Genomic DNA, 144,179 nt, shown 5'->3' on the forward strand with positions numbered 1-144,179 from the left:
TGGATGATTGATCCATAGCTGAGTTACAGAGATCATTGGGTGATTGATCCATAGCTAAGGATATGATTAGAAGCAAGAATGAAAACAAAGAAGAGACTACTAAGGAGGAGAAAAAAAGAAGAGAGAAACGATGGAGGGAGGCAATCGAGTATCCACAAAAATTCAAATTGAATATTAGTTTTCACTTTAATGAGGAGAGGTAAGATCTTCATTATGACAACCTTTGCCAACTTTATGGCGATCTAGATTTCTAGGTTTGATGTGACCACGAGAATATCATGACAAAGACTTATTAACGAATTTTGATATTTTAACTTACCAAAATATAAACCTTTTAAAATTTCTATAAAATGATTTTATTTCTTAAATTGTTTTCTCTCTCTAGGATCTCTTACAGGGCATTTTCGAGACCTCAAAGCTCCCCTAATGCTTGGTGTGGTTTGACTTTGACTTTGGGTCACCTAGAGGTAGTACTGAAGTCATTGTTGCACCTAACTCTATTCTATCATATGGAAGCATGGTTGAGGACATTGAAAGGTTCATTTTTTGTTTCATTTTGAATGTGTTCGTTATTCTCTTATCTGGGTAGTCCTCCAATCACTGATGAGGTCATGGTTTTGGTTGTTGTGAAATTAGATACTTCGAAATTCTTTGTAGCCAGATCCAATTATTATCTTCATAGTACCCTTGTGTATGTAATAGGGATTTTAGAACCCATCAAGGCTTGTCACACATTTGTTTTATGTAATTCCAGCTTCTGGGCCTTGGCTTACAATAAGTGGATCTAATTATGCATGTTGTAGTAGAATGAGGTTTTACGATCTTAGATTTGTTCTTGGTAACCTATTTTTTTTAGTTGGGTTTAGTTTTGTCTACCTTACTCATTGGTTCATGTTTGTTCTTTTACACTTTTTGTATTCCACTTAGTAGATTTTTACTCGATCACTAGAATTGTAGCAAGGTGAGGGCATTAGTAGCATTGCTAGCTTCATAAAATCAGGTTTACCATTGTTGTTGAAAGCCATGATTATTATCACATTGTTAGTGAAACTTGGATAGGTTGGGAATCATAATAGGCATTATATTATTCTTCCCAACCCTCTCACTGTTTGAAAGTACATAAAAAGATCATTGGAATGCTCTTAGTCTTGCAACCTTGCATTTTCTTGCTAAGGAATAGGGTGCACCCCCATATGGGTTGACTTTAGCCATTGTTAGGACTAGCTCTAGAGATCACTTTCCCCCAAAAAAACTTTATTGTTGTTCTAGCATCATTTTTTCTAGTTGCTCGTGCCTCAATTCACTTTGTGAGATAGTCCACAATTATGCATTTGGCTTGAGAGTAATGGACTATGTAGTTGATCGGAAAAATGAAATCAATGCCCTATTTCTCAAATGGTCGGTGCACTATTACTGGTGTCAATTCCATTTTCTCTTTTCAAATAGAAATTTTTGTACACTAGCACTCGTTGCAATGTTTGACAAACCTACCTACATCACAAAAAAGTGTAGGCCATCACAATTGAGATTGAAGAACTTCCTTGCAGTTGTGTCTCCATTGAAATGTCCTCCTATGATTCCCCCACGTGCTTCCTTGAGCACATCATGGATTTCATATTTGCACAAGCATCTTCTCAACACTCCATCTTGTCTTAATTGATAAAGCTGACCAACAATCACCCGATAGCATTGAACCTTAATAATGAGTCATCTAAGTTGAGCCTTCTCAATTGGACGGTCCAAGATTTCTTTTTCAAGAATCTAAACAATATCATCTTTCCAGTAAGGTTTGAGGTTTACTTTATGTAACTCTTCTTCACTAGAGACTTTAAATAGATGAGCTTCAACCAAGTTTCCCATGATTCACTTTTCTACCAAATCCCCAGTGGGGTTATTCAAGAAATATGTTTTTCCATGTTGTGTTGTTTAGCCTTATGAACCACTACTAAAAATTAAACTCTAGCAAAAGAAGTAGCCATCTAGCAATGCACCCCATTCCACATGGTTTGTTAACAAGATAGAGCAATGCCTAATGATCTACATAGAAGTTGAACGATGTTGTTAGAAGATAATGTCTAATTTTATTAACTAGAAACACCATTGCCAACCCTTGTCCCTCTATTATGGAATAGTTCATTTCCACATCAATGAGCTACCTACTTGAAAAATTCATGCGGAAATCCATATTATGCTCTCTACACTGGCACAACATTGCTCCCATAGCAAACTTGGATGTATCAATATGCACGCAGAAGCTTATTGACCAGCCCAAGACTTATAAAATTAGTGTAGTGGTGAGAGCCTTCTTCAAGTTTTCATATGCTTATTGATATAATGGTTGAGCAATTAATGTATAATTTAGCACAAATTGGTGATAATACCCTATGTGGTTGAGGTCGCATTGAATGTCCTTGTAGTTGATCGATGGTGGAAGGTCAATGATCACTTTGACTTTCATGAAGTCAGTGGCAATCCCATTCTTGACACAATGTGCCCTAGTATACATCCATGTTTAACCCAAACTGGCACTTATGGGGTTCAAAGAGAGATTGTCTTGTCCACATCTCTCAAAGACAATGTGAAGTTTTTCTAAGTTCTCTTCCCAATTGATGTGGACATAGAGATCATCAACGAATACTTCTAGCCATTTTCTTAGCACGTCTTTGAAGATAGCATACATAAGGCACTAGAAGGTAGTAGGGCTATTATTAGACAAAGGGCATGACTATATAAGCAAATACTCTTCATTCTATAGTCAATGATGTCTTGTCCCTATCATTTGGATGAACTTACACTTGGTTATATCCTTAAAAAATTTCCAAGAATCTATAAGCTTCCTTCCATGCTACTCTCTCAAATGTCATATAGTAAAGGATAATTATCTATCTTTGTAGCAATGGGAACCTTTTTTGTAGTTGATGTGTACTCTAATTTTTCCATTGTTATTGAGTACAATGACTATCAGTGACACCCAATCCATATATGAATCCCACGCTCAATATTTTTTCAATTTCTTCCTTCACTGCAAGAGAAAGCTTAGGATTCATGGCATAGATCTTTCTTTTACAAGTGTGAAATCTAGAACCAAAGGACTGTTTTGAGTAGGAATGCTAGGGTCTATTCCCTTCAACTCCTCCAAAGACCGAGAAAACACATTCGAGAACCCTTTCAAGAGATTGATGAGATTAGTCTCCTCCTCCTTTGTCAAGTTGTCAACTATGAACATGAGTCAAGGCTTCTCCTTTTTGCTAGTCAAGTTGACTTCCTTGACTTTGGCAAGTCCTTCAATGGGTTCATTGGCTTGTCCCTATCTTTTGGCTCCTAGTAGTACTACTATTCGGTCACCTTTTTTGAACTTTGTGAGCCACTTGGGAAGATCATGTGGTTTCTTTTGCCTCTCAACCTCTGAATCCTTAGACTACTTCTTCTTCTCCTCTTTCAACCTTCTATGCTGCAAATGGACTAGGAGGTCACCCTTGGTGTGTTGAGTCTTAGAGGGTCGTGGGATTTTAGGTCACTGTCAAAACTGATCGCACAGATTTAGCGTTAAACTCACATCCTTAAGCTTCACCAAGTGGTCGTACTTTGGATTCAATCCCTACTTCATACAAAGTTGTGGAGTCAACCTACACATTCATAGTTCACAGCTTCTAGATGTTCAACCATGTCTAGTCACAGTCTACTCAAATCACTCCTTTCTCAAAGCACAATACATTAGTCTCTTAGTGTTTTTAATCCACAATGATCTGCTCAATTATACATCCATCCATATTGTAATCGATGGTTTTTTCTTCCCCATCAAAAGTTTCATCCCCAAAGTCACAATCCACATATTCATCTCATCAAAAGCCTCTTGATCAGACAACTTATCATTTGCTTGCTCATTGGTTGTCAAGTTATTGTCATTCTTAAGAAGGGCCCAATTTTACAAGAGATTTAGATTGCATACCTTGGTCCAACTTCATTTTAAGATTTCCATGAGGTCTCTAATAGGCTTCAAACTAGTAGCAGGGTTGTTAGCCACTACTCTTGTTAGATAAGGATTCTATGCAGCAACTCTAATCTATTCATAGGAACATGGTAGGTCAAAGGGGTTTGTTTCTTACTCCTACCCTAGTCTCTAAAATTTTTCTCCCCTAATGCAACAATAGGAAGGATTGAATGCATTTAAGTCCCTTCTTGAAAGGCATTAATCTATAAGGAACCTGGCATTGGGGTAGGTGTTATACTTGGGATGTGAGTCTCTTGAAATGACTCTCTTGCTAGTGCTTGCCGTCATTACACTTCAACCCATGCTTTGAAAGTTTTACATAGATAAGGATTTTGCCTCATTAAATTGACCAAGGGGTAACGACACCTATGGGGATACTAGTGTTGCAATTAGTCATGCATCAACCTCATTGGTTCCATGTGCCCTCTTGATTGTTCAATGCATGCATCCATATCATATTGGGGCAAGGTAGGCTCACTTTGTTATGGCTAGTCTTGTTGGTCAATTCCCTAGCTTGCCATTGATCAAATGTAGGTTGTAGAGGAGGGTGGGTCCATGATGGATAATTCATACTCATCATGGTCTAGTATTTGTTCTACTATGTAAGCTTGAGCCACTTCCACCCAACCCCTCACTTTCTTAATGACTTCCAATTGGTGTTTTGGCTCAGGATACTCTCCTACTTTAGCACTTCCCTTTTTCTTAGTTTTTGGAGTTGAGATTTTAGGTTCTACATTTGATACGTTCTCCTTGACGTAAGTGGTGGCATTGACACTTTCCAATTTGATATTTTCTTCTTCTCTTCTCTTTTTCTTCTTTCTATTTTTCTTGCCAATCAAAGAGACATCTATGTTGCTAGGTCAAGGTATCAACACTCCATCTTATTTTACCTCTGCCCTAGTAATCACATTGAGTGGAATGGGTGGGTCTTCATCATCAAGAGATTCGACTCCAAAGAACCCTAGGGACACTAATTGCATGCATGAGTTGCTAGTGCATGCATTCCTCCTTGGGTAGTCTACATATAGATGTGAGACCCCACATTCATGACATCTAAGCTTTTTTCCTAGTTGGCTTGTTCATTTTTGGGGTATCCAGATGAAATGTGTCTAGGATGACCATAATTCCAATATGTTACTAGTTCTTGGGAATGCATTCCACCTGATTTACATCCCCTTTCTCTATCCAATATCATCAGTGGAATCGGCCTATAGCCATGAGAACTAGATTTTCCTCTTCATCGTATGAAATGTGAGGCTTCACATAGGATTCCTCTTCCAATGTCTCTTCTAGATAGTATATAGGAGCATCACTTTGTGGAAACAACATGATTGGCACATGAGGTCTTTGTATACTAGTTGGCTGCCCTAGGCGCACTTGGTCTCTAGTCATTAGGTGGTGTTGGTAGAGCTAGTTGAGCTATGCATCCATAGTGAAACTCCCTATTCATTGGATATTCTTTCTACTGGTATGGTTGATGTAAGGTAGTCTTTGTGGAAATATGCAATGAATAGCTTCATGCCCATACCTCCCACAATTTGTGCAAGATCTAGGCCTAGCTTTGAGGCACTTTGTTGCTTGCTGGTAGGTGATTACCACCATGGTGCACACACTAAATGTTTGGTCTAGTGGTCCTACTAAAAGATTCTTGGACCTTGGCCATCTCAAGTTTGAGGTTCAACATTTCTTGTGAAAAATGCATTCGTTTCGCTTTTCGTATGCTTCAAATATCATTTGCTCACTATGAATAGTTAATAACCTTTTATTGTGAATTGTGATAACACCTACTAGTTGGATCGTCTTGTCATTCCTTTCTTTCAACAAGTCATCAAATCGTATGGATTCATAAAATATATTATCCAATATATCTTTATACAATCTCAATTTTCTTACTAGGACTTTATACAATTATGTGTCTTTGATGCCATTAATGAAGGCTATAGATATAGCTCTTATGGGCTGCGAGGATTCTTTCATAAAGACTTTGCACTTGTGTGATGTAGTCTTGGATTCCTTCTTTGCCTTTCTCACTTAGACTCGTGAGCTTGACCATTATTTGTGTATCCCGCCTTTCAAAAATGTTTGATGAATAATTTTTTTGGCATGTCGAAGTCATTCTTCTCAATATTGTTTAGGCTTGTGAATCAAGTTTGGCCTCTTTCACCTAGACACAACCCAAAGGATTGTACTCTTTTGTCAACATTCATGAGGGTTTCACCTTGCATACCTATTGAATGGGTCATCACTTGCCCTATATTTATCAACTTGCTTTGTGAAAATTGGGATTCACTTGACTCCTAGCTCCATGTGCTATTCCCAACCCTACAAAAGTGAGGTTGCTATAGTGGCACCACCTTTCTCAATCAAAGTTTGATCTATAAGTCACTTTAGAAGAAGCTCAGAAGAAGTGAGATTGGTGTTTCACGGTTTCACTTATTATTCTTCTCCGTTTATCACACCCCCTACCAAATCCAAGATTCGTTGGACTTAGTCTAAGTCAGTCTCCTTTCTATGTCTATCTAACCTCTCAGCCTCAGTAAACCTTGCCACTTGCCTTATAAGGTCCTTTCCTAGCCTTCATTTGGTTGCTAACTCTGTTAATATGACCTCCATTGGCCTCTCCACATGCTCTATTATCGTGTGCTGGTCATAATGTGAGATCAATTATATTGGATGTCTAGTGGGAATTCGAGAGACTCAAGGTCTAGGCTTTCAGGTTTTGAGCTTTAGCTAACATGGTTTTAGATTATTTTCAACTAACCAATGCCTCAATAAGACTGATGAGTTCTGTTAAGGAAGCATGAGTTCCTACTTGCCTCTTCTAGGAAAGCTAGACAGTTCAAAAATTCATGGGTTTGTAGCAGTTACAATGCTAATATTTGGTTTCCTCAATAGCCCTCGTTGGTTGGATAGGCACGCTAACACTTCGATTCCTTGGGTGTATGTGTTGGATGTGTTCCCCTTAGTTCAACTATTTTGATATATTTGTATATATATCCTTTCACTGACTTCTTATTTTTTCTTTCTTTGTTTGTACTTATTATTGTCCCAAACACTACCTTTATGAGCTAGTCAAGTCAGATGTTTCATTCTTGGTTAGGTCTCACGAGTTGATTCTATGTTGAGATATTGGCAATCACACCTAGGTTAGCCTCTTTGTATGGAGCAATGTGGGCTTAGGATGCAGAACCCCATATGCACAGTGGTGGAAAGTGCAGCTTGTTGAGATATCGAGCTCCACTCGTGATATGCCAGGGTGACCGTTGTGTATTTATGTCACCGACTTGTCAGTTGCAGACGCGGTTGGTACACCGCCCATGAATAATAGCTACATGATAGCTATCCTTATCTACTCTAGTTCGTGGCTCAATTAGTATGCCACCTTAGTTAGTTGAGTTTGGTTTGAGACCCATATATAGGGTTCTTCTATTTCTTTGTATGAGAGTTCTTTTGGCTTACACAACTAAGAAGAGGAAAACTGTTTTTAGCCTCCACCCTTGTGTGTCTTCCCCCATTGTGCAAGCAAGAAAGCTTCAAGCGAGACTCCTTCCTTCTCTCCCACAATCTTGACATGGTATCAGAGCCTTGTTCGTGGTAAGGAGCTCAAGAAAGCAAGCCAAGCTCGCGGTGTTCTGGTAAGAGGAGCAGTGTTGCTTTCATTTTCTGTTTTGGGAGCAGATCTCTGCAGGTAGCACAGCCGGAAAGTGCAGGAGTGCATTGTCTCAGGTTGAGACGCCCTTCGCGGTGAAGCAAGAGGGCAGTATATGCTGCGGGAAAGACCTTTAGCTCTTGGGGACCCTGTTTTTTTTATTTGAGGCCATTTTGGGGCCTGTTTTGGAGGTGGAAGTTTTCTGCACGCACTCAGGAAAAGGCTCAGTTTTATGCTGTGCAGCCACTGTTCTACAGGTCGGTGAAAAGTTACTGTAGAAATTGCATAGTATGCTTGTGCGCAGAGACATTGGGAGTTTCAGAATCATCCTTGGTTCCTGTTTATGCAAAATCGTCACTAGGAAGTGACTGTGTGGTCAAATACCACTTTCGCCAGTTTTGCAGATTTTCCCTTGTGAGGGTGAAGCGGTGGTTTTGCAGTGACAGAATTTTTTGCAGTCTTCTGTAATGGCATCTGATTCTCTTTCACAGATTGTCACTGAAAAGCTTGACAAGAACAACTTCCAGGCATGGAAGTTTAGAATGACGAATTTCCTTATGGGAAAAGGATATTGGGAATTTGTTGCAAGAAATGAAGAAGAACCAGTTCTTCCTGATGTTCTCAATCAACAGCAAATACAGGCATTCAAAGCATGGCATGAGAGAGCCAGGAAAGTTATGTACTGGCTGTCTATCAGTATTTCAGACTCTATGATTGTGCATATTCAGGATGCAAGTACGCCAAAGGAGGCATGGGATACTTTGTCAAAAATGTATAGCACAAATACACAAGCCAGGAAAATGCAGCTCAAGCAAGAGTTGCACAATGTGCAAAGAGAAAATATGAGCATCAACGACTACCACATGAAGGTGAAGAAGATTGCAGATGCACTTGCTTCCATTGGGTCACCAGTGGAAGATGATGATTTAGTTTCTGTGACCTTGAATGGTCTAGGAAAGGATTATGCACAGTTTCGGACATCCATTTCAGTTCGTGAAAGATTTCCTGATTTTGAGGAGCTGATTGCTCTTCTAATTTCTGAGGAGCAAAGAAATGGTGGTGCATCTTCTTCAGGAGGAACTTCAAAAGAAGCTGTCTTCTACTCAAATGCTGGAAGAGGTAGAGGCAGAGGTAGAGGAGGCCGATATGGAGGCCGTGGTAGAAACCAGAATATGCAGCAAACTCAAGAAAACCAATCCTATGGAGGAGGACGTGGTAACTCTAGAGGCAGGGGGAGCCAAAGCGGTCGTGGTGGATGGCAAAGAGGCCAAAATGCAAACAGTAATGTTGAATGCTACTACTGTGGTAAAATGGGTCATATGGCTAAAGACTGCTATAAAAAGCAGAATGACATCATGAATGGAAAACTGCAACAAGGAAATTATGCATCCTCTAGTAGACAAGGTGATGACAGAAATGAGCATCTGTTTATGGTGCAGCACATGAATAATTCTGTGACAAGTGTAGAAGAAAGCAATGATGTATGGTATGTTGACTCAGGTGCATCAAACCACATGACAGGTCATGCAGAATGGATGGAGGATGCAAGAAAAATGGAAAAACCAGGATTTGTGGAGACTGGTGATGATACTGCACATCCTATTGTGCAGATTGGAAAAATTCATTTGTCTATGCAGGATGGGAAAAAGAAATACCTGTCCGATGTATTTCATGTCCCGAATATCACCAAGAATCTAGTTTCTGTTGGTCAAATGGTTGAGCAGGGCTTGCAGGTCAGATTTAATCCTCATGGATGTTTTGTTGAGGATATGAAAAATAAAGGTCGCTTGATAGCCAAAGGAATGAAGAAGGGCAGAATGTTTACATTGGATGCAGACATGTCTGAATTGAGTGCAGCAATGTTTGCACATGGGACCGGTGTAGTTGCAGATATTGATATCTGGCATAAACGCATTGGTCATGTTAATGTACAGCGACTTAAATCAATGCAGGCCCAAAATATTGTTGCAGGTTTGCCGAAATTCAAGGTTGCAGAAATGCATAAGGTATGTGAAGCCTGTCAGTTTGGAAAACAGGCAAGGAAACCATTTCCTAGACATGTTCAAGAGAGTAAGAACCCATTGGAATTAATCCACTCTGATGTGTGGACAACTAAAGCTGCATCTCTTGGAGGCTGTCATTATTTTGTCAGTTTTATTGATGACTATAGCAGAAAAGTTTGGGTGTATTTATGAAAAAGAAAAGTGAAGTTTTTGGGCATTTCAAAACTCTTAAAGCGATGGTTGAAAAAGAAACAGGCCTACAGATAAAATGCCTAAGGTCAGATGGAGGGGGAGAGTACCTCTCAAATGAGTTTGCAAGGTTCCTGCAGGAGCATGGCATAAAGCAGCAATATTCATGCAGTCATACCCCACAACAAAATGGAATTGCAGAAAGGAAAAACAGGCATATTGGAGAGGTATCTCGTGCCATGCTCAATGAAAAAGACTTGCCAGATTTTTATTGGGCTGAAGCAGTTGCTACAGCAGTCTACATAATGAACAGGACTCCCACTGCAGCAATACATGGAATGACTCCAGAGGAGAGGTATACTGGTAGGAAACCAGATATTTCTCATTTGAAAATTTTTGGTTGCATTGCCTATGTACATGTGCCAGATGAGTTGAGATCCAAGTTGGATCCAAAAGCTGAGAAGTGCATCTTTATTGGTTACTCTCTGCAGCAAAAAGGGTATAGATGCTATAACCCTTCTACTCGTAAGTTTACAGTGAGCAGAGATGTTGTTTTTGATGAGATGAGTAGCTGGTATAAACCAGTAAATGTGATTGATGATGTAGATGCACAAAATGGTAATGCTGCACAGAATTCACAGCAGCAGTCACAAAATATTAGTGGACCTGGAGCGTCCTCTAGCAGTGGGTCACATTCTTCGCCATGGACAGGCAGATTGAGATCAGGAGAATCTTCTCAGAGCAATGTAGATAGTGGTATGCAGGTATCACGAAAAGAAAAAGAGAAGGTTGATCAGCCCATGTTTGATGTGAATGCAGGTCACTCTTATGTGGATGGTGAATCCAGTGGCTCAGAACAGAGCATTGATGATGAGTTGGGTATTCCTTCTATTGTTACACCTGGAGTAAGGAAGACCAAGGATGTTTTGAGAGCACCTGGGAGTGAACCTACTTTGCGCAGGTCTACGAGAGCTAGGTATCCTGTGGATAGGCTGAAATATGATGGATTTACAGCCATTCACTATGCATATATTGTCAAAGTGATACAGGAACCAGAACCCACATCTTTTGAGCAAGCCATGGGAAAAGAAAAATGGGAGAAAGCCATGGATGAAGAAATGGATGCCTTGGAAGAAAATGCTACATGGGAGTTAGTACCTTTGCCTAAAGGTAAGAATGCAATTGGCTGTAAGTGGGTTTATAAGGTGAAGCACAATGTAGATGGTTCTATGAACAGATACAAGGCAAGATTAGTAGTCAAGGGGTATGCACAAACATATGGCATTGACTATGAAGAAACATTCAGTCCAGTTGCAAGGATGGCAACTATAAGAGCAGTCATTGCTATGGCTGCATCAAAGGGATGGTCTTTACATCAGATGGATGTAAAGAATGCCTTCTTGCATGGTGATTTGCAAGAAGAGGTCTATATGGAGCAGCCACCAGGTTATGTGCATGCTGTTCATCCTGAGTTTGTTTGCAGGTTGAAGAAAGCCTTGTATGGCTTGAAGCAAGCACCTAGAGCATGGTCTGACAAGATAGGACAGTATCTTGTCACTATTGGCTTTCAGATTTCCAAGGCAGATTTCTCACTTTATGTGAGAAAAACAGAGAAAGGTATTATGTTACTTGTCATTTATGTTGATGATTTGATTATGACAGGTGACAGTGATGAAGATATCCTTCATGTGAAAATGCTATTGAAGCAGAAGTTTGAGATGAAGGATTTGGGAGAGCTGCGTTATTTCTTGGGCATTGAGGTGATTAGATCACCAAGTGGGATACAGCTCTTGCAGAGGCAGTATGGATTGGACATGCTGTCCAAATATGGAATGACAGGCTGTAAGCCTATTTCAGTTCCTTTGGAGCAGAATGTGAAGCTGAGCACAAATGCAGGTGAGCTTCTAGAAGACCCTACTATGTACAGACGCATAGTAGGAAGTTTGATTTATATGACTATTACCAGGCCAGATTTGAGCTATGCTATTGGATTGGTAAGTCAGTTTATGCAGGCTCCAAGGAAACCACATTTGGATGCGGCTAGACGCATACTCAGGTATGTGAAGTCCACATTGCAGTATGGACTATTTTATGAGACTGGGGTTCAGATACAGTTGCATGGATACACTGATGCTGATTGGGCTGGTAGTATTTTTGATAGACGATCTACCAGTGGATATGTGTTCTCTTTTGGGAGTGCTGCAGTCACTTGGAGCAGCAAGAAACAGCCTACAATTGCCTTGTCGAGCACAGAGACTGAGTACAGGGGTGCAGCAATGGCTGCATGTGAGGTAGCTTGGTTGCATAAGCTACTTTATGATATGCATCAGTCTACAGATGGACCAGTTGTCATTTATTGTGACAATATGAGTAGTATACACTTGGCAAATAACCCAGTCTATCATGCTAGAACAAAGCACATTGAGGTGCATTATCACTATGTGCGAGAGAGGGTTTTACTAGGTCTTATTGATCTAGTTTATGTCAGCACCGAGGATCAGGTAGCTGACATATTTACGAAGGCATTGGGCGCAGAGAAGCTGCGCAAGTTCAGAGACCTGCTTAGTGTGCAGGAATTGGGATTGAGCTCGAGGGGGAGTGTTGAGATATCGAGCTCCACTCGTGATATGCCAGGGTGACCGTTGTGTATTTATGTCACCGACTTGTCAGTTGCAGACGCGGTTGGTACACCGCCCATGAATAATAGCTACATGATAGCTATCCTTATCTACTCTAGTTCGTGGCTCAGTTAGTATGCCACCTTAGTTAGTTGAGTTTGGTTTGAGACCCATATATAGGGTTCTTCTATTTCTTTGTATGAGAGTTCTTTTGGCTTACACAACTAAGAAGAGGAAAACTGTTTTTAGCCTCCACCTTTGTGTGTCTTCCCCCATTGTGCAAGCAAGAAAGCTTCAAGCGAGACTCCTTCCTTCTCTCCCACAATCTTGACACAGCTTAGTCTTTTCCTATAAAGCATTGTACTTGCTCTCATTTTGAATGCAATGTCATAGTACTTTTGTGCTTCCAACAAAGTGTATGTGTCATTAATAGTCCACTACACAAGATTTTTTTTTGAGTCCAAGCTTCCATCTTGCAACCTAATTCACTCGTGTGACATTTGGTCTTGATGTCTGTTACCTCATGAGCTCACTCTTCCTCTTTCAACCTCCATAGCCATGCTCTAGATCCGACATTTTCTACATGGTATTGGATCCTACTCGGGCAGTGCTTAGTTCTACAAATCACTCCTTCATCTCCTCTCAATCTTTGGTTAGCTCAACTTTGACATTAACCCTTCATCTTCCACCTCCATCTTCACTCTATCTCTCTTGGCTACCATAAACAACACCTACCTACCTCTGTTGGAGCAGCCATATCTCTTCAATCAGGCCACATGTCTTCACGTTTTCTTATCGGGAATTATTCCTTAGGTCAAGGCACATCTTTCTAGACTAAAATTTCCTGACATTGTGCAACATACGGCCTGACATTGTTGAAAAACACAGATTCGGTGCAAATTTCGATGCTATAAATTGGACCTGTTCTCTCTCCCTATTTTGAGCATTATTCCATGAGTTATCATAGGACATTTTTTTCTCATATAGGTTATTTACTTCAGCTAAGAGGGCTTGAGAAAATTCCACTCTAATAGAGAGATATTAGAAGATTACTCAAAGGTAGTACTGTAGGAAGCCATAGCCAGCCTGTTGTTGTTCAACTAGATGGCGCCATCATCATAACTCACAATCTCAAGGGCTACCATAGGGCTTTTGAAGTTTATCATATGGGCTAAATTTTGACAAAATTTCAACTCAAATGGTCCATTGGGTGAGCTGCTACAGTCAAAATATCAGGCAATATCCTGAAACTATAACTGGCAGCCATAGCCAAGTTTTATCTAGCTCATATTTTTACTTTTTTTTCTTCACTAACTAAACTCAAGCAAGTTTTTGACCTTCAGATCCATTGAGTTACTAAAACTCCAACAAGATTTCAGTATCCAACAATCAAGCCTTGGAAAAATTTTGAAGATTTGAAGCTTTCACTGAAGGACAAACATTAAGCATAGTGAAATTTTATGCTACCATTGCTTGTGTTTTTCAACACATTGCATGTCAACTTGGTTACTAATCAACCTCAAACAAGTGAAGCCATTTTGAAGCTGAGAAGATTGATGAAAATTTGAAGAACTTGAGAACTCAAAGATAGCATAGCATGGATCTGATTTTGCATCTCTTCTCAATGTCGTGTTTGACTAAGCATGGCGTACATTTTCAAAGCATGTTCTCTAGGATGCATTGGATACATGAAACTAGGTACTTATGGAAAATCTCAATCTTTGAATACCCAGGGGGGGAGTTAACTTGAGCCCAAACCTTTGATCTGGGAGGAGATTTCTTTGATTTAAGTTGGAGATGGTTACATTGGTTACTATACATGAAGTTGGATTTTATGATTTATGGAGAGCTCTTTTGGAGGAGGATAATGAATAGAAGGCCAAGAAAAGAAGAAGAATGTGATGACGAATATGCTATGGAAGGAGGAGAGGCCATTCCTTATGTCTCTTCTCCTAAAATGGATATGGGAAATCATGAAGATAATGGACATACCAGAGGGAATGTAAGGTGTAAAGAAGTTCTCATGCTTGGTCAGTATGTAATAACGTGGAGTTACTACTTGAACTCGATGACAAAAATTTGGAAGAAGCATTTTTTTCATGGTTGTCACTATGAAATTCAAATTAGAAATAAAGAAGCTTTTGGAGTTATGCAATTAGAGCTACCCAAATAGACCAGGTGTATAGACTTGAGTTCCAAGGTTTTAGGATATTGACATCAATTGCCTAAGATGGAGGGGATAATGCAAAGAATCTTATATGCTTAAGTCCAAAGGAAATAAATGAGGAAGAACTTAGGCAATGTTGATGGCAAAACCTAAATCTACATTCAACTAGCAAGCTCGGGAGCAAGAGTTTAGTTTGCAGGAGAAGCAACACCGTCAGGAGATGCAATTCATGGAGGAGGTCAAACTCGAAAGAGAAAAGAGTGGTTGGATAAGCAAGAGGATCTAAAGAAAGACGAGCAAGCTGGTGAATAGCTTGAGAAAGAAGCAATGCATTATATGCTTGGATCAGATCAATGATAAGAACATGGCATATTTCAAGCCATGCGGGCACGCAAATATCTGTTGTGCACCAAGGATCAATGCAAACCTCAAACAATGCGTATGCCCCATTTTTTGAGAAAGATCATTAAACAAATAAAGTGATTACTAGAGGCTTCTTATAGGGGTAGGCCTTACCATTCGATGAGGTATCCTTGATGGATCGATATCTCAAGTGTTTATCTTGCTGCCCAATGATTGCCTCAAGGATATACTAAATGATGTCTTCTTCATCTATGGGAGGTAGCTCTTCCACATAGTCTACTGAGGTGCCAATGAAAGACTCCAATTTCCTGACATGAAACACATTGTGAATCTTGGTGGTGGTGTGTAGATCAGACGCTATATGCTCGCGTAGTGAATGCCGGAAGGTCCCCAAGAACAAAAGAACTCTACTTTTTGCACAAAACTCAATGTAGAAAGCATGCACGACATGAACAAGAGACCAATTGGGTGCAATCTCCCCCATGCCTTGTGTGAGCGCTCCACAAAGCATGTATTTTATGTATTAATCGTCTTCAAGCTCAAATAATAGCCCAAATTACAAAATAGCATGCTTTTGGCTTTTGAGTTTGCTTTAGCACAAAATAGAAATAAAGCTAATGGGCGGGCGCCCAAAGAGTCTGGCATACCCAGTACAATGTCCAAATACAAATATCATAATCGTGCGCCCATGCGCATACAAAATAATAAATAAATATCCAACGCCCCAATAAATAGGCTCGACAAAATATAGGCGCCATGCCTAAGGTATGCGCCCATCAAAATATAAATGATAACTCGAATACACGCTATCCTCCAATGCTTTCCTCCGCCACTACTGCTATCTCTACACATCAACGGAAGCATTCACAATCATTAGTAAAATAATACAATTAAACCGACAAAAGTGAATACCTAGCAGTCTTCAGCTACATAAATAAATCAACTGGTTAGAAATCAATCCTAACCTTAATTTATCACGAGTGCGCACTCTAAACTCATAAACGTTTATTAATTTAATATGTATTGTGTGGAATCACCCGCTATGGAATCACCCATGTACACACTAAATTAATGAAACGCCCGAAAAGGATAGGCGTCCCCATCAACTTCTCGCACAAATAATCCACTTTGTGTATGAGCCCCGGTAAACAAAGTTTACGGAATCCACCGTAAAACCTCACGGAATCCACCGTGGCATGGAATCCACCGTGAAATATGCCTCCTGGCATCAGGTGGGACGGAGCTCTAATTGGTAAGCCAAGTTTCCAAATCTCTTAAGGATCTAGTAGGGGCCATAGAAATGGTGGGCCAGCTTGTTACTGCTACCCTCCTTGGGAGTAGAGTAATGGGACTTAGACACTTTCAAGAGGACCATTTCTCCTCTTGGAATTCAAAATGCCTTCTTTTCTCATCAGCATAAAGCTTCAAGTGGTCTTGTGCCTTTTGAAGATTCACTTTGCATTGCTAAAGCAATGCTTGCATGTGCTTCTCTTTATTCTAGGGGTTGACCTTATCATTGAACAAGACCATAGGGAGGGGGACTTTATCCCTATATAATGCCTCAAAAGGAGAAACCCTAATGCTAGAGTGGGTGGAGTTGTTATATGCAAATTCTGCCAAGTGGAGCAACATATCCCAACTGTGTTTTGTACATCAGGGAAAAAGTGTCATAGGTAGGTCTCAAGCCATTTATTTACCCTTTTGATCATCAGTTTGTGGGTGGTATATAGTAGATGGAGCAAGCTTGGTGCCCATAGATGTGAAATTTTCATGCCAAAAGTTGCTCATAAACTTGGCATCCAAATCATGCACTATAAACTGAGTGGCCATCTGAGAGGCAATGTGCTGGGTCTTAATTGGTGGGATAAAGTGGGTAGCCTTAGCGAGGCGGTCAACTACCACATATATACTACTCCATCCTTTCTTGGTGTGATGGAGAGACCAATAATGAAATCCATAGTGATATGTGTCCATTTCTCTTTAGGAATAGGCAGGGGCTGCAAGATATCATAAAGTGTAAGCATATTGTCCTTGTTTTGTTGACATAGAACACAACTAGCCACAAAATCCTTGTCATCTCTCCATAGGCCCTTTGAGTGAAAGCTCTTGGCAATCCCATCATATGTTTTGAAAACAACCAAATGACCAATAGTGGGGCAAGAATGCATCTCTTCCATGATCTTCTGTGGGGGGATGAAATCTTGCCATGGGACCAGATAAGGCCATGTTTGAGTTGCTATTGGGAGTTTTCATCCATTATCCCATGCTGTAATTTCTTAAATATGTGGCTAAAGCTTCTTAAATCTCCTCAATCCAATCACTATGTAACTTTGACATGGAAAATACTCTGCATTGCCACATCCATGAGAGTGAATCAACCACCATGTTATCTTTGCCCATAGTGTGAGAGATGTCAAAATCCTAATTTTGCAAAGTTGTCACCCATCTCCTCTGCTTAGGAATCAAAGTAGACCGAGTTAGGAAGTACTAGAGGACTCGATGGTCACTCTTATCTCTAAACAGACTACCATATAGATAATGGTGCTTAATAGCATAGAGGATGGCTAACATCTCTTGGTCATAAAAATTTGCATCTCCTTTTCATCAAGCTTACGGATCTCAAAAGAAATCACACCATGATCTTGTGTTGCAGCAATACAGCACCAATATCTCAGCCACTAGCACCACACTGAATGGTAAACTCTTTTGAGAAGTCAAGGCATATGAGGATGGGGGCTAAAGTAAGTGTTTTCTTGAACTGGTTGAAGATGCAATCAGCAATAGCATCCCAAAAGAATGATTCATTTTTTAACAAATCAATCAATGGGACTACAATGGTGGCATAAAGCTTAATAAAGTGTTTATAAAATGAAGAGAGACCAAGGAAACCACATAATGAGGTAGTGTTGGATGGTGTGGGCCAGTCCTTAATACATTGCACCTTTTGAGGGTCAACTTGTATGCCATTTTTGCAAACAATCTACCCCAAGAACTCCACTAATGAGTGCATAAAGATACACTTACTTAGCAAATATGATCTCATGACCCTCCCTCATGCGTATCTGATGATGGATAGAGTGCAGATCAATCTTAGTGAAAAATTATCCCTTTCAACTCATCCAACAAGCCATCCATTCATGGGATGGGATATCGGTTCTTGACTATGAACTTATTGAAGTCCCTGTAGTCAATGCACATGTGAAAAGAGCCATATTTCTTCTTGAATAGTAGGACTAGAGATGCATAAGGTAAGGAACTCTGTTCAGTAAACCCCATCTCATGTAACTCTTTGACTTGGTTTGTAACTTCTTCATGTTCACACTTGGAGATCTATAAGGTGGCTTGGTCATTGGCTTAGAATGGGGCTCTAGATCAAGTGGGTGGGTGGTCCACTTTCCTCTTAGGGGGAAGGGCTACATGCATTTGAAATAAATCATTATACTTCTTGAGTAAGGCCTTCAAGGCTGAATTCTTAGATACTTTGGAGGGCTAATTTGAATTTACCATATTCAAGTGCAAGACAAACATCTATGAGCTTTTGAAATTTGAGTTGGTTTTTTGTAATTAGTTGAAAATCAACATTCATCATGAACTCCCTCTAAGCAGATGAGTTGTTCATACTTCATAAACTCCATGTAGAGCTTAGAGAAGTCCATAGCAATTTTACCCAAATGTTTTCGCCAATCATAACCTAAGACAATATCAATAAGGCCCATATCTAATGCAATTAGATTCAACTAATGCCACATAATTTTCAATCAATCATAAACATACATGTGTGTTGATTTCTCCTTCATCATTTGCTACTTGAACTTTTAGGGGGTGCTATAATTCCATAACAGTGCATTTCAACTGATCAATGATTGATTTATTGACAAAACTTGTGTACTACCACTATCCACAATGATAAATACACCATTTGCATTAGTCGGGTGGGGTGTAGTAGGGGTAATCAAATCAAGAGTATGAGATGGGAAACCACCTAGGTCAAAGGGAAACCATCCTTCGGATCATAAAATTGCTACTAGTCCAAAGCCTCGGCATACTCCTCATTTTCAACATGTAATTCCTCCTCGTCAATTTTTCAATATTCCATGGCATACATGCTATGAACTTCGATTGTTGTTGCCTTGCAAGGGCATTTTGAAGCATAGTCTACTGTGTACTTATCCCCACATTTAAAACATAAGCCTTTTTCTTTCCGCTCTGTCACAACATTTGGAGAAATGGATCTTTGACCACTTGGACCCTTCAAGACCTGGTGCAGTTCTTCGGGGTCAATCTTTAGCATATTTACTCTCACCATTAGGGCAAGTGTTGTCCCAAAAGTGCTTTATTTTCATTCAACATGGAAGGGGGATAAGTAGATATTTTGGGGCTACTCTTAGGCATTGGGTTGCCTCTAAAAACACCCCTATGTGGGGTTGACCTCAATGGGATGTGGGATAGTCTATAAGCTTGCTGAAAATTCTCATTTTTATGGTACTATCTTGCATATCTCTCAACCAATCCAATTGCATTGAAAAAGTGAAAGGCTTTTGAGAAATTACATCAACCAACAAGCTAGGCTCTAACCCATAGATATACTTGTGCAATTTTGCATCACCACTAATAGTCTCAACATACACGGTCAAGTTCATGAACTAATTTGTATACTCCTATACTGTGAGATTATGTTGGTCAAGCTGATACCATTGTCTTGCCAACATCTCTTTTTCTATTGGGGATAAAAAGACCTAAATCATATGCATCTTAAAGTCTTTCCAATCAATGAATTGATGGTTCTTCCTTTGTGGAATCGATCAGCAACACTTGGCTTGAGGAGCACTCTATCGTAAAATGCCATAAATATTACTTGGTTGAAGTGTGGATCTTCACCCCATGGAGAGACTTCTTGCACCTTCAGGCATGCACTAGAGTTCCTTTGGACCCCACATAAATGGGAGACCTCCATCGAGATGCCTTGCTTGTACTCAAGCCATGAGGGTACAGGTGGCATCTTGGGATTCTGGTAGTACATGCAAGAGGGAGAGCACAAAGAGGGAGGATCACTCTCTTTGTTGACTGACAGTACATCAAATTGCAATCCAAGGATCTAAATGGTCACATCCCTTTAAACTTGAAAGTAGTTTTGGGGTTTGCACAGGGAGATTGAACCATGAAGGAACCAACTTTTGAGCCATTCACTCTCCATGACTATAGGAATTCATGATCCCCACACTGAACCACTCTTGTTATAACCCTTGAGTTATTTATTTGACCTACAAGGTCAACCATTTGTGATCTTCCCACTCAAAAAACACTTGAGTGCTAATAAGCAAGATGCCCACCACTTTTCACTAGAGGCACACTGTGCCAACTGGGACTTGATAGAGACTCACACACTCGAAGTGCTTGGGTCTTGCAATCGAGGCTAGGAAGTTGCCTTTCCTTTAAAGGCAAGCCATCTGCCGCAACATAAAAAATCCAGCAGCCTACTAGAGGTGAGTTCATCTCCACCATCTCTCTATCTTTTCAAATACCAGAGACATCAATGTCTTGAGTACCCCCAAGGAGCATTGACTCGAGCCAAACTGACATGAGTTTCTTCATCACCTCTTGGCTGAGTTCATCATCATTACCTCGAGACAATTGAGCACTCCAGGCATTCAACATGAGTTGCTGATACCCCAAGGCTCTAACGCCACCTCCCACGTAGAGCCGTTTCGTGATGTGAGAGATATTGATTGGAGTTGTCGAGTGGGACATAGTCTCAACATGCTGGACAAAAGACAAAATGAACCACAAGGTTTTTATGCTCTATAAGCTCAAGGCGTAGTGGAGTGGAGGTAAGGAAAGCCGTCATGCCACCCATGCCCCCCTAATTGTCGATGTGAGTACTTGAGACAAGTGACAGGTCTCTCCAACTCTCGCTTTTTGCATTTGTGCGCAAATCATAAGAGCACCGTGAGTGCCAAATGGGCCGTGACGGCATACTCCGAGCCACCTCCATCCTACAAGAAGACAAACATCTTGGCTATCATTAGCCACATGCATAGGAGCTTGCGCAAGTTGCTAGGGTACAAAGCACACTCCTAGGTACTTGTCAAACTTTTGCTTTTTTTATCTTGTTGGTGATGTGCATCTTCTTAGAGCTTCAAACTATCACACTAGTGTGCTTAGGCCTTTAAAACTGCACCTTTCATTATGCATCCACTAGATTACATTCCTCACATAGACCTCATCACACGGATTCAAAAACTTGGAGTGATGTTTTCAATAGACCTTGAAATATGAATATTGCATAGCAATCTAATGTTGCTTACACATCTACAATTCGAAAAACCGAACTCAAAATTCTAAACAACTTGAGTGTCTTAACCAATTAGGGATTGCAATCATACTCCTTACTATTTGTGTGTCTTAACCATGTCCAACAAGCATCCTCACACAAAACCATGAAGTAATGTAACACAAAACATCATACGATCTTGAAGCTAAAGCCTCACTAGCCATTTCCTAGGATTTCGTGCCACAAATTGCTGATAGTGGCTACCGTAGCTGCTACTAAGGACAAAATTAGACTTGGCATGCATGTTTAGCTAGGTACCCTTACACACAAGAGACTCATGAGTCATACAAGCCATATAATGTTTTGGGATATTGAGAGGGGACACAAACTTTGAGCAATAGAGAAACCATTGCTAGATACATCACCACACACAAACTTTTTGACTGTAGAAGACTTGGAGGCTTCGAGAGTCATTCTTCTAAAGTGAATTAGACCTACATGATCTTGCACAATAGTTCATGACCTACATACTCATGATCTAGACCTTGTAAGAAAATCCCTGCATTGACAAAGTGTGATTAGGTCATTAGTCTCGACACGTGAGGAGAGTGAACAATTAGAAGAATTGAGAAAAGGATAACACAAGCAAAGAACACAAATAAATTCATCTTCTAGAATGTAGAAAATGTCAGATCTAGAGCATGGCTATGGAAGTTGAAAGAGGAAGAGCGAGCTCATGAGGTAACAGACATTAAGACCAAATGTCACACAAGTGAATTAGGTTCCAAGATGGAAGCTTGGACTCATAAACACAATCTTGTATAGTGGATTGACAATGACATATACACTTTGCTAGAAGTACAAAAGTACTATGGCATTGCATTCAAAATGAGAGCAAGTACAATGCTTTATAGGAATAGACTAGGTTGCACTTTCCACCACTGTGCATATGGGATTCTGCATCCTGAGCCCACACTGCTCTCTATAAAGAGGCTAAGCTAGGTGTGATTGCCAATATCTCACAACACCCCTCCTCAATCACAACTAGAGAAGTACAATGTGTGTATAGACTTTAGTGAGCAACCACATGCTCCTTGTGAAAAGTATGTAAGAACTCTGCACAATGGATGCAGTCTACCCCTTGGCCCATTGCTTCCATGTATTTCTAGAGACTGCACTGCTCGATGATTTTCCTCATAGCCCTCGATGGCCATGTCTTCTAGGTTGAAGGTTTATCAAAACTTAAACTGGTAAAAGGCCCGTGTTTCCACCGAAAGGCCGTATTTTGCCTCTGGTCTTCTTCTGAAAAAGACAATTTTCCCGCCTTTTCTTGGTGGGTGCCTATCATGAAGCCATATTCACCATTAGTGCTTTTCAGAATAATTACAAGCAAAAGGAAACAACTACATACTTGTTGAAGTGAAATGTGTAGAAGTAGACTTTTCCTTCAAGTAGTCTATTGATTTCAAATTTTATTGACATTTTTCTCAATCACAAGAAGTTGTTTCATCCTTCCGTTTTTGTTTTTAGGCATTGTTTGATATTTCTAATGTGTGCTTTTCGTTTATTGTTTTCCTTATGTATTTGATTTGATTCATGTGTTTGGTTTCATTCACCTTACCCCCTCCCCCACACCACAAACATGGTAAATATTAGAGGCTATAGCAGAAAAGGCTAAGTGTGGGTACCAAAGATGTGGTGGACATCCAAAGGCTATAATAGGGGCCTCACAAAGTGTATAGAGGCTGTAGTACAAGGTTACATAAGTTTACAAGCTTATGTTAGAAGTATTAGGGCTAGGCAATACAATAAAAAGTCTAGTAAAAATTTGGGTCAAGGACTGACATGCCCTTGTGGTTTTTAGCATTTTTAGATATGTCATTATGAATCTTATTATCCTTCTTCATGTAGTCCACTTTGCTCTTTTTGATCTTATACTTGTCCTTCACTTTGCTTGCAACTTTAGGGTCCTCATGGTTGATCTTGTTCTTCTTCTTCTCCGCTTTGCTTGTAGCTTTCACCTTTTGGTTCTCTTCTTCATGGTGTTCTTCTTTATTGACTTTGCTTGCATTTGTCTTCATGTCCCCCTCAAGAAAAGATATCATCATCTTTGAGGCAACAGGAATGTGTTCAGAGTCGTTAAATAAGGTCATTGATTGTTCTTTGATGTAGCCAGCTCCATGTCTTCCTACAAGTGGGTCAAATAGGTCTTCCATATAGTGCAAATGGGCAACAAGAATAATGTTGCTTTTCATGAGCAGTAACCAGTCAAGATACTTCATACTTGGCATAGAAAGTGTATCAAAAAACACAAGTGAAAGTAGTGTGAAAAATACACTATGTAGTATCAAGAGATATTAGTAAAAATTAATATTGTGATATTTCACACACAAAAAAAAGATGCACTAGAAAATTGTGCCTAGCCTATCTACAAGTGCCCATGCATCATGCAATATGCAAACACATTTCCTTGATAAGAATAAATCCTTAACCTCACCTCTCAATGTTCAGCAAAGAAAACATAACGTACTTTGCTCCACCCTTCCAGAATCTCATAGTCACTCAAGAAAATATGGTTCTCATGATTTCAACCAATAAAATGTCCCATCTCACAAACAACTGGCGACATCCTTCACGACCCTCAAACTCACCCAACCACCTTTCCCACTCAACCAAAAAATCCTATTTAAGTGATGAAAATCCCAACTCTCATGCATGCAAGAAATAGTGCTACTCAATAAAGGTGCTCTCTCAAGTGCACATTGTCATGTCACTATGCGGGCATAGTATGAAAAACTCTAGAGTGCATCATCATCTGACTTTCTTATTGATGTAGGGAGTCAATGTGATCTGAGTCATTAGTGCTAGTGTCCGTGGCATGGATTGTCCAAAAATACTAGATTTTTGGATAATTTTAGCCTATTTTTGATATTAGTGATTGTAAATATCTTAAAAAGCTAAGAAAACTCCTAGAATAGGATGGCATGCAAAAAGCAAGTTACTTTTTCCGCCATTTATTGGATTTTTCATTAAAAAGACAAAGATATGAAATCGCACGAGGTCATGATTGCTGTTGATAGGCTGAAGACTGCACTTTGAACTGAAAGAAAAAGGAGTGATCTAGGAGATCCGTGAGCACGTGTCCTGAGGTTTTACCCCCCTTTCGAAGCCAATGGAGCCATCAAATTTGGGTTCGAGAAGTAGAGAAGGAGTTGTTATTTTGATGCACGTTTTTGTTCTATGAAGAAGCCCCAAGAGATCTAATGTGCCTGGAGACTGCTTCTGAGTAGTGCCAGATAAGGGATTCCAGGTTCTGTCAATACATATTGAGTTGATTCATTGTGCTTTGTCTTTGTTGTGTTTACCACTTGTGTATCCTTTTTCTTCTCTTCCATCTCCTATCTCTACTTCCTTCTATCTCTGATCCCCAATGGATACAACCTTTCGACAAAAACCCCTTCGACATTGGTGAACCCAATGTGAAAGGTCGTCAGAAGAAGAAAAGACAAGATGGGAGAACCTTTGAACACAATCTCTAGTGATATTTTACAATAGTTGGTGCAAAATATGAATATGCTTATGTAGGTACAACAACAACAACAAGTGATGCAGCCAAAAGTGTTGTGATGAATGCTTTGCAAGCAGTTGAGCATGAGATGAAGTTATTCAATGGAAGGAATGTATCTACATATGTACATACCTATGATCAAAAGATAGAATTCTTTGGGGGTGGCTCAACTTGCATGGAGACAGTATTTTGTTTGGATCACTATACTTGAACTGAAAGCGTGAATAACTGAATTATACATGCAGGATGCTGACTGTGTAGCTTTCAAGAAGACACTCATCAAGGAAGAATTTTACATTGAAGATACTAGTTTGATTACGCGCAAGACTTTTCAGGAGTGGGTTTAACAACCCAATAAGGGCCTTGTGGCTACAGAATTGTTAAGAGAATTTGAAAGTAGATTTGAGCAGTTGGATCTTGCAGAACAACAAGCTCTTGCAAGTCAAAAAATTGAATTGTTTTTACAAGCATCAGATCTTGAGCTTCAAGAGAAGCTTGATGATTTTCTAGAGGATCAGACTACAGAGACATGTCTTAAAACAGAGTGGAGACATGTCAAGGAAGCTATTATCGCACTGGTGAAAAAGCAAAGAAGAAGAGAAAGATTGCATGCATCTAGCTTTTTGTCAACTGTTACAGACAAAACAATTGATGTATTCAGTGAGCCAATCACTTATGTGGCTGATCCTATGGCTATACCTACTATTCCTAATGTTAAAGAGAAAGATGTATTAGATAAATTGGTCAAAGGCATGCATGAGCTTCAATTGAAGATTGCAAAATTGGATGAAAAAGGACAAGAGGAAAAGGGGACAGGCAGTAGCCCCTAAGCCACGAAAAAGATGTATGTGGTGTGATAGTTTGCAACATGAGAGAAATGATTGTGATGCCTATCAGTAGGCCTTGGGACGACAACTCATCTTTTGGAAAGATGGCAAAATCCATGCACAAGAAATAGGATTGCCTCTTGCTTTGAATTTTGGAAAGGAAGGTATGTAGAAGTTATTGGAAGACTTGGCTGTTCAAAATGCTTATCCAACGATACATGCTTTTACTTTTGGTCCATAGTTGGATAGAATGCATGGCCAAGTGATGGTTGGTCCAAAGGCTGAAATATGGACATATGCTTTGCATGCAACTGAAAAGAAAAAAGTTACTGATAGTGAAATGTCTCATGCAAGGCAAGACATTCATGACATAACTGATTGGGAATCACCGGTAGATGCATATTCAGTGGATGCATATTTAGAAAAATGGCAAAACATGGATTTACTTGTGGAAGCGAAACAAAAGAGAGATGAAGATAATGTAGGGATATCTAAGGAAGTGACAAGAAGAAGTGTGGATTTATCTAAAGTTGCAAGTCAGCCACCTCTCGAGCATGTCATGGAAGAGATTGAGCAGGAACAAAAATAGGATAGCAAGCAAGAGGGCAAACAATTGGGATATAACTTGCAGTTTGATCTTGATACAACCACAAATGCCTTGGAAGATCGTGTACTGGAAGATTCATCCATTGCCCCTATAGATTTTCTTAAAGCATCGAAGGAGTTTGTGAAGATAATGTTTTACTTGATGCAGGGACTGTTGAGATTCAGCAATCACACTCATTGACAGCCTCTTTGTATGGAGCTTCAGGGCCAAGGACATGCACGCTAACCTATCCCATATGCACAGTGGTGCCTACTGCAGTTTCCTACTTTCCTATAAAGCATTGTACTTGCTTCCTTTTCTTAATGCAATGATAGTACTCTTTTCTTTTCAGTGAAGTGTCAATGTCATTGTCCACATACACAAGATTGTGTTTATGAGTCCAAGTCTCAATCTTGGAACCTAATTCACTTGTGTAACAAATAGTGTCTTTGTCTTCTCCATCATGAGTCCACACTTCTCCTTCCATCCACCATAACTCACTGCCATGTCCTAGATCCCGCATCTTTCACATGGTATCAGAGCACAAACGGGCATGGCACTACTCCTCCAACTCCAGTTCACTCTCATCTAGCTCAGTTTGAGCTCAGTCCAAGTCTAGGACCTCATCTCCTACTCTTTCTTCTCACTGCCTTGCTTGGCAGCCATAGCTACGCAGCACATACCCTGCTTTGAACACTTATATCTCCTCATAGAGACCATATCTCTTCACGATTCCTTCTGGGGGAATCTTCCTCAACACAAGATCCTCCTCCTTGGCACCTCACACCTAAGCATTATACACCTTGGAGTTCAGCATTGTCAATCTTCTCTGCTTCTGCTTTGGGTGTCCTCCATAGCCAATAGGACCTAGCTCACTTCTGGAGAAATGTTTCTTGGCTCAAGGCGCTACCTCCTGTCACTTTAAACACCAACATTGGTGATCTACAGCTCTAGCATTGCAGAAATTTGCCATCGCTGTCCAGATCTGCACCGTGTCTGTTCGAGCTCCCTACGTGCGCCGTGCTGTCCGCGATCTGGACGATTTCCATGGGGTTTTGATAGCCCTTGACATAAGCTTCCTAGACATATAAATTTTTTTGAAAATGATCAACTACAAGTCCTGCAATCTGAAAAAAACCAGGTCCCTGTCCTAGAAACCCTAATTCCACCATAGCCAAAATCTCTCAAGCTTTTTTTTTCTCTCATTTTCTCACTCCTGACACTTTACCAAGCTAAATCTCACTCTAATCCATTGTCCCAGCATCAAATCAAGGAGGGGAAGGACCTGAGAAGATTGAAGAACGACCGAACGATCCCGAACAAGAAGAATCAATCTCAACAGGGACTCAAACGGAGATTGGTGACTTGTTGGATGCACATGATTTGCAGGATGATAAAGTTATCATTTCTGAAATAGTTCATGAGCTCGAGGATATGCATTTACAAGGTGTTAGATGTAATGCTTTACAACTGGAAAATGTTTTGGATGCTTTGTCAAAGGTCTTGATTGACAATTCGAAGATGCTTCAAGATATGGATTGTTTCACTATTTTTGGTGATGGTGAGAATGTGTTGAATGCAAGTGAGACTTAGTTTATGTTGGATGAGGAGCAAAAAGGTTATCAAAAGAAACTTCCCATGTGATGGACTTTGAAAGAGCAAGCATGTTGCTATGTATTTGTTGATGGGTACATTAATAGTGTGTATATAGAGATTCAACAGCCTCTAGTATATGATGCGCACCCAAGGCCTTATGACCCTAGATGGGGTACTAGGTATGGCTCAAGAGTTGTACAAATGCTGAGTATTTTGATCTATGATCCAAGGGGATGCTTTCTTATATGCATGATGAACAACAAGTTGATGCTATGGGTGTTTGACCCGGGTGGTGCATCGGTGGCACATACCGGAGGATGTGCAGGTTTAAAGGGGGTGGATGTTGTGCCACTACGTGGGCACAGTGTGAAAAACTCTAGAGTACATCATCATCCGACTTTCTTATTGATGTAGGAAGTCAATGTGATCTGAGTCATTAGTGCTAGTGTCCGTGGCATGGATTGTCCAAAAATACTAGATTTTTGGATAATTTTAACCTATTTTTGATATTATTGATTGTAAATATCTTAAAAAGCTAGGAAAACTCCTAGAATAGGATGGCATGTAAAAAGTAAGTTGCTTTTTCAGCAAATTATTGGATTTTTCATAAAAAAGACAAAGATACGAAATCGCGCGGGGTCGCAATCCATGTTGACAAGCTGAAAACTGCACTTTGAATTGAAAGAAGAAGAAGAAGTTATCTAGGAGATCCGTGACCAAGTGTGTCCTGGTGTGTCCTGGGGTTTTACCCCCCTTTCGAAGCTAATGGAGCCATTAGATTTGGGTTCCAAGTAGCAAAGAAGGAGCTTTTATTTTGATGCACGTTTTTGTCTTACAAAGAAGCTCCAGGACATCTAATGCCTGAAGATTGCTTCTGAGTACTGCTAGACAAGGGATTCCAAGTTCTGTCAATACATATTGAGTTGATTCATTGTGCTTTGTCTTTGTCGTGTTTACCACTTTTCTATTCTCTTTCTTCTCTTCCATCTCCTATCTCTACTTCCTTCCATCTCTGATCCCCAGTGGATACGACCTTTTGACAAAAACCCCTCTAAAACATACAACTAAATTTACTGCATATAGCTGTAGTAGGCCTCATGCCACACCAGTGCTCAATGATGGTGTAAAACATATATAAGCCCTACCCATGGCATGGAAGTATTTGATAAAATTAGAAGACGACCCCCAAGTGTAATGCAACGTGAAGTGCTCTTAAATCTATAATCCCTCTAATGTGCAAGAGTAATGACAAGAAAATATAAATGTTTCAAGATGTTCCACAGCTACTGGAAAACTCCAGCTACAACTTGTCCAAAAAAACTTCCCATCTTGACCAAGGCTATCAAGTTTCCACACTAAAAAATCCAAACAAAATGACTAAAACAAATCATAAGCTAAACAACCACAGATAATCCAACTACAAAATGACAAAACAAACAGTTGCACAAACAGCTAAGCTAACAAAAATCAGCCTATCTATAAATTTCTATTTCTAAGGGGTTTTCAGTTTTCACAAAAATGCTTAACATCGTCTAGCAAAGTGCCCTCCACAAGTGGATTCATGACACTCTTCTAAGATAAATGGAACCTCATCATGCACGATACATCAATGATAAACATCATTGACCCCTACTGATATAGTATTCCTACAATCAAGGCAAATTTTAAGGCTTGCTCCTGATTTTTCTCTTTTCAACCTTCGATAAAGCAACTCCAGTCTCTCATATGGATAGATAGTGTGTTATGGTAGCATACTAGGATGTAATGGATACAGTATTGAATTTGAATAAACCCTCAAGGTCACTACCTTAAGCCAAGAGTCCCTTCAGCTTCCTGGAAATCCGCAAGACATTCAATGATGCCCTGTAACTTTGGCGGCTTACTCATGATTTCATAGTCAAACTCATGCAAAGTGATTAACCACTTTGCTAGATAGTCAGATGACTACAAATTATTCAACAACAGCCTCAGCTCATTTTCCGTCATATAAAATACTACCTTTTCATACAGGATGTAGTGCCTGAATTTCGTCATTGTAAAGGCAATCTCAAGGCATAGTTTCTCCATGTAGTTATAATTAATCTTGGATACCCCCGGTTTACGATTGGAAAATGCAATCGGATGATACCACTTCTCCTCCCAAATTTGGGCTAAACAACACCTGATACTATACATCATAGCTCCTAAAAATATATAAAATATCTCACCCCTTTTAGGTGCTTTCAAGATTAGCGCTTTTGCTAATTCCTGCTTCACATCCTTGAAGGATACTTGACATGGATCATTCCAAACAAGCAGACAGTTAAAGGATAATAGATTCGTCAATGGCAATGTCCTCTCAGCTAGTGTATTAATGAATCATTGATCATATCGAACTGATGATAGAAAGCTATGCACTTCTTTAGGAGTACGTGGTGGACTCATAGTGACAATACCCTTTATCTTTTCTAAATTGGTTGCAATACCAATAGCAATCCATAGGGCACTCCAAAGATGAATTTCCTTGGGTTGAGAATAATGTAAAATTGTCTGCAATGCTCGAAGAATTTTCTTAAATTAATCAGTTGTCTCTCCCTTATGGTGGCTGCCCCCGGGTCATCAATTAAGACTTTTAGCTCCTTTGGGAAAATATCACCAAAAGTTTTATTAACCGTACATTGCCCAGAACCTAGCACATTGCATAACCCAAAATCCATAACATGATATACAAAGGTACCAAATATAGTGATAAATGTCATTTTTAACTTATCTTTCTCTGTGATAGTCATTTGGTTATAACTGGCAAAGCAATCCATAAATAAATAGATATCCATATCCGCTAAATGATCAAGAATTTGCATTAAGAGTCACTTGCTAGACATCTTCTGTAGTGGATACCTCTCTTGATTCATCGCTTGATGAAGTCTCACTGCCAGAAGGACCCTCTAATGCATCTAATTCTATCAAAGATAAAGGTACTCTCTTGCTTTGAGGAGATTCATGATATGCATCCACTATTACGCACATGGCACCTTTGCCAAAAATTAGACGATCACCAGGTATATCAACTTGATAGTCGAATTGCAAGATCCATGGCCTTCCTAATAATACTCAATAGCTTGGCCGCCCTGCAAACCTAATAATTCTAAAGTCCAAAATGCATTCCACATTAGCAACAGTCATGGGGACTTTGGTAATGCAACCTTTTGGTTATCTTAAACTATTATCAGTCATCCAGAGAATTATGGAGGCATCCTTTTGGATTTCTTGTCCTAGCCTTTCCATCAATTCTGAACTCATAGTATTGATGGAGGATCACGTATCCACAATGGCATGGTCCATCAATATGGTGTCAACATATGCTACCACCTTGGTCAATGCTTTTCAACATGTTCCAATCAGTCATCTCCCATAGGGACTATTCCTCCCGAGGGTTCGGCGATATACCTCGTGCAAAGGATCTTGTTAAACTCTTACGCACTCTTGGAGATAACTTGATCAGTTATAGAAGATTCACATTAGGCTTTACCTCACAAAGAGAATTAACTAAGGCAAATTCATAATAATTAGTAATGGTTCTCTTCTCCCTCTAGACCATTCTTTCTCTTGGTGCTGAATAGGCTAGGTGGCTCTTTCTTGGCTTTTGCCTTCTTCTTTGGCAGCTCCTTATTGGAGTCAGCTTTGCCATGAGCAACTTTTAGAGGACCGCCTTCCACATCAAGATTAAGGACTTGTGTCCCCTTATCATCCAGTTGATGTTTTGCCTCAATAGGTTTTACATTATCTCTATCACTTTCTTTAAGCTTCTATCCTCTTGTAATGGCTCGTAAATTGGAAGCCTCGGTGGTGTTGACATGCACAGCTTCAATAAGGCTGACACCACTACCACTAGGCAACTCTTCTATGATAGCTTTTCCTCTATGAAATATTTGCCTTGGTCCCTCATCTTGCTAAAGGTTATTCCCTTGTGATCGATGATTAATCAGACCTAGATGTTTACTACCTTACTGAAGGGAGCTAATCTTACTCCAACAAGTACTAGCTAGATGGCCAGACTTCCCATATATATTGCATTTGACATTAGGAAAATTTCTCAGAAAGTGCTAACCACTACACCACGTACAGTTAAATCATAATGGACCACCCTCTTCAAGACATCGAATTCCTATCAAGTTTTGCTGCTTCTTTAGGAAATTAACATCTATGACTATTTGACTATATTTTGATGTTATCATGTCAATATAATGCTTCATCATGTCCTTAACTTTGCCAAGAACATTTGACGCACTAAACTCATAACCGTGATCATCCCCTCTTTGTTCAGCGAGCCTAACCACCTAATCATCGGCACTAATTAGTTGGCATAACACTAGAGTCGCCATTTGGGTTCCTTATTTAGTGAAACCATTTGGCTAGCCATTGGCATAGCAACATTGGGAGGAGCCAGTAGCATGGGCACATTCTACATTATGCTTCCTCTTCCATTCGAATTGGCCATAGGTGTACTAGTCGCACCTTGAATTCTATTGATCAATGCCAAATTATTTCTAGGACCTAGACTCAAATTTAGGTTCGCCCTAGATGCATAGGCCACTTGTAAGCATGACTCTATCTCCTTTGCTTGAATAATAGCAATGTCTATATCATTAAGAGCAACACTACTCAACTGCACTTGGATATTGAATTCTAATTCATGTAAAAAGTGTTGAAGTTGAATAGCATGTGGAATAGGAATAGAGGTTTGCAATTTGAGAAAAATAAATCGATCGTGGTTATCGTGCGAGCATTCAAGCCATGATACCACATCGCAACTCTTCCTTTTAGAGTCATGTTGAAAAACATCATGAGATGTCATTCGTCTTGAATTTGGCAATCTTCTGAACAGATTCATCATACAGATTCGGCAATTGAACATCTTCCGAACAGATTCGTCATACAGATTCGGCAATTGAACATCTTCCTCTGCTAACCCATTTAAAATGGGTATACAAAAACCTAGGGTTGGCAAATCTGGCGAATCTATAGGTATTGCAATAGGTTGCACCATCATGGCGGCTGGGTTTACTCTAGGGGTTTGTACTAGAGGGGTTATAATCCCACTCGAAGCATATCAACTTTTCAGGGAAAGGGGAACACTGAAGCTTCCTCCTCCCCCTAGATGGACTGACAAGGATATTAATTGGGTCAACAAGACCTCTCTTTCTCAAGGATATCAAACTATTATACTTAGGACAATACCTCCTAATGATCTTAGCTCATCGTCTAGCCCTTTTATCTCTTTCTTGATGTTGAATCTCAGCTTGACGCTGTCTATCAGGAAATAATGGATCTACTTCAATGCTCTTTGGTATACACTGAACAACTAGTCCATATTAATCAAGATTCAAAGGCGGCCACTTATCAGTGACTCTCGATAAACGCACCACCTGTCGGGACCTAAAATGGACCCGACACTCGCTCTATGGCTCTAGCTGAGCTCCTATGCTCACCAAACAAAACTTGACGGCCTCGTGGCCAAGAGCATCTGGAAGCTATACACTAATCTAACTAAATCATGCATTTGCATCAATTTGTAGTCCAACAATTTTGCCCATCCCAACTCAAACAGAGGGAGTATCCAAACATACAGGTGATTAACACCTCGATTCACATACACAAAGAGCTCCCCCCAACAGAGTACTATGGCTTCTACGGCTCTCCTATACCCCGAGAATTAGCCCCCCCAAAGGATACACCTTCTAATTATAAAACATAAACGTAACATTGTCAACTCTTTTGATAAAGTGTTTCACGAGAAAATTTTGGTTCCTCACATAAGAGTCTCCAAAGACAATCGTTCTATCCTATAGCTCAAGAATCCTTACAAGCTCTCATCATTGGTTAATCGTTTTAACAATCAAGGGTCATGCATCCATGATATTTTCTCTTAATACCATGTTTAAATGTAGATGCAATGTGCAATGCCATATAGTTCTCAACCAAATTAATCACAAATCAACCAACGTGTCGTGTGAATACAATCTTTCAATGATTTCCTTTCTACTAGTTGCTTCATTGCTTAGAAACTACACCGGACTAATCTGTGCTATTCTCCCTTTAAAAATATTGAATGAACCCAATATGCTTCGTTTCAATGCACAAGCACCTATATTTCTATGTAAAATTCTTAACATTTTATTTCTTTATATGTTCATTTATTATGTAGGGCATTCCCTATCGTTCACAATATTTTTTCCATAAAACACCCTCTAAACGATCACTTTAACACACAAATGGGTGTAGACTAAGGCCAACCTCATGCTCTACAACCATTATACACTCATGGACCTTCCCCTAATTTTTCGTAAATTTTCTCACCCTTAAACTAATTTTTTCATTTAAAGATCTATTTTTATGATTTTTATAATTTATTCTAATATTAATTACTATTTTCTTTAATTTTCAAATTTATGAAGCTTGTGTGGATTGTGATTCAGCATTATATTCAATAATACTCCATAAGAACACCATTTGATCCATAAAAATCCATGAAATTATCATTTTTCTATTAAATCTCGCATTACTTGTTTTACGGTTTTGATTTCCATTATGTGAATTGCTAGAAATTACTAACTATTCTATGATTTTAGACATATTCAACCATTTCCAATCATTTTCCATAATAAGAATGAAAGGTTCATCAGAAAAATTCAATAATAGGCGCTTACGCTATAATCTGCATATGCACACATCATATTTCAAAAAAACGAGAAGTCATTGACACTCTTCTATAGCCACTAACTCCTCCTTTTCACTTCCTTGAACCACTCCTCACATTTCATCACGAACCGGCACCCATTCCCCCTAATTCTCTCAAACCATATGAACCACATTAATGGCGAGAGAGAAAAAGGAGAGAGAAATGCTAAAATCTAAACTTTTCATTTGACGTGTTAAATTGTGTTTGGTTTGGAGTGATGCGGGGCGAAGAATTGCAAGAATTCAATCCTAGAATGAGGAGGGCTAATGCCAATGGTTGCACATCTCCATTTTTAGGGGAAACTTTGGGGTGCAAAAAAATTTGTGCCCCCCCCCCATCTCGACATGTTTTTTAGTTTGCATGCTTCTTTAGACCACATTAGGTACTTAAAACTCAAAAAAGGTGGTTCATTTTTGTTGTGTTCGCAGTGTATGGAAGTGGTTTTGGGCAGAATGGAGAGGCAAATGACCTCGGATTCATGATCCAACTACTAGACGAAAGCGGCTTCCTGGCATCAAAATCTATTATCCAGGCCTCCATCACACGCTTTTCGACTTTCGGATCGTGTAGCTACTTCATAACACTAAACCTTGCAACCATTTAATGGGGGTTCAAATGGACTCTGATCGTGACAAACTGACACTTACGTTGGATTCCTAGCATCGAAATGCATGTAGGAAAACTCTAGCTTGTTGATCCGTGATCGTTACATTTTTTGCCAAAAACGCCTCTTTTACGGTTCTCGGGCCACTTTTGCGCTTTAAAATCAGCTCTCAACTTAGCCAAGCTAAATATACTATAAGCATACTAGAGCAATGGAGTGGCATGGTGACAATTAATATGAGGGTAAGGAATCCAATGCCTTTTTATTGTGGAAGACCAAGGAGGGTTTAGGTAATTAACTAGGTAGTGGTAGTTAGTTTAATTCTTATAAACTATGGGACATAAATTATATGGAGAACTAATTCAAAATAAAAAGATTTTTTTGTTAGGATCATACGAGTAATAAGAACCAAGATTCCACAAACAAGAACTGTAATTGTGTGTGTGTACACACACACACACACACACACACACACACACACATTGGTTTAGTGTTATATTCCTTATATCGTACACAAAAAGGAGGGTTTCTTTAAAAAATTATAAGTGTATATGTAAACGGATATTAATATCAAGAGTCTAGTATGTAGTAATATTAGAACATGCAAAATATTGTAAGTAACAAGAGTGATTGAAAAAAGGGTTTGAGTATGTGTACTAGGGAGTATAGTAGAAAATGTCTTGATTAATATTAATAAGGAACTCCCAACAAGTATTACTACTATTAAAAATGAGTAGACAAATGGTTCTAGGGTATCATAAAGATTGGGTGAGAGAGAGGAAATTTTATTAAGTTCTATAATGAGGATGTAATTTATTATGGAGACCATAGAATGGAATAATGGTATTTTGGATTTCGGTTATAAGTTTCAGTAATTAGTAAGAATATTTTTTGGGTGGTTAATGTCAGAAAAACCTTGTATTGGTTAGGACTAACCTTTTTCTTATTGTAGAAGATCCTCGACCTTAATAGGGGGTGTGTGTGTAACAAAGGCATTATATAAGATGTGGGTTAACTAGTGGCAAGGGGGAAACAAGAGAGAAAGAGATCTAGAGGGAAAGAAAGATAGAGAATGTGCATGTTTAGTCTACTAGTGAAAAAGGATGAGATATAGAGATAGCTATAGAGAGAGAGAGGGGTAAAAAAGTCTTTGTAGTAAGTGTGTATGTGTAGGTGTGAGTCATAAAAGGTTAAACAAAAGTATGTGTGTGTCTACTATTACAACAAGGTGATCCATGTTATCTAGATAAAGAGATATGTCTAGCCAAGAAGGGAATGTGTCTTGTTTACGTGTGTGTGTAGCTATAAGCCTAAGTGGTATGAGCAAGGACAAGCAATATGTGTATATGTATGTGTTTGTGTATATGCATGTCTTTGTGTGTTATAGCAAAGCAAAAGTAATAAATATAAAGGATTGAAGCTAATGCCTTTGTTGCAGCATGCAAGTTTAAAAGGGATTGGATTGTATAACCATTCCATATACAATGTTGAGAGTTACAAAGAGTATGCCAACTAGGCCAAGATTTAAGACCTATGAAGCACATGAACCATTTAAAAATGTCTTCATGGAACACGATATGAAAAAATAATGAAGAGGTTGAGTTTGTTACTTGCATCCATACAATAGAGAAGGTTAGTACCTTGTAACCAATGTGTATTACAGGTGTCAGGGACACAACCTCATTGCCATCCCTATTACCATACAAAATTAAGCACCTTGTTCTTATCACACCAATGATATGTCTAGCCATCTCAAGCTTTGAACCTTATTTGCATCATTAGTGGCATAGAGAAGAAATATTTCATATTGTTTAGTAGGGGAGATTTAGAACTATCGAATTCCATAAGCCATATTGGTTATGTTGCAACTCGTATTTCAAACCTAGGCAGAGGTTCTTCAAAGCATGATGGAGGTGTTAAGTATAAGGCTGCAAGCAAAATAATTACATCTATGCTATCCACTAGCCATGCAATGAAAGTAGCACCATGCCTCAAATTTGCACCCTATACTAAGGCTTCCATATAAAAATATGCCACCTTAGGTCTCGAAATTGGGCTTCATTTTGCAACTTTACTATTTTTAAAAGGTTTCATAAAGTACAACATTTACTAAGATTTTATATAATGTAATTTTTATACAGTTTTAACTATTTCATCTTAAACAAAGTCAACAAAAAACATAAAAACATAAAAAATAAGTAACAAAAGAAATAATCATATATTACCAAAGAAATTCCAAATTACCACCACTAATTCTAAATATGGGTACAAATTTGGCCAAGTTTGATGGTGTAAAACAATGATACCTGAATTTTTTATCATTCAAAAGAGTAAGCTCATACAAAAAAGCTAATCAAAATAAGCAAAAGAAATATTATCTCTTTTCGTAACCACAAATCACAAATTGGTCTTGCTTTTACAAGCTCCCAATGTCCATAGACCTTGTCCCAAACCACATCACAAAGTTCTAACCCAAGCAAAGAGATTCGCATCAACATATCCAATGTAGAAATTTTCAAATACTGACATCAATCATCCTTGATGAGTTTCTGCTTTAACAATCCTCTTTCACATGCTCCAAATGATATTGGAAGCACCAAGACAACTTGCACAACATCATTAAGTTTGGAAATGTATCATGCCAATGAGTGGTATATGAAAATACTCTCCATGCATCCTTTAATAACATTCCTTCATAGCCTATGTGCAAAGTATTCACAAGCACTCGCAACTCATTCTTGTATCCTTGTATATCAAACACATGTCCACCAAGTTTCTCTAGAAGATGAGTTACCCAAAGCAATGTTTTGTGCTCTCTCTCTGTCATCATGTGGATAGTACTATGAAGAGCATTCCTTCACAGCCAATATGCAAAGTATTCACAAATGCTTGCAACTCATTCTTGTACCCTTGTATATCAATCACATGCCCACCAAGTTTCTCTAGAAGACGAGTTAGTCAAAGCAATGTTTTTTGCTCTCTCTTTTTCATCACATGGATAGTATTGTGGAGAGAACAACTTAGTTGCATTAAAGAAATACATATTTGGAAATCTTTCATGTATACATTCTGTGACCTTTTACACAAATTGCTTGGCCATTGTAACACATGCATCAAGATCACCAACACTAGTATACAATGCATTACCATTGTTATCCTTTCCAAGCATATTGTAGTACAAAAGTGTATGTGCATATTCTTTCCCTTCATCACTTACATGCATCTACACATCCCTATGAGTTGCATCTATAAAATCCTTTAGATATGACATATCATTTTGAAATGTGTAATGAATGAGGCTGAGAGAAGAGAGAAGAATGAGCAAAAGAGAGAGAAAGGGAGGAAGAAGAAGAGAGAGAAAGTCTAGAAGAGAAGAGAGAAAGACATGAAAGAGGGGAGAAGAAGGAAGGAAGCCATGGAAGCTGAAGGAGAAGGTGAAGAGTCAATTCTTAATTATGTCAGAATGCCCTAAACGGGGTCTCTTACACCTTATATACCCCGATCAGTATGACTGGGTATCTAACCCCTAGTTCTCGTGTATCCTGCTCATTACATTCTATCCTGGCCGTGAAATTTTTGCCCTAAAAATAAAAAAGACAACTAGAGGGACTTAATAGAGTGGCTAAGGAGTGCGGCTGCAAAGTACTACTCTAATCTGCATCACAATGAAAAGATTGGTTGAAGACTATGGATAGTATGTTGTCCACTATAGGCTTGCTAAGGTAAATATGTCATAACTTTTGATGCGCTACACTAAGTGGAGCGTGCCACATGTCATAATGGAGCTTATGGCGAGCACTTTTAACACATATAGGAAGCGCATTGCTATAATTAATGCAGGTACAATTTTTTTTTGAAACAATGTGTAGTCTCTGCAAGCAGTGTGTGGTCAAAATGGCATCAATTTTGTTGGACCTATACATCCTTCATCAACTACACGGAAGCGTTATATCATTGTAGTGACAAACTATGTCATGAAGTGGTATGAAGCCCATCCTACAATGAAGGATAATGCCAAGGAAACGGCTCGCTTTATTTTGGAATAGATTATTTACCGTTTTGGTCTACCTAAGGAACTTGTGTCTGATTGTGGGATACATTTTTTGAATAAGGTGACTGAGGCTTTATGGAAGCACTGAAGATTAAACATAATAAGACCATGTCTTACAACCCCTAAGCTAATGGGCAAGTAGAGAGTACCAATAAGTAGCTCGTTGGAATTTTATCCAAGACTGTATCCGAAGGTAAGCGTGATTGAGATAAGAAGTTGTATGTGGCTATTTGGGCTTATAATACAACATTCAAGAGAGCTACAAGCCACATCCTTTTAAATTAGTATATGGGGAAGAGTGTTTTACCTTTGGAGATTGAGCTACCTATAGTAAGGTTTGCTCTAAACCATTCGTTGGGCAAAGAAGTAGCATTGCAAGAAAGGCTCACTCCCCTTGCACACCTTGACGGGATTCATTTGCAAGCCTTGTTACACCATGAAGTAGGAAAGAAGCGAATGAAAATGCTTTATAACCTTTGGGCTAGGAAGTGTAAATTTGGTAAGGGTCAATTGGTATTATATTATGATGCTCGCCGTCATGAGCTCTCCCCATGCAACTTGGAACCCAAATGGGATGGTCCTTATAAGATTATTCATATAGGAAAGAATGGCTCTACATCCCTTTTAGCAAATTTGCAAGCGGTAGAGTTCAAAACTAAAGTAAATTTCAATAAACTAAGGCCCTATTATGTATAGGGGGGCTGACGTTGGACTTGGTGCCTTTGCAAGTCCTCTAGGATCCAACTTAAACTTGCAAAGGGTATCAAGACTATTGGATGGGGAAAGTCATTCCTTATCTTGAGCATCCATATTTAGAGCAATGTTACCACCAAGCGAAGTGATCTGGTGGAGTAAAGATTATCATATACTATGGCAAGATGGATCTTTTATATTAGATATTCAAGTCTATTTCCACCACCATCATAGGGTTCTTACTAGCGTCCCTATTGAGTTCAGTGAAGAAGGAGGGATTGTACATGTCTTACACCCCCTCTCTCTATTAGACTTTGACTATCATAAGTATGAGTAGGTTGATTGCCATGGTAGGTTACATCAATGAAGCCTTGGTTTACACATTATATTTTGATGGAGCTTCTTGAGAGTCTGCTAAGCATGTGAGTGTTGGGATTGTCCTTAAAGACCCCTACCATTGAGTGGTTTTAAAAATGGGAGTGCATTTAGGCACTACTTTTACGAATAATATGGTGGAATATAAGGCCTTGCTTATGGGATTAAATCTAGCAGGTGTGGTGGTATTTGCCAATTATTGGTGAAAGGTGACTTGTAGTTAGTGATCAACCAATTAAATGGGACCTATAGTATGAGGGATCCCATTCTAAGGATGTACACCCTCGAGATCTTTGAGGTAGTGACTTACCAGTTAATTCCCTAGACAGTGGATCCGCTTTGTACTCCCTGGCTAATTATGCCTTTGTTGAATATGTCCTTCTTAATTGTTGTCTTGAGGGGTTTTTACAATTGCCTCCTGATGTTAGTCCATGGCTACTATGGGGACTGCTTGTTGATATGTCCTGTTTTGGCCGCCAATGGTTAGTATGGGTTATGATCCAAGTAACGATTGACCATCTTCCTATTCTGTCATGGACGCATCGGATCGTTCAATAGTATATTCCTTGGACACCCCTTGCTATTTATGCAAGGAGTTAGCTAATAATTTGATGCATTTAGTGTAGGGCCTGAGTGGCCATCCCCTTGGTCTATTTTTGTGCTTCAATAAGGTTTATGCAGGAACTAAGGTTTTGTTTTTGGCAGTAGGTCACTGAATGGTGTGCTTTATGGTTATATTTTCATTAGGCCAAGAGTGCCGTTTATTTTGTAGTAGAATGGTTTATCTCGTTAGGCCAAGAGGGCCATTTGTTTGTTTGGTGTAGGTGTGATTAATGGTTTTTTGTTTTAGTGATTCACTAAACTGATTCAATGGAGCTCTGGAGAGAGCCTCTTGCTGCATAGAAGCTTCTTGTGGCCAATTCCAAGTGATGTCCTCCCTTTACAATTCTTTCTATTTATGATGTATGTGTATATATATGTGGAAATTTTTCCTTTTGTTGAGAACTAGCATTCAAGGCATGAAGTCCCAAGATTGGATTAGGTGTGTCTGGGGAGGTTTGAGTAGTTGTCCACCTCCTGTAAAGACATTATCGAACACTCTAAGGGTTGTTTTTTAGGGTAGTCCTAGTGTCCCTGTTTTGCTAGCCTACTAGGCAGCTATTTCTAGGGATCTCTATTAGTTGTGAGGCCACTAGGGAAGCCTGCCAAATAAAAGAGGAAAAACAATGAATATATTTAAAATATATGAAATACAAAGGTGTGTAAAAAGGTGTTCTAACCCCTAAAATAAGAAAATAAAGAAAGAAAAAGTCCAAGAGCAAATGTTCATTGCCTTGTGAAGGCCTGGTAGGTTCCTGGGGATGAATCTGGCTCAGGGTCGATGCCTTGTCTTCCTAGGGGTGGCATTTAGCTACAAAATTAAAATAAGGATGGTTGGAGCAAAAATAAAAGTGAGTGAAAGAAGAAAAGGATTTAGTGTCACCTTGCAAGAGCTTGGTAGGTTCTTGAGTACCGAGACTCCTAATGCCCCATTCTCCTTGGGTCACAATATGCTCAGCTCCCTCCTTTTTACACACCCAAGTATAACGTACCGAAAAAAAAATGTGGTCAAATGAAAAATGTGTATTTTATTTGTAGCAGCTTTATGCTCTTTATGGTTTCTATTTGTGTAGATCATTTCGTGGGTTCGATGGGCTAAGTTGCCCTATCCCACGATCGCTAATGAGAGTCGATTTTAACATGCAAAAGTGGCCCGAGAGTTGTAAAAGATGCATTTTTGGCGAAAAATAGAACAATCATGGATCAAGGAGCTAGAGTATTTCTAGATACATTTCGACACCAAGAACCCAACGCATGTCTGTTCGTTGATCGAAGTCTGTTTAACCCCCTATTTATGGCCACAAGGTTTGGCGTTATGAAGCAGTTACTAGATCCGAAGTCAGAAAGTGTGTGACAGAGGCCAGGGTAATAGATTTTGATACCAAGAAGCTGCTCTCATCTAGTTAGATCATGAATCCAAGGTCGTTTGCCCCTTTGTTCAACTCGAAACCACTTCCGTACACTGCAAACAAAACAAAAATAAACCAATTTTTTTGAGTTTTAAGTAACTAATGTGGTTTAAAGAAACATGCAAACTAAAAAACATGTCGAGATGGGGGAAGGGGATGCAAATTCTTTTGTGCCCTAATTTTTCCCCCAAAAATGGAGATTTGCAACCGTTGGCATCAGCCCTTCTCATTCTAGAATTGAGTTTCTACAATTCTTCACCCCGTATCACTCTAGACCATGCACAATTTGACACATCGAATGAAAAGTTCAAATTTCAGTCTCTCTCTCTCTCTCTCTCTCTCTCTCTCTCTCTCTCTCTCTCTCTCTCTCTCTCTCTCTCTCTCTCTCTCTCTCTCTCTCTCTCTCTCTCTCTCTCTCTCTCTCTCTCTCTCTCTCTCTCTCTCTCGCCATAAACATGGTTCATATGGGCTAAGAGAATGAGAGGGAATGGGTCCTGCTTCGTGACGAGATGCGAGGAGTGGTTCAAGAAAGTGCAAAGGAGAAGTCAATGGCTATAGGAAAGCATCAACGGCTTCCCGTTTGCAAAATACGATGCGTGTGTATGTGAATTTTAACGTAGGCGCCTTTTATTGAAATTGTATGATGAATCTTTCGTTCTTGTGATGGAAAATGATTGGAAATGGTTGAATATGTCTAAAATAATAGAATAATCAGTAATTTCCAGCAATTCATGTAATGGGAATCAAAATCATAAAATTTTCCATGCGGGATTTAATAGAAAAATGATAATTTCATGGGTTTTTATGGGTCAAATGGTGTTCCTATAGAGTATTATTGAATATGATGTTAAATCACAATCCAGGTAAGCTTTATAAATCAAAAAATATAAAAAATCAATAATTAATATTAAAATAAATGATAAAACATTATGAAAAATGTCTTTTTTAAATGGAAATTTTTAGTTTAAGGTTAGAAAATTTATTAAAATTTAGGGGAAGGTCCGTGAGTGTATAATGGCTGTAGAGCATGAGGTTGGCCTCAGTCTACACCCATTTGTGTGTTAAAGTGGTCGTTTAGAGGGTATTTTTATGGGAAAAATATTGTGAACTATAGGGAACACCCTACATAATAAATGAACACATAAAGAAGTGAAAATGTTAAGAATTTTCCATAGAAATATAGGTGCTTGTGCATTGAAATGAAGCATATAGGGTTCATTCAATATTTTTAAAGGGACAATAGCACGGATTAGTCCAATGTTATTTCTAAGCAACGAAGCAATATGCTAGTAGAAAGGAAATCATTGAAAGATTGTATTCACACGATAGGTTGGTTGATTTGTGATTAATTTGTTTGAGAACTATATGGCAATGCACATTGCATCTACATTTAAACATGGTATTAAGAGAAAATCCCCATGGCACTTGATTGCTAAAACGATTGACCAACGATGAAAGCATGTGAGGATTCTCGAGTTGTAGGATAGAACAATTGTCTTTGGGGACTCTTATTTGAGGAAACAAAATCTTCTCTTGGAATGCTTTATCAAAAGAGTGGACAATGTTACACTTGTGTTTTATGTTTAGATGGCACATCTTGGGGCGCCAATCCTCAATGTCTAGGAGAGTCATAGGAGCCATAGCACTCTGTTGTAGTAAGGAGCTCTTTGTGTATGTGAATCGAGGTTTTGATCACTTGTATGTTTGGATATTCCCTCTGTTGGAGTTGGGATGGGAAAAATCATTGGACTATAAATTGATACAAATGCTTGATTTAGTTAGAGCAGTGTATAGCTTCCAGACGCTCCTGGCCGCAATGCCATGGGATTTGGTTTGGTGAGCATAGGAGCCCGACCAGAGCCATAGAGCCAGTGTCGGGCATGGTTTAGGTCCCAACATAAGATCTTCTACCTAGAAGTAGCCAACTTTTGTAGTCAACTCTTTTGCATAGGCTCTATGGTGCCTTCCTACTCAATCGTAGATCAACCACCTCTCCATTTTGTTTCAAACGTATCCAACTACCACAAGTAATATCCTAAGCCAGATTGCATTTCCCTCTTCCATCTCTACTATCAAGATTGTTGTCCTTGTGCACCCTCATTTTGCGAGGTGGTCATCTCATCATTACTGCCTCTCCCTTGGTGATGTTTCACTAGCCTCTCCTCCATGGTGATGCTTAAATATGGTACTATACACTCTGGTTTTGTTTTCTCACCCCACTGAAATACTCATTTCCTTCTAATCGATCATTTTTTCTAACCTTGGTTTCTAATGTATCATTCAAATGCTAACTATTATTGTGTTCTACAAGTGTTCTACAATAGGTTGCATTCAATGTAACCCATACCATTAACTAATAATTATTAAGTATTTATAAATTTTTATCCTATATTAGCTATTTATTATTTTGTCTTTCATGCGGTTACATTTCATGTATTAGTGCTAATGGTTTCTTTTTCTTTTTTTACCTCTACATAATCCTAGCTATGGATGTGTGTGTGTGTGTGTGTGTGTGTGTGTGTGTGTGTGTGTGTGTGTGTGTGTGTGTGTGTGTGTGTGTGTGTGTGTGTGTGTGTGTGTGTGTGTGTGTGTGTGTGTGTGTGTGTGTGTGTGTGTGTGTGTGTGTGTGTGTGTGTGTGTGTGTGTGTGTGTGTGTGTGTGTGTGTGTGTGTGTGTGTGTGTGTGTGTGTGTGTGTGTGTGTGTGTGTGTGTGTGTGTGTGTGTGTGTGTGTGTGTGTGTGTGTGTGTGTGTGTGTGTGTGAGTGATTTTCTTTATGAACCCTTAACTTGTATTATGTTAGGATTTTTTGGCAATCATATTTATGTGTTTCAAATAAAAAACCCATATAGCCTCCTATAATCCCTAAATTTTCCTTAATATATGTCATCACCTCTTGGCCTTACAATCATTTACCTTGCATCTGCTAGAGCTTGAAGGCCAGATGCCTATGGGGCTTATTCTACTCTATGAAAAGGAAAGCCTTCCATTTCACGCTACACTCCAAGATATTTCTCTCACTTCAAGTTGTCTTCTACCTTCTACAAGATTCCAACAAGATTTCCCCAACAATTTTTTTCATCATGGACACCAATAAGGTAAAACGTAATAAGGGTCAACATGAATAACAACTAGGCAGATCTTAGACAAATCCAATACACACTAGAAATTATGGTTCTCACCTATTTCTTTTTTATGGATGTAGCTACCATGCCTCACCTTTACTCGTATTGCATTTCTACTTATTTTGGGTCTACAATATTTTTTAATCTATTGCAAAATGATGATATCTTCTAATCTTTTAAAAAATGGAAAAAAGGTTCCTCCTTTTAGTATAATAGATGTTTTTGTTGGCTTATTGATATCATCAATGTTCTTCTAACCCTTCTCCCTAGTTCTTGAATTAATATTAATAATGGCTTGTTATTTATTTTCTTATTTAAAGCTCTTTAGTAACACACTCATGTGGGGGAGTGTGAAATACAGCTCATCCCTCTTATTATTATTTTTATGAGCTAGTTATCTATACATTTCATTTATAGTCTACTATGTGGCACCCTAAGCTTTCTGATTTTGGATATTATGATCCATTGCCACCTCCTTCCATTATTGTACAAGGAATACTTTGCTACATTAATTTGGTTGAGCTAGATCGTATTATCATAGACCATGATAATGCTACCATGCTAGCTTATCCAAACTTAGAAAGGCTTTTGCTATTGAAATTGGATACATCCAATTGGTTAAAATTCTATCATATAGCCCTCTCCACAACCCTCGAAATGCAATTTCTAAACTCAGGATATTGTCTCATAATCTTGATGGTCTCTAATCAACGAGGATGAACACAATCATAGCCAATGGTTAGATTCTTCAAAGGGCATCATCCACTATCCTTTTTCTCATACCAGCATAATGTTAATGGAGGAAAATCTCAAACCAAGAAAGTTTATGTAAGTGCCACACTTGCCCCTATTGACCTTACCCTAGGAAGGCCCTTATCCCCTCTAAATTCTTAGAATCAGATATGTTGAATTCCTAAATGCCACTTGGGATACCCCCGAATGGCTAAAAGGGTATATGACCAAAGGATCCTACATTGATACATTGGTGCTTTCATCCCTCTGAGACTCCTTAAACTCTATCTTCATTCATGTAATCAACAACTTAGTGGGGTATTCACTCCAAAAACACCTATCCCAATCAAGATATGGCTATTGTTACTTGGTGAAGAAGATAAGAAGATACCCTTAATGTGACCCAATACTACGCTAGCTTAGCCCATGAAGGGACTTCATTTCTCACAGAGAATACAATTTTAATTGGTCCTTTAATTATGGTATTATTTGAGACTGGAAGATGTGCTTCACCATGTCATATATGTATATCTACCAAGTCCACCAAACCAAATGAAGGAATACATGATTCCAACTTTCTATAGGGAGTATTCAACTATTTGAGACCCTTTGTTAAGTGTTGTTATAATCTGGCTGGTCACAAGGTAGATTATAAAAATAACTATATATTATGGTTCGATCATGCAATCTGGTTCATCATGCACAATGTTGATATAGTTTTTTAGGAAAAATCGCTCAAATGCTCTATGATATTTATTTTCAAATGGCTTGTTATTGAACCTCATGATACTATCAAAAGCTGCCTTGGTTTTCTCCTACTTTCATGATATGGTTCTTAGTGCAGCAAAGAAGCTTATGATCAATAAAATTTCTCAAAGTATTCTTGGCAACATAAAAGGTAAAGGAGCTAGACTCATTGAAAGATCTTCACCAATAACAAACCTTCTAATCCTATTGGTGATTCCTCCATACAAAGGAATTCACAAGATTCCTCTTGTGGTAGCTAAAGACCACAAGACCATTATAAGCCTCGTAACTTTTAGTCTAGAAGACTCACCAATTTTGCTCAAGGCTCTAGTAATAGGAGTTCTACTACTCAAATGTTACTATTTGACTAATTGTTGTAGAGTATCTTTATTCAATCTCATGGCCAAATAGATATTACTTTTAGCAAATCTCATGCAAAGACCTTCACATCTCTTTTTGTAATGGGTTACTTGATATGATTGAGTCTAAAAATAGCTTTTTGTTAAAGGCACCAATAGTTTGTCTTCTTTAAAGCTAGGACCACTAGTGGTGCATTAATGAGTCGACGAGTGCATGAGCAATGAAAGTCATCTAACATGGCACATGGGCAGATAGAATATCATAGTAGGAAACAAGCTATATAAGGAGGGGAGGGAGAAGATCAAGGTTCACACACACACACACACACACACACACACACACACACACACACACACACACACACACACACACACACACACACACACACACACACACACACACACACACACACACACACACACACACACACACACACACACACACACACACACACACACACACACACACACACACACACACACACACACACACACACACACACACACACACACACACACACACACACACACACACACACACACACACACACACACACACACACACACACACACACACACACACACACACACACACACACACACACACACACACACACACACACACACACACACACACACACACACACATAGACAAAATGGATCAAGTATCCATGAAAATTTAGGATTCAAAGGTTCAAGGGCTCCCATGCTCGACTATTAGATATTTCGAATGTCCCTCCGACCAATCCTTTAACTGACATCCTGAGTGTTATCTAATAGCAGAGTTATCACTTGTAATGTCCTCAGTCACAACATCTGGCAATGGTACTGCCATCATCTTTATATTCATTGATTGTCATGATTTCATGAAGATTTTGTGATCCCTCAATGAGTGTCCCCAATTATTGTGTCACCATCACTTCCATCTCTAGTGAGACAATTGTATTATTTTCATATATAGTATACATTCGAGATTATTCTATTATTGAGTACATTTGATATTTGTTTTCACTGTTGTGACTATGTCAAGCTCTACACACTAGACACTAACTATAGAGTAGGATGTCCGTTTCCACCTATGTCGATAGTGCTCAGACCACATTCCACTCTGTGGTGGTAGTGTTCGGACCCAATTACACATGGAAACCATGATCATTGTTCCTCCATGCACTAAGCTAAATGGATATGTGTTCACAAGGTCCATTCAATACAGTTCCAAAAAGCACGGTGGCCCAATCTGAGAAGCACCAAACAATACCATCTCTTGAGGCTTCTTCTATTTTCGGCAATGATGTTACCCAAGTGCATAGGTAGCAAATTTTCCCTTCCCCCAATTACACCCACCATTCCACTAAATCTAACAACTCGTTTCTTGGCTTTTGTTAAGCCAATTGTTATCCCCTCAATACTCGCAAGTCCATCCTCACATCTGATTCCAATGGTCCACCCACCCAATGTTTCATTTTTAAAGTTCTCTGGATCTTCCAATGAGGATCTAAATTCCTTTCTTTGTTATTTTGATGCGGCATACAATGCTAACTTCCTTGGCTAAGTCAATAAGCCTCACAAGGTTGTGAAATTGGTCGAGTAGCTCACGTGCAAGGAAAAATCTGCTATCTAATCCTTAACCCAAGCTCAAGGAATGTAACAAGGTGTGAAGATAAACCTACACCCAAGATGGAGTCACTTAAACCCCAAGTTGGTCATAGGCCTGGAGTTTGCAAAGTTAGAACTATAGTAGGAATCTGGACGAGAAGTAGCAATCCCAAAATAGGAGAAACCAATTTTCAAGGATCACCTATTGAAGATGATTTAGCCAGAGCACCCATTATTTCTAGAATCGAAAGTAGCAACTATGACTGCTAACACTTTGAAAGCAACCATTCGTAAAATCCAACACAAGTCAATGCCAACAAGCCCCCTGTCTAATCTAACCATTCCGATTATTTATGTATGGTGCAAGGACCATATCATTTAGAACATCTTACTTGACAGTGGATCTCTTGTCAATATCATTACATTGGCAACTTGTCAAGAAGTGGGATTGATGGATTACGAACCACCCCATTCCTAATAAGAATGGCCAATCGGCAATAGGTAAGACCTCTTGCTATCATATGCTCTATACTTTTGAAAATTGCTATAATTCAATTCTTGGTTTCTTTGGTTGTGTCGAACATGGAGCATGCTGACAAACATTACCACCTATTGTTGGGAAGACCTTGGCTATGCCAAGCGAAAAGTCATAATTGGGATAAACAAAAACTTACAATCCACAAGAATCAACATAAAGTGACTGTGTTCTTGACCAACGTTAGCCACCTACACCACACTACAGACCAACGGGTCAAAACAGTCAATATGGTAGAAGTCTTAAGTGATGATGAGAAAGAGGAATTCCTAAAGGCTAATGCATATTTATAGCCTTAGTATCTCATTAATCTGTTGCAAATCAGTGAACAATACTTGCAACCACAAAGTTTACAACCCAAATCCTTGGAGAAGAAGGAGAAGAACAACACTCCAGATAGTTTCGAAATCCAGAACTTGAATTGTAAGACAAAAAATGATGTTGATTGCATTACTGAATAAGAAATCAAAGAAATACTAAGACAAGAGTGTGAGTCTGAGGTGCAAATACAAAAGCTCGCAAGGGTGAAGGAAGATGAATTAGACATAGTGTTCTTGGTCCAAACTAATAAAGATCAGTGCCCAACTAGAGCTAGACTTTTGACAGCAACTCATTAGTTTACTAACTAAGTTTAAAAATGTTTTCACTTAGGAATACTCAGAGATGAATATTCTATCAATATTCAATGCCTCTGAAATCAAATGCTATTCCAATCTGGATGCAACACTATGAGATGAACCCTCACATTGCCAAATAGATCAAAGAGGAGTTATATTGACTACTACGAGTTGGATTTATCACTCCAATAGATCGAGTTGGATCGGATTCCCTAATTGTCATAGTCCTTAAAAAGAAATATGAAGTAACGAATATGTGTGGACTACAGAAAGCTTAATGCGTCACAATCTTGGATCCATTCTCCATTCCCTATTTGGATACTATATTGGATGAAGTGACTAGCCAAGAGATGTACTATGTCAAATTATTATTAGGAAAGCATTAAAAAGTTCTAGTGATAAAAACTTAGATTCTAATTCCCTTAAGCATAACCATACCATCCGGGCACCTAAATAGCATCCTCGAAGTAACAAACATGCTTTAAGGAATTTACCATTTGCTGCCCAAACCACAATTGTTCTGTTTTGTGTAAAATAGAGAGCTAAAAGCTACATAGAATCAACTCTGTGAGTGTTGACATCTATAGCTCTCATTGCGCTCAACAGCTTTCATCAAAGCATGGGGAGTCTATATTATTATAGTACAGTGATGTGGTTTTGGCCTCAGGCCTCTTTTGAGAGAGACATGCAAGATCTTTGGGCCTTATTGACTAATTTTATGAGTCTTTCTAGATGATTTTAGTGTCTTTAGAAATGCAATGCTTCATTTGATGCATCTCCGACTCTACCTCACCACCCAGCTGTTGTGAAGTAAGTTTAAGTTTAAATCCTCTAAAATGTGTGTTCGCTATTATAGAAGACATTTTACTAGGCCACATTATTTCTCAAGACAACATTGCTATCGACCCCACCATGGTGGCAATAATCATGCAAGCCCTAGTATTGAATTCACCATCTATGCTACTCAGATTCTTGGGCCAAATCCAAATGCATGGCCACCACCTGTGACTTTTTGGCACACTTTGTTGTCTACAATACATTGAATTGCAGATTCCTTAGTTGTTGTTCCATTAAATTCTTTGTAGGCAACAACTTACCAATAATATTTTCGAAGCTAATAATTATAGATTCTGGTAAGAGAAGATTCTTAAAGTATGTATCACCTTTAAGTTTATATATATATATATATATATATATGATCATCTCAACTAACATGTACTTTTAACTCTTTTTATTATTTAGACATCAAGTTGATTGCTCAAGTTGTGAAGTCTTGTCAATAGTATACAAGGAAGGACAACATCAATGGCGTCTCAGAATCATAATCATGATCACGTAATAAGGGTTGACATGGATAACAACTAGGCAGACACCTATAATATGCACTAAAAGTCATGTTTCTCACCTATTTCTTTTGTATGGATGCCTATACTAGGCCTCACCTCTACTCATATTACATTTCTACTTATTTTGGGTTTACAGTATTTTGTACTTTGTCACAAAACGATGATATCTTATACATTTTAAAAAATTGGGTAAAAACTCATCATTTTGTTATAATGTATGTTGTTGTTGGGTTATTGATGTCATTAATGTTCTTTTAATCCCTCTCCCTAGTTCATGAATTAATCTTAATAATGGTTTGTCATTTAATTTTTTGGTTAAAGCTCTTTGGTTACACACTCAAGTGGGAGGAGTGCAAATTGTAGGTCATTTTTGTGATTGTTATTTTTTACAAGGTAATTATCTATCCATTTCTTTTGCAATCTACTATGTGGCACCTTGAACTTTCTACTTTTGGATATTGTGATCCATTGCCACCTCCTTCCATTTTTGTACAAGGAATACTTTGCTACATCAATTTGGCTGAGCTACGTCATCTTGTCATAGACCATGATAATGCTACTCTGCTAGCTCATCCAGACTCAGAAAGGCTTCTATTACTTCATTTGGATACATCCAACTTGCTAAAATCTTATCATATAGCCCTCTCCAACCCTCAAAATGCAATTTCTAAACTAAGAGTTAAATTTGGAAAGTTAACACTAGTTTCAAAGTGTTGTGTTGCAGTTATTGTGCTAAGTTTTAAATAAAGATGCAATTGCATAAAAATTGATTGAGAAGTTTGATTGAGCATCCATGACATGATAAAAAACCACATCTTTGAAAGTTGCCACCCCTACCCCTATTGACCTTACCCTAAATAATGCCCTTATCCCCTCTAGATTCTCTAAATCAAATATGCTAAATTCCTAAATGCCACTTGGGGTACCCCCAAATGGATAAAAGTGCATGACCAAGGATCCTACATTGATGCCTTCATCCTTCTCATACTCCTTGAACTCTATCTTCATTCATGCAAGCAACCACCTTAGGCTTATGGGTATTGACTCTAACAACACCTATCCCAATCGAGATGTGGCTATTGTTACTTGGTGAAGAAGAAAACCTTAATGTGACCTAGTACTATGCTAGCATAGCCCATGAAGGGCAGTTATCTCTCACAGATACTACAATTTTAAATGGCCCTTTAACTATGGCATTATTTGACATTGGAAAATGTGGCTCACCCTATGGTATATGTGTATTTACCAAGTCCACCAAGCCAAACGAAGGAATACATATTTCAAAGTTTCTATATGGAGTATTCAACTATTTGAGGCCCTTTATTAAGTGGTGTCGTAATGTGGCTAGTCACAAGTTGGATTGTAAAAATAACCCTATATTATGGTTCAATCATGCAATCTGGTTCATTGTGAATGGGGTTGATACAATTTTCCAAGAAAAATCACTCAGAGGCTCTATGATTTTATTTTTCAAATGGCTTGTTATTAAAGCTCGTGATGCTATCAAAGCACCTTGGTTTTCTTCTATAAGTCTGTGATATGGTTCTTAGTGCAGTAAAGAATTTATGATCAATAAAAGTTCTCAAAGTATTCTTGGCAACATGAACAGTGAATGAGCTAGAATCATTGAAAGATGCTTCTCCAATAACAAAGCTTCTAATCCTGCTTGCAATTCCTCCTTACAAAGGAATTCACAAGCTTCCTCTTAGGGTAGTGGAAGACCATAAGGCCATTATAAGCCCCGAAAATTTAGGTCTAGAAGCTTCACCACTTCTGGAAAATAGAGAAAATCTACAAAAATAAATAAAGTAAAAATCATCTTATTTTCAAAGTGAACTTTGGTAAATACTATAAGTATCATAATTCCATAATATTGAAACAACTTGGTACACTATTTTATACAACTATCTCATAACATTTAATTTTAAGCATGGTTCTAGTTTCACCATATCATGACACATCTACACATATGTACATATCTACACATACTAGTATTTTGCTCGCTCTTGGGCAATACCTACTTATCTAACTAGCTAGCTAATTGCATGGTTAGCCTTATGAGCATCATTTTGGTGCTAGCTAGATGCTACTAATCCAACTACCTAGCTTCTAGCTAGCTATTTGCTACTAGTTAAATAAAGCAAAATTCTTTGCCATTAGGCAGCTAACTAGTTTAGAGACAGTCTAGTTACCTTAAATTGTTTGCATGATTGCTAGCTAGATAACTAACACTAGCTAGCTAGCACTAACACTCTAGCACTAGCTAGCTACCTAGCTAACACTAGCTAGCTACTACCTAATTCATTTGCTCTTAGACAATACATACTTGGCTAACTAGCTAACCAATTTTCTGGTTAGCCTTATGAGCATCATTTTGGTGCTAGCTAACTAGTTGCTACCAATTCAACTAGCCACTAGCTAGCTAGTTGGCTCCAATTACCAAGATAAATTCAAGAACATGCATATATTCTAAGTATCGGACATAACAAAGGTTGCTCCCTGGTACAACAAAAAGGTACATGTTGGCAAAAACTTACATATCCACAAAAAAGGTTGTTTGCTACTATCATGTTGCTAGAAAAGGCTCTTCAAATGACAATATAAAATATCAAAAAGAGACATAAATACATAAGATGTCAAAAAGAGACGATAAAGACAAGCATATATTTTAAATATTGGACATGACATCAAATGTTGCTCCCTATTACAACAAAAAGCTACAAACCCACAAGAAAGGCACATCAATCCAATTCCACCTATCAGCATTGTGCCTCTTCCACACCCAATGACCTATCAACTCTCTAAGTTAAGGCTATGGTCAAGTTGGTGTTCAACAAGAAAGGACGAGCGATCTTCAACTACAAGCCAGTTGCACACATCCTCTATCATGTAGGTTAAGATTTTAGCTTTCTTTTATTCAGCAAGCTTCTTCACAACTAGAGATGTTCATGAAGAATTCCAAACATACTTACATTCATTGTAGTCAATTAGTAATGTGTTTGTGGGTGAAAGTAGGTTGATCTTTCCAAAAACTGTCAAGCTTCTTATAGAAAACTAGCTTACATATGTACAAACCATCTATAGTGAAACACTCCTCTTCATGACAATCCTCTTGTGAGTAGACCTTTCTAGACATTGTATGTTGATTTGGAAAACAAGCTTGAAGCAACTTCTTTGTCTTTCCCTTTTTGTAGCAGCAGCAAGTCCAAACAAAGACATCAAAGCATTGAAGGCACCAATCCAAGAATGTTTTGGCATCAACATTCATAGCAACATCCACTCCTTTGAGGTCCTAATGACACTTCTTCATCAATTGGATGTAGGTTGGAATCTCTCCTTAACCCCTATTTATTGTTGTAAGAAACAATTCATTGAGATCCAAAATGAGAGCTTGTTTGTTTTCAAATAAAGGATGCTTTGAGACCTCCCAATATTGATACCATGGTCCGCACTTAATAGAATATTCCAATACATCATGTATTTTCTCATGCACGACCACATCAACATGTGCACATGTTCTGTGTTAGCATGTGCTAGATTAGCATATTCCACATCAACATCTAATGAATCAGCATGTTCCAGGACATCATGCAATTTATTAGCTACATCCTTAACCACATTAGCATGTTCCATGACATCATACCATATCGACATGTTCCAATATAGCATGCAATTTCTCAACTACATGCTCAACCACATCAGCATTTTCCACAACAAAGCCATCTTTGTGTCAATCCACTTAAAATTACTTACATTTAGGTCGTATTTTCCATCCTACATGAACATCAACCCTTTTAGTCCCTTAATAAGTCGAGGTGTGGTGCATTCTCTTTGGGATTTGGAGTTGTTTGCAATTGATAGTGTCATTAGATTGTGCTCTAGATCTTGTTATGCTTTAGAAAGAGAATGACTTGCTAAGTAAAAAAAATCATAGCTCCCACATGATTCATTGTTAGTGTCTCCTTGAATGGCCTACCAACTAGGCAAGTGACAACCACCACCCTCTACTTCAAGGCCCCAACACCCTCCACATCAATTGAACAACATCCATTGAGAAGGCATGCTGCTAGATGATTTTCAACAACGAGACCCTATTGATGTATGGTACCTTGGTAGAACTTTGGTCATCCATCATCCACACCCTCCATAGCCACTAGGAGCAACTAGGAGGATAGTTGAGATTGACAAGGGCTTCAACAACAGCTTCTCCATGCTTAGAGCGTCCATGGCCCATTTTTACAAGATGGCACCTTCAGTGGTACTACACTCCAACATGGCTTCTATTCCCCATCCGCAAGGCTTGTATACATGAGTGGACTTTTATTTGTAGACAACTTCAACTAGTTTGTTGAGTATTTGTACTTCATTCAAGCAATACAACTTATATATATATATGTATATGTATATATATATATGGGGCTAACTATGGTGCCTCCCATCATTGCAAACAGCTTGTCATTGTCGCGATCAGTCTCTCCGCCAGTTGTTATCTACTGTGTCCTTTCTCCGCAATATTCTCTATCCTACTGAGAGTCATGCTCTCTCTCTCTCTCTCTCTCTCTCTCTCTCTCTCTCTCTCTCTGTGTCTGTGTCTGTGTGTAAACAACCAGTTCCTTAAACCCAAAACCCCAGATCCTGAGGCAAGTTCATTCCCTACTATCAAACAACCAATTCCCTGGCAATGGGCAATCAATTATTTTTACCACAAAGGAGCCCATCTCCAACCGGGACTGTTGCACAGTCATCCATTCACAATTTCTACAAAGTCGCTGATTGAAAAAGTTAACCGATGTTCCTGCACCACCCTCCTGTTGGCCTCCTTTGACATCCTTCCGCGCAGTGCCCCCAGCCACTGTAGTCTCCATTCGGAGGGAAAGGGGGCTGAAATGGGAAACTTTCCCACTACAGTCTCAGTTCTCTCCCTGGGATCTTCAAGACTCATCACTGCAATCTAACCCAACATAATCACAAAAGTGGGGGTACAGTGGTTGGGATAAATAGCAACCTCAGAGCTTTACTCACTAAAACCACCACCGATATAAACAACAGGTGGGTTGCTATTCATTTTAAGGATCAAGAAGAGTTTGCAATTCTCTCTTCATATGCTTCATGTACTGCCCAAGACAGAACCACCTTATGGTACTCCTTGCTACAATTACAATGTCCTTTAATCATGATAGGCGACTACAACATGGTAGAGGATATTAAAGACACGTACATATTAAAAGGACAAATCATTTCACATCAAGAAAAGATTGCTTGGATGAACCGTGTGTCCTACCAAGAATTGGTAGACATTAGCATGGGAGCTGGATACACCTAGTCGAAGAACCGGAGGGAACCCGAAAGGTGAGGCCAGATAGGACAAGGCAAGACTAGATAGGACATACATCTCAGCAGGTCTACTTTCCTGCTTTGCTAGTGTCAATTGTAAAATTCATAAAGATTTACTCGTTTGATCATTTCCCAGTTTTAACTAGTTTCTCCAATAATCTCAATGGTATAAGGGCTATTATATAGACCCATCACTATTTAAGTCACAAGTGGTGAGGGTAAAAGTACAAAAAGCATGACAAGCCACTTAGCACATGCTTGGTTAGCCACTATTAAGGCAACCCAAGTCCTTCTGAAGAAAGCAAAAAGAGAAAAACTAAACAAGAGAAAAGAAATCAGGAAACAAAACTGACTTAAAGAGTTTGAAATCAGGAAAGGGAGAGAAGGCCTTCAAGAGGAATCGCTACTAGTCAAAAGACCTTAGGTTTCTAGAAGAAGAAGCCAACAACGTAAGACAATATACTAGGTCCTGGTGAGCAGGGAAGATCAATCGACCTACCAAGGAAATGTTGAACACGAAAAGGATATTATGCCCATGTTTATTTAAACATATGGAAACCTAGCCATCTCCAATGAAAAGAACCTAGAAACAGCTGGATAATTCTTTGAAGACATTTTCTCACCTACTCAATCCCACAGGTAATGTTAGCTAGAGCCAAAACTAGTCCCCAGCTCAATAGACCAAATACTATTCTAACCTCTCAGAAATAGAAATAGGGGACACTAGTGGAAGTCTAGCTAATGGGAAAAGTCCAGGCTTGGACAATCCTCAATGAAATCTACAAGGAATCTAGAGAATTTCTAATTCAACCACTACTTCAAGTGTGGAAAGAACCCATCAAATATGGTGACCCGCCCATAGGAATCAATCAAGGTGTCATTAAGCTCATCCACAAAAGGGACAAAAAGAAAAATCACACGAATTGGAGTGATCTTTTGCTTCAAAAATCAAGCTGTGGGAAGGATTCAAATATGCACAAAAAAGAGACCAATATTTCATATTCTTCCAAATTGTCTTTGGTAAAGGCTATAATGAGCTAGACTGGTGTTTTATTCTACAATCTATACATGGTATAGGGCTAGGCAAGAAGTTTATCAATATGCAAGAACCCTCTTTGGGAATGCCAATGACAAAGTGGTTGTCAACGGAGAGTTATCAGCCACCCTTCCATTATTCAGGTCCATCAAGCAAGGCTGCTCTTTAGCCCCCCAACTCTTTGCAATATCAACTAATGCCCTTAGATGGCTAATGAAGGAGAAGGTAAAAGAAGGCAAGCTAAAAGGGATCAGACTCCCAAATCAAACAGACATGGTTCAAAATTTGTTTGTGGATGGTACAATGGATAATAACCCATCCTCAGTCAAGTCTTTTTGGGACTACATAACGACTTTTTGCCTATCATCATCCTCAATAATTTACCCAACCAAAACCGGGATCAAATTCTTAATAGTACCTCCACCCCAATGGCTACTTGATGAAGATTGCAAGATGATTGAAGAGGGGACAGTATCTAGGCTGTTGGGCATCTCAATGGGATTTGGTGTAACACTCGAACAAAGGTGGGAGTAGGTAATATGCAAGGTGAAAAAAAAAACTTGAGTATCTCAGAGGTCTCCAATTCCACTTCGCTAGAAGAATTGCTGTCCTAAAACATATGACAATCCCCTCCACTATATATTTCTTGTCATGCTGAAAGGCTACTAAAACTGGACTAAAAACCCTAGAAAGCCTGGCACAAAACTTTTTATGGTCTAGTGATAGTGACAAATTCAAACTCCCTAAGATGGCCTGAGATGACTAAACACAGCCAAAAGAGGAGGGTGGTCTCAAGAGACCCAATCTATTCACTTTAGCAAACAAGCTAGCTTGGATAGCAAGGGTATTACTTCATGAACAGGACAACCGTTATCCTCAATAGTTGTTCTAAATTCCATCTTAAGGAGTTTCCTAGATGGACAGGTCATGAAGCACTATGTCTTTCAACCAAGTTAGAATAACTATCAAAGGTTGTCAAAACCTCATCAAATGTCTAGTATTGGGAAGCGTGGCTACCATACAAAGTCTACATAAGGATCTCCCCAATAAGAAACTTCACTCTCCTACTATGCCTCTAACTCCACTTGGCTTAGTATATTTCATAGACCTATAGAGATTGCAAATTTATCCCTAGCCTATAAATTACCATGGAAAGGAATCAAGGAATGGAAAGATCCATGTGACCTTGGCAATGTCAATTTGATAGGCTTGAATCCACCATCAATGGGCCTACCAATCCAAATGATCTAGAGCAATAGTATACAACCCAAAGCCTCTTGTCTAATGTGGTTGATACCATTAAAAGCAAAGATTGGACTAACAACTGAGCAAATGTAGTAGCAGTCAGTAACGGCCTATGCCCAAGGTGTAAAAAAAAAGGTGGAAACAATCCTTCATCTTCTTTTGAATTGCAAGGTCAGCGCTAATATTTTAAATTTGTTACAAGTTTTTAACATTTTCCTTCCATCCAACAAGCCCATCTTGCAAGAGAATTTTGTTAGGAGAAATTATGTACTTCCTCTTGTAATTTGAAATTGGCTCAGCAGCCTATATTTGTGGGATGTGTGGCTTTGCAAGAACAAGGCAATGTTCAACCAAGTCTCAATTCATCCTATCCATGGTTTTAATTCTGATTTTCTGCTATAGGTGGTATTAGTGGGCCCCAAAATCGAACAAGGCCACAAGATGTAGAAGAAGAAAAGAAGAAAGATGAAGAAGAAGAAAATCGGTTACTCAAGAAATTCAGGGTGCATGAAGAAATGAGATTGCGGATGGAGATGCGGGAAACCTACTTTTGAGGACTCTATGCGATCCCCGAGAAGCCATCTTGGATATGTTGCAGCAAAGAGGTTTACAACAGTAAAAGAAAAATGCTTGATGTTATAACAAACCTTAGTCACATTTCAAGGAAAGTGGTCCAACTCCAACCGATAAGTTCATAAATCCAAAGGCTAGCCCTTGCTAAAATCTGCCTAAAGTCTGCACCATGTGACTCTTTTTTTCCCTTTAATATCAATACAGTTTAACGTGTATATATGTATACATATATTCAGCATTAGATCGTTGAAGCTACAGGCTATTTGGGAGACAAAAGTTGAAGCTATTTTTGGAGGATCTAGCGAACAGACAGCTTGGAAGAATTTGATCTTTAAATATTCTTGGTTCTTGAATTTAGTGTCTAAGCTTGGGGGGAATTTAAGTTAAGCCCTGTCTTACTCTTGGGTTTTGCTTATACAAGCAACTATTATGTTCAGTTTTAGTAGGTATGTTTCCAATATGTTTCTAATGCAAATTGTGAAAAATTCTGTCCAAATTGGGTATGTGATAAGCTTCATTCAATGCATAAGATTCTTTACATGTATAACAGGTTCTGACTCCTAAGCAAGACACTGGATATTCGATTTTTCTGGCCCCAGAACAGAAGAAACGGAATGGGTAAAAAATCTCAAAAAGAACCTCAAAAAAACCAAGTACACAATCTTTGAAGGGTTGAAACTAGGTCAAAAATAAATGCAAGTCAATCTTTCAATGTTGTAGTGCACTGACTCGCAGATAAGTACTACTACAACTGCTTGGAAGTTACATTGTGGGGAACAGGGACTACTGGAGCTACTTGGAACTCAAATGCTTGTGAAACTCTTGCTTGCTACTTGTGTCCAATAAAAGAGATAAAAATACTCCAAGCCACACCCATCACACTTGTTGCAGCAACCTGCACAGAAGAAAAAACGGAGCTTATCAACCTTCCTAGCAGAAGATGCTTGGCTCTGCACAAGTATTGCATGTGTGTGCATAGTAAATCAACTTTAGTTACAGGATTTATACATCCACCAGTGTCAAAAGTCAGCAAAGACTCTCTTGCTTGTAGACTCCACACGTATGGATAATTTATCTCCACCTTTACTGCCATCTTCTCTTATAAACAAAAAGTAGCTTGACAGAAACAGCCCAATTGAGCTGCTTAGTTGCTCAACTGCAGAATGGCCCTGTTAATCTTAAATGCCATTTCAGGATTTCAGGGGCCAGTCTGCACTGCTTTCCAGTGTGCATATTAGTTGGGTGTAAATCCTGCTGACTGTGCATACATCCATATGCAAGAAATATACAAATGTTTCATAATGAAACGGCCAAGGCTAAGTTCCCTTGTTTTCAGCAGGTTTCAAACTTACTTGCAATTGAGGTGGAACAAATCCAAAATTTATAAGTTGGAATGGTATCCAAACTTTCCAATTTGCAACTACCAATGGCAGCCAGTCCTGTACACAAGTAGGCAACAGTACAATGAGCTCATTATTTCACTTTGTAGATACAAAATAATCCCAAAAGTTAACAGTTTGACATCACAAAGGCAGACATGGATTTGAATGCCAATCAAGCACCTTGTGTAGCTTTGCCTCAATCTCTTGTTGACGACCTTCTAGGGTACATAAAGCAATGAAGAGACAACCAACACCTAATGGAGTGAAAACTAGCTGCAAACACATAAAATTTCAAAAGCCAAAACATGAGTTTAAGAGCTCTCTCTCTCTCTCTCTCTCTCTCTCTCTCTCTCTCTCTCAATGTGTGATTCCTATGTTCTCTTACTATGACAAGGAGGTTTTGCTTTTAGCTTCTCTTTCCTTTTCTCTTGTTGTAGGAAGCACGGTGAGTGCAGACTCTTGTTTGAGGTATTGTTGTCGATAAGCAATAGGAAAACTGTTTTGCTTTGTGTTGTTGATGGTCTATGTCACATGTCCTAGGTTTTTGATCAGTGAGAGAAGGGAAACAAGAGTTTATATTAATCACATGAAAAGTACAAGAGTTATGGCATAGTAGCAAAAGAGACTGCCCTATGCCAAGAAACTAAATCCTCCCGAAGGAGAACGCTAGAGTGCTGAACAAGATCCAACCACCAATGGAGAAGACCCTTCAACCTCCCCTCTTTGTTTTCTATAGTGGGTGGTTGTATTAATGATTAATCATATAAGAAGCACAAGAGTCACGGTGGTGCAACAAAAGAAACTGCCATATGCCAAGGTAAACCTCTCCCCTCCCCCCCCCCTCTCTCATGCGCTCGTAGAGGTTGCTGAGATGAAAGTGCAATCAGATGGTGTATAGCCAGCATACAAAAGCCATATTCACCATTGGGACAAACGAAACCCAAAACAAGTCTAAACCAAAGCAAAAGAAGACTTGTTAAAGCCCTTGAACAATAACAATATCTAGCACCATCACACACAAGTAGTGAAGGGGAGTGAGAGTGTCCATCAAATGGAACTGAATTTTCGGTGGCTGATGGCTGTTTAAGTGGCTGATCATGCTGAAATTTCACTTTCTTTTTGTCTAAATCACTAGATGTGGCATTTTTCAACAACTTTGATTCATTAAATACCACATCTTAGCTGCGTAGTACATTTTTCATGCTTGGAACCCAAACTCTATAACCCATTTCACCTTCATCTCCATAACCCATGAAGATGCCTCTAAGGGATTTCATATTAAGTTTGGTTTGGTTATCAACAGGTACATGTACATAGCATTCACAACCAAAGACCCTTAAGTGGTCATATGAAGCAGCTTTGCCAAACCAAATCTCTTCAAGGATGCCACTTTCAAGTGCACAATATGGAAATCGGTTGCAAATATGCACTGCAATTTTAAGTCTCTCTCCATAAAGTGATTGCGCAAGATTAGCTGTGGATAGCATGCACCAAATCTTCTCACATAAAGTGGGATTCATTCGCTCAACTACACCATTAATCACGGATTATAGGGGGTTGTAAGCTCCCATTTAATCCCATTTACATCACAAAACTTATTGAATTATTTAGATACATACTCTCCCCCGTTGTCTGTTCTTATGCATTTTAGTTTTAAACCCTTTTGGGTACTAACAAATGCAAAAAATCTTTTAAAGGCATCCAATGCCTTGCTTTTCTACTTAAGCAAGTAAACCCATAGCTTTCTAGAATGTTCATCATTTTTATTAGCATGGTACATACATCAGAGTGGACTAAATCCAAAATGCATGCCTTCCTAGAGGCTCCATGAGAGTATGAACTCTTTACATGTTTTCCCAAAACACAGTCATGACAAAAGTCAAGCTTTTGAGTTTTTCACATCAACTCTTCCAAGTGAAGAGAGTGTCTGTAAACCCTTTTGGCTCATGTGTCCAAGACACTTGTGCCATAGCTCCATGTGTGACTACACTTCTGCAACTACAACAAACTTTCCAAGAAGTACCTTGCAGTGAAGATAATATAGAGTTCCCTTTTTATTGCCTCTAGTGACTAGCATGGATCCTTTCTGTATCTTCCACATTCCACCACCAAAGATAGTGAAGTAACCCCTGTTGTCTAACTACCCAATAGAAAGCAAGCTCTTCTTAATGCCAGATACATACCTAACATCATGAAGAATTAATTCCTAGCCATTTTCAAGAGCCAGGTGTATGGTGCCCACTCCTTCAATATCACATGCATGGTTATTCCCTGGGTAAACTTTCCCGAGATTATCTGCTGCATAAGAAAAAAAACACTCCAAAGATGGAGTTACATGAAATAAAGCACCATTGTCAACAATCCATGATTGTAACAAACCATCATGAGTAGACAACAAGGCATCTATCACATCCCTTTTAGTAATATACATGTCTTCCACTGTCATAGCCTGTGGATCTAAAGCTGCAACCAACAAATCGGCATATTTATTTTTTTTAATCTCCTCAATGACAACATTAGATACCACATTTGCCTTCTCTATTTCTTTAGGGGTAGAGCTGCCATCCTCCTCATTCATTTTGCCTTTTGCATTAGCCTGCTTCTTGCGTTCTTACTCCCTTTTATAGTACTTGCAATCGGGTTTTTTATGCCCTTTGCATCCACATTGACAGCAAGTGACATCTTGCTATTTTTTCTTGCTTTTGCTGCAATTTTTGTGCTTATTTGCAGCATTTGACCTCTTTCCAGTTTGTCCTCTTACATTATAGACTAATCTATTGTTTTTCCCACTTGCCTTGCATCTAATCTCCTCATTGAGAATAAAACCACACACACTATCAAATGTCCAATTGGGGTTGTTACTCAATGACACAACCAATGCTTCCCATGAATCTAGCAAAGTCATGAGTAAGAAGATAGCCTTCAGCTTAGGATCAAAAGCCAGCAAGCCTGCATCTTGTAACTGACTCAAAATACCAGTGAATGCATTTAAATGCTCTGAGACGAGCTTAAGTTCATCAAGCTTCAAGTTGACCAACTTCCGCATGAGATAGACTTGATTGACAGGAGTTGTATTCTCATACATAGCTTTGAGTTTCTCCCAAACTGCATATGCAGTGGTGAGTCCCTTGATATCAACCAAGATATCATCTGTGACTGCCATTTTGACATAAGTAATGGCTTTCTTATTCATTCTAGCCCAATCCTCATCTGACAAAGCAATAAGCTTATGTTCTGCCAAAGCATCATCACAATCCTTTAAAAAAAGAATACCCTGCATGCGATCTTTCCAAAGATCAAAGCTATTGCCGTCAAATTTGCGAATCTCAAAAAGATTCTATGTTAGACGTAGATGCACTGCCAGCCATTTTCAGCAATAAAAAGGAACTACAATAAAATGCTGAATACTTTCAGCCAATAGCAAGGTTGCTGAATATAACAACAAGTACACAAACTTGCACTTCCAAAAGTGCCCAAGAAGCAGATATTTTGCTGCAATTTCAGTCCCAAGGGCTGATTACAGCATATACATGAACTAAATCTCATACATATGCATAAGAGACAGCTCCCGCTTCAATAATACATGCGCATTTGCTTTGAAATTTTGGGGCTTTTCATGTACAAGTGAATTTTTTCTCAACTGAGCCAATTTCATTGAAATTTGTGCACATTTGAACCTCGAAATTTGGGGGTTTTGCAGATTTTGTGAAATTTCTTTTACATTTGCCTCTATTTGACACTCGGGATGATGTATTAATGCAATTGGGGCAGATTTATTGCAAAAATTTTGGGTCTTTTCGCATCGCTGATGCATTTCAAGCAGATTTGTGCTTTGACGGTGAAATTACAACAAATTCACTGCTGAGTGGGAGAAATTTGGACTTGTGATGTATCGAATGTTGTAAAAAGGCAGCTTCTCTTGGTACATGTATTGCTAAATGCTCATTATGCAGTTAAAACAGTGGTATATACAGCATTTGGGTTATTGCATTTGGGGTTATGGTGACAATGTCTGCAATTTTTGGGTCAAATGTCTCTGTTTTGCATGAACAGCATCAAATCTGGAAAAAGCCCCAAATTTCGCGCAAAATCTACACAAATCTGAGAACTGTGCTTACACGCCTTACTAAAAAACGACCTTCTGTTTTCTTCATACACACAAAAAACTGACTCGCCTTTGACTTCGGGAAGCGCGCACACCTTCGTTGGAGCTCTAATACCAATTTGAAGGGGAGTGAGAGAGCCCAAGTGGTGTGCACAGAGAGAATGGGGTGTGTTCAGCAGTAGAGAGTGCAAAGAGAGTGGAGACTTGAGTTGGGTGTGTATTAGTGTGGTACACAAAGAATAAAAGAATGTATTCATACTTAGGGTATGGTACACTCACACCTGCAAGGGTGCGGTCACATATACAAGTAAATATAGTGTGAGAAGTGTAGCGGAAGGCCTTTACACCCAACAAGTAGTGATTGAAGTCACACGAATAACAACCATGCAGCAGCCACATCATGAATGACGACTCTCTCTCTCTCTCTCTCTCTCTCTCTCTCTCTCTCTCTCTCTATTTGTGCCAGCTAATAAGAGTGCAACTGAAAGTATTCGACAAGATCAGCCAAACACATAGATAGCAATATCAAAAAAGTATCATCTAGAGATTCAATCAAAAGGGAGCAAACTAACACCAACATTTCCGTAGCACCATGCAAACATTATGTGCGAAGGGACTCCGCAGGTATGATGAATTCCATATTTCCTAGCAACCCTCTACAAATTGCCAATCAACCGATCCAAAGATGCTATTCTTGGCATGGAATTTCAAGTGAAAACCGATCCAATAACTGCATCATGCAACCTTTAAAGCCATCGTGACTCATAAAGGAGGAATTAAAACACAATGGCAACCAACCCCAAAATTTTGCATAGGTACAAGTGGACTCTCTAAGCATTACAAACTCCAACCAAATGTGATCAAATAGATTTTTATTTTTTTTTGCAAGTAAAATGTGGCTGATCATATTACTCAAAAAAACTGATTACAAGGGAGTGCTCATGCTCAACAGACTAGCTGGAGCTGATGAAAGTCACAAATATATCATGTATACAAGCCTCTCAAGGCGGCCTAGGGGTGATGGGGGTAAGAAGCCATGGAGGGGGGGTGTATCGCCATCTATGGCTGCCTGCCTGCATCGTGAAAAACAGGTCCTCGCTGCCCCAAGTGCGCATGAAATGACATCGGAGCTCCTGACGAACGCTAGACTTCGCCTTGCACCTAATCCCATCGGCCGTGGAGGGAGTGGATGATGGAGGTTCAGATCTCTATTAAGGTCGCCCGTACTGAAAGTCTCTCCGCCGAAAGCCTCCTGACACCGCACCTTCTAGATATGCCAACCAGTAAGACTCCCTATGATCTCGCATACCTCAGAGCGGTCTACTGTGGACTCCAATACCAAGCCGATAGGTAGAGCCTCCAAACTGACCACTGCGCACGACCCTGCCTCGATAATGAATATCGTGTCCTGCATCCGGGCCTCATACAGAAGGTGACGGCCCTGGCTGACTACCTGCCAGCAGAAAGCTCCCCATGAGATATATCCAAGGTTGGGTGCTATACGGCGAAGGATGTGGCATGCTCCTCTCCACACAAGTTGTGACGCCTCACACGACCAAAGGCAATGCTTTGGAGTTTCCAGAGGCTACTGTGTACAGCGCTTACAATCTCCCTCCTACATCTGGGCAAGCCAACTTTCCACCGCTAAGCCTCCGTGTGCCACCAACCATAAGAAATACGATACCCTCCTCGGCCTCCAACTATCTCATAGGCGGTACCAAAAGGTTCGTCGGAAAGGCTCCGTGATGCTATGCTCCACCCAGTGCCTGCTACGTGACAGCGCCCAATCCATATTCTCCTGCATCTATACGTGTCTAACAATCTTGGCAGTGTACTCCAAGAACCTCAATGGCTTCTTGGCAACCACAGTGGCCGGCCACAGCCAATCTCCCGGCCAGATCCACTCCAGCTCATCAAGTGGCCTGCCCTCCCAGATCCAGAGCCGTTATCAGAAGACAAAAGGGTCAAGCTGCCATGTCTTCCCTTGAAGGCCAATCACCCAGATCCTCCTCCATGAAAGGACAACTATCTCCTCATCCTGTTGCCCTCTGTCAAGAGCCAAACGCGCCCCCCCCCCCCCCCCCTTACAGTAAAGAGGGTCCCAGGTGGAGCACCACCTACTCTACCTACCACCTGTAGGGGGATGCCTGCTAGTGAAAACCCAACTGCCCATACCTCCCGGGGCTCTATCGGCTCTCATATCGGGGAAGCAAGCCACTCCTGAGGTACTGCTACATCTATCTATCTTCTCCTCAGCTCCACTCCTCTCTAGCAGCCTGATACTCGCTACACCACCTCCTCATCCACCATCTTGTACACCTTGTGCCATGTCCTGATGGTACGAACCGGGCCGGCCTCCCAACCAGCCCACTGGATGTGGAGGCGCTCGCCAATCTGTGCCCCTCGATCTCTGACCTGGGGGTTCCAGATCACTGGCTGATGGTCTATCTCCTCCTGGCAGCCTGGGGGCTCTGGATTAGGGCCTTACAGAGGCCCTGCCACACGCGGAGCAAGTTGCATAGGAAAGGTGATCTGGGGGAGGGGTTTGATCTGGGCTGACCTAAAGATCCATCTCAGGGACCGCCTCCACTCACCACCAAGCCTCGGTCTACAATCCTGAAGACCCTCCTGCAATAGAACCTTCCATGTTAGTCCTCCTAGTGTGAGGCCGCGAACAACTAGCTTGCCCAAGAGGACCATACTCTGATACTTTGGGTCTATGATCCCAAGGCCTCCCTCTAACCAATGTTGTATGATGGTCGCCCACACCACCTTGACCCTAGAATCCCTGGAGCCGTCTCACCTGGACCAAAGGAAGTTCTGCACTAGGCAGTGAAGCTGCACTACGCAGGATGAGGAGAAGCACCAACATGAGGCGATGTACCAGGCCGTCGTTAGGAGGACCTAGTTAACCACCAGAGCTCGGCCTGCTAGTGAGAGGCGAGCCGTGCTCCAATAGGTCAGCTTCCTCCGAATAGAATCGAGGACTGGAAGAAACTACTGGGCGGGAGTGATGTCGAGTCCCACCTGGAACCCTAGGTAACGTACGGTCTACCCTCTACTCACCCATCTAAATCCCAGGTGGACGCCCCACTCCATGCTAGAGTTCGGATCTGTGAGGAAACCAACCAACTTTCACTAGTTGATTTTCGCTCCCGCTGCAGAACAGAACATCTTAAGAGTCAACCCCACTCTCTCTAGCATCAACTCATCGTCCTCTATGTAGTGTTGTATCATTTGCGTACTCTGAGTCTAACAACTCATTCTCCTCTCTCACGGGATGTCGGAGGCCGCATAATCCACTCACACATGACCTGAGGAAGTGAGACATTGCCTCTACAAAGAGTAGAAACAGATACGGGGCCAAGAGGGAACCCTACCGGACCGATCTCTCCAGCCGAAACTCCTTCCCTCACCTACCATCTATGAGAACCCTGCCGGTGGCCGATCTGTAAAGTGCGGAGACTCTGCAAATCCAAGCCTCGGGAAAACCCAACCTCACCATTGTGCCCTCTAGGAAATCCCAATCCACCCTGTCGTAAGCTTTCTCGAAATCCAAGAGTAGTACCGCCAGTCTCTGCCTATTGTGCTAAGCCCACTTTGTCGTCTCAAAGAAGGTGAATACATTGTCTAGGATGCTCCTATCTTGAACAAAGTTTGTCTGTGTATCATGGATGATGTCTAGAACCACGAGGCGTAGTCGCCTACCAATCATCTTTGTCAGTGCCTTATAGGCCACTAACAATAAGGTGATCGGTCTCCACTGGGAAAGCTCCAACCAATCTCTCCCTTTGGGGAGAAGACTGATAAGGCTTGCAGAAAGACTCCCTGGCATCTGTCTTGTGAAAATCTCCTAGAAGGCCATCAATAGGGGATCCTTCATGACCTCCCAATAGGTAGTGAAGAAGGCCTTAGAGAGGTCATCCTCTCTCGGGCAATTTTGCCCGTCCTGTGTATGAAAAGCCTCCTCTAGTTCCTTCTCTATGAAGGAGGCTAGGAGGGAGCGTCCCATCTTTGTAACGAGGGACGGGATATGATCCCAGACCTGTTGTCTACATCGTTGTCCTCTAGCTGAGGTTGTGTCCTGCTGGAAAAGGCGTCTGTAGTAGTCGGTGGCAATCTCCATCACCTCGTCTGGGCTAGAACCAGTCCTCCCATATTAATCTCGAAGGCTGCGTATCTGCTCTCCTGAGGTGCGAGGCTAGCGCACTTGGAAAAACTCCCTGCACATCGTGTCCCCCTTCCGCGCCCAGAAAGCTGTTGAGGTGCGGAAAGATAACTCCAAACGCCTATCCTCTAGGCCAGCAATGGCTGCTCGCGCGCGCACCTCCTGTGCGTGGAGGGTGGGATCCCCTCGTGCCTCCTATAATAATCTCTATGTTGTTGCAAGGTCCCGTCGGAGTGCTCTCTTCTCCTCCTAGCTCTGCTGCCTGATCTATATGACTACCTCTTGGCAAATACTGTTCGACTCGGCTAGGACCTCTGCAACTTCCTTTGCGATCCCGGTACCTCTTGCCCCACTCCCTAGTCCAAGTCTGCTCTATCTATCTTGTCACCTCCTCCCTCCTATAGATCGAGTCAAGGATCCGACAAGATCGTGTGTCTAGGGTAGATGCTGGGGGATCAAACGTCAGGAGAACCAGGCAATGGTCGGACAACGTGGTGCCCGCCAACTGCCCAATCTGGCCTCTATGAGAGCCTCCCCACTCTCCCACATAAAACCTGTCCAACCGCTCCAGCAGGACTCCACCTAGCCGCCCGTATCCCCAAGAGAAGTCTCACAACCTCTCCCTCCTATGTAAGGCAGGGTCTCTCCAGGCATCGCGTGCTCCTACTGCCAGTAGAAAGACCTCCCATGCCTCCTGCTCCTCCCCAACCATGCCCTGGTAGTTTCTGCATCTGCCCTGCTGGTCCTCCAAAGCCTTCAGGTTGTTCAAGTCTCCTTCAACGATCCAAGAGTCCACCTCTAGGAGTCCATCCGCGATCTCCACCTAGAACTTGTCGCATGCCCTAACCTCCATAGGGGCATAGACATTGAGGACTCCAAGGCACGAGTCCCCAATATCCAGTCTGATCCATAGAGCCCTCCCTGCCACTATCGTCCCGTGGTCTCGTACACAAGCAGTGAGACTCGGGCCAATAGAGGTGCATACGTCTCTACTCCTACCGTGGGCACCTATGGTGTGCACCTAGTAAGTGTGCGAGCTGCCCGAGAGTACTTCCCCTACCTGCTAGGTCTGGGTGGGAGTGAGCTTGTGCTCCTGTAGAAGTAAGATGTCGATCCGTCCGGCAAGGGCAAGCTACAGCTCCTGCCGAACAATCAACTTCCTGAAACCACATGCCCCACTGTAGTGGAGACTATTCACATTCTAGGATGCGAGGTGTAAGCTCATGGAGAAACCTGTGTGACTGACCGAACAAGCATCTGTTCGGTGTGGAGATTGTTGATGAGGAGGAAAAACTGTGGGATATGCAAATACGCTTTGCCGCAGGTCTAAGACGGCAAACTCCAATCCCCCATGGTGGCCTTGGCCGGGACCATAGGGGTGATAGATGCTCTAGGTGGTACTATCAATGCATCTATCAACCATCCTGAGAGTCGTGACTCTGTACACTAGTAGAAACGGGCTGCGTGTGCCAGGGGCCACTCGATCATATCCCTCGAAGCTCTCCACTGTGGAGGGGCACAAAAGATACTGCTCAAGTGTGGGACCTCGACACCAACCCACCAGTTAATGTCCATGCAACCAAGCCACTACTATGCAAACAGTGCTAGTCCTCCCATCCACTGAGAGATGTAGTCCGCCACCTGACTCTTCAACTCCTCCTCTATCTATATCGTTGTCCAATCCCCTGAGTAAGAGGACTAAAGGAAAAAAATCATAGTTTGGTCCATCCGATGGTGCTAGTAGATGGACCTTGCCCCTCCTTGACTTACGAACCACGAAGATCCCCACCTCCAAAGGCATTGGGAACTCTCCGTGCTCCGCAACTCTCAAGTAGAACCACGGGCCACTGCGGAAGAACTCTTGTGGCAACAGCTATGCCTGTCTCGGGAAAGTGTGACGAGTGGCAAGGGCAAATGAGCTGGTGGCTGTGTGGGAGGGAGAGAACTGCTAGTGCAAGGAGGATGTAGGCGTGTGTGGCTCATCACCTCCTGTGGGAGAAGGGGGGGTGGGTCTGGGGGGGATCACCTAAACCGGGTGCGGATCAAAGGGGATGCTTGGCAGGGGAGGTGGTGGAAGGGAAGAGGATCGAGGGATGGTGGGATAGTCGGAGGCACGTGGCGGGTGGGGGGGGAAGGGAGAACTGGTGGCCTTGGAAGGGGAGGCTCAAAGGGGATGCTTGGCAGGGGAGGTGGTGGAAGGGAAGAGGATCGAGTCGGAGGCACGTGACGGGTGTGGTAGGTGGGGGGGGGGGGGGGGGGGGGGGGGGGGGGGAGGAGGGGGGGAAGGGAGAACTGGTGGCCTTGGAAGGGGAGGCTTGGGGGCCAGGGTCAATGGGGGGGGGGCATGGGAGGGGGGGTTGATGGGAGGGTTGTGGAATCTCAGGTGAGGTAGTTTGTGGCGCAGGTGGTGGATGTGGGGGACTGCGGTCTTGCTGGGTGGGGCGGGCAAGGGAGGCTGCAGAGTGCTCTGCCAAGGAGGCGTTGCTCGCCCTCCTACTCCCTGCTATCGAGGCTGCGTCTGAGAAGCTGGCTACGGCCCTCCCTGTCGTCTCCCTCTCTTTCGTCTCTGGACCCGTATGAAGCCATCAACGTCCACCTACAGCCCTGTCGGTGAAGTCGCCTTTGCTCCGAAACACGTACAATCTGCTGCCTAATACCCAAAGTCATAGCAGCGCAAGCAATGCTATAGTTGCCCCGTCACAATGACCTGCTACCTAAAGAAGTAACCTCCTACCTCAATCTCCAAGAACTTTGGTATACTCTGTGTCTTTCACAGCCACTCGTACCTTTGGGACTCCTGCAGCTGTCACTACATCCGCCAATGAGGCAGGAAGAATTGTGCCAAAGAGCCGTCCAAAACCCTCCACTAACTAGTGGTACTCTACCGCCAATCTAGGGAAAATTAAGGTGACTGGGTGTCTAGGAAATATGTTGTGGAGCGCAAATGTCTCCACTGTGAAGCCGCTATATCAAGGAACCATGTAAATGACCCCCTTCATGGAGGCATAGGGCGAGCTCTCCACTAACTCACGAGCTGCGTCCACAGAGGTGATTCGAACCATGAAGATTCCTCAGCCCATGAGGACTACCTCCACGATTTGTGTTGTGCCAATGTGCTGCATGGAGTGAAGCCAATCCCGAAGCTGGGCCCTCGATGGATAGTGTCCTATTGCTTGAACAAAAATCGTTGTTTCTTTAAGCTCCAACTCTGTGGCACAGATGGCTAAGAGTTGTTCCTCAAAGAGGACAACGCACAAGGTGTTTGACTGGGGGGATACTCGCAGAATGCACTGGCATCTGACCAAAGGTTTCCATTGAGCGACCCTGCTGAGGACCTACCAATCACGCTATTGTGCTACTGGGGGGGGTTTTGTTGCAAGTGGAGGGAGCAACGGCAGAGGTGGGGGGGAGGATGCTCCTTGCTGGTGGTGGGGTAGTCATTAATCTCCACGGATGGCCGGATCCCGACGAAATACGTGAGTGGGGGCTACCGGATGGCAGGCCGCACGGCTATGGAGGCAGGAGCACCGCAAGGGGAAAAAACATGAGGATTTGATTGGGCCAGGGGGGGGGGGGGGGGAATCGTGCAGCGCGTCAGGGTGGAGGGGAGACACAGCACTGCGGGGGGGAAGGGGAGCAACGGAGGAAGAGTTGGCGGAGGAGGGGGGAGCTGGCAGGAGAAGGGTGGGCGCAACGCGTCTGCTGTAGGGCAGCGCAGTGCAACTTGACAGAGGGGAGGGAAGGCTAGGCGGCGGGAGGAGGGGAAGGCGAATGCTGTGGAAGGCCGAGGAGACTCTGGGTGGGCGCGATGGGAGCACTGAGTAGGCGCGATGGTAGCAAAGGCGTGACGAGTTTGAGCTCACAGTTCTGCATTTGTCACTTGCATAGAACTCTGATCAAATAGAATATACTATTGCAAAACTTTTATTTCTAGGATCTCTGGCAAGAATGCATCAACATGCATGACATACATATGATCCACCTATCTCCATGTCATTGTGTTGGGGTGAATGGAAAGTGTACTCATGAGCTAGTGAACACAGTCCACCAGGCCAAAGATCATGGTTTAGGAAAGCCGATGCAGACTCATCCTAATCATGACCGTCTTAGGCATCCACTACACAATGTCTAGAAGTAGAGTGGGAGGGGTCCACACACATGTTGACATCGCCCATTAACAAACTTGTTCTACCAAGAGAAAAACTTAATCTTGAGTTGTTTCCATAAATCACACCAATGCAAGACATCATTGGATACATCAAGTCCAACGAGCCATAAGACTCTAAGAGTTTGCCCTCACGCGTAATTTCAATCACCAAAAACTTGCCAAATACATCACTTTTAACAAAAATAGGGTGACATTTTTCAAGAACAATCATCACGACACCAAAATACCTCATTGCAATGCCCCCAATATAAAATTACTTAAACCCATGGCAATGAACAATCCCACCCGCTTCTTTGTGACTCTCATGCTCAATAGTACAAAGCCCATCCCATTCATTTTCTTGGAAAACATGCCACATATCATGTTGTTTGCTATGAGAGCAAACCCCACAGACATTCCAAGTGCCAATCTTCATGTGCAATGTCAAAAAAACTTGAATCCAAGAATTATTTCTACCTTAATTTGACCTTGGATGCCAAGGCCTCAAGCACTCCATCATCCAAGAAGTCCACTAAAACAGCAAATGCAATCTGCCTGTGAGACTTGGACTTAGGTGAAAGCCTTATCCTCATTCTTAGAGGTGGAGTGTGAGAACCGCCTATCCCAAGGAGTAATCACATTGCCCTTTCTGTCAAAGGCAAGGTGTTTGCTCTTGAGAGACCTTGTCCTTTTGACGTACATATGTAGATAAGGCATCCTAAGGGTCTCCTGCTCAACATGGTGCTTTTTCACTTTCTTGGTATGGATATCTATCCACCTAGACTTAGCAGCAAAAAAGCAATGACAACATTGGTTGCTTACCTTTATTCAAGTCCTACTCAACAAGGCAATCATCTACACCAGAACCATCGCACATCATCCCCTCATCATTGTTTAAGTCAGCTCAAAGTTCTAGCTTTTCAAGACATTCAGCCATGAAGTGCCCTAGTTTTCCACATGAAGAACAATGCCGAGTAAAAGTTTCCCATTTAAGGAAAAATCTCAAAGGATACATGCCAGTGCAATTGATGCGCAACCAATTAGGCTACACAACCTATTTCAATTGGCTGCCCAAAGACTTGGAGACACCAAGACCTTACCCATGGCAGCCATGGCATCCTTCAATAAAGACCAATAAACAGCTAGACAGCCCTCAACCTACATAGGACATTCTTGTTTGAGTAATCGCTAGAAATCTGCCATAAGCTCACAATCACCACAGACAAGGGATGGGGATGGGGACCTAAAAATTGTGTGTTTTCTGGACAGAATTGAAATATCTATAGAGAAACTAAACAAATACACTAGCTTAACTCAAAAACCTTCTAAAAATATCCCATAAAAGTTTAAAACAATACATGAACCATGAAAGTTGAAACATAAATAAATAATGAATACCCAAATTGAAGAGTAAGTGGCATAATTGTCAATGCCAAATGGTGACCGAGAAATGTTGTGTGACTTAAAAACTAAAGTCCAACAGTAAACATTGAACAAGAAACAATACAAATTGAGAAATATAGAATAAGTTAAAACTAAGGAATCATAAATGCCATATGACATAAAGACCAGATGCGCTGAATGTCGTGGTCCCTCCAAGATCAGAGAGGTAGCCAATCTCACCAATTGGTCCAAACGGAGTAGTAGCACTCGTTAGAGGGATGTAAACCGAATTATATGTGATGTGCAAGTACTCTTTAAACTCTCCCTCTGTAAGGTGACTAAAATGTGGAGAAGGAGATGGTGAAGGTGAAGGTGTGTCTACCTCTTCCTTGAGACAATAATGCCTTCTCAAAACCTCCAATGATGGAGAAGCCTGATAGGGCGTCATAGAATCCCTAGAAGAAGGTGTCTGAGACATTGTGAGTCAAAATTAAGTCACATATGAGTCTCACACAAAGGCTAGCCTCCACAATCACCACAAGATACTCTTTAGAAGAGCACCAGCTCTGATGCCATGTCAAGATATGCTAAGGTTTGCACTAAGGAAACACATATACAACTACGACTGAAACACAAAGACTCAAACAGTGACAAGCGAAACTCAAACCCTAAAAACAAAACACAAATGTAAAACTCAAAACTCAAAACTCAAACACGGAGACAAACACAAAGAGAAGAAACTCTGAAGTGAATGAATGTTGTAAATGAATGTAAGGGTGTATAGAATGCCTAAGAGTAGAGCAATGGAGTGTCGGAGAGTGATGTCCACCGGAGACAAATCCCTAGTGATGTGATCACTAGTGATGTGATCACTAGTCAGAGTGTGGAAGGTAAAGAAACACCAAACGCTGATCACCGAAGCATAAGGAGATTGAGGTGAATACAGAGGATGATGCATGTGGAGGGTGGTGATACCAAAGAGCTGCAAATGCAGCAATGGAGGAGCTGCTTGGAGGAGGAAGATCGCAACCAGATGTCGTTTGCAGAAGGGATGGCCAAATACAAGCTCCAAAAGGTCACTAGAAGGACTAGAAGAGCTACAACCTGACACCAAGGACTGTGGAGTCCAAACACAAGCAGCAGGAGGTGTTGGCGATGACAAGGATGACCACACAAAGTAGGAGCACCGTGTGGATGGAACCTATTGGCTGAAATCTGCACAAACAAAATTGAGGTTGAATGGTGGGCAGCCTATCTATTTATATAGATGAGGAAGGGTGCCCCAAAGAATTAGGGTTTTGGGGGACCACTGAAACCCTCTTGACCCATTTCCCTTTTTAGGGTTTCTCAATAATTAAGCGTATTTTGGGGCTATGTAAAGATGCAAAACAACTGTAAACCATGTTTTAGCTCAACAGGCTCCCCTCTGTTGAGCTAAAAATGCATTAGCTCGACTTAAACAGCCCCAAAACATGCTTAATCACGATCCTAGAGAGTTATTGTGTCCCACATACAAAACCCTAATTGTGTGCCCCAAACTTTCTATAAATAAGCATGCAACCCACCACTCTCCCTCAATCTCGTTTTTGCAGATTTTAGGTCTTTCAACTTGCTGCCCACACCCCGACCGCGGAAGACATCGCGGTCCAAGCTGGCCATTGCTGTCTACAACAGTCTGGCGCTTGTTTAAAGCCTTCCACCAACTATTTGGAGATGATTTTAGCCTATTGATTGCTGATGCTCGTTTCCCTTGATGTCGCCAGCCTGCGTTTGCAGTCTGGAGCTACTACCTACACAGTTTTCTCTCTCCTCAGTTGTCATATTCTCCTATAAGCTGTCCCCCGGCCTTTGCTGGCTGCATTTGGCAATTCTCTCTCCTACAGCTGTCGCCCAGCCTAAACAGGCTGCGTTTTGCTGTTTTCTCTCTCCTCACCTACGTTTTTAGTCTTCTCCTGCACTATCGTCTGCATCAAATCCAACCTTCTTCGGCTGCATTTGCTGGTGTTTGACACTCAGAGGCTGCCCTTGCTGCATTTCGGGATATGTTCAGAGTATGACACTCTCCAGCTCATTAGCCCTGCCCTAATCCTCAAGATATAGGAGTTTGTGGTACAATATTAACTCTCTGATAGTGTATTTGCTGCATGAGCATTGTATGTTCAGCAGTCATTTATTTCATTATTATTTGTGTTCATTGTCTCTAAGTTACCCTAACCCTAACTGTGTTCTGTGTTATCAGTTTGTGCCTTGACGTACGATTGGTATTGTGTTTGTGTTTAGAGCATCTCGTCACATGGTGTCAAACCCAAGTTCCTTTTGAGAAACCTTGGACTTAATTGAAGAGCTCATTCACTGAAGCAAGGACAACAGAAGGTTCAGATGACTTCAAACACTGACACACCACTCCAAACTCCACAGCCCAGCATATCAAGAAACGAGCAAGAGTGAGCCTCCCAACTTGCCCCTACTAGATCTAGAATGGGTGGAGAAACTTCAAACTACCATGGAGTCCATCAACCGTACAAGATTTCAGCCGTTGAGTACGATCTCATCCTTATACATAGGGCTCAGCAACAGATTGAAGGTAAGCCTCAATTTCCTCCTTTAGATTCCATGCACAGAACTATTGACCATGCAAGTACGACAGAATCTCCACTTCAGACTAGCCATCTTCAAGTGGAAACTAGCACGGATTACATACCACTTTCATCTTACTTCTTTTCTCTACTGCTAGGTATGCACAATCTTGTTTCTAAATCTATGGTACCTGATTCTTCTATTCCTCAAGGTTTGAAAGATCCTCCTGGAGAAGGAGTAATACATAACATCTTTTGGTTTGGAGATAATGAGAAAGATAGATATTTCTTTGAAAACTCTAGACAAGGTAAGAAAAAGAAGTAAAAACTTGTAAGTATCCCTTCTCTTCCTTTTTCTTCAAATAATTTTGTTTCTCATGGTCATACTAAAGTAGGTACATCTCATTTTGTTGCATTTAATGGACAAAAGGAACCAATGATGTTTCCCACATCTTCACCCATCAGAAATCCATTTGGGTTCACACCCATCCCCCCTCATCTTCCGCTACACATTCCTTTCAGCCTCCATTAAGTGCACCTATGTATTCACCACACACCACACCAAGAGATCCTCCATTAGGCACAACCTTTAGGACTCCTTTTTCCTATTCGGATGATGTACGCGTGATGGGAGCTTATGCTCCCACACACACTTTCGAGTTTTCTCCCTCCAAGGCATTCTTCGAGTGTAAATCATTTCGTACCACAATTTGCCTCTATGGCTTTGCCTAGTGGACCACTTGGTCATTCTATTGTGCCCCAGCTGACTCTTAGACAGAGCCACCATGACATGTCCCAGTGCCTCAACCTATACCTTCGGCACCTCATGGAAACACTTTTGTTCCACTGCCTCCGCAGCAATCAGCACTCATTGGATATCAACAGCCTATTTCTGCCTACCCGACTACTTGTCCCATGCCTTATCCTCCACCATCTTATCTACCACCACATCACACTTATCCACCTCCACCAACGCCTCATGGTTCTAGCTCCTCATCTGCCAAGAACTCATTCAATGACAAAACTCGTTTCAACGGGTCTAACTACACCACTTGGTCTAATTTGATGAGGCATGTCTTAGACTCCCAAAACCTATGGGACCTTGTGCAATGGTTGGAACCCCCAAACCCATCCCGCACTTGTTCCATACAAGGTCATCTACTCATGGAAGGCTCATAATGCCTCCACTATAGTTGAGCTCATAGTTACCAAGAACCAGGAACAGGACCCCCCGGAACGGGGGAATGCTTAGGATTGGGAAACGGGAACGGGGGGACATACATACATACATACATACATACATACATACATATATATATATATATATATATATATGCCCCAAATCCTTGCTGAAAAAGCCCCAAATTTGGGGCAATGCTTGATCTGAAATATCCCAAAAGTGGGAACATTGCAGCCAAGTCCAATGCCCCACATCTTTGCTGAAAAAGCCCCAAATTTTGGGCAATCCTTTTGGGGACATTGCAGCCAATTCCATGCCCCAAATCCTTGCTCAAAAAGCCCCAAATTTGGGGCAATGCTTGATCTGAAATGCCCTAAAATTGGGGACATTACAACCAAGACCAATGCCCCAAATCCTTGCTGAAAAAGCCCCAAATTTGGGGAAATCCCTGATCTGGAATGCCTCAAATTTGGGGACAGTGCAGTCTGATTCCAAGGAGCGGCCGTTCCAAACAGGGAACGGCTGCTGGAACGGCTTGAAACGGGGTTGGAACAGGGCCGGGAACGGGCAGGAATGTTCCATGGGCATTTCGCCGGTAGACACTTGCCGGAACGCGTTAATCCGTTCCTAAGGCCCGGAATAGGCGTTCCTTGTTTCTATGGTTGAGCTGATGCAGGGCTTACTACTTGAGTTTCATTCTCAGCTTCCGCATTTCAACTTAGCGTCAGAGCGTTGGGCACACTTGACTGACCGCTATGCAGCTCGGGATAGGACCCGCCGCATTAGTCTTGACCACGAGCTTCCGATTTTCACCATTAATGATAAGGATGACCTTAAGGTCAAGTTGACTAAGTATCGGCAACTCCTCGCTGAGTTCTCTACAATGGGGGCTCCTAAGTCCCTTGATCACCAAGTCACGTTGTTCCTAAACAAGCTGCCAAGGAAATACTTTAATTGTCATGTCGCCAGATGGTTGATGGCATTCCTTGCCTAAAGCTATCTCAAGAGGTCTGTAAAGCAGGTCAACTAGGTGAGTAGCACCTTACCCCATTCCCACAGTAGTCCACTCATCAAGCTAAGGTTCCATTGAGATTGATTCATGTTGATCTTTGTGGCCCAACACCCACTGCCGCCTTAAATGGTATGCTTTACTTCTTTTTGATAGTGGAGGATTTCTCTCGATACATATGGGTGTACTTTCTCAAGCACAAGTTTGATGCTTTCACCTATTTCAGTGCTTAGGTGCTTCCAGTTCATAACTAGACTTGACGTCATGTAGATACCATGAGGAGTGATACCGATGACGAGTTTATCTCCCACGAATTTTCCAAGTTTCTACAGGAGCATGGCATTTCTTCCCAGCTCACCTCTACCAAGTCCCCTTCTCAAAATGGAGTCGTAGAGCGTAGGAACTGGACAGTCTTGAACATGGCACACTCTATGCTATTCACAATAGAGCCTCCCGATCGTCTATGGGTTGAGGCTATTAGCACTACAGTGTATATCCTCAACCGATGCCCACCGACCACAACAATCCCTCAACGGACTCCCTACGAGGCATTCTTTAGCAAGAGGCATATTGTTTCCCACTTCAAAGTCTTCGAGAGTCGTGCATACACGCACACCCCTGATGACAAGATAGAAAAGCTCACTCCCCGAGCTGATCTGTTGATCTTTGTGGGTTATTCTTCCGAAGCGAAAGCCTATCGTTTGTTTGATCCTCGGGCAAACAAGGTGATCGTTAGGAGGAATGTCATCTTTGATCAAAGGGACATAGTGCAATCTTATGCACCAGACTCGAAGTCCTTACCTCGGCCCACATCTTTACATTGTGCCTTCTAAGCCGGGTCTACTACCCGCTCCTGACCTTCATGTAGATTCTTCCACTCCCAAACACCCTCCGCGAGACCCATTACCTCATTGGTATCAACAAACCATCCGAGATTTGGGGATCCTTACACTGGATTGCTCTTCACAGGTCCCTAGAAGATCTGCTCAGCTTGCCCCTCAAGCTTCATATACTTCAGTCTTTATGGCTGATTACATTGCACATTCCAAGCCGAACAATTGGTAGGAGGCTCTCCAAGACCCTCTGTGGCATGAGGCCATGGAGAAGGAACTGGATAGTATTGACTGGAATGAAACTTGGACCTTGGTGGATCGTCCTAGTCAAAAGAAGGCATCAAAACACGACGTACCAGTGGATAATAGGGTTTGCAGGGAGAAACATGAAGTGAACTCGATAAACACTAAGAAGAGAAGAGAAGAGAGAAGAAACTCTAATTAATGGAATGATGAAGATCTAAATCATGGAGGGAATGTGATACGAGGGAACAAGGGTATCGTAGCACAAGGAAGATGATAAAGACAGCCACGAACCACAAACTGCAATGTCCTCCTAAAGGGGTGTAAGGGTAGTGGAGAGGCTGGAGAGAAGAGGTGACGAACTGAATGAATCAACCGTGTCAAATGAGTGACAGAGGCAGCCTATAAATAGGCAAGAGACTGTCTAGGGTGGCGTCCTGAGGGAGGACGTCAGCTATCTAGGGTAGCGCCACACTGTGGGCACCCAGTCCCTTTTTTGGGCTGTCCACTGTGAAACCCTAAACGCAAAATGCAGAACGTGAAACCCTAAATGCAAAACGCAAAACATGAAACTCTAAACACAAGACGCAAGATGCAAACTCCATGTGAAGGGTTTCTCAACAAAAGGTCATCAAGACGAAGTGGATTTTTAGGACTAAGCTAAAGGCTAATGGGACTTTAGACAAGTACAAGGCTCGCCTTGTAGTGCAAGGTTTACGTCAGAAGTAAGGTATTGATTATGAGCAGACCTTCGCACCCACTACTCGGATGACATCTTTCCATTTGCTAGTTGCACTTGCCACTCACCACGGTTAGCCACTATACCGGATGGATGTCAAGAGTGCCTTTCTAAATGGTTATTTGGAGGAGGAAGTCTATGTGGAGCACATAGAAACAAGAAACGGCCAGAATGGCCCCCTGGAATCGCCGTCCCCGGCACAAAGCCGTCATGGGACACGTTGCAAATCGATGGAACATTCCCTGTCCCGTTTCAGACAAGAAACGCTGCCGGGGACGGCGATTCCACGTGCCATGACGGCTTCGTGCTGGGGACGGGACAGGGAATGCTCCATCAATTTGCAACGCGTCCCATGACGGCTTCGTGCTGGGGACGGCGATTCCGCGTGCCGAGGGGCCGTTCCAACTGTTTCCTGTTTCTATGTGCTCCACATAGACGTCCTCCTCCAAATAACCATTTAGAAAGGCACTCTTGACATCCATCCGGTATAGTGGTCAACTGTGCATTCCCTGCTGCGTTCCTTGTTTGAAACAGGACAGGGAACGCCACGTGGCACCCACTTACCTTCGGCCAGCTGATGCTCCCGCCCGATCGACTGCGACTGTGCATTTCCGCCCACTTCGTCTGCCTGTTCCCGCCCCCAGTGACCAATCTGCTAGCCGCGAATCCCCCCATCTCCTCCCGCCTCCAACCTCTCTTCTTTCTTTTTCCTTCTCTTCCTTCTATTTTTCCTTCTTCCTTCTTCCTTCTCTTCACTTCTCCCTTCACTTCTTCCTTCTTCCTTGGACCTTCTCCCTTGAACCTTTTTAAGTTCTCTTCCTTCTTCAGACTTCTCCTCTTCTCTTGAGACTTCCTTCTTCTCCAAGTTCCAAGTTCTCCATTCTTCTCCTCTTTTCTTCTTCCTTCTCCCTTCTCTCCTTTTCCCTTCTCTCTTGACTCTTGACTCTTGAGCCTTCTTCCTTCTCTCAAGACTTGAGTTCTCACTTCTCTCGAGCCATTTTTATTTCAATTTTCAGCTTGAAATGGCTTCATCTTCTCGCCCCCTCGTCGGGCTGGTGGTCAAGGAAGAAGATCCGATGATTGGTCATGGTGGGAAGAAGTAAATGCTGACAGCCCATTGAGTGGTGGAGGATCTTGACCATGGACTTGCAAGCTTTGCCCATACAAGAGAACTAGTGGAGCAAACAAGATAATCCATTGAGCCGAGAATTTGTATTTCGAATTTTTATTGATTTTAATTTTTCAAAGTTACTTAAATATTAGAATATGGAATACCAATTGCCACTTGTTCCGTTTTATGCATAACTAGGTCCGATCTCGTCTCCTATATGAGCCGAATTCAAATGTACAGTTTTGTCTGAATGTGACCTTGGAGAAGCAAAGGGAGCTTTGTGACCGTGTAGCAGGTCAACAAGCTTATCTTGCATCTAGACCCACTACGTGTTGCAGTTAACCTTGCAACTTTTGTGACACCATCCCCATCACATGTGTCTAGAGCAAGGTGGTTAATATCAGGAAGTACTACCTCCACACCTGCTACAGGCATTGCATCGGTCATAGCATCAACGCCACATGTTGCACATAGACAGAGCACACTTGATGCTAGTTGGGATCCCAAGAAGAAGGAAGAGGTGGATACATCAGTGGCACGTATTTTTTATCATGACCACATTCAATTTCGTGCAACCATGTCAAAGTATTTTAAATTGATGTGCAAGAAGATTGGTGAGCATGGCCCTTCGTATGTACCTCCATCATCAAAGACCTTACGCACCACTTTGCTCAACAAGGAAAAGCACCTTGTTGAGCAAGTAGCAATGACTAGAAAGAGTCTCTGGGCTAAAAATGGAGTTTCCTTGATTGTTGATGGTTAGAGTGATACACACAAGCAATCCATTCATGGTATGGTTGCTTATTCTCGTGGAAAAATGTATGTCATATATTCACATGATGCATCGGGGACAAGAAAGTCAGCATATGTACTTGCAGCAGAGTGGGTTATATGAATTGAGCTTATTGGCCCAGAGCATGTTGTGGGATTTGTTGCAGATGGAGAGCCCACAAATAGGGCAGCAGGTGCTATTATCCAGGGATATTATCCGCATATCATAGTTTCATATTGTATGGCTCATTGCTTGAACAACCTACTAAAGGATATTGGTAACCTGTCATGGATTGCACCTATCATAAAGCAAGGAGCTCAAATGGTTAGCTTTGTTTTGAATCACCAGTTTCTTCGCCATCACTTCTCTTTGCCGTCAAAGAAGACACTTTTAAAATACTCTGCTACCAGACTTGCCTTTAACTTCTTGATGCTAGATAGATTAAGAGAATGCAGTGGTGCCTTGAGGCAGTTATTTCTTAGTTATGAGTTCACCTCATCAGCATTGGCAAATACTCCTACAGGTATCTTATGCTTGTAGAAAGCAAATAACTCCACCTTTTTGGATGATGTAAAGTGGATAGATGCTATGGTATCACCTATTGTGCATTTATTGAGGGTGTTATGGATACTATGCAACCTTGCATTGGCAAGCAATATAAGGCTATGGATAGGTTGAATGAAAAGTTGCAGGAGTTGGCACCAAATGATGAGGCGTATGAGGAGATACGACATTTAGTTGTGACGAGGTGGAGCTCCTATAGCTCACTCATGCATGCAACTGCATTTGTTGTGGATCCTGAGTTCCAAGGCAAGGATCAAGAGAATGACAATGAGGTTATGGATGCATGGAGACTTATATTGTCTCGTCTAATGTCTGATCATGGCCGAAAGATCAGAGATCAGTTTTCATGTTATAGGACCTTTCAGGTTTCTTTTGGTTGTAGGGATGCACAAGAGGATCACTGTAAGATTGGGGCAGCTTTGTGGTGAGAGGACTATGGTTCAGATGGTCCTGAGTTGCAGCAACTAGCCATCCGTATTTCGAGTCAGCCAGTTAGCTTCTCTTGTTTGGAGCAATTGTGGAGTACATAGACTCAGATTGCTTCAAAGAAGAGGAACTGTCTTGGTGTGGATAGTACAAACGATCTAGTATTCGTTAGTGCTAATTTGAGGAAGTTATGTAACAATTGACAACAAAGCCCGATCCATTCACAGAGTAGGAGATGCAGCAAGAAGAGGAGACACATGTTGATGTTGAGGGAGATGCAACAATTCATGGTACACATGATGATAAGGCTAGCACTTCAGGAGTAGCTAGAGCAGCCTCAGATCATGATGATGATCTTTGATTTATTTTACTTATCATGAGTCTCATGATACATGACGCATGTACATTGTATATGATATTATGATCATTGATGACAGTGTGACACTTGGGCTATTGTGCCATGCCGATATTATATTTGTACTTACAGTCTTGTAGTTGCCCTTTGGGCTATTTTGGCATGCCGCATTTTGCTTCAATCTAGAGATTAGACTTTATATTTGTAGTCTTTTTTGGGGCAATGAGCATGTTCTTTCAAAGATTAGACTTCATACTTGTAATCTTTTAAGTTTTTTGACAATGTTACCATAGGCATGTTCTTTCAGCTTAGACTTTAAAGTTTAGTTCATTGTTCATTGTTTTATCATTTATGGCATATGTATTATGCATTTTATAATTGAATAGCTTACCTCTTGAGCCTTGTAAGTTGCAATTCAATTTCTAATGAGTAGTTTTAGAATGATGTATGTTATGTTAAAGTTAAAACTTAAAATGATTTGTCCTTGTGGATTATATACCTTGGTTTTAACACTCCAGAGTCCACATGGATTATGAGTGAAATATTAAATTTTTTTCATGAATTTAATTTTTTAAATGTTGTTCCCGTTCCCACGTCCCCATTCCCTAGGTTTGGCATCCCCATCACCATCCCCATCCCCATTCCCTGTTTCATGTTTCTATGGTGGAGCAACCACCTGGGTTTCCTTTTGTTCATCATTTGGATAAGGTGTTCCGTTTGCGGAAAGCTCTTTATGGGCTAAAGCAAGTTCCGAGGTCTTGGTTCCAGAGGATGGACGAGTTCTTACAAACTCGTGGATACCAAGGTAGAACAAGGTAACCATGAAACGTTTCACCCCCAAAACGTTTCAACCTTGGAACATTGCGTTTCACCCCGAAACGTTTCACCTTTGGGGTAGTCCCAAGCGAAACGCCTAGTGAAACAATTGAATAATATATATGAGATAGTTTTCTTTATAAATAATCAGTTGCAACTTACAAATTTATGAGGTGAATACTTTCACGTCAACAAATGATGTCTATTCTATATGCAAAGTGTCTAAAAACTCTCAAAAGAGCAAGAAAAAATGATTTTTCCCCAGTTTTAAAATGTAGTTTCAATCAACCGTTTCACTCAGGGCGTTTCGCGTTTCACTGAAATGTTTCAAGTATTTCAAGCGTTATGTGTATTAGTGCTAGCGAAACATGTTTCGCAGTTACCATGGCCACGAATCTACTCCCCATGATCCAAATCTCTATGTGCGCACCACATGCGTAGGGGTTAGCTACATCCTATTGTACATCGATGATTTACTTATCAGTGGCTCTAATTCTATTGCCATAGCGGAAATTAAGGCCAAGCTTTGTGCTACCTTTGAGATGACTAACCTCGGTATGTTATCTTATTTCTTGGGGATGGAGATAGTTCATTCTTTGGAAAATAGTTACCATGGCCACGAATCTACTCCCCATGATCCAAATCTCTATGTGCGCACCACATGCGTAGGGGTCAGCTGCATCCTATTGTGCATCGATGATTTACTTATCAGTGGCTCTAATTCTATTGCCATAGCGGAAATTAAGGCCAAGCTTTGTGCTACCTTTGAGATGACTAACCTCGGTCTATTATCTTATTTCTTGGGGATGGAGGTAGTTCATTCTTTGGAAAATATTTCTCTCTCACAGTAGAAGTACACCCTTCAGCTTAGTGGAGCAATATTGCACAGATCAGACATGGCTTGTGGCCAAACTTCTTGATCCCACTGTCCATCTGTCGAAGGATACCCTAGGTCAGTCAGCCCTTCGATGCTTCGTTTTTGCAGATTTGAGGACTTTCAACTTGCTGCCCACACCCTGGACGTGGAGGCCTTGGACATGGAGGACATCACGATCCAAGCTGGCCATTGCTGTCTACAACAGCCTGGCGCCTGTTTCCAGCCTTCCACCCAATGTTCGGAGCTGATTTCAGCCTGCTGACTGCTGCTGCTGGTTTTCCCTGCTGTCGCCAGCCTGCCATGTCATCAACCAGCCCGTGTTTGCCATCTGGAGTTGCCGCTTGCACAGTTTTTTCTCTCCTCGGTTGTCATCTTCTCCTGCACACTATCACCCAGCCTAAACAATTTGCATTTTGCTGTTTTCTCTCTCCTCACCTGCCTTGTTAGTTTTTCTCTCTCCTCACCTGCGTTTTTAGTCGTCCTCTCTCCTCACCTGCTTTTTCCTTTGTTTCTTTTAGGGAGTGAAAAGACAAAAAATTGGTCAGGGAGGAAGGAAAAAAGTAAAACCAACTTCAGGTCACATTTGTGCGCTCGCTGGAAAACTCTACATTTTTTACCGCATTCCTGACACATGCGATTTATGTGCTTCTGTTTCGATGACTAGCAATTCTTTATGTATCCTCATCTCGAATTATTCTCTAGATTTCTTATCAGTATGCAATCCTATTGCAATTTGTTTTATCTTCAGTTTGCTACTTTCTTTTATCCTAATCATGGTTTCTTTTACATTTACATGTAAAAAAACGGATGCATCAGATCCAATCTTCCTTGGGTGCGTTTGCTAGTGTTTGACACTCGCAGGCTGCCCTTGCTGCCTTTTGGGATCCGTTTGGAGTACAACACACTCTCTATCTCATTACCCTTGCCCTAATCTTCAAGATACAAGAGTTTGTGGTACAATATTCACTCTCTGCATAGTGTATTTGCTACATGAGCATTGTATGTTTAGCAGTCATTCATTTCATTATTATTTGTGTTCATTGTCTCTGAGTTACCCTAACCCTAACTGTGTTCTGTGTTATCAGTTTGTGCTTTGTCGTACGATTGGTATTGTGTTTTTGTGTTTAGAGCATCTCCTCACACTCTCTAATGGCTCAATCCCCCCAAAAGAAACCTAAGGAGATGGGAAAGGGGTAGAAAATATGGTGGCTTCAACTATACAATAATCTTATTACGGACCATAGTATATATATGATGCTCTTTTTGATGATTTTCAATAAAAACATTCTAGTTTGGTGAACCTCTAATGACACAAATTCGAAATTGCTCTTCCTTACATCTTATCATCCTCTTTTTTTTTTTTTTTTGCCCTAGCAAAGTGCAAACTCTTCGAGAAGTGAGGCAAAGGTCCAAAACTTTGGGATGTCCTTATGTATAGAAGGTTAATCTTGCCCATCATGATTTTTATATATGCTCCTTTACACACGTCTCACATACAAATTAGGCTTGAAAAATCACCTCTATTGTTTGGACATTAGTGGGTTCATGAGCTTTCATGGTCACTTGGTAAAGATTATAATGACAGTATACATTGTAGATGTCCCATTTGGATGGAAGTTCAAGACTTCCCTAATTATCTTCAAGAACATTACTTGCCATTCAACTTCACTTAGCAAGGTGCTCTACCCTCCAAGGTTACAAAAGAATAAAAGTAGCTTTTGTGTGCTTTGGGGTATAAACAAGGGCACTATTCCCTGATGATATTCCAAACGTTCAAGGCATTGGTGGAAGATACAACAAGCTTAAACAAGGGAGCTTTGTAGAGGTATGTTAATTTGGACACATGTCCAATCAATGTCTTTCAATGCATCTCTACTCTTCTTGTAGGGGCATAATCCAATGTATTGAATATGTCTAACATTCCAAAATTTAGACAAGTGCAAGGAGCCAAGACTAATTGAATTCCTTAGTGTCTGGCATTAATGATGATTCAAAAAAGAAAATCAAGGGCAATACTAGGAGCTTGACAACTTTCCAAAAACCTTTCTACAACATATGTTTTAGTGACTAGATTTTAAATACCACATGAAATGACTCCCAATAAATATGTGTCTTAATTTGATCTGTAGACCTCTTTATGCTTCGATGCCTTTGAAATAATGTTGTAGCCAGTCCTAATCCTTTTAAGGACATTGACTCCTCTAGTTCTTCTCAAAGGCTAAATAAATAACAACTATGCAATACACTTGTTGATTGGAATCAATCACTTTGATGCACAAACCTGTTCCCAAAATCCTTTCCAATCAACTAAAAGGAGTTCTTCATGCTAGATAGCCTCAAACCCAATATGGCTTTATTCTTAACCACAAATTATTGATAACCATAGTCACCAAAAACATTTCGTCTTGTTTCGTGGTTCAAGGTTTCAAGGTTTTGTTTCTTTTTTCATGTCGTTAGCTACCTTCAAGTTTCGAGGTTTCAAAAATATTATTTATAACAATAAAAATTACTACATATTAGTAATATTAGAGGAAGGAATAGATCCATATACAGTACTATTAGATGAAAAAAATGGATCCATAAAATAAAAATGTTCATTCAACCTAGATCCTAGAGTCAAAAGTCAAAAGCCTAAAACCAAAACATCCATTTAATCTACTAATTTAGAAATTGACATTCATGACACACAAATCAAAATGTATAAGCTACAACATACATATAATACATAATGTAAAGTGACAATAAAAACTAATGTTCATGAGTGAAAACCTTGTGGGGAGGCATTTTCACTTGAGTTGGAGGCCCAAGGTAGAGAGAAAGGAAGAGGAGTCTAGAAGAGGCTTCGAGTTTGGGTGAATCAGTGAGGCGAGGTTGTCCTCCAAGTTCTATGCTTCAAACAATTGCCACTCATCCAATCATTTCCAATGTTTGTTCTATCTCAATCATGTCGGGAATAAAGGCTCTCGTGCCTTTTAATGTTCTCGGGTGTGAACACACCCTTAGCACCTGTACTTACACATATATATATCTATCTAAAAAACCTAAAGAGGTACACTCCTCATTGTACCCACTAATCGTGCACACTCTCTACTCTGCTCTCTCTCACTCTCTATCTCGCTGCGCATAACGAACTCTGACTGCCTCGATCTTTGTGCCTCCCAGTCTCTACAAATTGGTATCAGAGCGAGCAAGAGACAACTCAGGTGCAGGGGAGTTGTAGGCAGACTCGTGAGCAAAGGAGAGCAAAGGAGACAATCGACTAGTGCAAAAGTGTGACGGGCAGCAATAGTCGACTGGTGCAAAAGCACGACGAGCAGCAGTAGGCGTGACGGGACCAGCTGACGGGACGACAGGTCGTTTTCTGACCTAGCAGGTGAAGTGACTGCAGCTGTAGCAGGGAGTGACGAGCTGGTGATGGGGCTATCTACAAATTGCGTAACGACTGTAGCAAGGAGTGACAACCTGTAACGGCTACACGACAGGACTTGGAGCTTCCGTATATGACAGACAATGGACAACCATGCGACAGGACAAGAGGTGAGCTGCACAGCGCTGACGACACGCGTGGCGATTGTAAAATATTACACGGCGCAGCGAATAGAATCTGAGAAAGAGATAGAGAGTACACAACAAATAAGAGGAGAATCAGTAAATTCTTTAACTCCAAACAACTGATACAAAGATGGCTCACCCGTGCGCTTCCACTGTGTGAAGCTTAGATGGCGATCTAGACAGAAGATAGGTGAAGAGCTTAAGACTAGCTGGAACAACAACTCTAACTGGGTGAAAGATGAGTAATCGATGGCTGTGAAGGGGTTTAGCTTTTATAGCCTACGAAGGCCGTGAGGTTGGCCTGACCGACCTACCATATAAGCCTCCACTAGTTGGCCAGGGAATATTCCCTTTACCATCTCCGTCTAACCCAAAGATTAGACCCACAGCGGTCACCTTTTTGCCATCCGGTCACATAGACCTCATCTGATATACAAGTCAGGACTCAACCAATGTCCGGGCTCACATTTGGCTTCTCCTCATAATGGGGGCCTTACAACTTTGAGCACCATGGATCATTGGTAGCACCTAATGAGGGTGGAGCATTGATCATATCTAACACCCCCCCTCAATATCCACGCATAGGTGAACTATCTCCTCGGCCCAATGCCGAGTCTCTGAAGATGAACTTGAAGCAGATCCTTCGTAAGTGCTTTGGTGAAGATATATGCTCCATTCTCCTCTGTTGGACAGTAGACCACTTCCATTATCCCATCCTCCATCAAATCACGCACATAGTGATACTGGATCTCTATATGTTTGGTGCGTGCATGAAACACTGGATTTTTGGCAATGGCGATGCAACTCTGATTGTCACATCTCAGCACGGTTGGTTCTTCATCCTGCACTCCCATATGCCATAAATTCCTTCTCAACCATACTGCTTCACATGCAGCAAAACAAACTGCCTTGTACTCTGCTTCGGTAGAAGACAATGCCAGTGTTAGTTGCTTCTTACTAATCCAAGAGAAAATTCCTGAACCCAAAGAGAAACAATAACCAAAAACTGACTTCCTGGAATCACTGTCTCCTGCCCAATCTAAGTCACAGTTCCCCACAAGAGAAGTTCCAAAACTGTATGTGATACCATAGTCAAGAGTTTTCTTCAAGTATTTGAGCACCCGCATCCCAGCCTTCCAATGACTCTCATGAGGTTTGTTTGAGAACCTGCTCAAAACACCAACAGCAAAACTGATATCTGGTCTAGTGTTACACAAGTAGATCAGACTGCCGACCAACCTCCTATACCTCCCAATGTCTGCTAGTGCTGATGTATCCTCGACGGATAACTTTGCATTCACCTCCATAGGTGTAGCTATCTCCTTGCACTCGGTCATGCCAAATGCCTTCAAGATCTCCCATGCATACTTCTTCTGAGAGATGAAGATCTTTCCTGGCTCTTGCCAGACTTCAATCCCCAAACAATAGTGCAGCAAGCCCAAGTCTGTCATTTCAAACTCAGAACTCAAAGCCTTTCGAGTTTGGTTGATCATATCTTCATAGTCACCCGTAATAAGAAGGTCGTCCACATATAGGATAATCACTACAGACTTTTTACCATCCCTGTAAACATACAAATTAGCATCTGAGGCACATCTTTTGAAGTTTAGGTTTAAAAAGAACTTATCTATCCGCTGGTACCATGCTCTGGGGGCTTGTTTCAGCCCATATAATGCTTCTTCAGCTTACACACTTTGTTCTCAGAATGGGGGGCCTCAAACACTGGTGGCTGAGCCACGTACACCTCCTCCTTGAGGTCACCATTTAAGAACGCTGACTTAACATCCATTTGGTACACTGGCCACTTCTTGTGGGCAGCCACTGCAAGTACCGTGCGAATAGTGGTCATTCTGGCAGTTGGGGCAAATGACTCTTGAAAATCAAACCCTTCAACTTGTGAAAATCCTTGGGCAACCAGTCTAGCTTTGTACTTTTCTAAGGTACCATCAGCCTTGTACTTTACCTTCCAGATCCACTTGGTGCCAATAACCTTCCGCTTTGTTGATTGATCCACTAGCTCCCAAGTGTAATTCTTCATTATGCTGTCATACTCCCCCTGCATAGCAGCCTTCCATGATGGATCTGCAAGTGCTTCTTCTAAGTCAGTTGGCTCCTTTACTTCTCTCATAATCTCAACCATCAAGGCCATATTGACTATGTGAGCAGAAGCCCTCCTTTGCTCCCCTATTCTCTGAGACCTCCTTGGTCCGTCTGCCTTCTCCTCAACAGATGCAAGCATAGGATTATTGTGGTCATAGAGCTACTTCACCCAACGCGGCAATGGCTTTTCCGGTGGGGTAATGTCAGGTTGGTGAACTTTTTCCTCATCATCTGAAGATGATGCTTCCTCCTCCTTAAGGATAGAGATAGCTCTCAGGACAAGTTCATAGTGGACTACTTCTTCGCTGGATGATAAAGTGAAAGAACTTGCCTTCTCCTCCTCCACTATATGTGGCTCCTCCTTGAAAACCACATCACGGCTTGCGATGATCTTCTTTGCCTCTTCGTCATATAATTTGTAAGCCTTCTACTCATCACTATAACCCAAAAAGATACATTTTCTGCTTTTTGGTTGTAACTTGTTTCTCTTCTCATCTGGAACATGTGCATAACATTCACATCCAAAAATTCTGAAATGTGAGAGAGATGGTTTCTTACTAGTGTAAGCCTCATGGGGTGTTTTTCCCTTGAGAGCCTTTGTGTAGCTCCGATTTAGAATGTAGACTGCAGTATTAACAGCTTCAGCCCAAAAATGGTTAGGCAATCCCTTGCCCTTTAGCATGCATCTTGCCATCTCCACAATGGTGCGATTTCTACGTTCCACAATACCGTTTGCTGAGGTGTGTGAGGCGTCGTCAATTGACGCTTGATCCCTTTGCTCTTGCAAAAGCCTTCAAACTCCTTTGAGTTGAACTCACCACCACCATCTGTTCTAAATTTCTTCACACTTTTCCCTGTTTTATTCTCAACAAGTTTTAGCCATTCTTTAAACTTACCAAAAGCTTCAGCCTTATCACGAAGGAAGTACACCCACATCTTCCTAACTGTAGTCGTCGACAATCAACATAAAATAAGAAGATCCCCCCAAGGCCTGTGTAGGCATCTTACCACACAAGTCAGCATGCACCAACTCTAGAGGAGTCTGTGCTCTATTCTTACTTTCTTGTGGAAATGCCTTTCTCTGTTGCTTGCCCATCATACAAGCTTCATATGGTTCCTTCAATTCAGTTATTGTAGGTAGGTGAGCAACCATACCTTACTTTTGCATCTCCTTCAACACTACAAATCCGATGTGTCCAAACCTTTCATGCCAAAGCTTACTTGTGCCCACTCCAGCGGTGGCCGTAAGAGCACTTAGCTCATACAGGTTGTTCCTTCTTTCTCCTTTGCCAACAATTGTGCCAGCACTATCAAGAATTTCTGCACCTGTCTTCTTGAACCTCACTTCATGACCAACATCAGTTATGGCAGCAACTGATAAGAGATTTCTCCTAATTTCGGGAACATATAACACATTTGAAAGCTTTTTGACTTCACCATTTGCAGCAACAAAAAAAATAGTACCTATGCCCGTAGCAGGGCATTTAGCATCATTTCCAACCGTCACTGTCATGGATTCTTGTAGAGACTGCATAGAACTGTATAGACCTTTCTTATTGGTCATGTAACGGGAGGCCCCACTATCCAACACCCATGAGTCGTGGTAGATTTTTCTTGCGCCGAGGAGCACACTTCCTCAATGGTAGCCATGAATAATTCCAACTCTGCTTCAGTCGTATTGGCTGTCTCTTTCCCTTTACTTTTAAGGGTGTCATTCTTTCCATCTGCCTTCTTGACACGACAATCTACAATTGCATGTCCTTTCTTCTTGCAGTAGAAGCACTCTCCTTGAAACTTCTTCTTGCCACCCTTCTTCTTTTTGTCACCATCATTTTTGGTGGAGGAAACACCTTTGCCTTTTGCATTGGCAGAGAATGCAGCATCTCCATTGTTGCTTCCTTCTCGAGCTTTCAGCCTCAACTCCTCCTCCATTAATAATGCACAAAACTCCTCAAAAGTCAAAGCTTGAGGTCTCACCTGAGTATTAAGGGCACTTACTAGTCCATCAAACTTTTGTGGACAAATCCGAAGACATCTCCGAGCTAGCTCTTCGCTAGTCTTTTGTATCCCAGCGTCAGCCATCTGGTCGCGCAGATTCTTAATCCGAGTGATGAATGCTTCAACCGTCTCTCCTTCAGCAAACTTCTCCGCTGCTAGTTGATTCTCCAAGTTTTGAATCCTTTTTGGTTTCGTATTTCATACTGACTCCTTAGTACATTCCAAGCCTCTGACGCTTTGGTTGTATGCTGAATCAAAGTCAAAACACTGTCAGAACAGCTTGTAACTAAGGCACACAATGCATCTGCATTCGGAGGAATCATCACACTAGGATTTGATGGGTCGGGGGTAGGCTGTGGTTCTGCGTCAGTAACAGCACAGTCTCTAGAAGCTCATAAGAATCAAGGATAGTTGTAATTTTGAACTTCCACAAGGTGTAGTTTGTACCATCTAACTTGCCTTCGCTGAAGGTTGGTGGACGAATCCTCAGTGTTTGAATAGCCGGTACAGCAACACCACCTCCTGCACCGCTTCCTGATGCGCCACAACCGCTTCCGGAAGTCAACATAGTTTCTCTTTACTGTTGAAGCCTTTGCCTCTTGCACACTCTCCGATCTCTAGAGCCCCCTGGGCTCTGATACCATGTAAAATATTACACGGCGCAGCGAACAGAATCTGAGAAAGAGATAGAGAGTACACAACAGATAAAAGGAGAATCAGTAAATTCTTTAACTCCAAACAACTGATACAAAGATGGCTCTGTCCACCCGTGCGCTTCCACTGTGTGAAGCTTAGATGGCGATCTAGATAGAAGATAGGTGAAGAGCTTAAGGCTAGCTAGAACAACAACTCTCACTGGGTGAAAGATGAGTAATCGATGGCTGTGAAGGGATTTAGCTTTTATAGCCTGCGAAGGCCGTGAGGTTAGCCTAACCGACCTACCATATAAGCCTCCACTAGTCGGCCAGGGAATATTCCAAGGAATATTCCCTTTACCACCCACAACGGTCACCTTTTTGCCATCCGATCACATAGACCTCATCTGATATACAAGTCAGGACTCAACCAATGTCCGGGCTCACATTTGGCTTCTCCTCATAATGGGGGCCTTACAACTTTGAGCACCATGGATCATTGGTAGCACCTAATGAGGGTGGGGCATGGATCATATCTAACAGCGATACAGTCGAGCAGGTCAACGAACCCCGTCACAATTTTCTTCTTAAAATCAATTTTTTCTTGAAACTCCTTTTACCCCCCCTTTCCGTTACCAGGTATTCAACCCTACAAGCACAAAAGGTAAATCTGTGACTTAAAATTTGGGGGTTTTCCCAAATTTGGTACCTAACACACATTTCAGTGATCTCTAAACCAAAATTGCAGACATTGAATGCACAGGACTCAGAAATTTTTTGGGGATTCTCAAATGCAAGTGAAATTTTTGCTTGGATGAGTCAATTTCACTGAAATCTATGCAATCTTGGCTGAAAATTTCGGACTTTTCCCGAACTTGGGGATTGTGATACAAGACAAGACAATTTGTCCAAAAATTGCAAGAATTTTGTGACATCTTGCCTCCGACATTTGGGGCTTTTCATGTACATGCACAAATTGGGCTGAAATTTACCCAATTTCTTGACATTGATGCACATGGAGCCCGTGCAATATGGGGCTTTTGCAGTTTGGGCAAAATTTGTGCACCATTTGGTCATTTTATGTACATGCAAGTTCAATTCTATGCAATTTGGACATCAACACTTGGAAAAATTTTGGGGTTTTACTGAAATTGCTCTATTTTGGCAAAATTGGCTTGTTTTATGCATGACAAAGAAAATGCAGATGTGTGGTTGATACTTTGAGCACAAAACTTTGGGACTTTTGACCGTGTGTGTCAAATTTTATGCCCATGGGTACATGTACGACAGAAATTGCAGCTAAATTTTGGGATTTCTCATGTAATGTGATATATATGCCCTTGAAACAGCTGTAATCAGTTGTGGAATGCTGTAGCACATAGTTTGGTGCTTCTGAAAATTTAATTACAGATCTGAAATCTCTGCTTCTACATAGTTATTTATTGCTGGTTGGTACTTGTTTGTACCTTCGTCACTTGTGTGACAGTTTGGGCCTGCATTTGCTGAATTTTTTTTGTCACATTTCGGCTGAAAATCATGGTTGGCAACAGTGACAGCAATAATCTCATGCACATAAAGAAGCTTGAAGGAGCACATAACTTTGCAATTTGGCAAAAACAATGCTACAATATCCTATTGCAAAAGAAGCAGGCAAAGCCGATTAAGACACAAGGGGCAAAGCCCGTAGATATGGAACAAGACAATTGGGATGAGTTAAATGAGCTTGCATGCTCAACCATCGAACTATCGATTTCTGATGCCTTGTTCAACATTGAAGGTTTGGATTCTGCATATGCTATTTGGACTCGACTAGAAGAACTGCATGCATAGAAGAGTCCTGCAAGCAAAGTGTATTGGCTGAAAAAGCTTATGGATTTGCATATGAAAGAGGGTACAGCAATGTCTACTCACTTGAGTGAGTTTAACTCCATTTTCAGCCAGCTGGTTGCCTTGAAGTTCATGATTGATGAGGAATTTAAGGCTACTTTCTTGCTTTGCACTCTACCAGAGAGTTTGGATACATTCAGGACTGCTATGAGCAATTCTAATGCGATCCTTTTGTATGCTAATGTAGAGAGTACTCTACTCATGGAAAAAATGAATCGACAGAATAATGCATCCAGTAAGTCTTCCAGTGCTTTGCATACTAGGGGCAGATCACAGCAAAAAGGTAAATATGATAGCAAGGGACGCAGTAAATCACGTGGCAAAGATGTTGAATGCCATCATTGTGGCAAGAAGGGTCACTTTAAACGTGACTGCTACAAATGGAAGAAAGAGAAAGGAAAGGGCAAGAAGACAGATGATAGCAAGGAAGAGAAGAAAGAGGGTCAACCTAAGAAGAGCAGTGTGAAAATTGAAGAGGCGAATTTAGTCACTCGTGACAGACGTACTCTTTGTCTCTTCACACTTTGGTGCACATGCTTTACTTGCAGATACAGATGATGACATGCATACCTGGATTCTCGATTCAGGTACTTCCTTTCATATCACCCCTCATCGTTAATGATTCACTGTCTATACAAATAGAGGGTCGACATGGTGTTGTCCATCTTGGGGACAACTATGCATGTGACATTGCAGATATTGGCAGTGTGCAGTTGCAGTTTCAGCATGGCTCTATCTTCGCACTTCAACATGTACGGCATATACCTCAGCTCAAGAAGAGCTTGATTAGCAAACGGCAGCTAGATGACAATGGTTTCATACCACCTTTGGTGATGGGAAATGGAAAATCTGTAAGGGATCTAGGGTTTTTGGCAAAGGTTGCAACAGTGATACTTTGTATCAACTTCATGTATCTAGTATGCGTGACCATGTTGTTGCCATGACCGAGCAGCCAAGTGTTTCTTTGTGGCATGGCCAGTTGGGACACATGAGTCAAACAAAAATGAAAGTGCTTTCTCGTTTGGGTTACTTGCCTTGTCTTCGTTATGCTGATTTTGAGCATTGTGATCATTATGTTTATGGTAAACATGTACAAACGTCTCATAACAAGTCTCTTTCGCTAAAATCTTCTCCTCTAGAGTTAGTACATTCAGATGTATGTCAGATGCTAGGATTATCTTTAGGGGGAAAGAAATATTTTGTCACCTTTGTTGATGATGCTACATGGAAGGTATGGGTTTACCTATTTGTAGCAAGGATGAAATGCTTGAAAGTTTAAAAATTTATTGGCATTGGCTAAAAATAAGACAGATAAGACACTTAAGTGTCTTCGCTCTGACAATGGTGGAAAATATGTGTCCAAGGCCTTTCAGGCATTTTGTGACAGCAAAGGGATAAAGAGGAAGCTCACTGCCCCTCATAATCCACCCCAAAATGGAGTTGCAAAGCGTATGAATCAAACCATACAGGATAAGGTCCATATGATGTTGTTTCATGCTACATTACCCCATGGTTTTTGGGCAGAGGCTGTTATGACAACCGTTCACTTAATTAATCGGTCACCAAACATGTCTTTTTGGGGGGGGGGGTTTCCCCAAGAAGCGTGGTCGGACAAGCACCTTCATATGCTCACCTGAAAGTGTTTGGCTGCGAGGCTTTTGTGCACATTCGTAAAGAAAAACGCAGTAAACTTGAGCCAATGTCCTGTAAATGCATTTTCTTAGGATATGGTGACAAGGGTGAAATGGGTTATAGATTATGGGATCCCGAGAAAAGGAAAGTAATACGCAACAATGATGTTATCTTCAGGGTAGATCGAATGCATAAACAGCCCGAAAAAACTGAGGAGGTCTGTAGGGTTGTATTCCGGAAAGAAATACATTTTGGGCAGCAAAATGTGCCCGTTGTACAGCAGCAAATACCTGCTGTAAATGAACCTGTAAATGTAGAAAATAATGCTGGAAATGATCAGCCACTATTGCCCATGATAATGAGCCACTACATGTGCAGAAACAGCCAGGACAGCAAGCTATTAATGCTGATTTGCAGGCCGAAATGCCATGACAACATGCTGAAAATGAAAATTTGCAGGAACAGCCAGTAAACAATGATCATTGGGTTAGGAGATCATCTAGGGCTACTAGACAACCTGATAGATTTGTTCCTGGTGCAAACAATGTGGCTGATTAGTCATGTTAACAAATTGTGGTGAAACATCTTGCTTCAAGGAAGCAATGGACAGACAGGACAGCAAGAAATGATATAAAGCCATGTTGTCAGAAATGGAATCTCTTGAGAAAAATGGCACTTGGGACTTGGTGCAATTGCCAAAAGGGCAGAAAACCCTTCCATGCAAATGGGTTTACAAAATGAAGGTCACTTCTGGTTCCTCACCAAAGTACAAAGCAAGATTGGTTGTGAAGGGGTACAAACAAGCACATGGAATTGACTTTGATAAGATCTTCTTTCCTGTAGTCAAGATGACTACCTTGAGAACCATTTTAAAGAGAAGACGGTGCGTAAACTCAAAGGAGTTTGTATGGGCTGAAACAAGCATCAAGAGAATGGTATCATAAGGTTGATACGTTCATGCAGTCTCAAGGTTTCCATAGAAGTCAAGTGGATCATTGCTTGTACACTAAGAAGGCAGCAGACAGGAGCCTGATTATCTTGGTTTTCTATGTTGATGGCATGCTTATTGCTGGAAGGGATACTCATGCCTTTGGACTCACTAAAGCAAAGTCTTCATGGCAACTTGGACATGAAGGATCTTGGTGATGCAAATCACATTCTTAGCATGCGAATACTTAGAGATAGGTCAAAAGGATTACTCTATCTATCTCAGCAGGAGTATATCTCCAAAGTTTTGCAGCATTTCAATATGGAGGGGGGAAAACAATTGGGGTTCCATTGCCTCCATATGTGAAACTCAGTGCAAAGGACAACTCTACATCTGATGATGAGAAGGCTGAAATGGCCAAGATACCATATGCTTCAGCTATTGGTAGTTTGATGTATGCTATGGTTATTGCACGTCCTAACATTTCCTTTGTAGTGGTAGTGGTTAGTAGATACATGGCAAACCCTGAAAAAAAGCATTGGAAAGCAGTGAAAGGTATTATAAGATACCTCAAAGGCACAAAGGAGTTGTGCACTTGCTTTGGAAAGCAGAAGGCATCTGTTATTGGCTTTACGGATGCAAACTATGCTAGTCATGCGGATTACAGAAAGTCCACTTCTAGGTATGTGTTTACTTTCACAAGAGGAGCAATCTCTTGGATCTCCAGGCTACAAAAGTGTGTTGCATTGTCTACTACAGAGGCAGAGTATGTGGCTGCCACTGAGGCATACAAGGAGGCTTTATGGCTTTCACGTCTGGTGGGAGAGCTTGGCATCACAGAGCTACTTGTTCTCCATTGTGATAGTCAGAGTGCTATCATGTTAGCCTGGAATCCTGTCTTTCATGCAAAGACGAAGCACATACAGGTGAAGTACCACTTCATTAGAGATGTACTTGACAGCAAGAGTATTGAGCATGTCAAAGTGCATACAGATGATAATCCTGCAAACCTTCTCACAAAGGGTCTTCCAGCAGAGCGGTTTGCTCATTGCCAACAGATGATGGTAGTTGGATAGATATATGTATTTCAGCTTTGTACATACCTAGACTTAGCTGATTTTTTTTTCTCCTCTTAAGGCACATTGCCTTTAGGTGGGAGATTGTTGGGAATAAAGGCCCTCGTGCCTTTTAATGTACTCGGGTGTGAACACACCCTTAGCACTTGTACACACACACACACACACACACACACATATATATATATATCTAAAAAACCTAAAGAGGTACACTCGTCATTGTACCCACTAATCGTGCACACTCTCTACTTTGCTCTCTCTCACTCTCTATCTCACTGCACGTAACAAACTCTGACTGCCTCAATCTTCGTGCCTCCCAGTCTCTACAAATCACCTTCTTGCATTTGATCAACTCCCTAGGTTGCAACTTCCATATGGTTCTATTTTTGTGTATCAAGCATATGCCAATGGTTCTAGATTTTCTCCCTAGAAATAAATAAGATATGCTAATGGTTCTAGCTTTTCTCCCTAGAAACAAAGAAGAGTCTTTCTTGCATAATGAGAGTGCTGAAAACTTTTGTGCAAGTGTAAGGGTTAATGTTTCTCCCACATGACTACTGGAAGTTATCAGCATGGCCATTGCATGTTTGACTAAGAATTGTCCAATCTATCATTATAGCCTTTATCAGGTTTTCTACCCCTGATTTTGTGGACCAATGCTGAAGTTGATACTTGTATGTCCATGGCAATGGTACTTTCTTGGACACTAGGAACATAAGAGGTTTCCTCTCATTGAATGGTGAATTGAATCTCGTTAACATTCATATCATGTATTGGCATGCAAATTGGCTTTGTTGGAGAAATTTGTAGATGGACAACAACCTTGGACAAGAATGTTGGTTGTCTCATCCACAAATTATTGCAAAATGCAATAGATAACTGGATCATTCGTGCACAAGATTGGCTTTTGGGAGATTTTTAAAATTGCATTCCCATACATCCTTTTGCCACAAAATAAGTTGTTAGTTGGAAAGAAGCACTTTCTCACATCAAAATAAATGAGTAAGATTGATGTTCAGGGTTGCTGCTCACTTTGCATGGAGAGTGTACATTGGGGCAAAGTTTTTTATTCTCTGTTGGCTGTTGCTAAACCAAATAAAGGCCTATTTTTTGGCAATCAGAGGCATTTCTAGAGTGACTTATGTTCTTACTCCTCAAGTTATGACATTTTGCCAAACTCAAAGGATGCATGCTTTAGGTCATCACCAGAGGCCTTTTTAATACATCTGAGCCATTTCAGCCAGTTCCTCTTTTAAAAACTGAGATTGTAAGTCTGGAGCAATTCATAGAATGGAACAGACTATTCTCTTCATGATCTTACAGCCAAAAGAATGTATATTATTGTGCAAGCTGAGAGGCATTTCTAAGTGATTGATGTTCTTACTTGGCAGGGCACTTTTATGACATTTCCAAAGCTCAAAGAATGTATGCTCTAGCTCACTACTGGAGCTTGATTCAGAATATGCTCGAGTCTTTTCAGCCAGTTCCTCTTTTGAAAATTGAGGATAAATGGCAACTAGAGCATTGAACAGGCTATTCCTTTCAAGATATTACAGCCAAACAAATGTGTGTTACTGTGCAGCCTGAGACTTAGATGTCTGAACATGCCAATTTCCTTTGGCATTGTACAAATTTTATTGTTATATGGCATTGGAGACTTTCTAAAGTCTGGGCCAACATATATGCACCTAAGGAGAGACTCCTTATATGTACATGTGCCTTTATATGTGCATGCGTGCGTGCATGGGGGCCAAGGGGAAAAAGAGGGGGGGAGCAGGTTGTTTGGGATGAGAAGAAGTTTTGGTGCGGGGGGGGGGGGCGGCTTTTGGGGGGGGTGGGGTGAGGGGGGTTGTTGTCTGTCTGCTAGACATCACTACAGCAGTCTTTGATTCACTGTCTTTCTCTTCGTGAGATACACCAGCAACAGTAATTGCTCTCTTATCAGTGTTTTTTATGTGTTATGCTGGCACTGAGCATAAACTTCTTGTACATTGATAAAGAAAAAACAAATTTTTGTTATCTAAATCCAATCCATTGGAATTTTCTTCAGTGGTGATTATATATTCATGGCATAGAACATGGCAACATTACCAATTAACACACCATCCATCAAAAGCAACCTACAAACTAGACATGAAATACAAAATATTCTAAGATTAGGCACATACTTGGTCTGCAGCCAAGCGCAATAGCACTCCTGGAAATCCTGGCATTGTTATTACTTTGGGCAATAGACCATACCTAACAACATGTGCCAAAGACATTAGACAAAGCATAGTTTCCTTGTTTTGCAAGTTGACTGTAGAATTCTAGAAAAGAAAGCTATGTGCAAACCAAATATGAAGACCAGGGCCACTCATGAACAAGCCAATTGAGGTAAATGACAACAATCTTTGTATATCTACATGCTGGACCTTCTCTAGGAAAACCTGCAAACAGACAATGTCTTAAAAATAGAAGCTTGCAAACTTATCCCTCTCGATAAAGCCATGCTTCTAGTAAATGCTATCCACTTATGTGCTCTTAAAGGAAAAATGACGTCTATACAACTAAAACATGTGAAAGCACTATAGTTTACACCCACAGCTTTAAATGCACAATATCTTTCATTACTCACTACGACTCAACCAACACAACACAAGAAATCTCATTGCAGATAAGTTTCATTAATTGCATTCCCCCTTCCTCTTTCTCTCTCTCTGTCTCTTTCAGTCTCTACTGCAGGTCGTTGCCTTGTGGTCTCACAGGTCAGCTGAAGATTGTGCAGGCCTTCCAAGGTACACAGTAGACAGCCCTCTCAAGCAAGAAAGGGCGCTGCAGACAGGGCAGACTGGACAAGCGCACAGGACAGGCAGGTTGATGGGCTGCAGGCGCTCTCTTGGACAGGCCCACAGATGCTCAGAATAGTAGTCGTACAGCTCAGGAACCAAGCACCAGGAGCAGGCTCCCTCTGTGTGTGTGTGTGTACCTGTTCCCTGCATGCAGTGTGCTGCAGGGGCTTTAGGACATGCTGCAGGTAGGCAGGCACTGAAGGGGCAGCAGGTCAGGACGCAAAACTGTAGGGCCGAGTTGCGGAGTTGGCACTCTCTCTCATTTCCAGTTGGTGCACAGGACATGACAACACGTGCGGCAACCTCCAGAGAAGCACAAGGAGCATGCAGGTAGCATTCAACATTGGCAGACATCAAAAATGGGTGCCCCACCAATGGTGCTCAAGGCGGCACACCATCGAATCTCTCTCTCTCTCTCTCTCTCTCTCTCTCTCTCTCTCTCTCTCTCTCTCTCAATAGATAATTGTATTAATTACGGAAAAAAGTTCAAGATTACAAGACTACAAGGTGCTAGGTGGCTCTAGGCCATCATGCATAGACTAGATACCATAGATTCAATAGATACAAGAAAACAAGGGATCAAGAGTTTTGACGAGATTTCGTTGCGTGGGCTTGGGCCTTTGCTACCAATGTCTCCAATACCCCATCTTCAAAAAAGTCTCCCAGTAATGCAAAGGGATTGGGTCAGTGACATTCAGTCCACGAGGAAGAAGGTGCATCTACAAGGTGGAAAGTAGAACCTTGATATTGGCGATCCCATGGAGTGATGACTCTACTAGTAGCATCAAAGGCCAGCTAAGGTGTTGAGAAACCACTTCTTCAATTTACACATTTCATTTAGGGTTTCGCACTAACAACCCCAAAAAGAGCTGGTGTCCACATTTTGGCCAATTTTTTAGTGGGCGCCCACACAACAGTGCACCACCCTAGACAGCTTATGCCTATAAATAGGCAGTCACTTCATTCATTCTTTACACTCCTATCACTCTCTTCAGTCATTCTTCACCACCTTCTTTGGTCACCACCACTTCCCTTCTCTCCCCAGCCCCTTCCACTGCCCTCACACCCCTTCAAGAGGACATTGTGGTTTGTGGTTTGTGGCTTGTGGCTGCCTTCACCCTTCCTCTTCTGCTTCAAGCATCTTGTTCCATAATCAGGCCTTACATTTGGAGCATCTTCCACCTGGCACCACCATCATCTGCTTGGCGTCAGCACCCTTCTCCATCAAGCTCCACCTTCACCTACGTTTTTCACGTTGGAGGCCTTCTCCTTGCCTAGCATCACCATCTCCAAGTTGGCATCAACATCCTATCCTCTGGCAACAATCTCCGTCATCGATCGTCAGTGATTTCATCACTCATTTATCATAGGGGCTATTGAGACCTTTTAGGCTGCTCTCCTTGCATTTGACAGCTCCGACACTCTAGGACTTGCATTTTGCTGCCCAAGTCACTTCCTGGCATCAAAGGAGCATCTCCGACGGCATCAAAGGACTGCAGTTCGCTCCCTCAATATCTATCTTTCACGTTCCAATGATTACTTCAATAGCCCACTACCCAAAGGATTGCATTTCGCTCCCTTCACTATGCAGATTTCCCACATGTGCTGCCACATAATTCAGACAAGACAATGCAATTATCTACTAAGCTTCGGCTCCACTATATCAACTTTTCTTCTCATAGAATGATTCAGTGCATCATCACCGTATTCTTGTGTTTCCTAGTTTCTCTTCTCTCTCAGTGTTTGTTGTACAAACTTTGTGTTACTCCCCACAAACCCTATTGTCTCTCTGCATTATCGCTTATTTTGACATGGTAGAAGAGCATAGCTGTTATTTTTGACATGTTATCAGGGCGCGGAAGCTCAGAGAGCTAAAGACCCTGTTCATCAAAAAAGGGAAAAACAGGTTGCACGTTCAGCATCATCTAATGATTTCCCCCTTCATTTCCAATGCATCACCAAGAGACAGAGATACCTTTCTCTTCCTCTCCCACCTGTCAAAATGACTAAGTGACTAGAGAGACAATAGGGTTTGCAAGGGAAAACACAATGTGTGTACGGCAAACATTGAGAGAGAAAAGAAACACAAAAGATGATGAAAGATTAATCATGCTGATGAAGTGAATCTGATACTAGGGTGCCGTAGCACAAAGGAAGCCCTGGAGTATAGGAAGACTGCCGAAGAAGCCTCTAAGTTTGCAAACGCAAGATGAGGAGGTGTCGCCTGGAGCAGGGAGACTACCGTCGAAGGGTGAGGAGCCTTTGAATCTACAAACGCAAGGATAAAGAGTGGTACCTATGGGCAAGGAGACAGCAGATGAAGCCTTCGTCTACAAACACAAGCTTGATGAGGTGACGCTAGCTGCTGGAGTGATGTTAGAAGGGTGGGAAGCAGCCAAGAACCAAACGCAAGATGCAACTGCCTTTGATGAAGGTGACAAGATAGGGTGGATGCTAACGCCAAGAGAGTGTGTACTCCAAACGCAAGGTGTAGGAGCACGGAAGATGCTGTCGCCAACAATGGAGGATGGACGCCAGCTAAAGAGGAGGACACTGCCACCATAAACACAGCCAACTCGAGATGAAGCCTGGCGCCAAGAGAGTGTGGAGATGGTGGTAGGAGAGGAGAGAGAGAGATGATGAAAGAGAGAGAGTCTCAGAAGACTGACGAAGAGAGAGTGGGAGTGATGGACTGAAGGATCAGCCGTAAGGAATGGATGAGAGTGGCCTATAAATAGACACAGTCAATCTAGGGTGGCGCCCCTTTTTGGGGCTGCAAACCCTAAACGCAAAACACAAAAATGCAAACTGCGGGTGAAGGGTGAAGGGTTTCTCAACACCCCCTCTCAGGCCCAAAAAGAAGAGCAAGAGAAGAGTGACGTGGAGATGCAATGCTACATGCTGAAGAATGCTCATGCAACAGGTGCCACTTGGACAGTGTCCCTCATGGGGAAATTGTTCACTTGCCTAAGCGCCCTAGTACAAAGATGATGAAATCATGCATGATGCAATGCATAGGAGGAATGTTGGACTTTGTGTGGTGCCGAGAACCATAAGGATATGCCCGTACTCGATCTTGGGAGACTTCTGAGCTTTGGCTCCGCTGTATCAACTTTTCTTCTCATAGCATGATTCAATGCATCATCATTGTGTTCTTGTGTTTCTGAGTTTCTCTTCTCTCTTAGTGTTTGTATACACACACTGTGTTACTCCCTGCAAACCCTATTGTCTCTCTGCACTGTCGCTTATTTTGACATGGTATGAGAGCATAGTAGGAACTTGAGCAATATGCGCATCAAAGGATTTGTCTCGGCGATGTGGATAAGTGCAAAGGGGATCATGCAAAGAAGGGTCAGTAGATACAATGGGCACAAAAGTCTCCTTCACTTTTTCCTTATTGTATCAAGCTTCCGTCCATCCTTGTGTTTCTACATTGGAAGAAGTTGGTTGCTTGCCTTTGGATTGGGACTGGTCTGAATAATTTATTGCTCAGCAAAAGGCGAGGCATGTTCTGGTCCTTGTCCATGGGCTGATCCACTAAGGTACTTTTTCGGTCTAGACATTCAGCCATGAAGTGACCCCATTGACCATAGGAGAAACAATGGCCAGCACAACCACCCCACTTGAGCCGAAACTAAAGAGGTCGCATACCGATGCAATTAAGGCGCAACCAATTGGGTCTCTTTCTACCAGTATCCCATAGCATACACAATCAATTTTGGTTTGCTGCCTTCAAACTTGGGGGCACCAAGAGATGACCCACAGTAGCCATCACATCCTTGAGAAGGTCCTACTAAAAAGCTAGGCAACTCTCCACTTCCACCCATACTGGACATGCCTACTTGAGCAAACATTGGAAATTTGCCATTGGATGCCATGAAAGTTTGAAACAATATGCAACAACTCTTTATCAAAGAAAAGGGGCTGCTTATTGAGAAGAAAAACCCGTGCTGAAGTAGCAAGAAACACAACCTCATAGAAACCACACAAACCATCAAATATGTCCTCGACATAATTAGTGAAGAAGAGACGTCCGCCACCAATGGATCCTCGTTAGCACGAGAATTTGGCCGGTGTAGAAGAGAATGACACCTCACTCATGAAAAGTAGAAAAGGACCAAAGAACCTCCTAAGTATTCACCTTTGTATCCAAAATCTCTTCCTCCGCGCAAGCAAGAATTGCTCAATGATTATGCTCAACATACTCCTTCAAAAGAGAGTTTACAAACTCGAGCAACCCTTCCCAATTTGGTTCTTACAAATCCTACAAAGTGAAAGCCACCTCAGCATATGTACGAGGCAGAGAATCACCTGTCTCATGGGCCTTCAAGAAAGTAGTAAATTCATCATGGAGAATATGAGCAAAGCAAAGAATCACCCCAAGTCATAGGCCTCCCCGGCAGCAGTAGATTCATCATGGAGATGCTTGCTGCATTTGACAGATGATTGAGCATTAGGAGGGAGCGGAACCATTGCATCAATGCAGGGCACCATGTCTTCTTCCACTACATGTTCTTCCAAGTCCATGTCTAGAGCCAAGGCTGGAACACCCTAATCCATATCATCCAAATCCAAATTCCACCATCAAGGAATGGGAGCAAATATCTGTTGCAGATCATCTCTTGATGCAAGCAGCACAATCTTGCCAGGTAGGAAGGGCATTGTAGACCGTGCAAAATAGGGTAGAGCAAAGCAATGGAATAGGGCAAGGCAGAGCAGCAGATAGATTGATGGGTTGAAGGCACCCTATCTAGAAGGTGGACAAATGATGCACAAGCAAGGATGGACTATAGGCAACCTCTCTCTCTCTCTCTCTCTCTCTCTCTCTCTCTCTCTGCCCCCCCATGGTCCCCACAAACTACCGGACGGTCATGGTCGGCCATGTGCTAGCTAAGCTCTACTACGGATCCATCCTGGAGTATGAGCTAAGCAAATGGGCAGAGACACACCAACACCGCGCACGAGGCAAGCCGGCTTTAGGAGAGATACTCTACACTTGACCACATCCTCACACTCCGAGCCATCATTGAAGAGAACAGGGCACAAGGAAAGCGGGTCTATTGCTGCTTTGTGGACTTCCGCAAGGCCTTTGATACAGTTCCCCGAGCCAGACTCGTGCAAAGACTGCAGGCGCTCAAAATCCCGACAGAGATGAGATGGGGAATCCTGGCTCTATACGAGTTTGGACGGGTCCGAGCACCAAGAGGGCTGTCAAAGGAGATTATTAGCACTATTGGGGTAAAGAAGGGTTGACCCCTCTGCCCCACCCTATTCAGGCTCTACATTGACGAGATATCAAATTATGTGGACAGACTTGGAGGGGAGGGGTCCTGCCTAGGGGGGGCACTGATACCCATGCTACTATATGTAGATGATATAGTTCTCCTCTCTAGCACGTCGGAGGGACTGCAGCCCCACCTAAACGCATTACGGACCTTCTTCCAAGACAAAGACCTCACAGTGAACCTGGGGAAAACCAAGATCATGGTATTCAACACATCCACCCAATGGATCCGCCGGTCAATGCCCCACTTCAAATATGGAGAGGATGTAGTCGAGGTGGTCCAAAAATATGTTTACCTGGGGATCACATTCTCAAGGCCGAGATTCACCCTGAGCAAGGCCGTGGCAGACAAATTGACACACGGCTATGCTGCCCTAGGATCCATGGAAGCCAATGTGCACATCTACAATGTCAGGAACCTCAGACGAAGCTATGGCTCTTTGATACCTTGGTCACACCAGCACTTATGTATGGGGTCCCAATATGGGGGTCTAGCCTCTACCATACACAACGAATCACACAAGATCAGCCATTGCCCGAAGGGGAGGAGAGATATGAAGGATGGGAGCAAATGGAATGCCCCCTGGTGATGATGATCTCCTAGCTGATCAGGAGTAAACCATCAATACCACACGAGATCGTGAGGGCAGAATTGGGAGCACCACCTATAGTGGCAAAGGCCTTATCCTAGACGGTGACTTTCCTGCACAAGCTTTGGAGCCTACCCCGACACAAATACTCCTGCTCACACTAGAATCATCCAAACAACTCGCATCGCAAGGAGACATTTGAATGTTGGTTGCAGCTGCATGGGCTACACATGGACCACCTCCTGCCCCTACAATATAGTCTAAACTGCCCCCACCTGAAGATTAGTCGGGAGGAGCTGAACCACGTCCTCAGGGCAGATATTATTCAGCTACACATAGCCAAGACATGGATATTACCGGCCGAGGATCTGGAGAAGAAGATGGCCTTCTACAGAGAGCACCTCCTACGCCTCACACCTAACGACTTCATTATACACCCGAGATACATGGATGTACACCTGTCCCATGGGGTCCGACGTGCCATCGGGCAACTCCATACATCATCACACCAGCTACGGATCGAGACAAGAAGATACGGAGCGGACTCTCTCCCCCCCCAGAGGACAAGATCTGCCAACTCTATCACCTGGAGCCGGAAACAAAAGAACATTACATATGTAGATGCCTAGTGTACTACGAGATCAGAGGCCGCTTCCACTGTCTCTTCAAGGAGGGATTCGGGCCGCTCTCCCAAACACTAGACTTCCCCGACAAGAAATGCCTCGGGCTCTTCCTCTTGGAGCTACGCCAACATAGAGACCACCTTCTATGGGTCCGGAACCAAACGGCCGGGAACACACAGCAATGCACCCTCCAAGAGTTTTACAGACCCTCGGCCACCCCCTCTACAACGAGGACTGCAGCCAACCGACCAGTGGTGAAAGGGAGCCCTAATTTGCGGTAGTAAAGGTGTAGGCAAGCACGAGAGCCTTCAGATTCACCTCCCAACCTTGCTCAGGAAGATGCAAGAAGAAGCACGCGTAGAATAATGCCAGAAGTCGATTTCTAAAGAGTTATACTAATTTATAACTCACGTACTTAAGGCCTTGTTCCCACTTACTTCTTAAGCCCCCCGAACCCCGTACAGGCGCCCAAGGCTACCGAACGGTCATCTCTCGTGCTGTTTTCCCATAAGTTACATTCATTAATGTAACATTTCCTCCCCCTTAAGAATCGGTTTCGTCCTGGAAAACAATACTTGGAATGTCTAACTGTAAATTGGAAAACCTTTTTCTTAAAGTGCTTACTTGCTCCCATGTTGAGCTTTCTTCTGAACAATCTCTCCATTTTATCAGACATTCTTGATAAATAGTATGCCTTGTTCGTCTATTACGAACATTTAAAATTCCTTCTGGTTCATGTGGAATAGATTGGTCACTGAATAGCTCCTCAATCTTATCATTTAAGACTAGATTATCCATATCACCCAGCTTCTTTCTTAGCTTGCTTACATGGAAAACTAGATGTGTTTTACTACTAGCACGTAGTTGGAGCTTGTAAGGCTGTTCCCCCACCATCTTAAGTATTGTGAAAGGACCACAATACCAAGGTGAAAGCTTTGGATATCGTCCCGTTTTCATGGTTTTAGTTTATCCAGGCACTTTAAGATAGACCAATTCCCCTTCTTCAAAGGAGATGTGTCTTCGGTGAGGATCTGCATAAGCTCTAACTCGGTCTTGAGCTTTCTTAATATTTTCTTGAGCAAATTTTAACATACTATTCATATCCTCCAAAAAATGTTTTACTGCCTGAACCTTTTTCTTATGCAGTCCTACTACATGAGGAGCTCTAGGCTGAAACCCATACATTAGTATAAATGGACTATATCCACTGGAAGAGTGTTTGGCACTATTATATGCAAACTCTGTTATCGGTAAATACTCTTCCCAATTAGTTTGCCTTTTACTTACATATGTTCTCAACATATCTTCAAGGATTTGGTCAACCCTTTCAGTTTGCCCATCAATTTGTGTGTGCTCCGCCATGCTCATGCTAAGTTTAGTATCCAACTTCCTAAATACAACACGCCAAAATTGACTATCAAATTTTCTATCCCAATTAGAAACTATATTTTCCAGAAGGCCATACAATCGGTATATGTTCTCTATGAACAATCTAGTCAATTCTAGTGTTTTAAGTTAGAATAAACCTAGCCATTTTGGTTAACCTATCCACAATCACCCACACAGAGTCGTGCCCCCTCTGTTTCCTGGGTAACCCAACAATAAAGTCCATGGAGATACTCTCACATTTTCCCAAAGGAATCTCTAATGGGTGGAAAAGTCCTCCCATTTTCAATCTTTCAGCTTTACTAAAATGGCACTTATTACATTTGACCATATAGTCAAGGACGTCCTTATTCATTCCAGGCCAATAGAACTGCCTTTTAATAAGACTATAAGTCTTATTAACTCCTGGATGTCTCGCACTAGGGGTATCATGACACTCAAAGAGTATCCGGTGCCTTATTTCTTCATCTTTCGGGACACATACCCTACCCTTGTAGAGTAAATAACCATTATCAATTGTAAAATTCTTCCACTTGAATCCCATTTGAGCAACTCCTGATGCTCTATTTCCTTGTTGAACATCCTCAGATGTTCCTTCCTCAATGGAGGCCCTTCCATTTGGATCCCCATTATCAATTGCCTCCCATATGTTGGAATATGCCGGATCAACCTGGCATTTCTATTTTAAGGATTCAAGCAAATTGGAAGAGAATTAAGTAAAACTCAATTCATTTATGATGGGCATTCTGTTGAGCGCATCAACCACTATATTGTACTTTCCTTTTCTATACCTTATCTCATAGTCCAACTCTTGGAGGAGTTCGGCCCATCTAGCTTTACGCCCTTGTAGATCCGATTGGTCATTAAGCCACTTAATGCTTTCATGATCTGACAAGATCAAAAGTTTGGCACCGTACAAATAGTACCTCCATTTCTTCATTGCATGTATTATTGCATACAGCTCCCTCTCATAAACGGAATAATTCCGTTTTGCACACTCTAATTTCTTGCTTTCAAAAGAAACCGGTCGATCCTCTTGTAATAAAACTGCATCTACTGCCCTGTCACTAGCATCAGATTCAACCACGAATGGTTTATTGGGATCCACAATTAATAGTACTAGAGCTGTAGCAATAGCTACCTTAAGTTTTTCAAAACTTTCATTTTGGTCTGTTCCCCAATTAAAGCTCTTCCCTTTCCCTTTAAGTTGGTCCGTCATTGAAACAACTATCTTGGCATAATCTTGAATGAATCTATGATAAAATCCAAATAAACCTAGGAAGATCTGCAGCTCTTCCAGATTCCTTAGAGATGGCCATTCAATAATTGCCCTTACTTTTTCTGGATCTATCTTGATTCCCTCTTTCAAGATAATATGCCCCAAATATTTGATCTCTTGTGCGAAGAATTCACATTTAGTTTCCTTCGCATAAAGGAAATGGGTTCTTAACAATTGAAATACTAACCGTAAGTGTTCCAAATGTTCTTCTCTTGATTTGCTAAAGATCAAGATATCATCCAAGAAGACTACTACAAAGCGTCCTAGATAGGGCCATAACACACTATTCATCAGCTTCATAAATGTAGCTGCTGCATTTGTGAGGCCAAAAGGCATCACCAAAAAGTCATAATGCCCATATCTAGTACGAAATGACGACTTAGGAACATCCTGGGCCTTAATTCTTACTTGGTGATAGCCTGATCTTAAGTCAATCTTTGTGAAGAATTTTTCCCCTTGTAATTGATTAAAAAGATCTTCCATTCTGGGCATAGAAAATTTATTCTTCACCGTTATCTTATTAAGTGCTCTATAATCAACACAATGTCACATAAAGCCATCTTTTTTCTTCACCAATAAAATTGGCGAAGCCCAAGGTAAATTGTTGGGTTGTATAAATCCCTTATCAAGGTAATCCTTGATTTGTCTTTCGCCTTCTTGGTGCTGTGTTTCACTTAGCCTGTAAGGTGGTTTAGAGACGGGGCATGTATCCCTATTTATGTTAATTGGGTGATTTACATCACCCCTATCTGGTGAGCGCCACTAGGTAAGTCAGATGGAAACACATCTTTAAATTCATCTAACAAACCACTTAATTCATTATTTACATTCAACTCACAAGCATAAGAAAATTGATGCTTTATATTACAAGAAGTAAAAGTGTCATGTACAGGGAGGGACCATAACATATATACCTCACAAGCTTCCTTCTTCATCAACTTCTGTACTTCAAGGGAACACATCAAAGGGTTATCAGATACTTCATGCTCACCTTGAATCACAAAAGTCTTACCATCCCTTTCAAATTCCAGTGTATTATGATGATAACTACGCTTTAAGAATGGTTCCAATCCCCATAGCCACTCCCTCCCTAGAGCGATATCAGCCCTTTTCATATTCATAATTTGGAAATCAAGCTTATCTTTATATCCTTGGATCTCGATTTCCAAATTGGATACCATTGTATCCCATATTTTGTTATCTTGGCCTTGCATCATACGAACAATGTATTGATGCTCGCTCTTTTGTTGGGGAAGTTTCAACTTTTTCACAAGTGCATAACTTATGAAATTGTGGGTGGCAGAGTCATCAATCATGACTCTGACCCTCTTCCCACCTATCAATCCATGCACTCTAAGTAAATCATGTGGCCCACATGGAAGTTGACATACAACACCTGTATTGCACATCCTTGTGCAAGTCCTCTGAAGATTTATACCTTTCATGCCCCTTTAATGCCAAGGTCTGCACTACATGGATTTGTTTCTCTTTTCCCTTGCCCTTGTCCTTATCCTTTCCTTTATCTTCCCCCTTCTTTCTTTGAGGGCAATTCCAAGTAGCATGGTTAGGGGATGGGCAATTGAAACACAACCTTTCTTTTTTGGCCTTATCAAAGTCATCTTGACTTAGCTTCAGCCCTACATTTTGTCTCTTTTTAAAGGATTGTTTCTTACCCTTAATGAATGGCATTTTTCTTTTGGATTTGCCTGCAAATTTTGAGGCCTCAAATTCCTTAGTCTTGGGCTCTATGTCGGTGGGACTAGTGAGTGCACCTGGACGCGTATTATCTTCATTGATTAATGCAAATTTAATTGCCTCTTGAAGCATCTTAGATGAACTCCTTTTCACTTCCTTTTTACAGGCCTTATCTAGTCCCCTTATAAATCCTCTTGTCTTTTGCAATTCATCTATTCCTTCCAATTTGAGGATTATCTCACGATACTCCTCAAGATATGTCAGCAAAGGTCTTCCCTTTTGTCTGACAAAATCCCAATCTTCCCAATTTCTTTCCATTTCATTCTCAAGAAGAAATTCTTTCAGAAAGACCGATTCAAATCGAGCCCAAGTTTCAGGTATTTTATTTGCCTCCTTTAAAGTTCTCCACCATTTATATACCTTTGGCCCCAAGGTTAAACTAACCTCCAACACTTGAAGATGTGGTGGAGTATTCTTTAATTTGTGTAAATCCTCCCATTTTTGGAGGAAGTTAAAGATAGTGTCTTTGTTTCTATCTTTATCCTCCCCATGAAACTGAGGGGGTCTCATGTCATTTAACACTGGGCTATCCCTCAGTTTTGGTGGGGTTCCCTTGGATCTCGCATAGTCACATCTACATCTTTCGATGAAGATGGAATATCTAAGGCCTCTGCTTTACCCTTATCCCTTTCCGCCCTTTCTAACAATAAGGCTAATTGGGATTTTATTTCCGTGAGTGCTTGAGTTAGCAACTCCATTTGAACCCCCTGTGCTTACACACGAGCAGTTAAATCATCAAATTGCTCTCGTGTAGCAAAAAATTCTTCCCAATGTTCTTCTTGCATTTCAATTTCATGGGGATCCACCATAGGGTGGTCCCCGGAACTACAACCTTCCCTTGCCCCCTCTCTCTCTTTCCCCTCCATCTATACACTGGAATAGGACAAAAGATATAAGAAATTTGCAGACAAAGGTAGGGCACTTCCCTGTATTGCATCCGCATGATTCCTCGGCAAGGGGCGAAGATGGGTACGCTGAATTTCAGTTTTCAGCACGCTGGAAATTTCTGAAATTCTGTCCCCGGTGCAGAAAATTGCAGAAAACCCCGAAACGGTCAATTGTTTCAAATTTCAGCCTCCAGCAGAAATCCCCCTGCTGAAAATTGCCTGAGGGAGTGTTGATTTGCTGCAAATTGCAGAAAATTTGCTTTTGGGCTGAAATCGACCTGCTGTTTTTTGCTGCGGAAAACCCTAATTTGCAGATTTTGGTACCTTAAACCTGACCGGTGCGGTATCCAAGGCTGTAGGAAACTTCCACAGGCAAGCCGGTTGAAAAATTCTTCTGCCTGGACAAAATCGACTTGCTGTTTTCTGCTCTTCTCACGTCCGCGAACTGCTCTAATACCAGTGTAAGGGAACCCTAATTTGCAGTAGCAAAGGTGTAGGCAAGTACGAGAGCCTTCAGATTCACCTCCCAACCTTGCTCAGCAAGATGCATGAAGAAGCGCGCGTTATACTAATTTATAACTCACTTACTTAAGGCCTTGTTCCCACTTACTTCCTAAGCCCCCCGAACCCCGTACAGGCGCCCAAGGCCCCTGGATGGTCATCTCTCGTGCTGTTTCCCCATAAGTTACATTCATTAATGTAACAAGTGGCCCCACCCTGAGGAGTCACCTTGGATAGAGCTATAAAGAGAGGCAAAGCTCGCCGCCCACACCCAGCAGGCCCACACCCCCGTAGGAGACATCACCTACAGATACAGCAAATACTACAGCGCCACCGGGGAGCCATACCTCGCTGCTTCAGCCTCTCTATGCTAGACAAGCCCATGCCAGAAATCTTCAGATGATCATGCCCCATGAATAGTTCCACACTGCACTTGAAGTGCATCCAGATTGTATCGAGTCTGTATACCATTTTGTACCTACTCACCTAGTTCACCATAACACTAGATAGTAGCTTTACTAGGACTTGGAAAACTCCCCAAACATTTTGTATGTAACCTTTTGGTCTCATAGGCCAGCTTGGCCTTTTGTAGACGTTAATATAACTCTCTCTCTCTCTCTCTCTCTCTCTCTCTCTCTCTCTCTCTCTCTCTCCCCCCATAAGTGCGTGGTTCTGCAGGAGGGCAGATGACAATAAGGGAAAGGCCACAACAACTAACACACATCAATGCTAGCAACTAGCAAGGTAGGGTACAGCGTTTGCACGCATGACAAGGCTAGGTGCTGAGCACCTCATGTGCGACGGGTGTGCAGCACCCTCTCTCTCTCTCTCTCTCTCTCTCTCTCTCTCTCTCTCTCTCTCCGAGCACACGTGTAGCTGTTGGTCACTACCGCAACTCGTGCAGGGCAGCTAGTTGACAAGCAAGAAAACATAAGAAAGGGGGGTGCAAATCGGGTCATAAGAACACAATTCAAGGCGGTAGGGCGAGTGTTGAGCTAAGAAATGCACTTAGCCACTTCAATAGCCCCAAAATAGCTTATTCTATGCCTATTTTAGGCTCATTTTAGTTAAAACCCTAAAATGCGGCGTGGATCGAGAGAGTTAAGTGGGGGTTCCCAAACTTTCTATAAATAGGGAGCTTGCCCTCCACTTTTCCCATCTCGTTTTTGCAGTTTTCAAGTCTTTCAGCTTGTTGCCCACACCCTGGACGAGGACATTGCGGTCCAAGCCAGCCATTGTTGTCTACATCAGTCTGGCGCCTGTTTCCAACCTTTTCCACACTAATTGGGGCTGATTACAGCCAGACGACTGCAGCTGAGTGCTACTACTACTGGCATCAATCTACCACGTCATCATCCTTGCTGGTGACTGCTGATTTGCTGCAATTTTCTCTCTCCTCAGCTTGTGTTTGCTGCTGCACACAGCCGTCTATATCAGATCCTGCATACCTGCTACTGTTTTGCTGGAGTTCGACATCCGGAGGCTGCCGTGCTACGTTTTGAGAGCCGTTCAAAGTACAACACACTCTCTAACTCATTACCCCTGCCCTAATCCTCGAGATACAAGAGTTTGTGGTGCAGTATTCACTCTCTGCATAGTGTGTTTGTTGCATGAGCATTGTATATTCAGCAGTCATTCACTTCATTATTCTCTGTGTTCATTCTCTTTGAGTTAACCTAACCCTAACCCTAACCCTAACTATGTTCTATGTTATGAGTTTGTGCTTTGTGGCACGATTGGTATTGTGTTTTCTATGTTTAGAGCCTTTCTTCGCATGGTAACAGAGTCAAGTTCTCTTTGTAAATAGCAATGGATGCTCAATTAGATTGAAATACAGCAATAGATAGGAATGAGTGAATGGATACGAAATGCATAACGGAAGTGCAAGGTGATAGAAAAGGGGCAAACTACAGTTGGAAACCTTGTGGACACTCCAATAGCTATTTGGGTGTTCCACACAATGCTAGCACTAGCACTGTGTGGGAGCCTAATCATCATTCACATGAAAAGAAGATTGTACACCAACTTGCGCACTATAGAAGAAGAAACTATTAGAGCCCTATAAGACATAGAGGTTGGCCACCACCACACTTTATGTCCCAATGCAACTAACCCAAGGCTTGGCTTGACCTTCCTACGTCTACAACTACTAACCATGCAGCTCCTTCCAAGAAATGCAACATCCAAGACTTCCCCCTCAAACCAACGGGACAAATATTCCTCCAAAGAGGATCTAGAAAAGTCATCTCTTGCTTACCACTTGTCCAATGCCAATCCACCTAACCACTACCCTCTTACAAGTAGTTAGTTGGAAGAGGTGAGTCAATCTTTTGGAATAGCAACGTCAATCTCTTGCCTACATGCTGCCACCCATCACTCCCCCAACCAACATCCAACTTTGTAACTTTTTGTTTAAAACACATTTAGCATACACATATTGTAGGCTTCAACCAAAAAAAGGCCAATCTGAAGCTTCAATAATAACAATTGTAGAATGGTGAGAAATTTCTGGAAAAGAAAATCTTGATGATTATAGATGTAAGAGGTCAAAAGAGATCATAAAGATACCATTCCAATCAATGCCTGCTTGATTGCATGCTAGAAGTATCAAAAATCTGTTCTTCATTATTCCTGGACTATCAGCTTTTTGGGCTTCTAAAAATCTTGTAGCCAAGCTTGAGAGAGGCAACATGATGGCATCTTCAGTTTAGTAAGTAGAGAAGACGCATGTGCAAAAACAACACAATGGAACTCCTTGGTCAGCCCAGGACATTGCTTTTGCTAATTACCTACAATTGCTAATTACCTACAAAACACTACAATCCCACTATCTTTCAACTATCATATGCTTCTTATGGAAGAGGCTGATCTAGTCTTCCCACTTAAGATTCTTCAACATTCTTATGATATTCCCTGGACAAGCAGTCTCATGCACAAGAATAACACTGAGTTTTTTTTTTTTTTGGAGTGATCCAAAATCCCAAAAAAGGATATAAAGTCCACAATCATGCAGCAACATGAATGACCAAACCAGCGAGGCAGTTTGTTGAATTGTTGTAACATTCTCTCAAGCTTCATAAATTGCTATACTACAAAAGACTTAAATCTCTACCCGAATGACCAGAATGAAGCTCAAAGGTAGATTAGAGTACCTGGCAGATAAGATCTGCGAATAGATTCAAAACACCTGCTGTGAGGCTTTTGATGATGAGGGGATGATCATCCAACAGTTCTAAGTACCTGGCACACCACTTCATTGACAAATGGACACCCCAGCTGTTAGAATCTATAGGCACATGCAAAGTTCTACAAAAGCAGTTATTAATATTTATGTGGTTTATAAACATTCATGTACACATCTTAGCAGAAAAGCAAAATGAAACCAATGCTGCATCCAAGGCATTAAAACAGGGAGAGGTAAAAAATGATTGTGGTGACCAATGTGTCGACTTTGGTGAATTCAATCGCAGTGAATGCAATCCAGACACACATGCAGGAACATATCCAAGTCCTCGTTCATGTTGTGAAGATAAGACTTGGGATACAGTTACAGTGGCACAGACCTTGCCCACACACTACCAAATAGTCCAATTCCATCCGCCTTTCCATAAACGCCATCCCCAGAACCACCACCGCTGCTGCCGCCGCCGCCGCCGCCACCACCACTTCCCCCAGCCGTACCATCGTTGCCGCCTTCATAAACCAGGCATACCTGCAAGCGGCGGGACTGGAGACCAGAAATACAGCAGTCGCGAGGGAAGGTGAGATTGCTTGCAGCTGAGGATCTGACGGTAGAGAGATAAAGGGGCACGGGAAGCCTATGGCTGATGCTCGAACGTAAATGTCTGGTGGCACTGGAGGCAAACATGGCGGAAAACACCACACTGTCTGAGAAATGCTTGGTCCCTTGAAAACAGAATACACTCAACGCCTTGTTGGATCACGAATCACGATGCTGCAGCAATCTGCCGGGGCGTGCCTCGAGACAGTCCTGTGCTCTCTCTCTCCCCAAAAGCCTCTCTCTCTCTCTCTCTCTCTCTCTCTCTCTCTCTCTCTCTCTGTGGACACTGTGAATTCATACTATGGCGGGTTGCAGGATGCACGCGACAGTGTTCGAAACTATTTTGACTGCGTGGCAGGCCCATACTACCCTACGTGGCCTCCACGTGTCGATTCCCTAAACGACAGAATGTAAAATTTAGGCATATCCTCATCCATAGCCCCAGTTCCACGTGTCCTGTCTCATCGAAAGTTGACAATGCCCATGAGATGAACTTGTCCCGCCGGCCTAAAATTTGAAGGTTGCAACACCCTTCAAATGGGGTTTTGTCCTTCTAGAGAAGGGTGATACATATATTACCCTTCAAAAGAAAGGTAAGAATTTTAGAAAAATAGTTATATGCCCTTCCAAACTCTTTAAAAAGAAAAAGAGAGATCCTCTAAGACCTTCTAAATGAAAAGTTAGGTAGCCCTTCAAATTTGAGGGCTATGTACCGGAGTTGCCAGGGTTCACTACGTGCACCACCTCTTGGGCGGGTTCCAGACCTGTCTCTGACGCCTCCTTTACAAACTGACCGTGGGTTTTCGGACAATAACTTAACAAAAAAACTGACCAGTGGGTTTCCGGACAGTAACTTAACAAAAAAACAAGCTCTTCCAATTTCCAAACGTGAAACTTGAGAAAGGGCTATTAATGCCTTGGGAGAAGATGTGCTTACTATACCTTAGGCCATTAGTGCAAAACTCCCGTTGATGTGATTTGGGAATGGATGACTCCTTGGCGAGGAAGCCACGGCGGTTATAATTTTGCATGCCAAACATTTTCCTTATTTTTCCTATGCCTAACACGTCACCTCAACACTTCTGTGACGCTAAAGCATCTGTACGAGTCTGAAGCAGGCCTTAGTGTATGGAGCCTCGGCTCGCAAGTGCCAATACCGTTGGGTCAGAGAAATTTTGCAAAACCATGCTTTATCAATGGTCACAAATTGAATCAAAACAAGTTCTAAAGTTCTAAGGATTTGTACTCGACATTTGCATTTACCGTTAAAAATAATAATATTTGGATTCTAAATTTGTTGCCACAAATTACCAAAATCATTATCTGATACATATGTAGGAGCCATTGAATCGAGCGCTTGAATTTCAACTGTAGAAATGTGATTTAAGTACATTTAACCTTGTCAAAGCCAAGTGTATGATGTAGCAAAACATTCTCATGAGGTATATGACTAAGTGCCTTAGCAACACCAACATGATCGCCATTGTCCAAACAAGAATTAAGCATTTGTGCTAGACATTCACATTAGGGGTCAATTGGACAAGTGGAATTCCACTTTGTCTACTAGCCCCTAGTCACCCCCTGGTCGCATTAAGAGGACCAAGGTGAGTGGGGATAGCTTCACCCCACACCACCCTTGCAAGACCTTGTGACAATGGATGCAACCTAACACTAGCAACACTATTCTACATATTAACAACCTTTTTGTTAGCTATAGTAGCAACCCAGGGAGATTTCCTTTTTTTTTCATTTAAATTCCCACGATTCGTAGTTGGGGCAACTATCATTTATATCTCAACCAATGAGCAATCATCTCATTTCCTTTCTAGCAATATGATCTCAATGGAAGAAGAGGGTTGTCAATTTCCTTTTGCCCTCGCTCACCTTGGGGCGACAAGGCTCTTAATTTGGCTCTCCATCTATCCATCCATACTTTTAAGTTAAGGCCAATAAAGGGGCACATTCCAATAGGAATACATGTGTCCCCCCCCCCCCCCCCGTCTTGTGCCATTTCTGTCCAATGTCATCCATACCTTGGGGAGATAATTTGCCAACTTGTCAATTTGCCATGGCTCTTGGAGTAGGAATGAAGCTACCTCATTACTGTCCCAATTATAAGTGTGGTTTTGGCCATTGCGGATTTTGTGGATTCTACCAATTATAAGAATACATTTAGATAATCAATTTGGTTTATCATATTATTGATAGTAATAGAAAAAAATTTAAAATTTGTTGATAGGTCATTTTCATGCTTTCTATACAAGAAAAAGATAGTGACACAACATTGGCTTGCTTACTTATAGTCGGAAATGAGATTTGTTTCCTCATGCTTCACCCTTGGTTATGTTGTTTGTGGATATCATGAGCTCTAGTCTAGGCAATCACTTAATGTGGGTGTGAAAGCGGTAGAGATATTTTCCCTCTCACAACAAGCACAACTCGATGTAGGCTATGGAACCACATGATGCTTACCTCTCTTGAATCTCTATGAAGAAGGATTGTCGCATACTTCAATGCATCACCAAACCCCACAATAAGCTCAACATGCCAAATCACCTTACTTCTTCATCATGCCACGATGCTCCATGTTTTGGAGGAGGATAAGAAGAGAAGAGAAGAGAAGAAGATGAAGGACTCACTGCCTCACTCTCTCACACTCATTCTTAGCTTCTCTCGTACATTCCAAATACAAAAACAAGAGATGGAGAGTACAAGATAGCAAAAAGCTAGTTCGCACTAGAAAATGGAACAAAGGGTGTTTACAATGTAGGCTCTATGTATTATGCAATTAGTGCTTCTTCTCTCATAAGGGTGATTGTTAGTATGCAATGTAGGATTATCATTTTATGTAGTTATTGCTCATTCTCTCTCATAATAAGTGCTTATTGTCTCTCATAAGATGATAGTGTATTCTACAATTAGTGCTTATGGGGATAGTTAGTATGCAAGGTCCTCTTGATATTGGCTTAATCTTCTGTGATTGGCTCCTTCCACCATGTCCCCTGATGGAGCCTCCATGTTCTCCCCTCATCATACTCCCCTCTTTGTTGGAGTATTAGTCCCTTTGGACTCGTCCTATTGAGAGTAGCATGTATGTGTCATGCAACATAGACGAGGAAGCTAGAACTTGAGCAAGATAGTTGGAGGGATGCGATTCACTTGATGTGGAGAATGATAGGTCATTGAATTAGAGGGTAGTAGTTGTTGAGAGATCACCACTAACAATGAACCATGTGGGAATGGTGAGGTTTTAACTAGGGAAATTGTCATTGTCAATGTCAATATGGTAGACATTTATTTTCATGAAGACAATGAGTTGAGGTGCTAGAAAGGAGGACTTGCAAGGTGATGAAGGATGAGAAACTTGTTGCTAAGGGTAAACCTAATAGATGGGGGTCCACAATAGTCATGATAGCTCCAAATAAAATTTCGCACATAGACTCTTCCTAGGGGTAGTGTTAGTTTTCTCATGCACGTGACATATGTAGGTAGATTGGGAGATAAGTATAGTGCTATGTAGGTCATAGCCTCATGAGGAATGTTCCACACCTCGAGGACCCAATCCGTGCTTAAGTTGTAGTACAACTAACATGTGCATCTATGTGCTTACATAGGGTAATACACAAGCTAGAAGAATAGGTCCTTAGTGTTCTTCATTGGATGGGTTATTGTTGTAGCAAGGGTATTCTCCATAATTTGGTGATATGAAATATTGTTGATGATGAGGACAAAGGAATCACGAAGAAGATGGTAAGGAGATGAGAGTTTGGATACATAAGCATTTGAGTTCTATCCAAGTCATAGTTGATGTGTATGTCCCCATGGTGACTAAATCTCTAATTGAGATAATGGTCGTGGTGAATGAGACTTCTTCTCATTATGAAGTGCATTTTTCACCTTCCTTGGCACATTCACTCCTTTGGCACTAGGTAGGTGAAGGAAGCTGTGGGGAAAGAAAGTTGTAAGTGACTCAAGGAGTCATGTGAGTCGTGTGTAACACTATGGAAGCAGGAGATATAATTGACTCAAAAAGCCGAGTCTAACACTAGGCAAGCAAGAGCATCCTAGTCATGTCCTACCCTTAGCATGCCTCGAGTATGCATGAGGGAATAGAGGAGGTGGCTAGGGGGTAAGAGACAGAGTCAATTTTTTGAGGCCACCAATCATCTCTAACTTGAGATCCCCTAAGTGGGGTGTAGTGAATTGCATACTTGTTTGTTTGCAATTTTCCTATGAAATGGCATATAATGTTATGACATCAAGCCTTGACTTCATTAACATGGTGGGAGAGCCAAATGATATTGCTACTAAGCAATGTGGTCTAAGAATAATTGCATTGATGAATACCCAATGTTCAAAAGCTTGATCATGATGGTGGTGTTGAGGAATATCCAAACTCAATACCTTGGTGTGATGCGGATTGTTAATTTTCTTGGTGGATCAGTAGATAGTAGTTGTTGGATGCAATCAATGAAGGGAGTAAGGTACCCATATATGCTTGTCTCTATGCTTGCCTCCTTGCTAAAGGTTTACATGGTTGGGTTCAAATTATGGCATTGGATGTATGCATGGTGAGTTGTACGCGAATTTTGTGTCTATATATCCGCGCAAATAGATGCCAATATAGATGTGCCAACAGACGCGCAATTATTTAACCACCTAAAATTGGAATTAATATAATTAAAAAACCAAGGTTAATAATTATTTAACCACTTGAAATTGATTCTTGAGCATGCACGTGTGCACATGATAAAACCATAGAATTAAGAATACACATTGAATCATTGAATTAAAAAAATAGAGTTAATAATTACTTTTTCATTGCTCTCTAATGAATGGCAGTTCCTCCAGTTGATAAGCGTGATATAAGTAATTAGCGGCAAGTGACAAAAACCTTACAATTAGTAGCAAGCATTGCAATATGTATCTCGTAATTTCTCTACTTGAAGATGATAAAAAATACTTCCTTTTTATTATGGAAAATTCAATTTAGCTTTAAGCTTGACTATTGATTCTTGAGTATGCATGTGTTTGCATTATAAAAACCATAGAATTAAGAATACACCGCATACTACATTGAAATTCAGATCGTTCTTCCTCTCGATCTTGCCTAGCTTGTTGGTACCTAGTGAGCCATGTCTCCATAGAGGCATGGTGCAACATACAAAAGCGATTCACTTTCTCCTCCATTGTAGCATCCATTCTTTTTTCTACCCCATTTTCAACCACCACATCTCTGGTCAGTCTATCATCGTCCTTTAGCGACCATAGCATACTATTATCTAGATCCACTGTTGGTAGCCATTGTGAAATATGCACTAGCGCCTCAGACACCAACCAACCTTTAGCCATGCTACCTTTTGGCCGAGTTCATTGTCGCACAAATCCTTTCAGGGTTTTCATGAAGCGCTCCAAGAAGAACATTCATCGTGTATGGACAGGTCCAGCAATCTCCACTTCATCATCGATGAAGTAGTTGCAACCATACAATGAATTATTGATGAAAATCGAGGGGCATGATTGGAACTTGGCCTTTGCTAAGCATTGTTTAGATGTTGGAGGAGTGAAGTTGGAATTGAGTGAGTTCCATGTTCACATGCAGCTACTAGATTGAAATTAAGTAACATGTAGTTTCAATATGTTCCTAAGCAAGACATAAGAGATTAAATGAGAATTATGATGGGCAATAGCAAAAATCTTTCTATGACTAGCTCAGAGCTACAATCACATGCAAGTGCTTTTATGATGCAATCGGAGTCATGTTGTGATTTGATAGACAAGGCCATTTAGTGCAATGTGAGTCGTTCACTACAACCACACAAGAGGACCCTCGCAATGCAATATGACTCGAGTGAGCACAATCTATATGATGTGACTAGTAGTCACATCATGCTAACCATAATCACAAGACCAAATCCAATCGCATCACATGTGACTAAGACTCATGCTTTGCCTGGGTTAGTAATAGTTTGATGATCAATGTAAGGATTTAAAAAATTCATCTATTTATCAAAAAGTCCTAACTAGCTTATGGTTAATGGTTTTTATTTACATGTTAGGGTATGTGTCTTGCAAGTTATTCTGATAATATTACAACAATGTTGATTGTGAAAGAGTATTGACTTAGGAGGCATCGTCTTTAAAAGGTGGAGATATTTCAACATGCATTCAACTTCACCGGCCCTTGGTATACAGCTTATGATATTCACTTCTAGCCTATTAAACCCTTTCTTTAGCAAGGATTCATGATTTACTTGAATAGAAGCAGTCCTTTGACCTTAGCTATGAGGTGTAAGGACACTATTGAGTTATGTTTAGTGAGGGTTCATCTGCTCTAACCAAGGATATGATGTGATATCCATAAACACTCTCATATGTTGATTATTATACCATTTGTGAAGGTTGAAGAAGGGCAGACACCTATGAGCAATGAGAATTATAGCAAGAACCTTTGTAGAGGAGTTGCCCCTAAAGTTGAGTGCCCAACTAGGTATACCATATAAAGCTTGGGTCTGTTCATACCTAAACTTTTGGTTTGCCTTGCTAGGGCTTGTGGTCTATGCTATGAAAATAAGTTTTTTTAGTCTAGGTTCAATCATATGTAACAATTTGGCTTCTCAAGGGGAGGAAGGACCAAGGTTTTTCTTATCCTCAACAAGTGCTAAATATGTTCCTCGCTACTCATACTTGCTCATTTATCCATCAATATGAGCTTTGCACATTATTCTATCTTAGTTGGATAGTCTAAATATTGGAGTAGCTTCTTGGAAATCTCTAGGACATCTAAGCTGTCTTGAGTATTGATCTCATGATAAAAAATCTTATGAATCTAGATTGTTCTTGGCTCTAGCCTTGGGAGCGGTGTTGGGGAGCTTAGTCTTAGTTTGAGTCTCAATATTTAGTGTAGTTGTATGACTTGCTAGAACCTTGGGCTTATCAATTAGAGGTTGTTGTTTGGGTATCATTGCTTTTGCGAGAAAAGGGTACATCTATGGAGTGAGCACATAGCAACAAGCATGCATTTTAAATGTGTTGTATAAGCATTATGCTTGATAGAGCAACTAGAATATATCATCTAAGACTAGCGAGCATGCCACAACTTCATCATCACATATAAAAACATAAAGCAAAATACATAGCAAATAGTGTTTAAGGTATTTAATAGGAATTGTCCTAACAACAATTATGAGCATGTCCTTCAATCTATTCTCTATTATGCTAGCTTGATGAGTGTGCATATTATTGGTTAGATCTTGATCAAAGAGCATAAGGTAACAAAGTATATAGATTGACATGCCAGCTATTTCTTACAAGACCTCATGATGTAAGACCTTGTTCTATATTGAAAATATATGTAGGAACTTGTTGGTTGCTTTTGAGTGAGCACTTCCACAAAGTCTACTATGCTTGACTATGGATTTTTCATTTGCAACTTGAATATCTCTTTTACCCTTGCCTTGTAGACTTTCCCATAGACTAATTGAGTAGATAAATCAAGGGCTTGTTATCTATGGATATACAAAGCTTGTAGGGAAACGTTTTGTTTTGCCTTATCAAAGGGTCCAGACTCATAAGCATATCATGTTCTTGAACTGTCACCTTTATCTCTCCATGTGAGACACCAATATCAAATATTTTAGCTATCAACTTTCTTGTCTTTCAACCTCATGTGTGTGTCTATGGTGATTGGCCACAAAGACAGAACCTTGGTTGGAGGATGTAGCACTATCTTGCTAAATTTCCAACAATGCCTCACAACATTGTTGTAAAAATAGAAAAAATACTTAATTTTTCATTTTTTTAACATGCAATCTATAGTACTAGCCCAATCAAGCGAGCAATTTATTAGAGTGCTCTTCTCTCCCTTGAAATTAATTTATCTCTCAACATTGGAGTATCTGCAAAGGCATCATTAACTACTAGAGACAAACCCCTAGTGAACGGGTGTTCATTTTCCATGAGAGTGCTCCTCCACAAGGAGTTCCAAGTTGCCCCCCCCCCCCCCCCCCCCCCCCCCAACTTGTATACTTCCCTCAAGAAAAGTGAGCCACCAAGCACATTGAAAACATGTGTTCATGATATCTATGACACCCTTGATAGCCTACAAAGTCACTAGCTTGCTTTTAGGATAAAGTTCCCCCAGCTAGCTTGATGATGCCACCAACCAAGCGAGTGCATGCAAGAAGTGAGTTTTTTTTAGCAACCTTCAATTTTATTCCACATGTTCCACTTGGTCCTCTTTCTCTTGTGGGCATATATCAAGCATCATTGCTACTTCTCCACTACCACCACCATGACGACCACCACCACATCTTACTCTCCCCCTCCTCATTAGACCCACAACCAACAACACCACCAACACTTATTATTCTCTATCTCCCCCCCTTTTAACTACCTCAAGTATCAATTTTCCTCTCTCTCTCTCTCTCTCTCTCTCTCTCTCTCTCTCTCTCTCTCTCCCCATATCTTGGGGACCCACAACATGCATCTCCTTTCCCTTCTCCCCATAAATAACACCTCCTCTCTCTCTTTCTCTTTTTCACCCCCAACTCTCTCATTTATAATTTATCATATATATATATATATTCTCTCTAACAACACATTAGTAGTTCTACCTCCCTAACTTCTTTACATCACTACATTAAGCTTATGTGCTTATTTTTTATAATATTATCACAATGTTAGTGGTTCAATTGTGCATACATGAGCGAAACCACATACACATACACTTACTCTCTCTCTCATCGTTTCTCCTCCACATCCTCTCTCTCTCTCTCTCTCTCATATGTTGGGGACCCATGATATGCATCTCCCTCTCCTCCTCTCCCTCAATAACACCCTCTCTCTTTCTATCTCTCTCTCTCTTCCTTTCACCCCGAACTCTCATTTATCATCTCTCTCTCTCTCTCTCTCTCTCTCTCTCTCTCTCTCTCTCTCTCTCTCTCTCTCTCTCTCTCTCTCTCTCTCTCTCTCTCTCGGCATTAGTAATTCTCTCTCCTTAACCTCTTTACATCACTAGATCAAGCTTATGTGCTTATTTTTTATAATATTATCACAATAGCAATTCAATTTCACATACACAAGCGATATCACACTAACATATACATTCACATCCCCATCTCTCCCTTCTTTGCACATATTTTATCATTACATCTTGATGTGTTAGTACTTTAGTTTATGCAAACATGAGTGAAACCACATACACATACACATAAATTTATGCATCTCTCTCTCTCTCTCTCTCTCTCTCTCTCTCTCTCTCTCTCTCTCTCTCTCTCTCTCTCTCTCTCTCTCTCTCTCTCTCTCTCTCTCTCTCTCATTTAATATCATTTAATTAGGATACACATGGAATGTTTACAATAGACCCTTGTAAGAAATTGCTTCATGATCTATGTAAAATGTAGCCATGTATTACTTCATTACTTGGATCTATTATTCCTTTGAAGAATTCTCCATTTTACACTCCAAACTTCAATAATAAAATATTTTGATGCACTGATATATTTTAATAACATTAATAACTAATAAATAATTTATATTACATAATCAATAATTAAATACTTACAATAATAAATAATAAATTCTTAATTATTATTCAACTGAATAATATTATATCTATTATTTAACTGGTTAATTATAGTATCCAACTATTCATATATAAGTAGTAAATAGTATTAATTAATTAATAACTTAAATAATTGATGTTTAACCAATAAATATTTACCTAATTGATATAAATGATTAATATTATAACTAGTTAATATTTAACTTACATTAACTAGTACATTTATGAACTATTAAGTAATTAATATTGATTAATAACTAACTAATATTAATACTAAATAATGAATGCAAAATGAAGGCCTAAAGAATGTAAGAGTAATTGAATGCAAGCAAAATGAATGCATAGATAATGTATGGTTTACATGTGGTTTGATCCTCCAACCTACTCCTTAAAGGATGAAAAAGTCACACCATCATACTATTCACCATCTGAAGGATAATAATGTGCAAAACTAAAGTTAACACATGTTAATATGCATATGTGTGGGCGCGCGTGCACGCACACGCGCACACACACACACACACACACACACACACAAAAGAGAAGTTACCCTAATGAGTTGAGAGAGAGAGAGAGAGAGAGAGAGAGAGAGAGAGAGAGAGAGAGAGAGAGAGAGAGAGAGAGAGAGAGAGAGAGAGAGAGAGAGAGAGAGAGAGAGAGAGAGAGAGAGAGAGGTGTAGAATTGGAGAATGAGAAAGTAAAGTAAAGGGTAGAGAAGGGGAAGGAGGAAGAGAGCAAAAGATGGTGGTGATGGAGGAGGAGGCTATGGTCAAGAAGGAGGAGATTGTGGAGGTGGTAGTGGTGGTGGAGATGCTAGTGCTATTGGAAGTGGAGATACACATGGTGGTGGTGGTTGCAATTAAGGGTGCAAGAAGTGAACTATGTGGAACAAAATTGGGGGGTAGCTAAAAAAAGCTCACTTTAAAGCTTGTTCAATCAACTTGCTTCTTGCCCTCCCCTAAGAGGGGGTTTCTAAGATGGGCAGCACAAGTGTTTGTGCTACATGTGGAAATGTGCATCCTCGAAAGATGATGCAACTATGTAGTATCGATTCATTCAAGCTTGGTATGCCTCAAGCAAAGCTGTAGATTGCAATATTTCGATGATGGATTGTTGGCTTAGTTGGTGGAATATCAAATATCCACATTGGAGACGTCACTTTGCCAAGGTAAGTCTAATATATAAGAGTAGGCAATGTGATATGGGCTATAATTGTTTTCTCACACTCCGTATACTCTCATATTGGTTTTGGTGCAAGTGGTAGAGGACATTACTCATATGCCAACCACAAACCTAGCAGAGGCAGTGCATGCAAGTTCATTGATTGGTGAGGGATTCAAAGGGACCATTAGCTTGTATGATCCATGTGTTAGTGATTTGGCTAATGGGTTATTACAGAGCACAAAATGGTATGCATTCATTGGAGGAAATTTCCATGGTATATGACCTAGTGTAGAGAAGTTTTTAAAGTCAACTATGATAAGGGAGTAGCCCGACACCAACAATGGCAACAAAGATGGTAGAGGAGGTGATAACTCGAACTAAAATGAATCAACAACTTGATTTTAGAGGCCACAAGGTAAAAATGGCAAGGAAACGAAAGGTTGATGGTGGGAAAGTGGGGTGAGAGGAGGCAAACACCTCTCACAGGCTTGAGTATGTAACAGAAAACCAACCCAAAACAAAGGGAACTAGAAAATTAAAATTCGAGGGCTCTTTTCCTTCTAACCAAGTAAAGGTAGTGTCTGCAATCTCTTTAGAGGAAGTGGTGGTGGAGATAGATCTTCACAATACCATCTGGGTCATAAGAAGGATTCTAACATATAGTTGTATCTAATGTCAAGGCTAGTTGGGGGCTTAACAAAGAAAATGCAAGAAACCAATTAGAAACACGAACATAGGGTAGTCGCACCTTTGTTTTGGGATGTCATAACTCAAGAGGGGAAGCTAACAATGGAATGTAGTGCCAACTCATGTGCTTCTGCAATGGTAGTGTGGACCATACATGGAATGTATGTTCTTCCATTCAACACGCACCAGTTGAGCTCCACAAGTATATCCAGTGGCATGAGGCACAAATTTGGCTATAGAAGAAATCCACATGTTGGAGAGTGGTGGGTTTGTTTCACAAAAGGCATTACACAACAAGTGGATGCTAATGAGAGCTCACATAGATATCAAATCAATGTCTCACAAGTTGCAAGGAAAAGGATAGATTTAGCATTGGCTCTAGATGCAACTGTGAAGGGCCACATAGTGGTGAAGGCCATGAAACATAAGATTTTCAAACTAGAGAAACCTAACTAAAGTGTCTTGTAGGAGTGGTATGATGTGCACACTGCAAAGAACCCAACATGTAATTGTTAGGATTTCATGGATTGTGTAGTGGAAGGGAATGCATATCTAGCATGCAAGCACTTGTACTACATGTATCTTTGAGTGTTTAGAATGAATGCAAATGTAAATATGTTTATACACCAACCCATGCTTATTGAGAACTTGCACCTCATATTTGGAAGTAGAACTATCGCAATGTTGCCCACAGTGTGATCGAAGGAGTAAAAACTATGCTATTTCTGAGCGAAAATGCATTTTATTTTGTTAAAAAAATACAAACATAGCTCTTTTGGTAAGTTATGATAAAAATTTTGACAATCTTTTACTATCCTTGTCTCTCTTAGTTTGTGAAATAGTATTACACTTGCTAGAGGACAATGCAATACAAATCTAGATCTGAATTGCTTGTTATAATTGTTTTGCATTGTAAAAGAGAGAGTTTGTTATACAATAGAGATTATACAATAGAGAGAATTGCTTATATGAGAGAGAGAGAGAGAGAGAGAGAGAGAGAGAGAGAGAGAGAGAGAGAGAGAGAGAGAGAGAGAGAGAGAGAGAGAGAGAGAGAGAGTGTGTGTGTGTGTGTGTATGAAGTGGGAGCTCACTCTCGACCGCCAAGACCCATGGACCGCTCATTGTTTCAAGCGTTTGCCAAGCATTTCAAGCAAGCTCTAATGACTATCTCTCACCTACCTGCACGCTTCTGATCCTACGAGTGTAGCGAGCTTACCTTGATGCCCAAATGAGTAGCCTCCTCCCTCAAGCATTCTGGTATCTCCACAATCCGTAATGCAAGCTCAAGCAAGCTCAACCCTCTACCTTCAAGCTCCATCCACCATAGCCATGCACGTGAGATGAGAGAAGAGAAGATAAGAAAAGAAGAGAGGAGAAGATGGAGAGCTTCTCAACCATGGTTCCTCACCCTCATACACTACTTTCTCACACTCTCACACTCCCTCTCTCAAGCACAAGCAAGAGGAAGAGAAGAAAAGAAGAAGAGAGCTACTTTTTACACACACCAAGAATGAACTTCTCATTCACTTTTTGGGTTTATATACAAGCCCTAAATCCTTTGGGCACCCATCCCCTTTTTTACATGATCGGATGTCTTGCCAAGGTGCTCTTTTCCTATTCCCTTCTATTTACCTTATCCCTTTACTTATGCATGTCTAGATTTTACAATTTGCACAAGAGGAAGCCTGGAGCTCTTTTACAAAATTTTAGGGACATCTTTCATTTAAAAATGCACCTTCCATCTTTTGCATTTTTTTGAGGTTGCCTTTGCATCTTTTGCCTTTTCTCCTTCTTGTTGACTTCATTAGGTCAGCATTGCAAAATTTTCTTAGATTTATTTTTGCTTTTATTTTTCCTTATCCTACACTGGGGTTAACATTACCCCCTCCTAGTCGAGTGCTAGTCCCATAGCATTTGTGGGTCTTTGTTGATGAGGGCTCGGTGAGTTGAAGGGTGGTCATGTGAGTCGATGATGGGGCCTTGTGGGGATTGGTCATGGAAGAGAAGCTTATCGAATGATTGAGGTGGTGGAGGCGGAGGGTATGTCGAGTGGATAATGGGGTCTTCGAGGTTGGTGGCTGGTCACCTTTGTCTTTACTTGAAAGGAAAAGAAAAGTGCATTGCCTTGGGGATGTGTCTACCTTACCGTTCGGTGTAATGTGCTCGTGCTAGTGGAAATGGGAGCTGGGTTGAACTAGAGGCAAGAACCAAAGGCAAGCTTGGGTATTGTGCCACACTTGAGGACCCAGTTTGTGCATAAGGGAGGTGCGATGGGTGAAGCTTAGGGAGATATGTCAACCATAGGCCAGTGTGACCTCCCTTGGTATGCCTTGCCCTTCACCCTTGATGTGCCCTAAGGGTGAAGTGGGGAATCAAAAAGAGGCTAGAGGGTTGGTGACGAAGCCAACCGACTGAGGCCCCCGGATGCACCTAACTTGAGGACCCCTAGGTGCAGTGACTATGGCACTCATGTAGTGAGTTTCTTGCTTTCTCTTGTGATTTTCTTCTCTGTTATCTTACCCTTTTCTTTTTCCTTTTTTTTTTCTTTTTCCTTTGTCTATTTTTTTTTGCAAAGTAATGAAGAACTAATCTTCGCCATCATGGCCATGAGAAGAAGTTGGGAGCTTAAGAGACTTGCTAAGGAAGCCTTTTCCCTGCATATATTCTTTTAGGTTCATTCTAACATAGAGAGGAGTTGTGGAAAAAGATGGGTGGTTGCACCTAGTGAAGCGGTTGTCTTTTATGTCCTTCAAGAGGGCCATGCAAAAGGATGGTAAGAGGGTATCTCGCATCATCAACCTAGCCATGGCACAACTATCTATGCCGGCATTAAGATAAAAAAATAGGGGCGAGATGTGATATTATTGTGGTGTAGGATATTGTTTAAGTAGTACCCTAAGTAATCTAAGATAGTTACAAGTAGATAAAGGTGAGATTTGGGCAAGAATTGAACTGATTAAGAAAATGGGCAATCGAGGCCCGTAAGTCGTTCATTGGAGAAGGTCTGCCGGCTTAGTGGCATTTACATTGTACATTTTTGGAAAATCATATCTGTCGTGGATGTCAGGGTTGAAGTCCACCCCTACCCTTCTCGGATATGGCATGTATGTGGGGTTGTTTCTCTTTAAGGGTAGTGTGTTGCAAAATGACATCCAAGAGTCCATGTTGCTATCCCAGATTCTCCTCCTCCACTTTGGTTGGGACTTGTAGCCTTTCATTGTCCTGGGCACCTCCATCACTTTGTTTTCCTAGTAATCAGATGCTTCAATTCCCCACTACATTGGATTCTTCTCCCTCCACCTATCGTTGAGCCTTCCTCCCACACTTATCACCTCCTCCACCACTTTGGTTGATAGTACTCTCCATAGTGTAGAGGGGAATTTGAAAGTGAAGTCGAAGGGTTGGCGGCTGTTCTCTTTCTGCCCCCACAATATGAGATCTGCATTCCGATTCACTAGAAAACAATCTTCTCATGGTGGAATGGGCGCTTCTAGGGCTACTATTGGTTGGGCTTTTAATCTTCTCCTTGCCCTCTCCAACATCCTCATTCCTCATTCTCTTCTTCTTGATTGTTGCTTTTCTCTTGGCAATGGTGTCCACCTCTTGTTGCATTTTTGGTTGTGGAGAGGGAGGTTGCAGGACTAGCTCCTCGTTTGGATGCCCCATTTTAAATTTTAGTCTTACTTCTGGAAGTGGCCTCTGCATTTCATATTTACTCCTAGGCTCTTGTGGTTCTCCTTCCTTCAAGCCTAATAGGTCCTTATCTTGGACCATTAGCCCTGCCCTTAGCAAATAATTTATTTGATCTTGTTGGCTTAGGCTTGTCCCTTCTCCTTGTGGTTGAGCACACGACCCATGCCTTATGGCTCTGTGGGCGATCTCCAGCTTTCTCTTTAGTGTCTCAATGGCCTCCTCCTCTTCTAACTATGTGACATCCAAGATAGTGCTGAGGAAGACACGTTGTTGGGCTTCCAATCTTGTGTGTGCATCCTCTGCCGCCCTACTTTCTGCTAACACTCTGTTCCCTTCTGCAAGGGCCAGGCAGCTTGCTAGGTCTTTTACTCTCCTTTCACTCTTTGTCACCCATTCTTTGGCTCTCTATTTCATTTCCTCTAAGCTTTCATTCTATCTTTGAGCTAAGGCCATTATCATTGGTTCTTGCTCTTTCCACTTTTTGGTTATTTTCTCCTTCTCCTTCTCCAAGCATTCAACCTCTCTCTCTAATCTCCCTTGCTCTTCCATCTCCATCAACAGCATACATATCATTTCATTTATCTTTCTTTGATTCTCTTCTCCTTCTTGAGCTTTCTTTGCTTCTTTTGCTGTGAGCTAATCCATGGCTTCTTGTATTCTATCCATCTGCCATGTCAGCTCTTCATTTTACACAATGAGGAGTTTGTACTGTCTGTGTAAGGCGACGAGTTCCTGATGCTCTTCCTCAAGCCTTTCTTGCCACTTATCTTCTTCTCCTTCTTTCACCTTGAGGTCTGCCTTCAGCTCACTTATCTCTTTTTGATAGCCTACCACTTTTGCAGAGTTCTCTCGAGTTGGTAGGCTGCTAATGTCTCCTTCTCAGCCTCCAACTCGGCTGTTGTTGTCTTCTTATCCTCCTTTTCTTTCTCTAGCTGTGAAAGAAGTTCTTGAACGTATTCATCATAGCCTATGGAAGTCAGCATGGCGGTGGTGATGGAAGTGGTATAGGCCTCTATCTTTTGCCTTTTGGGGTCTTGTCTCATCTCAGCATCTACAACCACCCGCCGGTCTCTTAGTTCTAGTCATTGGGGTTCCTACACTTACATTTAGGGCTGTCTCTTGTGCCATGTCCACCAGGGATTGCACCCAGGCCATGAGATTGCTAGCATTTACCTTGGGTGTAGTACTTTGGGTAGTTGGCATGAGAGCAGGTGAGATTGGATGAAGCAAGCCCTTGCCCTTGCCTTCTGTCTCATTGGGGGTTGGTACAATGTCTGGCACTTGGGCACTAGTTCCTGGGCCTTTTCCTCTAAAAGGGCTCATGGCAGCCAACTCCTCCTCCTTGGAGCGTTGCTCTATCAACATGCGGATGGCCCTAGCCATGTCCTCATCTTCTTTCCTCCTAAGCTCTTCGGCCTCTTCATCTGCCTTTCTTTTTCTCTCCTGTTTGGCTCTCTTGGATCCTCTTCTATCTTGTCCAATTTTAGCTTTTTCCTTTCTTCTTCTTTCTTCTTCTTTCTTCTTCAATCTTCTTCGACTCTTTTTGTGCCTTCAGCAAGTTGGATTTTTCTTTCTTCCTTCTCTCTTCTTTAGCCTTCTTTCGGGGGAGTCTTCTTCTTCTGCTTCTTAGCCCCTCCTTGGCTAGACTATGTCTCTTGCTCTCCTTCCTCACTCACAACTCTCTCACTAGATTGTTCCTTCTCATGGAAAGGTGACCTATTGGGTGTCTCTCTAACTTGTTCTTTGCCTTGCACCTCTCCTACTACCTCCTAGATGATGGCTATTAATACCCCACCAAATCCTATGGTTGAGACCTTGGAGGATGACTTCTTTCTTACCTTAGAGACCAGGGACTCTCCACCTGCGGGTCTTCCACCTGTGGCCAATGCTTTTTCTGAGGTTTCAATCATTTTTTGCATGAAGCCATTCAAGTTCACTTCATCTAGGGATTTGGTTACAACGCTTTCCAACATTGGTACGTTGATCCTACTCATTAGTGTGTTGTACCTTTGATTGGAGAACAAGGCATGCACCATCTTCACTTGCAACTGGACTTCCAATCCTAGGATATTGGCAAGGTTGATGCTGCCATTGGTGAGAATCAAAATCTTGTCCATTCCCAACATGTTACACACATCCCTTTTGGGCCATCTCTTGACTTTGTGGGCCAAGCCCAATGCTCTCTTGACCATCTCAGGGCTCAGCTCAACCTCCACCTGGCGGGTTTCCTCTCCTTGCCACACAGTTACAATGCCGTGGTTCCTATTAAAGGTTCGAAGGAATTCCGTGCACTTGTCATAGCCCATTGCTTGCCCAACTTTCTCCACATACTTTTGTAGATTGCATTGTTCCACAATCTGTTTCACGGCCTATTTTTCCATGGCTACATCTTCCAAGTTCAGGACGTGCCTGAACTTGAACTGGTTGAAGGCCCTTGTCTCTATTGATAGCCTGTACTTTGCTTGTTCCTCTTCTAAAAAAATAGAAGTTTGTTGCTTTTCTCATGACTTGCCATTGTGGGTCCCTACCATAATACCACAGCTCACCATTAGTTTTCTTAAGATAATTCCTTGTAGGAAGATGAGTAGAGAATGATTGTGTGCTTATACAAAAATGAAATGCTTAAGTAATCCTATGGAAAGCTGACCTCCAACTTGTTCTTCACCTTGCACCTCTCCTACTACCTCTTGGATGATGGTTGTCAATACCCCACCAAATCGAATAAAAATCAATGAAAATTTTCCTAAAGTATGTTTTTTCCAAATTTCCATAAAGTATGTTTTTCTACCTTACCCCCTCCCCCCTGGAAATGAGAAGAATCCTTCCTAGGATTAGAGGTTGAAGGGTTAAGGTCAGTCAGTGCACATTCACGGTGCTTTACTTTTGCATAAGCCGTGTAGAATTGCAGGTTGTATTCCAAGTAGGCATGGCAGTCCATGTTAAAAGGTCGAATGCCGATGTGTGCTATGTATGTCAAGACATCTGTTAGAAAGTTACCAGAGGCAATTCGGCTAGCAAATGTAGTTCCTCCTTAGTCAAGACATGGTCTACTAGGAATGTCTGAGTTTCTAATCATCTAAAGTCTGCAGACTGTGAGTAATGTGTAAGACTCTAAATGAGGTAAGAGTCGCATAAGTTGGATCATACTTTGAGGTTTTGATTGCATGTCTTTGGTTGGCGTTGATCAAGTGCGGCAACCCTCTTGCTCATATTGGAGTCGGAGAGCATACCATTTATGCAAGAATGTAGACTCAATGTTGTCTAGGGCTTTTAACGCTTCAATTTCCTGGGTCATGGGAGAGATCATGCATGTGTCATAAGATGTGATGAGTCATCGTTTGCAAGCTTTCTCGCGAGAGATTTAGTTGTCCATTAACTCTTTAGCTATCGTAGGAGCCTTAATGAATGCGAATTCAGATTCCTTCCAGGAGCAAGGTAGCATACGCACTTCACTTTTGCTAAAGGCTCTTCTAAAAGACGTAAGTCTAATCGGTCATAGCTTTTAGCAAGCATGGCAAATGTAGCATCTAAGCGTTGAATGCAAGTGACTAAGTCATCCCCTGTATCCTCAGCTAAGTCTGAGGCCAAGGTAAGGATACATTGCTACTCGTAAGTGGTTTAAGGCCTATAGGAGGTTGGGGTTTGATTAGACTAGATAGCTCAGCAGTAATTGATGTCTGTAGCTTCTGTGGATCCAGAGGGGTCTGTTTAGATTCTTGTGCGATAGGCGTGGTTTGCGATTTTGTTATTGTGTTGCTAGATGCTTGTGAGGCTCTTGGAATGCTAGTAGTGCTAGGTTGAGGTGGTTTGGAGGCAGCAAGTTGTGTGTTTTGTTGATAAACTTGTTGAGGCTTTGTAGCCTTAGTGAATTTGGGCTCTATGGGCTTCACACCTTGAGTCTTATGTGGCTTCAGATCCTTAACTATTGTGCTGTCCTTTTAGACAAGTTCGAGGGTTGCACTTGAGTAGTGCCTTTGGCAGACTTGGCTTTAGGCACCCATATCCAGGTATTGCCCTCATAATAGCCTTATGCTTGCAATAGGGTTTTGGGAACTTGACCATGTGTCGATGCCTATAGTGTTGGAATGCATGGATTTGAGCATGGCTATGGTGGCTTGAACACATAGAGTGAACTCATTAAGACATAGAGTTGAAGATAGAATGCCACACAAGTGAATTAGGTTCTAAGATTGAGACTTGGACTCATAAACACAGTCTTGTGTGGTTGGACATAGAGTGAACTCATGAAGACATAGAGTTGAAGATAGAATGCCACATGAGTAAATTAGGTTCTAAGGTTGAGACTTGGACTCATAAACACAGTCTTGTGTAGTTGGAAAATGACTCGACACTTAACTGAAAGGACAAAAGTACCATCATATTGCATACTAAATGAAAGGAAAGTACAATGATTTATAGCTTTAGAGTAGGTCTGCTTTTCTGCTTTGTGCTTATGGGATTCTAGATAGCCTACATATCCTTTATCCAGATTGCTCCATACAAAGAGGCTACACTAGATGTGATTGCCTAAATCTCAACACCCCTCCTCAATCACAACTTGAAAGGCACAAATTGTGTAGAGACTTTAGTGAGTTGCCACCTGTAAAGTGTAGCCACACCACAAACATGGAAAACACTAGAGGCTGTCGCGGAAAAGGCTAAGTGTGGATACCAAAAACATGGTGGACATCCAAAGGTTGTAAGAGGGGCCTCACAAAGGGTAGAAAGGTTGTAATGCCAAGTTACATGCGGAGTTTACAAAGCTTATGACAAAGGCATTAGGGCAAGGTTATACAAGGCTTCAAAAAAGTCTATCAAAAAATTAGGAATAGAAGGACCGGCAAGGCTTGTCCTTCTGCTCCCGATGGTCTTCTTCTTCTTCTTCTTCTTCTTCTTCTTCTTCTTCTTCCTTTGCTCCATGATCTTCTTCTTCTTTTACAACTGCAAGATAGTCCTTTTGAGACCTCTTTCTAGCATGACAGAACTTCTCAGTGTGTCTGGTCCTTTTGCAGAAGTCACAAAATAACTGGTCCTTTTTTCCTTTGTTCTTGTTACTAACATATAACATTTGTTCATACTTAGAAGTACTTGACTCTTCTTTATTTTTTATCTTCTTTCTTCTTTCAATGGAGAGGCCTTAATGTCAACCAATTTATGGTTTGGAATGTTGATTAAAGTGGTTGAAACATTATCATAATCAGGAGGCAGACTTTTTAGCAAAACACCAATACAAATATCTTCATCCATTTTGAGATTTATTCCTGCAAGATGGGTTAGGAGACTTTCCATGTAGTTCAGATGAGATGCCAGGGATGTATTAGGCTCCATGTCCAATCTAAAGAATTCAATTAGCAATCCATATTTATAAGACTTTGATTGAGCACCAAACAATGTGTCCAATCTATCCCAGGTGTCATGAGATGTGTCCCAAGCATCCACATGATGAATGTAGCTGCCATCCAACTCAAGATTTATGATGGACTGAGCCTTGTCATCATTTTTAAGCCAAATTGCTACAATGGTAGCATCTAGGGGCTTCTTTTCTTGTCCATTGATAATGGGCCATAGGCCCCTCTTCATCAAGATGAGCTTGATATGGGTTTTCCAAGTGTGAAACCCAACTCCTTTGAATCGACATGTCGGTGAATCTTTGCCCATGTTGGATGGCAAGAGTAGCAGCAAATCAACACCAAATTCTTAGATTTGAGCAAAAGAGTTGGGTCTTGAGATTGCTAACTAGCGTCAGTGCCAAAAAGCACTAGATTAGTATTAAGAGATTCTAGCTATAAAGAACTAGATGTCAAGCTTGATGATGATTCTTTGATGCTTGTCTTGTAACTTGAGTCCCCTCCTTGTTGGTTTGATGCCCAAATGTTTGTTGGGAACTAAGGTCAAAGTGGTAGGAACTCCGATAGGTGAAGTTGAAGTGTTTTATGAGCTTGAAGAAACTTGGCTATGGCTGCCCCTTTAGGGTTTTAGGATAGGGGCTTGATTTTTCACTTATTGAAGCTCACATGGATGACCATTTTGAAAACCCTTTGACTGGGAGAGAGCTTAGGAATGGAGCTTCAGTTGCGCTATAAAATCGGCAAGAATTGCACTGCCTGCAGGGAGAGCATGCTGTACAAACAGACGCAAGCACAAAATAGGCTGCAAACAATGACAAATTTATGCAATGCTATCCTCCAGAGTGCTCAATGTTGAGGTTTAAGGTGATGGGAAGTTGCTCCTTGAGCAGAGGAGAAAGTCCCCAGAAGAACCCTTGAGAAAAGATATGGCTTGTAGAGTGAGATCCAAGAGCTCAAAGGTGAAATATGAAAATGAAGTTGAAAATGAAGTCATGAGCTAACACTAAGTTGGGGGGATTGAGGTTGAGAGAGATTGAGAGAGTAGAGATAAGAGCTGAGTTTAGCTTAGCCATGCTCACCATGGCTTTGATACCATATTGGAATGCATGGATTTGAGCATGGCTATGGTGGCTTGAAGATATAGAGTGAACTCATGAAGACATAGAGTTGAAGATAGAATGTCGCACAAGTGACTTAGGTTTGAAGATTGAGATTTGGACTCATAAATACAATCTTGTGTGGTCAGACAATGACTTAGACACTTAATTGAAAGGACAAAAGTACTATCATATTGCATTCAAAATGAAAGGAAAGTACAATGCTTTATAGATTTAGGATAGGTCCACTTTTCTGCTTTATGCTTATGGGATTCTGGATAGCCTACATATCCTTTACCCAAATTGCTCAATACAAAGAGGCTATACTAGGTGTGATTGCCTGAATCTCAACATATAGTGCCTTTTTTGCCTCCTAGGTCTTGAGTATGAGTTTCTAGCATTGTGAGATCATGTCTACTTATTTCTAGGTGGCGATCCTCGGTGTTTAGGTACACATTTGAATTTGGGCTCATTGGCTTCGGTTGCACTCTTAGTTGCATGTGCTGGTGTTGAGGCTTGGTGGGTTGTGACAAGTCACGACCCCCCTTCTTAGACTTGGTTGTAGGTTTCTCTATCGATGGCTTTGTGGGTTTTGGTGTGGTTGTGCTGCCCTTGTTGAAAGCTGTCACTATGCGTACATTGCCAATGGCAAGGTGAATGTGCTGTGACTTGTAATCAACATTGTAGTGTATTTGCTTCTTAAATGCACGTCCTAATAGCAATTCCTTACCATCATCCTTTGTGTTTGGCAACACATAAAAGACCATGGGTATGCTGTGAGACTTGATAGAGACTACGACTTTGCACTTTTCCAAAAGCGTGTATGATTGACCCCCAAATGGACCGAGTTTAGCATTCATGGGTTGTAGTTGCAATTGACTAATTAGAGTCCAATGATCGTGAGTTAAGATATTAAAATCGGCTCCCTCATTGATTAAGGCATTGAAGGTATGCATCTATTGGGTAGTGATCATTATGCGTAGGTAAGCAGGTGCTACTGCTTCCTCATGTTTGTCCTCAATCTCTATGATTGTGGCAACTCATATGTTCACAGGGGGCTCTAGCATTAGAGGCTCGTGTAATGGATGTGTGAGTTGATTGTGTCCTAATAACATCACATGTATTAGGAAAAGAATTGAGCCTCTTATGTCCCAACAACTTCAAATGCACGAGAACACAATTGGTCCTTTTGTGTAATACTAGCATGGTATTCCTAGAATAGGAAGTGATTCAATGGTAACTTTTTTTAGGATCCATAAGTGTTTTGAGATTGATTATAGAGTGGCCTTGTTCTAGAAGAAAGAGTTTGGGAAAATTGGTCCTAGGTAGGCCATGCCAGCACTACATCCCTAGCTAAATCATGAATTGTTCTTTAGACACAAACAAGCTGAAGGGTCCATGTGAGTTGGGCTAGGAGGATGATGCATGCAAGTCAAAATGTGCTCTAGGGATGTGTTGGAGGGCACAACAACATTAGTTCAATTAGGATAATACGAGTCTAATAAGTGGTTCAAGATGTACCCCAGGGAGCCACACCAGCACGGTCTCCTTGGCCTCCTTCTAGTACATTATATAAAATGGACTAAGGTTTATGCCACACTAAATGGACTAAGGTTTCACAATCCTTAGCTTAGTGTACAATTTCACAATGCTTGGCATTCCTTGCTAGTTGGTTGCTACTTCAGCGATACTTCATCTTGCATTAGCACTTGTGTTTACAAGATGTATTGCGTTCTTTTGAGCAAGTACACATTTTTGGGACCATACATGCTTGAGATTATTATGCATATTAGACCTTGGCACCACACACATGAAAGTACACATTTTTGGGACCACATTAGACCTTATGAGGAACTATACTCTATAGATAGTGCATGCTTCATGTGTTTGCCAAAATGAGAATTTGAGTTCAAACTTGATTGCAAGGTAGGTCATGACACAATCTATCTCAAGAAGGTGATCGCACAATGATGTACCAATCTCTCTCTCTCTCTATCTCTCTCTCTCTCTCTCTCTCTCTCTCTCTCTCTCTCTCTCTCTCTCTCTCTCTCTCTCTCTCTCTCGATATATGTATGTATGTATACATATAAGGTATTGGCTAAGGAAACATCAAATGCATTACACATCAAGAAAATATCAAATGTATTGCAATGTCATCATCCAACAACACTCTAATGAAGAAGCTAAATAAGTTGGTTGATTAGTTCTAACACATATCACAATAATGTGTTGAAGGTAGTATGTCTATGATTTACTAAGAAACCAATGTGTGGTAGGTGCTCATTGAGGTTCTTAGCATGATCATGAAAGGGTCCATCAGGAGGGATACTCTACATTGCTAATAACGAGTAGCCATGAGATAGCATAAGGAAATGTGGAGGGTGAAGAGAGGAGAGGCAATGGTGGATGAAATGTGAAGAATAATAATAGCCACAAATTAGAGGAGGAGATGATGCATCAAAGGTAGAAGCATACCAGTAGCAATAAAAAGAATCTGATCATGAGGGTGTAGCAAACTACTTGGAGTTAGCATTTATATCAATGTGGGACTAAAGAACAAGCACGTGTTTAGGAGCATGATCCCATGTGCACCACTTAAATGTGTCTAGGGATATTGCATCGGTGTGGCCTCCCTATGGAGTACTATTTGTGTATCCTTCTCGTTATAAGCTTTCAATGATTTGCCATCTACAATTGTATCATTATCCTATAAGGCTTCTTATATATAGCTTCCCTCTTTCAAGTATCGACATTTCCATCCTCCACCATGGCAACATCATTTGCATTATTAGTTGTGGTTTTGACATCCTCTCTTTATTGCTTACACTAAGTGGAACAAATGAGACAAGTATGCCCTTGATCCTTAACAAAAATATCAAACTAAGAATATATTGCATGTAGACAAGACATAGTCTAAAATTAATCTATGAAAGGAAGGTAGATCTATGTAGTTTCTTGATAAGGTGGGTATGTGCATCTTACTTTAAGACACATAGCTAATTGTGTCACTATTTATGTAGCTATAGGTATTCTTAAGATTTGCATAGGAGGGGGGAGGATGCATTATACATTTCATGCCAATTTTCCAAACTCATTTAGGTATTCTTAAGATTTGCATAGGATGGGGAAGCATACATTCTATATTTCATGCCAATTTTCCAAACTCATTTTAGACTAATCATTAATGACCAATTATGACTATTAAAATTATTGCAATTGATCTATTTTGTACTCATCATAAATGCCTCACATTAGTAGACATTATGATTACTTGTGATAACTAATGGATAACTAAGGATGACGACAGTTAATCTAGATTCAATCCAAGAATGTTTGTACAATGTTATTTGTGACAAGAATTGATGTGGATGTGCAATGGAAGGGAGAATGGCACAAGATATGGAGGTGCAAGTACTCTTCTTCTTTTTTGTCTTCTTCTTCTTCATTCTTCGATTATCAAAACTAAGTACACACAAAGTATTTTCCAAAATTGATACATACCTTTTGGCCTTTAAGACACTTCACACACAGCCTCTACGTTATTTATACATACATAGGGCATAACCAAACTACAAAAGCTGACACATAGCCTATTTAAACTACCTTTATTTAAGCCTTTGCAAATTCACATGTCCAATATTTCTATGCCATACTTTGATATCTTTATCTTGTCCATGCCCAGTTGCAACATAA

The 144,179-nt window shown here is 41.3% G+C and overlaps 1 protein-coding gene and 1 pseudogene across 1 annotated transcript; both read right to left on the bottom strand.

Moving 5' to 3' along the window:
- Positions 1-37,678: 37,678 nt before the first annotated feature.
- Positions 37,679-38,373, bottom strand: LOC148012378 (uncharacterized; annotated as a pseudogene).
- A 21,643-nt stretch (positions 38,374-60,016) lies between these two features.
- LOC148012379 (uncharacterized) lies at positions 60,017-119,250 on the bottom strand. The gene is made up of 7 exons (XM_087669003.1): positions 118,715-119,250; positions 118,304-118,391; positions 102,350-102,444; positions 102,184-102,256; positions 61,084-61,176; positions 60,874-60,960; positions 60,017-60,416 (listed from the first exon to the last, which is right to left on the bottom strand). The coding sequence occupies exons 1-7, from the start codon at positions 119,017-119,019 to the stop codon at positions 60,351-60,353; spliced, it is 807 nt and encodes a 268-aa protein (XP_087525129.1). The 5' UTR covers positions 119,020-119,250; the 3' UTR covers positions 60,017-60,350.
- Between the last annotated feature and the right edge of the window lie 24,929 nt (positions 119,251-144,179).

Source organism: Lygodium microphyllum, chromosome 27 (assembly GCF_053477565.2).
Source record: "Lygodium microphyllum isolate KBCC chromosome 27, Lygodium_microphyllum_v1.1.10, whole genome shotgun sequence".
Lineage (NCBI taxonomy): Eukaryota > Viridiplantae > Streptophyta > Polypodiopsida > Schizaeales > Lygodiaceae > Lygodium > Lygodium microphyllum.

Coding starts and splice junctions, on each gene's coding strand:
- LOC148012379 (XM_087669003.1), bottom strand. CDS start 119,019: ATGTTTGCCTCCAGTGCCACCAGACATTTACGTTCGAGCATCAGCCAT. Junction 118,392..118,714: donor TTTGGTAGTGTGTGGGCAAG/GTCTGTGCCACT, acceptor GTGGTGTGCCAG/GTACTTAGAACTGTTGGATG. Junction 61,177..102,183: donor TGCGCTTGGCTGCAGACCAA/GTATGTGCCTAA, acceptor ATGTGTTTGCAG/CTAGTTTTCACTCCATTAGG.